Below are 144,179 nucleotides of genomic sequence, written 5' to 3' on the forward strand. Positions count from 1 at the left end.
GGAAAATTGAAATACACCTGTGGGGATGTGTTATCACATGAGAGTAAGCTCTCAGGCAACAGGACACTAGTGGAGAGATAGCCACAGGCAAGACGTAGGCTCTGCCTGTGTGTTCCCCCTACACTAGAAAGGATAACCTCTCACCCACTAAAGGGTACACTTACCTCAACTTCTACACTGCAGATTTGTGTCAGCTACTTTTAACCTCTATATAAAGAAATGGATTTGTCACTGTTCTTAGCACTGTGACAAAATGCCTACAACTTAAGGAAGGCAGGAAGGGTTCATTTTAACTCGTGGGTTAAGTGTGCAGTCCATTGCGGTAGGGGAGACATGGAGACGAGCTGGAGGCAGCTGCCTGCATTGCACCCACAGTCAGGAAGCAGAGAGAGACGGATGCTGTTACTGAGCTTGCGCCTTCCTTTTTATTCAGTCTTGGGGACAGCTCTTGGGATGGCACTGCCCACCCATACTCTGGGTGAATCTTCCCTGCTCAGTGAAACCTCATGGTCATACATGCCCACAAGTGTCTCCTAGGTGGTTTTACATCAGGTCAAGCTGACAGTCAGGATTAAGCATCACGTGTCACCTGCCTTGTGACTTGCCATAACATGGATATGGAATGTCCCCAAAGTCCCACATAGCGAAAGCTCAGTCGCCAGCTTGGCACTACTGGGGGAAGGGGGCTGGAGCCTTTAAGAGAAAGCCTGAAGGGGGTATTGGAAAGTCTGACCCTCCTCTCCCTCTTTCTCTTCCTGACTACCACACAATGAATGCCTTCCTCAGATGCATACTCCAGTAATGCCTTACAGTCTCACCACAGGGCCGGAGTAACAGCTGACCAAACTCCCAAACTATGATCTTAAACAATCTTTTATTCTTTTTAACTCCATACCTCTGCTTTAGGAAAATAAAACTGACTAGCACATATCCCAAGACATCAAACTGTCAAAGTGGGAGAGACCAAAGCCCAGCATTACCTGGGTGGTAATAGCGAGGTGGTGGTGATGGTGGTGGTGGTGATGATGGTGATGGTGGTGATAGTGGTGATGGCGGTAATGGTAATGGTGGGGGTGGGGTCCGGGGATGCTGTGGTGGTGATGGTGGTGTGTATATACATATATTCATGACAGTGCATATGTGGATGTCAGAGGACAACCTCAGGTATTGGCTCTTGTCTTCCATCTTGTTTGAAACACTGTTGTTGTCTGCTACTGTGTTCTTGAGGCTATCTGACCTATAGCTTCCAGGGGTTCTCCTGTGTCCACCTACCACCTCACCAGATAACGCTAGAATAGGTGCATGCCACTGTATCTAGCTTTATGTGTCTACTGGGGATTCGAACTCAAGTAGTCGTGCTTGCTCTCTGAGCCCTCTCGCAGCCCAGTAGCAAGTGAGTCCTCCCACCCTTGAGTATCTCCTCCTCCCCTCTGAGGGTGAACCTCTACAGCTATTGAGAGTGACTTTGTCAGTGTGACAGAGTGGTGGTCACCTTAGATGGAGCCAGGGCAGAAACAGCAATAGCCCTGCAGCTAATCAAGGCTCCTCATCTGAAACTTAGCTGGGCTTTGAGTCTGAGCTGCTTTGAATGGCAGCATTAAAGGAGCCAGATTTGCCAGTTCAGTGTAAGAATAATCTAGAAATAATCTTACTGGAAGTAGGAAGGCTTATGGCCAGTTTTCCCCACTTAGAATGTGGTTCACAGCCTCACTAGAGAGAGCAGTGGCAGCCAGCAATCCCCATCAGCAAGAAGACAAGTGCCTGGGGACTAGCCTACAGCCCTTGCTCCTGGTCCCAGCTAGGGAGATACTTCCAGCCCGTAGCTTTCAGACTGATAGCAGGTACCTCCTTTAGTGACACAAGCCAACGTGCCTGCTTTCAAGGCCTATTGGCCTCATTCTAGCCAGCCCCTCAATAAGTCTTCCTCTCCAGTTAGCTCTCCCCTGAAGCCATGAGTCTTGGGCTTGGCTGCACACCCCTGTGGAGCTTTTAAAACTCCCTGTATGTGGGCTGTAAAGCAACAGAGTGCATTGGAACTCCTGCCTGGGCTGCAGCCAGCAGCTCTGAGGGTCCCTGGGTGAGCTATGCTTGCACTCAGCTGAGCTATGACCTCCTCTTACAGCTGGGCCTGCAGTCTAGCCCAGACTTTGCAACACCTTGCCTTGTGTGAGAACTGCTTAGTTCAGTTGCAGACCTCGGCTCCTGTCAGAGTGGGCCACCCATGACCCCTCACAGGACATGGCAAATGCCAGTGTGCCTTCTACTCTTGGCCAAGACTTGCCCAGCAGCACATGAGTAGCCACAGAGCAGGCTCTCTGTCCTTGTTCCCAGCATTCCTGGGAGCCCCACAGGGATTTCTGTCATATCTGTAGCCTAGCGGCTCTCAGTGGGGAAGCTTCAAAGCAAAGCAGAGAGCCCTGACCTGTCTTGAGGGCATCAGGCCTTCTGTACCCCGTATAGGGTTGGAGCTTGGATTCTAACTATTCTTTCCATCAACCTCCAACAAGCCCCTGGGCCTTGCCCAAAGAAGGTCCATCATCTGTGGTACCTACAAAATTAAAAAAAAAAAAAAAAAAAAAAAAGGAAAGGGGGGTTATTCTGGAGCCAAATACAAATGAGTACAGACCCAAAACACAGATCCAGGTTCCCCAAATGCTACATTCCAGTGATGTAGCAGTTAATAGACTTTTTATAAAAACATAGCAAAGCAAGCCATAAACCAAGACATGTGTCCAATACGTTGGTGGGTACTCGGGTTATAGCAAAGCAGGGAGACTCAGATGCCAGCTGAGCCCTTTGCTTGGTGGAAACCAGAGGTCTGTTCAAACATTCCTAAGGATTTACCTTATGGTCATAATGACGTTAGGTCACCTACAGAGGAGAGTGATAAATGGCTGTTAGGGGGACTAAAGATGCCCTGAGATAATTTGGCTCAGGACTTGTAACATTCCAACCTCTCTACATCACTGTGGTTCTGGTCTGTTAATCAGCCTTTGTTGTCACAACTCCTTTCCAGGAACTCTGCCTTCGAGGGGAGAGATGCGGGGTGGGGGAAGGAAAATGAAGCCTTGTAGGTGACAGTTTCCAAAGATGCTCTGAGAAGTCCAACCACCCCACCAGCTCTTACTGGTGCATAGCTCTCCGGCTGCCATCAAAGGCAGACAGTGTTTTGGGTCTGGCTTACCTTCATCATTACCTTGATGAAGTCAACACAAAGTTCAGCTTCCTTCTTCTTTCCTCTTGGGGTGCTTGCTCTTAATACCCCAATGTTAGACTGTGAGGATGGGTAAGCTACAGCCAGGGGCTACATGCAGCCAAGTTGAATGGAATATGCTGTACTCCCAGCACTAGGGAGGCTTCAGAAGGAGAATCACAAAGCCCACATCTGCCTGGGCTACAAGGGAGACTGTCTAGAAGCAAAATGGAGAGGATAAAGAAAGGTGTTTGAGGGCCTTTGAGATGGTTCAGCAGGTAAAAACCACTTACTATGCGTGCCTGACGACCTGAATTCAATTATCAGCACCCAAAGGGGAAGGAAAGAACCAAGTCCCCAAAGCTGCCTTTCACACTCACACAAATACATGCCATATGTACTCAGTAATAATACATAAAGTTAAATTAAAAAAAAAAATAAGATAATTGAGGGGTCATATGCAGGTGCTATGGCTGCCAACCCTCACCAGGCTTCAGCCATCACCAGATAACCACAGATGTCAGGCAGCTTAAAGAGGGATGCATCTACCTAGACTCCAGGTCCAGGGAGAAGTGGAGTCTTTCCCTGACCCGGCCAGACCACAACATAGAGTAGATGGTACACTGTCAGCTCTGGAGTTCAAGGCCAGCTCTGGCCAAACAGCAAGATCTTGCCCCTAAAGAGAGGAGAAGGAAAAGGAAAGAGAGAAAAGGAGAGAGGAGGGAGGAGAAGGAGATTGGGGGCAAAGAGGAAGGAAGGGACTTCCATTCCCCAAAGCTTCTGTAGTTTCTCCCAGCAACAGATAACAGCCATTCAGGGTTCAAAGTGAGCTCATGATCTTTGAAACAGGGATTACCAGGGTCTCCAGACCCAGTAGGCGTTCCACTTCACAGACAGGACCCTAGCTGGAGGAAGCCAAGGGCTCTGCATATCTGGATGGTAGTGGGCACCCACCCAGGCCTGTACCTACTCTTGGTGACTCATGGGCTGACATCTCTCTCTTCCTTGGATGGGAGGAAACCCTGCAAACTCAAACACTTGAGCTCAGTGGTCCCAGCAGAACTGTCACCAGAGTGCGTGTTTGACTTGGCTCTCACCGTGTTGTTTTAGAAAAGGAACGCCTTGCCAATGCTTAAATTTTGGAACACTTGGATAAAAACCTGTCGGTGTATAAATACATACAGCCCCCTTAACCCTCAACTATAGAAATAAACATGATAACATTTTTCTCTCAAAAGCCAGACAAGCTAGCCCCAAGAGGCTCACAACAGATTGTGGCAAAGATAACCTTGGATGGAGTGGGGGACCCTGGCCAGCACACTCCAATCCCCACCACTCCCTATTGCCTTGAACTCAGCAAGTTCCCAGATGAGTACCCAGGCCTCTGCTTTTAGAAATCCTACAGTCTACCACCCAGAGCAGCAGCTTCTTGGCTGTGTATGTGTGTATGTGAGACCTTGTTTCTTTCTGCCTCTGTTTTCTGAAACATCCTAGGTCAGAGCTGGGTGGAGTGATCCTCCAGCATCTGACATAGGTGGGCACATTCTAAGGCACTGCAGTCATAATCATTAGGTTTTTTTTTTGTTTGTCTGTCTGTTTTTCTACTTGAGGCTGTGGGGCTCACTTCCTACCTATCATCCTAGGGGTTCCCAGTCAGCGTATACAAGCCATCTCCCCACACCCTGCTCTGCAAATCCATCCCCTGACACAGGAGAGCCACAGGGCCAGAGACGGGAAGTGGCCTTGAGCCACAGCCTGCCTTTGAATGTAAATATTAGTGTTGGCCCAGCCCAGAGCACTGCATGAAGGAGAGCCAAGGCTGGAGCCTTTGGAGGCAGGCTGCCAGGAGCCACAGGGCAGAGGGAGCCCCCTAGCCTGGCCTTCCTACACCCCTGACTGCTCAAAAGATGGAAAGGGGAGACCACCACTGATACCGACCCACTCCACCCCCACCTCAAGCATCCATTGAGGCCCCAGGCAGGGACTGTCATCACAGTAAAATGAGAGCTGAGACTGAGGCCCAAGCTCAGGCTACTGGCCTTGACAGTGAGCTTCCCAGAGAGAGGTCAGTAGAGCCAAGGCCTGGGCCAGGAGGGAGGGAGGGAGGGGGGACAGCTTGTTGTTGCTGCTCCAGCTGAAGGACCCGCTGCAGCTATAATTATCTGCTTATGTCAGGCAGAAGCAGAGAACCAAAAGCCAAAGGCTTTGCAATGAGCCACAGAGGGTAAGCTATCTGTCACCAGCACAAGCCATCCCTCTGTGGTTCCTTAAAGCTGCATGTGGACACAGAGGGTTATGTCAAGCTAGAACAATAGGAGACTTGGGGATAGAGGGTCAGTTAAGGGCTTTTTGTTTTGAGACAGTGTCATACTGTAAAGCCCAGGATGGCCCCAAACACACTATTCTCCTGCCTCAGTTCCTGAGGTGCTAAAATTTCGAGCTCTTTGGTTCTTTTATCAACAGCTTGCTTCTAACACAGTCACCAAGGTCTCTGCAGCATTTTCTACCTCTGCAATTCCCTAAGGGAGGCAGAGGTTACAAGGACAGACTTGGAATTGGACAATTGGGTCTGCATTCAGCTATGCTGCTTCCTAGCTATGTGATATAGGACAAGTCCCTTAACTTCTCTGTGCTTTAACTTCCTCGTGTTCAAAATAGGGATAAAGTATCTTCTGCTTCCTTCCCAGTGCAGCAGGACTGGGGGTTGGGGGGCATTCTAGTTCTGAGGAGAATGCTGTCACACCTACTGGCTAGGGTTTTGCAAGCAGAATTTCTTTTTCTTTCTTTCTTTCTTTCTTTCTTTCTTTCTTTCTTTCTTTCTTTCTTGTTTGTTTGTTTTTTCGAGACAGGGTTTCTCTGTGTAGTCCTGGCTGTCCTGGAACTCACTCTGTAGACCAGGCTGGCCTTGAACTCAGAAATCCACCTGCCTCTGCCTCCCAAGTGCTGGGATCAAAGGCATGCACCACCACTGCCTGGCTGCAAGCAGCATTTCTAACAGCCTACAAATGACCAGCTACATGCTCCTGCTGATCAATCAATGGCCACCCCCGTCAACATAGAAACTGTAAGTGCAGTAGAATATTATGCAGCAGTCGAAAAGAAAAAAAAAAAAAAAAAAAAAAAAAGGCCCAACCTTCACTAACTGACATGGAAGGATTCCTAGCCGCAGAGGCAGAAGTGGACCAGCTCCTCATAAGACAGTCAAGGGGGTTGGAGCATTTTGGTCTCAGCTCTTCTCCATGGATGATGCACAGATGTCTACAACTGTGGCCAAGCATGATGGCCCACACCGCTCCAACCCCTATACAAGTCATCCCTGGCCTGACTCCAGCATCAGCATCCATTGCAAATGTCTGTGGACACGGTAAGTTTCTTCTGGGGGAACATCCTTCTCAGCTCAGTTCACTGCCAAACCCAGCAAGCGCTCCAGCCTGGCAGAATCATGAGCTCTGAGCTAACAGTGACAGATGAGCTGAGAGGCCAGCAGGGACAGCCAGCAAGCAGATCTATTTCCAAGCCCCAGATTCCATCTGGGCTTCCCCCCAACAAAAGACAAATTTCTCAGGCCTTGTGCTGCGAGTCCGTTTTATTTCACCCTCCACACTCACAGATGCGGCTGGGGAAAGAGGCGGGCTGCACACCCCTCCACCCAGCCCAGGGCATATCCTCATCCCATCAGTGCGGGAGGCAAGGTGGGAAGGCTGCCAGAAGTAGAACTGAATGGAAACCAGTCACATTTGATGGGAAAGGAAATCCTTCACTCCGTATGCTTCCATCTGATTCGATCCCATCTAGGGCCCATGTACTCTTCCCCCAGCCATGAGCAGTCCTGAAAGACCTTGCTTACCACAACAGACCAAGTGATAAGGATCTAGGTGGAGTTACCCACCTTGGCTGCAGAGAACACAGAAGCAGAACTGCCCCTGGGCTTGCCTTGAGACATCTCCGGCCGTGACCTAGAACGGATTATGGATCATCCCACCCATCCTGAAACCAGGAGGGGTTGTGGGTTGGGCCTTCCCCTTTAAATTGAGAGCTGAACATTAAAGCTTTGAGCCTTGATCAGAGAACTTTGTCTTGGCTTCATCTCTTCTCACCCTCATTCCCCCTTTCATTCCCAGCCCCCCTTTCAGGTGAACCCAGTTGACTCGTGGCCACTGGTGGCTATAGGCCCAGGTACCCGTGGCATCCTGAGATTAGAAAGGCCACTGGGGGACTGGCAGAGACAACGATTGGTAGCCAGAGAGAAGCTAGGGGGTATCCTGCCAAGTGTGACTATGGGGATGGTTTGACTCCAGAGTTGCAGTACTGAGAAGGGCTGAGGTGGGTGGGTGCCACATTGATACAGCACTCCCCTAGGCCGCCATCCACACCCTGTATGAGTCTGAGTTCTGCTGTAACAACATACCCAGAGCTAGGAAGATTGGAAGGAAAGAGTTTGTTCAGCCCACCTTCCTAGGAACCGAGAGGATAGCACATGCTCTGGTCAGGCCTCCCCCCTCCCACCCCACCGTGAGTCGTTGTATCACAATGAGGTGAGTCCCATCACAGAGCACACATAAGATAGAAGTTCTAGTGGAGGGAGGGAAGCCAGAGCACAGGAAGGGGCAGCGCTCTCCTGGAATCAAACCTCCTAAGGGCTAATCATTCTGGATGCTCTGCATCTGGCCTTCCCAGGGCTGGACCCCAAGGATCTAATAGCCTTTCATAAGGCTCTTCCCCTTTTAAAAAAAAAAAAAAAAGTGAGTGCTTACCTGCACATGCATGCATCATATGCCTATTGGCTCTTTCTCCTAAGGGGGCCACACCACCTCCCCACACAGTAACCAGGGGGATGTACTCAAATCACATTAAGTCACAATGTATTCCCCACCAGAGCTGTTGGTGACTGAAGCTCTGCATGCATGGTCAGTGTCTGCTGAAAGCAGTTCATCCTTTCTCAAGAGCAGGGCTCTAAGAAAGGCTCACAGTTTCTTGGTCCAGGTGCTTCAGTCTCCTCCCGGAAAAACTCAGAGTAAGTGATACCACAATAGCTTCCAGAGCTGCGCTATGGTGTGTCCCCATGTTGGGCATGGTCACCCTGTAGTTCTTAGAGCCTCTGCTGAGAAAACTGACTGTATTTCTTTTCTTACCTCCTGCTCCAGGCTACACCTGTCCAGACCCCAGACTGTGCCTCAGACTTCTTGGGTGACTCTGCTGGGATCGCAGAAGGACAAGGGAGCACGAGAGACACATAGAGATTTTCACAGCCTGAATTCAGAATTGGCCACCATTGGCTGTGCCCTCATCCTCTCAGTAGGTCATGGGGCTAAGCCCACATCAGTGGGACAGGAGCTACACTCCTGCTATGAAATTTGCAGGAGAGGAAGAAGGAAGAATGGGTCACGGTGTGATCTATGTTCTGTAACATGTGTGTTGCACATGTGCAGAGGTCTATACAAGATTATTCCAAGCGTGTTTTGCATGGTAAAATCCCATGGGGAAAGGAATAATAACCATGCCCTGGAAGGACTGGGTAGCCCATACCACACATATGCAATGGAATAGTACACATCAGTTAAAAAGGCACAAGGCCTCCATTAGCTGAGACAGCAAGACTCCCAATATGCTAAATGCCAGAAGGCACAACCCAGCAGCGGCTAGCCCCAGACAGCCATTTAAATAGAATTGCTGTTCTATCTTCAATAGCAGTGACTGCCTAGGATACACTCAGTCACACACACACCTCACTCTCAGTATACTGGGCCATGCAGATGGAGACAAGGATATCCACGAGGAAAGTCCTACCAGCAGGTGCTACTTCAGCTCTTGGCCTAGGCCCTGGGCTTGAGGCAGTGAACCTGACTCCTGCTGTTCTGAATAGCTGATGTCCCATTTCAGAGCCTTGGTGATTCATAAGTTTCCAGGAGGTTCCTAGATATCACATTTCCAAGCACACACACACACACACACACACACACACACACACACACCTCCCTCCCTCCCAGGAAATTAGGAGACTAGGAATTAGGGCCCAGCAGTTCCAGCCAATGACTTCTGGGGCAGCCCTGCTCTAAAGACCTTCTCTGCCTCCTTCCATCATTCCTTCTAAGCAAAGGGGTGTCTTAGTCTGTGTGAAGTACAACTACAAAACACAAGGGACCAGGCCACTTTCGTACAACAGGAACTGCCTGGTGACAGCTCTAGCCACTGAGGAGCCCAGGACCCAGGACCCTAAGGATCTGGAGTCTGGTGACAATGCAAGTCTTGGTTCATAGAAAGTATCTTCCTATCTGGCCTTCCCATGACAGGAAGGAAGGAAGGACAGGAAGGATCTAGAGTTTTGGGGTTTTTTTGGGTTTTTTTTTTTTTTTTTTTTTTTTTAGAAATATGCTAAATCTGTAGCTGGGAGTATATCACCAACTAAACCAGGTGTGGTCCCAGCATTCTTGAAGTGGAGGTCAAAGGATCAAAACACCAAGGTCATCTTTGGTTATAAAGATGGGGGCTAGCCTGGGCTACATGAGACGTTGTCTCAGCTAAAGAGACAGACAGACAGACACTAATCCATCCCAAGGCCTCTACCCTAATTACCTTCAAATTATATCTCTTAAGCCAGCCCCTTGGAGGTTAGAGTGTCCACAGGTAGACACAGGAGCCAACCCAATCTTCAGTCCACAGCAGGTGGGACTTTGGGTACAAGCAAGATGGCCCCCAGCTCCAAGTGTCCTGACTGCTGCCCCTACTGTAACTGAAAGCTCTGCTAGATCCCAAAATGACCTCAGAGAGCTGGTTCCCGCTCTCAGTCATACCTTCCCTTGACACTCAGCTCTACAGCCCCTCCCCATAGCTGTCCACCTCCTCCCTCCAATCTCCTCCCTCCCCCCATGGCTAGTACCCAAGGCTCAAATCAGACCTGACACAAACTTGCAATGGACTGTCTCAGAATGCCAAGATCTTCAACATACCCCAGCCCCCTGGCTGCCCTCATCCATTCAGGAGCTGAGAGGCCACCTCTGTTCTTACTGGGGACCCAGGTACCTTGTTTGGTGGCAGGCCTCCTGCTCCCTATGTGAGCATCCTGATTCTTGGAAGGGAAGACTGGCTTTCCCCCCCCCCCCATTCCTGCTCCTTCATGGCTCCCCCACTCTGGACCATGCTTGACATCTATAATATCCCCTTCTATCTGGCTGCTGGTCCTGCTAGAAGCTCCTCAAAGCACCTCCAACCCCTACTCCAGCATCCTTTTCCCTACCATATTCTGGCCATAGACCAAGTTGCCCGAAAGCATCTTTGTGCCTGTCTTGACTGGGCACACAGCTCATACCTGCAACAGCCTGCCTCACAGGGATCCTGGTCACAGCATCCTAATGTCACATCCATCATTCCAAAAGTTATTCACTGAGTATGTGCCATGTACAGAGTGCTATCCCAGGACAGTGAGCACACAGTGAACATCCTCATCCTTTGTACTTCACATTTCTGCTTGCAAGAGGCAGGCTGGAACCAGGTGAAAGCAGAGCATGGTAGCATAGCCGGTAATTCTAGCATTCAGGAGGCTGAAGCAAATGGACCAAGAGTTTAAGGCCAGCCTGCACATATCAAGACCTTGCCTCAAACAAACAAACAAACAAACAAACAAAACAAAAATAAAACCCAAGGGGGGGGGGGCAGCTAGATGGCTCAGGTGGATAAAGGTGTTTGCTGCTAAGCCTGACAGCATGAGTTTGATTCCTGGAACCCACATAAAAGGAGAGAACTGACTGCCTAAGACTGCTCAAAGCTACCCTCTGATGAACATGTAATGAAATGTGTTTACTCCAGTAAACACAATAACCAAGTAATAGATGGCTGTTTTGCTATTATTCTTGATGGACAGGGAGATTGCAGTGTTAGACTACACACAGTAAGTGTTATGGAAAAAGTGGGAAGGGGAATCTGACAGTGGAAGAGGGAGCAGGTGTTGTTTTAAGTAGGTAGTGGAGGGCAGGACTCAATGAGAAGGCGCACATGAACTTCGGCCAAAAGCCAAACAAAAAACCCGAGGTGAAATATGAAAGCCAGGTGAGCTGACTCAGACCTGCAACTTCAGCATTCTGGGAGGCAGAGGCAGGATGACTGTCACAAGCTGGAGGCTGTCCTGTCTCAAAAGGGGATAGCAACAGAAAAAGCAGAAGGAAAAACCCTAAGATGGGGCATGCCTGGTGTGTTCCAGGAAGAGCCAGGAGTTTGGAGGCTGGAACAGAGAGAATGGGAGCAGGCTGCAGCCAGGGAACAAGAAGCATATGGGTGTGGTGAGGGTGCAAGCCGCCAAAGGCCTTGCTGCCCTCGGCAAAAAGGGCTCTGTTTCCACTAGGCCTAAAGAAATAGGCTGTCACTAGAAGATCAGAGGTAGTGGGGAGAAATAGCCCCAGTTCCACTTAGTTGGGAAATCTTGGGCTATTGTATTTAAAAGAAACAGAAGGGGCTGGTATGAATCAGGGAGAGCTCTTGGAACAGGGCTGGCCCCCACCAGGGTGTGGAGGCCAGAGAAGGGAAGCAGAGCCAGGAAGACACACCTACCTCTGGCTTTGTGCCTGGAGGAAAGATGCTGCCTTAGTATTAGTTAGCATGAGCACTGGAGCCCTGGGTTTCCAGCTGAGCTGCAAGGATCAAGTAGCATTAGTTAAGGTGCTGCCTGGATTCTGTTCTGTGGTTGTGATAGAATGCCGGAGGCTGGGAAATTTATAAAGAACAGAAACTCAGCTGTAAAGTCCAGCATGGAAAGTTTACGTCCAGCAAGGGACCCTGTGCTATGTCATTTCATGATAAGAGAAAGGGCACAGGGCCTGGCATGGTGGGCACACTAATCCCAGCACTCAAGAGGCAGAGGCAGGCAGACCTCTGTGAGTCTCTGTGAGTTTTGAGGCCAGCCTGGTCTACAAAGCATGTCCAGGACAGTGTGGTGGGGGGGGGGGTTGTTGTTATACAAATAAACTCTGTTTTGGGAGGGGTTGGAGAGGAAGGGGAGGGAGGAGAAGGGGGGGAAAGAGATCAGATGAAGTCATGCACAGGAGAGCAACAGGCAGCCAGGAACCCCTTGACAAAAAAAAAGCCCTCTCATGGGAGGATCTCCATGTGTTCCTGAACAAGTTTCTGTAGTTGTGTAACAGTTTCTTCTTCGTTTAAACATTTCATTCTACAGAACACTCCTTAAGCAGGAAGGTAAATCATTCAAAACAGCTTCAGGAAGTCACTAAAACTGATCAGATTCACTAGCTCCCTTCCTGCCAGAATAAGCAATAAAAGCTGAGAGAGTTCCCCTCTGATACAGAAGAGCTGAGCTGCAAAGCAGGCTTTCAGACCAGACCGGCTTCCTAAAGGAAGCAGAAACCAGCCAAGCCACCTGGAAGAGGTTTAGATAAACTGAGGCACCTGGAAAGGACTCTCCAACCTGTTAGGCTGCCTGCAGACTGTACAGTGTGCTTCTCCAGGCTTTGTGAGCTGTCACCTGGGCTGGAGTGGGCCTTGAGTACTTTCTGCTCCTGCAAGTAAACCCAATAAAACTCTTTAGTTCTAGCTGAGAAGTGGTGGTATGTACCTTTAATCCCAGACTCGAGAGCCAGACAGATCTCTGTAAATTCAAGGCCAGCATGGTCTACAGAGCAAGTTTCAGGACATCCAGAACTATACAGAGAAACCTGTCACAACCAACCAACCAGCCAACCAGACAGAGAGACAAAAACCAACTCATTGGTTCACCAAATTGGACTTCGGTGGTATCTGTATTTTGGTCATGGGATCTCTGTTTGGGGTGAGTACACCTGTGTTGTGTCTTCCCAGGAAAAGTTGTGTTACACAAAAGCAGTGCAGACTGAGAATCAGGTCTCTAGTCTCTGCACAGCATGGGTATGTGCACACCAGAGAAGACAGTGGCCTCACTGTGTCCAAACAGGTGGAGTCTAACACAATGCTAGCCCTTGGGTGGGAAGATTCAATCAGCAAGATGGTGAGGGCAGGGCTCCCAGCCAGGCCCCTCCATTTTCCCCTGCTGAATTCAAGGCTGCTGATTGCGCCATTGTTCCAGACATAGATGCAAAACAAAGCCTCATCCCTTTGCAGGGACCATTATCTGTCTTTGTCACCTGGCTGGCCTCAGCTGGGTCATTCTTCCTCCCTCATTCATGCTGTCTTAGGCTTGCAAGGGGCTGGGGACAGAAGCAGCTCACAGAGGCAGACCGCTGAGATAGTTCTGGCTTCCAGGGCATTTGCTGTCTCCCTGTGGCTTTCACACATGATGACCTGGAGACAGCCTGACCCTTTCCTGCCAGGACTCTGAGAGACATACCACAAGACAGCCAGAGCCAGGTGGAAGCTTTCGTCTCCATTCTAATCTGGTCTCAGGGGTCACATGTCACCACTTAATCACGGACATGGTTTACAATGTCTACAACAATTTCTGTCCCTCAGTGTCATCTGCCAAATGAGGACGTGAGGAGAGCGGCAGTCTGCCTCAGAAGGCTGTTGCAGAACAGTGAAAGGGCTTGGTGGGTAAAGCCCTTGCCAGAAAGCCTCATGACCCAAGTTCAATCCCTATAATCCACAGTGGAAGGAGAGAAGGCTCAAAGAGTCCCCTGACCTCCGTATGCCTGCTGTGGTTCATAGCCACATATACACTCTAATAATAAGATATGTATGCATTATATATAACATATATGCATGTATATATGTACATATTATATATACATATGTGTATCATATATAAAATTTTTTTTCATTTAAAAGCTGTTGAAAGGATGCCACGAGAGAATTGAAGTGAAGCCTTCTAGAATGTTCCACACATAGGGAATACTTTAAAAATGAGTGATCATTTCACGAAGATCAATGTCAAGAAACTTTCAAACCAACAACCTGGCCTTCCCCAACTTTAGGCATCCTCCTGGGCTTGACTTCCTTTTGTAGACTCTCCGCAGGTGCCCTGTAGCCCTGGCAGGGTCTCTGAACCAAGCAGCACCTGGCTGGGGTTAGGAGCCCAACCTGCAGGTTTCCATGTATACCTCCACACCTGGTGGGTCAGGGTTAATTTACTTCTGGCTTGTTAGTGAATTCAATTGTAGCTCACCAGGCTTGGGCTTTCAGCCAAGTTCCCTGGCTCTCCTCGCAAGGCACCGTGTCAGGAGAGGGAAAATAATTAATCATTACAACAAGTGCTCTAGGAACATGACAGCCATTGAGCCCCAGCCTTGCAGCTGGCTGACATCTTGACATTTAAAACAGTTCCACGCCCCTCCTGATGTTCAGGAGGTATCATCCATCTGGCTTTGAAAGTCAGAGCTGGTGACCTAGAGAACACCCAGGCTACCTTGCCAGCTGTAGACACCACCTGCCCCAGGGGCCTGAGAAAAACACTCATCTTCTATCTGGCAGAAATGACATCACAGTGACAATGTCAAGGTCTACCTCCCACCTAACAAAACCTCCCCAACTCTCCAGTCTCCATCCTTTTATATATTCACCTACAAAATCCATTCATGCAACCATCTGTTCCTCTTCCACCTCCTCTGTATCATCCCTCCACCTATCCATTAGCCTATCAATCCATCATCTATCCATTTATCCACCTCTCCTTCTTCATCCCCATCTATATGCCCACCCACCCATCCATCTAAACCTACAGTAGTTCTCAACCTCTGGGTCCGGGGGTGGGGGTGGGGAACCCCCTTTGGCAAACCTCTATCTCCAAAAATAATTTACATCATGATTCATAACAGTTGAAACAAAAGTAACAGTTATAAAGTAGCAAGGAAAATAATCTTATGGTGGGGGGGGGGGGTCACCACAACATGAGGAACTGTATTAAAGGGTCACAGCATCAGGAAAGTTGAGAACCACTGACCTAAACACTTCCTTCACCCCCCCCCCACACCCCGATTCCTTGATCTATTAACCTAGCTAACTATTTCCCCTGTCCCAACTATTCATCCATCCACCCATCCCCCACCTCAGCTGTACCTATGCCTCCATCTCTCCTGCCCACTCCCCCCTCCCCGTCCATCCTCCTACCTCACCTCCACCCCACCACCCCAACCTCTCTTGCCCCCAGCCCATCCACTCCCTTCTCTACCCTCTCTATTCTCTATCAGTCAGGTGTTCAATACTGAATGAGTACTCACTTAGGCCATTCACGGATGTGTTAATTTATGCAGAAAACATGTACTAATAATAGCTGTCAATTCATTAAGTCAACCAGCCATCGTGTGCAGAGAATGTAGGGTCTTATTTGTCCACCCGTGTCAATGTGTTCACTTGACAGTGACCTGGTAGCAGCCGTTTATTTGTTCTCCCGACAAGTGATTGGCGCAGCCACTATTGGGTCAATTAGACAGAGATCTGATGCTTGCTGAGCTCTTCCTAACGGCAGACCCTGGTTTCCAACACTTAGGGTGCTGTGATGACTTGGACAATGTCTTTAAACCGCAGAGAACCTAAATGAAACAATGTATCTGTTTAACAGGCCACCGATCCGGGAGCTGGGAAGTGCGGAGGTGTATGAAACTTTAGAAAAAGCTTCCTGAGGTAGTCAACAAGGAGGCTTGAAATCCAAGCCACCTTAAATCCACCCCTGTGACAAAGGGGTTGTGACTTTCCATCAAGTGTTGGCTTCCTCGTTTGTGAACTGGAGCATTGACAGCACCTCCATCCAAAACTGTGGAGAGGCAGAGAGCCTCTGATGAATGACTGGTAAGAGTCAAGGGCGAGCTGAGTGGGCACTGGAGGGAAGGCAGTCCAGGCGGCAAGAGCCAGGGCAAGGCAGAGGCCTGGAAGTCTCCTGCAGAGGCCAGGGTGTAAAGGAACTGCAAGTCAACTACAGTTGCTGCAAGGAAAGGTGAGAGGAAAGGGTGGGAAGATAGGGGTCCAGAGAAAGATGGCGGACAGCATCTAGAATTTCATTCTCCTCCTCGAAGCCCTGAATCACATGGGAACAGCCTAGAGACGCAAATTCCTGAACCCAGCCACAGCCCTGATAGATGAGACTCTGGGACTGCGATGCAGCCTGTGAGAACCAGCTCTGTAGGTGACAGGGAGTCACCTTCGAGTCTGGGAGGTGGGTGGAGGCTGGGAAGGTTTGGGCAGGAGTTGGAAGCCTGCCTGTCAACATATTAAAGTCATTCACAAATCATGAAAACTTATTTCAAGGAGTTCAGGGCAGCACTGTCCTGCTTGCTCCTAGGAGGAGGGGCAGGTCCAGACCATTCACAGAGAAGACAGCTGTCACCTTCCTGACCCTTCACTTCTGAAAGGGAGCAGTGGCTTCTGGACCTCAGGGCACCAGGCTGTGGACCTGTCAACTCTGAGGTGGTAGCCTGCCCTTCCTCCCCCACCCCGTGCCTGTCACAGCAGGGCTGTCTCAGGAAACAATGTGCCTCTGAGCAGCCCTGGCTGCGTTGGTGGCAGCCGCAGCCCAGGCATCACGATGAGTCTCATTTCCTAGGAAACAGGGCGTCGCACTTGTACCTTTGCTGGGAGCCTCCGCATTTGGAGCTGTCACGTGACTTGGGGAGCTATTTTTAGCCTCCCCCAGCCCTGTGTTGTAGGAAGAATGATTTGATGAAAATACTAAACTCATTAAAAAGCCTGGGGGATGGGGAAGGGAGAAGGCATTGCAGGAGCCTGGAAGCTGCTACTTTCTGGATCTCAGATCTGGCTCAGGCTGAGCACAGGGGTAGCCATAGCTGGGACCTGGCATCTCTGGAATCTGGGCCTTAGGACCAGGTTAGTGGCAATCAAGGACTCTGTTACCTGGTACTGCTGGCCTTGCATGCCAGAGCAATACTAGGTATTTCACCTACATCTATCCACAAGACTCCTAGAACATAAAAACACTCATTGCTCTATTTTTACAGGTGAGGAAACTGAGGCCCACAGAGACTAAAGACATCCTTATGCCAGGTGGAGTGGCACACCTGTGATCCCAGGAGATCATGGTAATGAACAGGGGTCCCAGGTTCAAGGCCAGGTAGTGAGTTTGAGGCCAGCCCGGGGAACATCGTAAGCTCAAAGGCTTACTATGGCTCATGGCTCAATCCCAGGCTATCTGCCTAGGAGCTCAGTCCTTTCCCACCTGCTATAGAGAGCCTCCTCCTGCGTTACTAGTTCCTTCAAGCAGCACACACAGTAGGGGTGTGTGTGTGTGTGTGTGTGTGTGTGTGTGTGTGTGTGTGTTGATATTTGGTTGGTTGGTTCTCGTTTGGTTTTTGTCCTGTTACTCACTAGGCCCCTCAGGAAGACCTTTAACTCCTAATCCCCCATCCAGGTGCTGGCATCCTAAGCATGTGACTGTTCTCTTACCCAGCCACAAAGGTATAGTTATCAGTATCGAGGGGGTCCATACCCGGGGCTAGCACCACTTAGCATCTTCTGTTTCCAGCCATTTATCCTTGAGTTAGTTCCTAGAGTGTGTGTCTCCTAAGGCCCACCACCCTGTTGCATAGAGCATACAAGATTTCTCCTTCCTCCACAGTCCCTCTCATCACCGATCACCACCTGGGATCCCTAGAGAGGTCCCTTTACTAATACCCCAATGCCAAGGAAGCTGAGTGAACCCAACATCTCAGCCAATACTATGTATGCCAGAATCTTCCAAGAACCTAGGAAAAGCCCCCAGAGAACAGATTGGCACAGGGAACACTCTCTGACCCCACATTTTACTTAATGATTGCACCCACAGCTGATCTATTAGCCCAGCAAGGGTTAGTATCAGGAACCACACCGTATTAATATGAACTTGGAGACTTAATCAAAGTCACCACCAGAAAATGGCACATCTCAGATGCCAGATCCTACCGTCAGCTGGGCAGGCAGAATGTCCCCACATCCCAAAGAATAGGATGACTTCTCCATCAGGGCTGCAGAGAGAAGTAGAAGATCAAGCAGCTGACCAGTGACCTGGAACCTACATACTGGAAGAGCGTCCCAAAAACCAGCTACTCCCAGACCTGCCCACGTCTTCCTAGTCAGTTCCTCTTCTGCAGAATCAAACCAGTTCAGCACAGAACTGTCATTGCCACACAGAAGCCTAGCAGTATGCCAGGGGTCTACTGAACCACAGAGCGGGTTACGGGAGCTCACAGGTGATGGGCCTCAGAATCATGGTCTACTTTGGAAGAGCCTGGAGTCAGGGAGCCTTGAATTCTTTGGCACATCAGCTTTGTCCCTGAGCTTTCACTGTTCTTCTGTATTCAGTAGTTTCCTAGGCAAGTACCTGGAACCTTCTATCTGCAGTTTTGTGGCAGCCGCATGGAGACTACAGAAGCGCCTGTCCCAGGAGCATCCTCTAGCCTTCTCACCTGGGAGCTGAGGTTAAATAAATAACCACAAACACCAAAAACAGAGGAGCCAAGATACGAATAGCTGGTGATTGCCTAGTGTCTCAGTTTGGGTTTCTATTGCTGCAGTGATACACCATGACAGAAAAGCAAACTGGGGAGGAAAGGATTTCTTTGTCTTACACTTCCATGCATATTCATCATTGAAGGAAGTCAGGACAGGGACTCAAACAGAGCAGAAATACTGAGGCAAGAACTGATGGAGAGGCCCTGGAGGGGTGCTGCTTACTAGCTGACTCCCCCCATGGCTTGCTCAGCCTGCTTTCTTTTATAAAACCCCAAACCAACCAGCTCAGGGATGGTACCACACACAACGGGCTGGGCCCTCCCCCATCAATCACTAATTAAGAAAATACCTTCACCTTCACGCAGGATCTTCCGAAGACATTTCCTCAGTGAGGTTCCCTCCTTTCATATAATTCCAGCTTGTGTCAAGTTGACATACAACTAACTACACAGTGCACAAAGGATCTCCCGTGTCTTTGAGTCCCCAGGATAAGAACTGTAGCAAGGATCAGCAAGGAGAGCTGGAGAAGCATTTCAGGATGGGCTGCTATGCTGATTACAAGGCCCACGTGGTCCCTGCTGCTGGGATGCGGAGAAGCACCAAATGTGGTCTTGGTACTTACAGGGCAGAGAAGATGACGCTAGCTGTAGGCCTAGTGGCTGGGGCAGTGCATCTCGGAGCTGAGCTGGTGGTCCCTGGCCTGCTGTACCTCCCACCCTTGAGTCCACCAGGTGCTCTAAGTATAGCAGAAGGCACACGTGGCCAGTCCCCTCTGCCCCCCAATCCCTGAGGTCTTGCCCTCAGAAGACTTCAGCTTCAACTGCTATAACCTGGGGCATCCAACCTGCTGTAGCCACAGCCTGGCTTCAAGACGCTAATGTCCTGGACTTCTCACCCAATGCTGTGCCACCAGCATCACCACTTCCCCTCAGCTCTACAAGGCTTCCAGAGATTCTCCTAATGACATCTGGATACCAAGCTGAAGGTTGTATTGCAGATTAAGAGGAAACGGGCCCAAGGGTGTTTCTCACTCTCTAGACATTTCCAGGTCCCAGGGGAGCCCCTCCAGCTGGGTAGTTTCTGCCTCAAGTAGACACAGCTCCCCAGTGTGCTATAGCTGGACATTTTCAGAGCTTACACACCCATGAATGTTCCCACATTATGTCTCAGCCCAATGGCTGTAGGCTCTGTAGGGGAGCTTGCCTTTTCTCCACAACTGGCATTATAAAGCTTTCCTTCCTTCCTTCCTTCCTTCTTTCCTTCCTTCCTTCCTTTCTTTTTCTCCTCTTTCTTCCTTCCTTCCTTTCTCTTTTCCCTTTCTGTCTGTCTGTCTCTCATTGAACTGTGTATATGTGTGTGTGTTTCTTGGTTTTTTTTTTGGGGGGGGTGGGTTTTTGGGTTGTTTATTTCTTTGTTGAGACGATATCATAGCCCAGGCTAGCCTAGGACCAACAAGTCTCCTGCTTCTTGGGAGTTTTTAGTATTCAGGTTTGTATTGTGTGCTCTAGTGTCACTGGTAACCAGCAGGCGTGGACACTGCTTCATGACTGGAACACTAGGAATCATCCTTTCCTCTTTGTAAAAATCTGTTTTATTCATTTGGTTAAATGTATTCTCCCTCCTGACAGTGATTCAAACATTTAAAAAAAAAAAACAAACAAAAAAAAAACAAAGCTAAATACCCAGCCAGCTTTCTCATCCTGAGTGAGTGGTGCCTCCCAAATAAACTGTGTGTTATCACACATCTACCTCAGGCGCTTCCGAGGACTCCAGGTCTAACATGTCAAGGCTAACTCTTTGTTATCCATCCCTTCCTTCTATGGTCAGGTTCTCCTTGCAAGTTGCCACTGTTTAGCAAAAGTAGCTCCCGAGGGCCTTAGCTTCTATCTCTAGAAGTCTTTCAGTCAGCAGACACTGAGAATCCTGTGGGCCCAGCTGCAGTCACTAGCTTCATCTCGGGGGACAAAAGGCAGTAGATATGAAAAGCCCTGGATACCTCTATGCAGGGTTCATGATGGCCGAGTCTCATACAAATGGCTTCGAGGGCACTTCTTCAGCACAGCTGACATTCTCAGCTGCCTCCTCCTGACAAGAGAATGGCACCCTCAAGGAGGTGAAGTCCTTTTGCATGAAGACACAACAGTCCTTGAGCAGCCAAGATCCCAAGCCAGGACTGAAGGAATTAAGTCTGCTAACTCTTGACCTACCCTCAAGCCTCCCAGCAGCCCTTGCCAGAGGGCGAAGAGCTAAGAAGAAACCTGCCCTTCTCAGTCAAGAGACTCTTGTCATTTTCTTCTATGACAGAACAGCCCCAGTGACTGAAGAGCTAAGAGGGAACAGGGCTTGTCACAGTAGCCAGCTGCCCATTCCTTACTCATTCTGGGACCTGGGATAAAACAATTCATCCCCTTGACCCTCAGATTCTTCTTTGTCACTCAACTAAAGTCATGGAGAGGACTGATGCTTGTATTCGATGGCCTGATTTCCTATGACTGCCAGAATCAGGACCTGGACTCAATCTATGAGCGTCTAGGTACCACACAGTTGCAACAATATAATCCTCCGGATGACATCGCTGATACCAGCAATTTACAATGACATTTCTAGAAATTTCTAGATGTGTCTAGAAAACAGTGAGACGGGGTCTGGATAGTTTTGCAGTGGAATCAGTTTTTCTGGCTTACCAATCAGGGTCCAGAGTTCTAACTCTCACCACCACGTTCTTCTAGAGATGAATGGGGAGTCTAGTTCTAACTGATCCGGAGATGTTAAGTGATTGCCCTGGGTCACAGAGCTGGGAGGCAGCCAAGCCAGATCAAACTCTTGGCAATCCCTCTCCCTTTCACAAGCCTCTTATGACAGACAAGGAACAAAAGGTTCTGTGATTTTAAGTACCGCAAGGTCAAGAGTGTTAGTACTATAGATTGGATTGTGTTCCTCCATAAAGTACAAGCCCAGGTCTTAACTCCCAGAACCCCAGAACGTGGCCTTATTAGAGCAAGCATCTTTGCAGAGGGAATCAAATCAACATAAGGTCTGTAGGGTGGACCTCCATTCAGTATGACTGGGTGTCCTTATAAAAAGAGCACGGAGACGGAAAGAGACATGAACACAGACACACCCCCGCCCCCGCCCCCGCCCCCGCCCCCGCCCCCACCCCTGCCCCTGTCCCTTTGTCCCACCCAGGGCCCCACTGAGATTATCAGACTCTCTCACAACCTCAAGAAACCAGTTGCTCAGCTGAAAACTGAGAGGCATCATAGGGCCAAAGAGCCAGCAATGGGGTATAGTAGTTCCTTCTAGAAGCCTGATAGAAACACAGGTAGCCAAGGTGGTGGCACATACCTTTAATCTAATCACAGCACTCTGGAAGCAGAGGCAGGTGGAGCTCTGTGAGTTTGAGGCCAGCCACTAACTACATAGTGAGTTCAGGACAGCCAGAACTACATAATGAGAACCTGTTTCAAAAACAAAACACTACAGCAATGACAACAACACAGATGGCAAGGGAGATTCTAACCCTTCTTGGTTATGTTCCCCCATGGCATCCTGGTGTATTTTGGGAAGGCTTCTTAGAGAAAGGCCATCCTGGAGGTATAAAGTACCAGCTGAAAGATGGTGAGGGGGTGCGTTCCACAGAAAGGCATAGTGGGGGCTAGAAGATCTGCCCAGAGGACCCAGCAACTTAGGTGACTTGGAACAGCTTGGGGGTTGGGGTGCAAGGCCTGGCCTGAGGCTGGGCTGGACAGAAGCAGAGAAGACTTGAGGGTGGCCTCTTCCTGCAGGCCTTAGGATGTCATCCTGGGGGCAGTGGGGAGCCCGAGCACTGTCTCCTCAGCAGGAGACCTCTAAGAACATTTCACACAAGGCCAGGCCCTCCTCTTCAGGAGCAGGAAGTGCGGAAATGGTGGGTTTGTGCTCAGCAGGAGAGCAACTGTCTTTACAAAGCCCCTCTGGCCTGTGAAGGAAGGGCTTCTGCTGTGACTCCCCCCCCCCCTTAGAAAGTGTCTTCGCTGCCAAGCGCCAAGAGTGTTTTCAAATAAAGACAGGCCCACAGGGTTGCAAGCTGGGGCAGAGGCTGCGCGCCGGTTTCTCCCGTGAGCCTCATTCCCACTGGCAGCCTGCGTCCCCTGGACCCTCTGGCCCATCTGGGAGGCTCAGGTGTGGCCTCCCTTCGGCCCCTGGTTTATATATATATCAAGATGTTTTCCCTCATGGTTCGTGAGGCCAGAAGCTAGAAAGAGTTCTGGCTCGCAGAGGAGATGAGGACGAAGTACAACCGGAAGCCTTTCCACCACTTTCTCTGTCCTCTCTTCAGAAGAAAGCCTGTTGGTGTCTCCCAGAGTCTGGTTTTGTGGAGGTAAAGTCTCACTCCGTGTAGCCCAAGCTTTGAACGTGTCTTTGTCCCTTGAGTGCTGGAACTACAGACATAACCATCATTCCTGCCTGGAAAGTCTTGTATACTTTCCCGCTGCATTCAAAGTCTGTAGCCATCACACATTTTTGAAGAGTCACTGTCCACTCCCATACACACTAAGCCACCCCAAACCTCACACTCCTCTACACAAACCAGCCTCAAACTATCAGAGGCCGACAACAACGACTCTCACACCAGGAGACCTGTGTGGGAGGACCTGAGGGGGAAAGCCCCCTCTCTAGTCCACTATGTCTCCCTTCCCCCCCCTACTCTCCTGCTCCAAGGCCTGTCTGGCTGCTCTTCCTTGGGGGCTTAAACCCTAAGACTCTCCATGGTGGGAAGAGCCCAAGCAGAAAGCCTAGAAGCCTGGGTGGCTGTCAGGACAGGAAGAGGCTTGGCTTGTTAGAGGAACCCCCTCAGTCTACAGTGCACCAAGGGGAGGTCTGGGAGTCCCAAAAGGAAGATGGAGGGAGTGAGTGTGTATTTTGGGGAGTGAGAGTCTCTCTCTCTCTCTCTCTCTCTCTCTCTCTCTCTCTCTCTCTTTCTGTGTTCAGACAGCTGATTCAGAAAAGAACGATCAGGGAAGCGTTGGTTGCTGGGTGAGGTATGCCCTTGGGGATAGCCAGGTCCTCAGGGTTCCTGCAGGAGTCTGAGACAGCTTATGTCAGACACTGTGAAATCTAGCTGAGGCTGGGCCTCTAGAGGAAAGAGTCAGATTCCAGAAATGAGCCAGGCCTGAAGGTAAGCAGGGCTCCCCTAGGAGATGACAGCTCCATAGTGTCTCTGAGGAGAGTAGGCTCCAGGCTCTGATATCACACACCTGGCTTAGAACAGAGCCTCTGGGCGACTTGAAAGATGGGTGTTGTCCTCTGAGGCAGCTCTCCTGCGGAAGTGCTCTCTTGAAGAGGCTGGGGTTCATCTCACCTTGGACATGTGCAGGCTAGACAGTTTGAAGCCCTATATCCCTCCAGGTCAGCAGGCTGGTGGTCCTGCAGAAGAGCCTGACCCTTACAGACCTGGAATTAGGCCAGCACATTGATAAGAGGAAGAAAGGAACCCCAACGTTAGGAAGCGAGGGACAGTGGGAGAGGCAGGCTGCAGGAGGGAGAGAGGTGAGGGCAGATGGACCCACGGGGAGAGAAAAGGGAGGGGAAGAGCTGCTGCCTGTGGTGGAGATCGAAAGAAGGTCTCTGGGAGAGGGACAGGAGGGTGGAGGGGCGGGCAGGAAAGGACTGAGCCAAAGTAGGTGAGAGGTCAGGGAGAGTGGGAGGAGGACGTAGGTAGGGGGCAGGTAAGTGAAGGAATCTGCTAAGGACATTGGCCTGTTCCCAGAGTAGGGCCTGCGGTCTGAGGCAGAGGCTCCCACCAGGTTGCAGCTGACAGCCGGTGGGTGGCCCTGCAGCCTGAAGTACGGAGATTGGTTCTGGCAGGGTGGGGGAAGTGAGGGGGTGGAGGGGGAGGGCAGAAGATAAACACCCAAACCCTCGTCACTCACTCACTTCTGACAGGGCTGTACCCTTCTTTCTGGAATGCCATTTCCAAGGAACACAGACCTGCCACTGAACTGTACTCAGGCAGATGTGGATCTTAGAGAAGCGATGGCTGTGGGGAGAGTTCTGGCAAACCGAAGAGAGGCTCCAGTTTCACATCCCACCACAGAGGGGAAGGAAGAAGGAGAGGGTCCTCTCTACCAGCAGAGGGGCCCAGCGGTGGGGGGGAGGGGGTAGTATTCCACACCTCCAGCTATTTGGAATTTCATCTCTAAGGGAAAAAGAAATATTGAGTGTGAAGTCAGAGCAGAGCCCCAGACAGCCATGAAGGGAGAGAGGGGGCCAGGCAGAAAGCCACCGTGAAGCAGCCATGCACAGACTGGTTACAGGGGCAAGAGGCACCCGGGCCTGTTGTACTATACACCACTCTAGGACCAGGAGCCAATCAGTCCCGGCACGGCCATCACTACTTCAACTCCCAGAGCTGTGGGAAGAGAGGAGGTGCTGATGCTGGGAAGACGAAGGTTGACAGTGTCTGAGGTTGTGTGTGGCCTGGGAGATCAAACAAGGAAGGAAGCGAAAGAAAGGGCCTTTTGGTCTGAGCCACCAGTGAACCCAGGTGTTACAAATTCACCCCAGGTCAGCTGTCATCGATTCTAGGAGCCCCTGCCATAGGCTCTGCTGGTGGGCTCTTCACCTCAACACCCCCTTCCCTCACATCCCCCGCTGGGCATGGAGCAGGTGGCTGTCGGGTTGAGAAGGAAAGCATGGAGCTACTGGGTTCCACACACAGGAAGGAGACACAGTGAGGTTTTCTGTCCTAGTCCAGGGGAGGGAAGGCAGCCCCCATCTCAGAGAGATGGACAGCTGTTCCCTGGGGCTTAGCCGTTGTGGCTCGAACTTGCCCTTCTGACTGGATGTCAGCCAGGGCTTGGAGAACTAGAACTGAACTAGAGCCGGCCTTAGGCACAGGAAGGGACTGAGCAGGGCTCCTCCTAGCCTTCCCTGTCATCTTCTGAGAAACTGGAGGGTGGGGGCGACCCTCCTGGAAAACTCAGATGCACAGTGGCCAGCAAGGCCAACCTTCACAGGTGGAAGTCCTGACTGAAGAGTGGAGGAGGCTGGGCAGCTTCTAGGAACAGGACTTTCTGCCAGGAGGAGGCCAGCCAAGAAGTAAGGCATGTGTGCGTGTCTGTGGATATCGCATACACACATAGAATGTGGGTCTGAGGTGAGCATATGTGTGGTGTGTGACGGCTGGGAGGTGTGAGGGTGTGAGTTTGTATGGGAGGGTGTCCCAGTGGGAAGGCAGGCAAGGGCTGAGGAAGAAGGGACTGAGTGGAGTCACAGGAAGCAGGAAAGGGAAAGCTCCTGCCTACAAGGTCATCCAGAGAAATCCTCACAGAACTTTCAGGTGGTCTGATAGAAAACTGCCCAATTTCCCTTGCTCCTTTCTGGGGGCATCTGTCTATAATGGCCCTCTGCCTAACAACAGGCTCCACAGGACTCCAGCGTGCACGTCCTGGTTTCCCTTGTCCCGGCTTGGCTGTCCCGATAACTCAGACACAGGGGACTGCATTGGGACCACTAGTTCCTGATATGTTGAAGATTCCAGTAAGCCATGTATTTTTGGTTTTATGTTTCTGCCAGAGGTTTGCTCCTGTCTCATATGAATACCGTAAGGAGGTGTGAGTACTCCATGTGAGAAGGTGAGGTGACAGATGGGCTGATGGTCAACGGGTGGGTAGGTTATGGTGACTAACTGGTTGGCTGTGAGTGGGAACTAACCCAGCCACTGATGGGGAAGCTTGTTGAAAATGAACGGAGTTTGAATAAACTTTCCTTCCGGCTTCGCTTAACATTTGTGCCTTTGTCACAGATGTTGGAGGTGGTGTAGCTGAACAGTACGTTCCTGTCAGCATGACACCCCCTGACACAGATCACAGGGTTACTCTGGGGGGGTTGCATAAGTTGCTTTTCAAGAACTTGAAGGCAACTTAAGCCGGCTGCAGCTGGAGGCCCTCCTTTGGGCCTATGCCAGCTGCTGATGAACCTCTGACATCAAAGGGCCAAAAGTCTACTTCTCTCGAGCACGTGGATGCCTCTGTTTCTGAACACACATCCTGTGAAGAGCCGTGAAGCTCCTGAGCCCAGGCGCCCAGAACTTCACTTTCCTGTCAAAACCTTCCCCACCTAAGACCTCCCTCCTTTCTGTGTTCTGCAAATCCAGGGAGGCAGTTTGGACCCTGTGCTCCTATTCCCACACACCTGACAGCCTCAAGAGTAGATTGCTCTGGGCTGGCAAAGGTGGCTCAGAGGGTAAAGGTGTCAATACACAGGCAATAAACGATTTCAAAATGAAGCTCAAAACAACAGTTCCATTTTACACCAGACTCAAAAATGAATAAACTGGGCATCAAGATGGCTCAGCAGGTTAGGGCACCTGCTGCCAAGACTGACCACCCAGGTTATCCTATGACCTCTCCATGCATGATGTGGCATTCATATACACATACACATACACACACACACAAATAAAAATATAATAAAAAAAAATTTTAAAGGTAAATTATTTCTTATTCCAGTAATTAGCACAGTGCATAGTAAGCAAAACAGGGCTATGCCAGTGGCACTGTGACAATCCTCACCAGCTGCAGCTGGACCAATGAAGCAAGCCTGTTCAACTACAGGATGAGTCAATCAGGAGGCTGGCTCAGTGTCTACATGACTGCCTGAATGGCTAGTTGATGACAGTGTGTCAGTTGGTTTGGTTGCCTGAAAATTCATACTGACTAAATAGCCAGGCAATTGACTGACTGAGTGACGGATGACTGGCAGGCTGAATTTGATCTCCTGAGAGTGCCCGGTGAGGAACTTGATTGATGGCTTGATGGCCGTGACTGACAGGCTAGCTGGCTGGGAGGTGGCTGTCTTTTTCACACTGATTGTATGACTGCATGTCTGCCTGTGACCCCTGAGTCTTGTCTGCCTGCCTTGATGGCATGTCTATTCCTCAGAGAGTTACTGATTGGCTGGTAACCCACTGGGCCACAGACAGTGGCTGTCTGTGATGATGTGACTGTTGAGCAGACAGAAAGCCCGTTGCACAGGCCTGACCACTTGCCTTTATTACTGGGAAGTGATCATGTGACTGTCCTGCTTAGTCTGCCTGGCTGGTACCTCATGGTGTGAGCAGTTGTGCCTGACTGGATGGTTGTAACAAGGAAACTGAGTCCAGCTGTGAAATACTATCCTAGGGACCAACTGACCTGATTCTTAGCTTATATTATGCTGGCTGATGTCTAGTGGCTGGATGTTGACTGACTGGCTGGCTGACTGGCTGACAGGTTGAGAATGACTAAGAGACCTGCTGACTGTAGTGTTGACTCACAGTGTTAGCGGCCATAATAGAATCCGACCCTGAGACAGTGTCTGGCCTATTGATATTGGCTGGGCATCTGACTGACCCTGGACAAGAGCAGCCATGACTGAGTGTCCCTGACAATGTGGCCAAGTCTGGCAGTCATGCAGCAGCCAAATGCTCGCCTGGCTGGGTATGTTAATGAGCAGACTGGTTGATGTTGGCCAGGCAACTGGCTGGCTGGTTGTGACTCACAGTGCAAGCGGCCATGCCTTGCTGTGTGGGCCTGGCTGCGTGTCAGAGTCCGACTGTGAGACAATGGCAGGCTGACTGACTTCTCTGGCTGGCTGCTTCTATGTTGGCCTGGAAACACAGCCCCTACCCTTCCCAGAAGCATTAGAGAACTGAGTGGGAGCTGGCCCAGTCTGAGGGGACAGAGCGGCTTCTGTGGAAGGAAGAGGGAGGCAGGAGCTGCCAGGGGGAGAACAGGAACAGGCCCAGCCCTGGAAAGTTCTCTACATCACCCTTGTAGGGGCCAGGTCACTGGCACACACTCTTAGCTGTGTTTTTGGCTCGGGTCTTACAAGGCCTCTGTTTGGAGGTAATGCGGGGAGGGTATGCGGGGGAGCCTATAAAAACATCGAGCCAATAACTCACCGACAAGACTCCAATTATAGGGGCTTGGGGTGTTGGGGTGGGAGTAGGCACAGGCCCGCCAACTGCCATTTATGGGTCTTGGATTAAGGCCAAACACTGCCCTAGAAAATCCAGGCCTTGTACAGCAGGGCTGGGGAAACTTTAGGGAGATGCAATGTGTCCGACAGCCACACCTCTGTTACCTATGCCACTTTACAGCTAAGGAAACAGGCTTCTTGTAGCCCTTGAAGGCCCGGGGCACTGTCTCAAACCCAGGTCATCTGGGGCTGGGCCAACCCGTTGGATTCCTGACAAGGGCCAGCTCCAGCCCTCTCCTCACCCCTGCAAAGGTAGACAGTGGGCCTTCAGGAGTCACACACCTCAAGGAAGTTGCTCCACTTCTCAACCCTCAGTCTCGTCTTTGAAAGGTTTGAGTTTCAGATGCTGCTGGCAGAACTTGGAGTGCACAGGCCCTCTTCCTTACGGAATATGTGCCTTAGTTTCCTCTCCCACAAAAGAAACATCAGACATGGGCACTTCTTCGCTGAGCCTGTGGTGAGAGAAAAAAAATGCACCCCAGATGCATTACTTTTCTCTCTGTCCTGGCAGAGTACCTAATAACTAATAGCTTAAGAGAGGTTTCTTTTGGCTCCTGGTACAGAAGACAGAGACCATCATGGTAGGGAGTGCGTGGTCATAGGGTATTCAAGTGGCTCCTTACTCTGTCTCCAGTCAGGACGAGGAGAAAGGTAAATGTTAGTGGATGGTCATTTCCTCCTTTCTTTCTTTCTTTTTTTTTTTTTTTTTTTTAAATTCAGTCCATGTGGCTTGGTGCCACTTACTTTCAGGGTGGGTCTTCCTCAGTTAAACCTTCCTAGAAATGCCCAGTGGTGTGTCATCTAGGTGATCCCAAACCCAGTGCATGTTGACAGAGAGAATTAACTATGGACACTAGAGAAAAAAGCTTCAGCTCAGTGCCTGGCCTAGGAAGCCATCCCGACATAGGCTGTTAAGACTTATCCCCTCAGGAGGTCCATGAAGGTTAATTAGGATTTCCTATGCAAATATCTCTGGGAAGCCCTGATACATTCCTTAGTGTGACTGCTGTATGGTGCACATACCAGTAATTCCAGCACTCTGAAGGCAGGAAGAGGAAAATCAGGTCAAGGTCATCTCCCCCCCCCCCCCACGACATAGTGAGTTCACAAGTTCAAAGCCAGCCTGGGATCCAAGAGACCGTCTGAAAAACAAGACACCAAACCAATCAAATAGAAGCAAAGGGGTGAGTGGACATTTGGACCGGGAGAAGACAGTGAAGTCACAGGGACAAGGTATCCATCTGTGCCACAGGAGACTGGCCTGGAGCAGCAATCCTTCTGTCAGCCTCTGGCATGAGAGACAATTGATGACAGCTGTGTTTTTTAACCACCCAGGTTTTACAGCGGTCCTGGTTCCCAAATACAGGTGAAGGTGGAGCCTCTTCAACCTCAGACAGGTGGAAAAGAGACTGGCCTGAGGGGTCTCTTGGGCCCCAGAGGGCAGGTGGCTGTTCTTACTGCCTCAGAGGCTCTCAGAACTCTGCCCACCAGGGACTCTGTTCTAGGGTGGCTGAGGTCAAGCAGATCAAATGTGAGTTCATTTATGGCTCGGAGAGCACATGAGGTCACAGGCAAAGCGACGGTAGAGACAATGCCAGGACCTCGATGTGAAGCCTGTGCTGGGAAATCGGTACAGCTGCCTCCACAGACGCAGAGCAGAATAGGGTCTAGCCTCATGTCAAGAGGAGCAAAGTAGAGATGAGGCTAGATATGGCGTCTCATGCTTTTAACAACAGCATTAGGAGGATTGAGGCAGGAGCATCATACTAGTTCGAGGATAGCAGAGACCACAGAGTGAGTTGGAAGCCGGGAGTACTAGGACAGCATAGGCTGCCTAGTGTTAGGCTAGCTCAGAATACAGCATGATCCCCAAGTCATCTTGGGCTATATAGTATATATAGAGAGAGACCCAGTAGGGTATGTACGTGGCTGTCCTCTCATGCCAGACCACATGTGGCAAACACAGCTCTGTACAGCATGTGGTAACTGAGGCAGCCATAAATCTGTTTACTATTAAACCTGCTCTAGTTTACCCCCTCCATTTAGCCGAGAAAGCTCATGTTACACGGAAAGGTTAATTACCCCCAACTTCCAAAGGTCCTCTGTTGCAAGCTTCGGATCCATGTTCTGCAGGAGGATCCCGTGAATTCCACGTTGAAGGGTGTAGGCTTAGCGAAATTACTCTCCGGTTCTGACAGATCCCAGATGTAGCCGCCTCCCAGATGGGCCATGCAACTGAGACTACCCAGACACCTCTTCAAACCAGCTCAAGCATCTACACTGCAGGCTTGGTGTTCCTCACTGTGTATGCATGTGTGCATGTGTGTCTGTGCATGCATACCAGAGAGAGGACAGCCTCTACTGTTTTTCCTCTTCAAGAGCTGTCCACTTTTTTTTTTTTTTTTTAACAAGGTCTCACTTTTCTGATGTACAAGCTTCTCACTAAGTAGGCTGTGTTGGCTGGCCAGCAACACTCCTCATCCCATAGGGAAGCTCCTGTCTCTGCCTCACCAGCACGGGGATTGCAAATGTGTGCCACCACACATAGCATTTTTCATTAATCTTCCTGCATTTCATTTCCAGTGTGTTCCCTGCAAATGTATGGATGTTAACATTGATTTGTATGCATCGTTCCTCTAATGTGCACTCTCTCTGAACTTGTTCCCGTGTTCATTTGTATAAGACGGCTGGGGAATCTTTTTTTTTTTTTTTTTTTTTTTTTTTTTTAGAATGCTTTGGACTTTGGATGTAAAAGATGAGGTCATGCTTAAGGATGGACAATTTTACTTCTTCCTTTCTAATCTGGATGCCGTTTATTGCAGCTTCTTACCTAACTCCTGGCAAGAATCCCAGTAGAGATGAAGTTGTGAAAACAGACATCCTTGCTGCACGGATTCTGAGTCTTTCACCCCAGGGATGCTGTCTGTGCATGTGTACATAGAGACTCTTTCTTTGTCAGGTTGTAAAAGTTCCTTTCCACGTTTTGCTTGTTGACACTATCCATCAGGAAAGTAAATACTAGTTTGTTTGTTTGTTTGTTTAAACAGACCTTGATAGTTTCAGGTGAAGCCCGATTTCCTGTTTGTTTATGCCTAGTGCCCATAGAGGCCTGAAAAGATCCCCTGGAACTGGAGTGACAGATAACAGGTGTGAGCTGCCACGTGGGTGCTAGGAATTGAACCCTGGTCCTCCAGAAGAGCAGCCAGGGCTCTTAACTGCTGAGCCATCTCTGCAGACCCTGGTTTTGTTTTGTTGTTGTTTTTTTTTTTGTTTTGTTTTGTTTTTAAAGTAAAACAGCAGCAAAATAAAACCACAGGCCAGGCAAGGGGAAAACAGAGAAAATATTTGAAGCCAGAAAATAGAGGATTGGCACACCGCCCTGAGAACGCCAAATACCGAGCCAGGTTGCAAACATCAAGAACGGTGATTTGTGGATCTGTGGATCTTGTAATTCTGGAAGGGGAGGAGAGGGCCAGAGAGAATTGATTAAAACCGTTAAACAGAGAATTTTCAGATCTGATTCTTGGGCCTGTGCCTTCTCCCCCACCCCCCCCCCCCCCCCCCACAACAGTGGGGCTTGGAAGCTCACTGTTCAGAACTAGAAACTGATATGCCAATGTAAGGTGAACCTACCTGTGTGCTGGGCTTGCAGGATGAGAGCCGGACAAGCACATTCTGGTGCTTGGTCAGAATACTCAGTAGACCTTGCTGGTCCAAGGAAGCACATCCTAGCTCAGGGAGGCCTTTCTCTAAGCCTGCCTCATTCATCTCTTGTTAAGTCCTAAGATAAAATACTAACAAAAGCAACTTGAGGAAGGAAAGACTCATCTTGGCTCATGGTTTCAGAAGTCCATCCTGGTGGGGGAGTCGTGAGGTAGGAGCTTGAGGCAGCTGGCCACATGCATCCGCAGCTAAGGAGCAGAAGCAGAGGGATGCCTTTCTGTTCATCCAAGACTGCAGACACAGAATGGTAGCACTGCCCAAACACAGGGCAGATCTTCCCACCTTAGCTAAATTAATCCAGAAGCTCCCTTACAGACAAGCTTAGTATAGTGTTTTCATGGTGATTCTGAATCCCTTTTTGTTTGTTTGTTTTGTTTTTCAAGACAGGGTTTCTCTGTATAGCCTTAGCTGTCCTGGAACTTACTTTGTAGACCAGGCTGGCCTCGAACTCAGAAATCCACCTGCCTCTGCCTCCCAAGTGCTGGAATTAAAGGCGTGCGCCACCACTGCCCGGCTTGATTTTTTTTTTTTTTTTCATTTCATGTGCATTGGTGTTCTGACTTGCATGTATGTCTGTGTGAGGGTGTTGGATCCTCTGGAACTGGAATTACAGACAGTTGTAAGGTGCCATGTGAGTGCTAAGAATTGAACCCAGGACCTCTGGAATAGCAGCCAGTGCTCTTAACCATCTCTCCAGTCCTGGCGATTCTAAACTTTAACATATTGACAATCAAGATTAATGAATTGCCATTCCTACGGAGAATCTGTAAAACAGGCCTGGACCTGTCAAAAGTTCCATCTGGGAGTCTCTGCCACCAGGCCAGAGGAACTGATTGTATCACCAGGGAATGTCTCAAGGTTGACACCAGATGAAGGCATGGCCTGCCATTCCTCCATGGGACTTGTTTTGTAGACAGGGTTTCACACAGCCCAGACTGGCCTAAAATCTAGTCTACAGCTGAGGCTGGCCTTGAACTCCCGATCCTCATGCTTCCACTTCCCAAGTGTTGGATTCACAGGCTCATGCCAGCACTCCTGAATCTAAGGGATGACCTTTTTCATGACTGGACTGACTCTATCCATATAATGAGGACCCTGCTCATTGTTTCTCCCTCATTGTTCCACAGTGTTCTTCAGTAACTCCAAGAAGCCCCAGACCTGTTCCTCATGGCTACATAAAAGTCAGTCACAAGGCCCTTCTTTGAATGTGAGTTCGCTATGACATTCCCATTCATAAGCATGAAGTTAAAATAGATTTTTTTTCTGTTAGACCGGCTACTGAATTTGTTTTATGAACTCACTCACTGATCAAGGCAAGAAAGATTTTTCTCTCCCTGACATTTTGGGTTAGCAAAAAAAATTTTTTGTTTGTTTTTCTAGACAGCCCTGGCTGTCCTGGAACTTGCTCTGTAGACCAGGCTGGCCTTGAACTCAGAGATCTGTCTGCCTTTGCCTCCCAAGTGCTGGGACTAAAGGTGTGCAATACCACCGCTCAGCCAAAGTTAGCAAATATTTCTCTCTCCACACCTAGGCACTGTGTGTACTATGGCAGCTACAAAAACATTAACTAGTCTCAAACTTTCTGGTACAAGCACTTGGGGAGATAGACTAAAAGCAGAGTCCTTCTGAGACCTTGGGTTTTCAACCTGGAATACATGTTGAATTTCTGTTACCCAATCTCCACTATCCTGCTAACAGTACCACCCTGGGGAAAAGGCAAGTCCCACTGAACTACCTGGCTTGGACAAAGTTAGTGATGATGGGATTCCCCAAACCTAAAAGCCTTTTTCCCCCACAGCAGCTTTAGAAGTTAGGTTGGGACGGGAGGGATTTTCACAGGCATTGAGGTGGATAGTCATGGCCTGCTGCCAGCATCTCATGTGCTGTCAGAATAAAGAAAGGCTTGTGGAGTGGGGCTAGGACTCACTTAAGCTGCAGTGTGACCAAAACGAGAGCATCCGGAGGGCCTTGTTGAAAGCTAAGGCAAGCAGCTAGCATATTCTGAACATCTGCCAGGAGACAGGAACTCCTCAGGTCATAAAGCCTCGGAAACATCTGACCAAAGCAAGGATCTTGGAAGTGCAATGCTTCTCTCCAAACAGAAGCAGTTTGTATCTAATACTTGGGCTCGACAAGTTCGCCCTTACTCTGTTCATTAAAGCCTATCCCAGCATCACATTAGTTGGTGGCTTTGATTGTTTGTTTGTTTGTTTGTTTTAAAGCAGGGTGAAGGGGAAGGTTCTCTTCCTCTGTAGACTTGTCTGAGGAGTTTTTGCTATTTAAGCAGCTACTGTTCTAATACAATCCTACTGGTGAGAGGTGGCCTGGTTGCTACAGTGTTTGCCTACCATGCATGAAGTCCTAGGCTCAATCCTCAGCAACTCCTGTGGCTTAAACTTCCAGGGTTCCATATTGACAGGTACTTAGATTGCTAATTCCCCACATTCAGAATTAAATGTGTGTTTGGGGGTGGGGTGGACGGAGGAGGTGACAGAGTGGGGTTCTGTCCACTCCCAAGAATGAAATGACATCACCTGCAGGAAAATGGATGGAAGAGGAAATCATGGTAAGCAATATAAACTGGACCCAGAAAGACACTTATTGCACATTTTCTCTCATGTGAAGTGAAATATATAAACTGTGTGGAATGTAGGTTGTATGTGTATATGTGTGTGTACGTATATGTGTGTATATATGTATATGTGTACATATATATGACATACACATATTCATGAGATGAGACTAGAAGAGGGACTGTTTGGGAAGAGGGATAGTGCAGGAGCTCTTGAAACAGAAATATAACCTGCTGATATCAGAGGCCAGGGGACATGGAGGCTGAGGCAAACAGAAAATGAGAGCCAAAAAATAGAACGGAGAACTATAAAATGCTGTCCTTTATACCCAGACATAGCTTTGGCAATCACAAAAACACAGCAGCGGTGACCACCTTCACAGGGACAAGGATGGGGTGGCTAAGAGAGCAGAAGGGGTAAGCAGGAATGGGAGGGGACAGAAGTAGAGGGGGTGCTACAAGAAACTTCCAAAACCTTACTAAAACTAAATTTTCGAAAGTACCAGCAGAAGTCATGACAAAACCCACTGCTTTGTTCAACAAGTATATACTAGTAAAAAAAAAAAAAAAAAAAAAAAAACTTAAAAATAAAATCAGCAGCATTGACAACCAAACAAAATAGTAACAGGACAATGAACACCAGTGAAAACTGGAAACTTTTAATGGAAAGTCACACTGGGTACAACACTAGCCACAGAAATACAGAGCAGCTGTCCACACCATCTCTGGACTCCAGTTATTTATACATGGCCTTTAACCAACTGCTCCTGCCTCTGGGCCAGGAAAAATAGTACCAACTTAAAAAAACACAATAAACAATAAACCAATCATAAAACAAACTCTTCTATCAGTAAGGTTATCACTAAACATGAGAATGCAAATTCAGGAAAATAAATCCCCTTGTTGCTAGAAACGATTTAACAGCCACTTCTCAAGGCATCAGCTACTGACCTGGCAAACGACCAGGCCAGAGTGCACATTCCATCTGTCTTAGCAAGGACATGCCCAAGATCACCCAATCCCTGGAAGTGAGTCTCAGCTCCACTTACTCCACAAGTGTATCCTTCACTTCCAGGAATGACTTCACATCCATTCAGTGACCTGGCTTGTGATTTGTGGCTGAGACTGACAGAACTGGGGTGGTGTAGCCTGCATAGGTCCTGGTCAGGACTCCATTTTAGCACTCATGACTACAGGATCCTTGAGTCAGAAGTCTGTGGCTGTCCCGCTCAATCCTGTCAGTACTAGGAATCTTTCGTCTGGCTTTGTCCTACAGGGAACTGGGTTCATTTGAAGAGTTATGTCCTGGGTAGTTTCTTCCTTCTTGAATCTGCCAAGCCTCTTGGCTGGCCTCCTTGGATTCCTAGCTTCAGTGACTCCAATGTTGTTTCAAAAGTTTTGAGTGAGCTCTGTCCAGGTCAGGAATTACAAATAGGTTCTAGAAATATGGGCATGGGTTATCAATGTCTGTGTTGGAAAAGCCTGGTTCTGGATTCAGCTTTAAAAAGAAAAAAAAAAAAAAAAAAAAAAAGTGATTGACTATCAGCCATGTTTGTATGAGCACCTGGTGAGAAACTGGAGTAGCCTGTGTGTGCTTGCCCTGCAGGTCTAGGTCAAAGGCACCTGTATAGCTGGGTCTTACAGTGCAGGCCTCAAATCCTAGCTACTCTAGAGGCCAAGGTAGGGGAACCAAAAGTTCAAAATTTGCCTGGGAAACTTGGGGAAGTCATCTCAAAAGTTAGTAGAGCTTGCCAGGTATGTGAATGTTCATGTTATGTTCAAACCCAAACACAGGACAATGAAACAGTAGGCCTTTCTCAAATCCTCTCCACCTCCCCTTGTTTACCCCCAATCTGTGAAAGTAGGATCAAAACTAAGGCCCAAGGGCCCTGATGCAGTAAAGCCACTCCAACTCCCCAACGCTACACGATTCATTAATGGTAGACAGCCTGCATGCCCTTCACTCTACCATCTGCCTAGTGGCTTGTATTCCCAGGTATGGCCTAAGGTCTTTTTAGAAAAATCAAGAGCCTTTCCCCTTCCACTGGGCAGTCAGATTAGGGAGTGAGTGATTTCCCTCAGTAATTAGCTGAAGTCACCAGCCTAAGGCTCTACATCTGCCCTGCTTTTATTTCCAAGGGACAAGAGGCTTCTTGTGTTTCAGGCACAAGTCTGGCTGTTCAGGCACTGCTTATGACTGGCCTTGTAGAAATGCCCCTCAGCAAGTGACTTTTTACCACACTGTGCTCAACTAGCAAGCAGTTCTCAGGTCAGGATAGTTGGTGTCCATGAGAACATGGGAGAGGTTCCATTCACCCAAGTGTTGGCAGCACCAGTACTAGTGGAGATACCCACGAAGGGCCAGAAAGTACCACAAAAAGCATGGGAGGAGAGAACAGGAAACTCGGCAGCACCACCATTATTTCAGAAGAACTGGACAGCAATGGAAATGCAGACAGGATCCACTGGGGAAGTGTTTGCTCAAGGCAAGATGCCAGATGCACTCTTCCCTTCAGTGCCAGCTCAAGCATAGAAGCAGACACGGAGTCCCTCCTCAGGTTGACTCCTCAAGGCAGGCCACAAGCAGCAGCAGGTTAAAAAGCCAGCCTTGTGGCTGGGGCTTGTGGGTGAGACATGCTGTTTCACTCCGTCTGGGCACAACAGGCTTAGTGAGCTCTGTCGAGAGCAAGGGCAGTCTGAGGGCTTTCAAATGCTTGAGGACATCTCCAGTGCCTTCTTCAGATCATCACAGCCTGAGGACATCTCCAGTGCCTTCTTCAGATCATCACAGCCTACCTTAAGGGAGCAGACACAATTGCTTTCTTCCAAATCTTGATGATTCTTTAGCTCAACTCTTTCTTGTACCATGTGATCTGCACACTAAGACACTCAAAATAACTTTAGCTGTGGTAACTCAAATACTGAAGGAAATATACTTTCTATCCCTCTTGGAAACAGGGATGAAATTAGGCTTTTCTAAGGCTGAAATCTATGGAACAAAAATAATCATCTCCAATGTAAATTTTACTATTTTATTTGTGAAAAAACTACAAGCAGAATTCATAAATAGACATTTCTATTTAAAGCAGGAAAATGATAAAGTGGCTTCTAATAACATAGTCGTGCACATGCCAATAACAGGAATATATTAACATCTTTTATTTGCTAGACAAAGAGCAGTGTCCAATATAAATTTCCCCCAAACATTTAAGACCTGTGAATTTGACCAGTTCACAAAACCACCGACACTTTAGCATGAAGAGAAAACAAACCTAACAGACTGTCAGCTCTAAGACGGACGGAGCAGAAACTTCCAAAGCGTTATACAAGCCATCTTTCTGGGCAAATGGAAAATAGAGCTCGTATAAGACATTAACAAAAGTTCACAAGGGAAGATTATGTTCTGACATACTTAACAAGCATTCGCTATCTGTCTCCAACAAACAAAGCTAAGGAAATAATGTAACCATCTTTACACAGTAAATTAAGGTTACAAGTCATACACAAGAACAGAACTGCTTGCGCGTTAGAAACTGTTCAGCTCCATTGTCACACTCTAAATGTTGGCTCTTAAACCATTTTCGGTAACATACAAGCAAAGGTTATTATATATTCAGCAATTAATAAATTCTCAATAATTTAAGATACGGCAGCTTAAAAATGTAGACTGAGAATGGTCTTAATAAGGCAGGCGAGACATCTTAGTGGAGCTAAACTCACAGAAGCGTCTGCCAATGTTTTGAAGTCTCCAGATCCAAACTGAAAGGTTTTGATTAAAATATTCTCGTGGGTGTCAAGATGTCTTTTCCCCCCTCCCAACTGCATGACTCGGGCAGAGCATGTCAGCTCAGCTCTGTGTGTGTGCGCACACGAGTGTGAAAGATCATGTACTAAATGTACAGGAAACTTGCAAGCCTTAACACTGTGCTTTTTGTTTTAATCTGCTTTCTGTGCCACTGAATACCAAGTATTTCTGGTCCTCTCAATGTCTCTTTGTAAGCTACACTAGTGTTTTTTACCTACTAAGTACTATAGTAGGGCAAACTGTAAATGCAGGAAGCTAATAGGAATTCCATTTCCAGAACACATGCCTGAGGATGTCATCGTGTGGCACCTATCAACCTCTCTACCCCAACACAGCCCATGACAGCTGAGACAGGGCGGCCAGGAACATCTGATTGCTTAGACTCCACCACTGCAGTTTCTACCTCAAGGCAAGTTCACTCCACTTGTTCTGAAGTGGTCCTTCCTTCCCTTCACCTCTCCTCATTCTTTAATTTATCATGGAGGCAAAACTGAAAACCGAAGACACCAGCGATGAATGAATTAGTAGCCTATGAGGAGCTGGTAAATCAGCCTTTTCCACTAATCTAGGGGGTCCAATCACTTTACATGAAACTCATTTTGAAAAAGTACACAGTGTTTCTGAACAAAGTGCATACCAACACTTATTGGTTCAAAGAGCAGTGCAATCCACATGAATTTGGTGGCATTTAATTTTTTTCTTAAAAAGTTAATTAAAAAACTTAGCAATTCCTTACACCTCTGGAAAATAAATATGGCTGACTAATTAACCCTCCCTGAGACCCTTAATAAAAGGAATATTAAAACTTTAGAAGGAATGTCTTTGCAATACCCCGCTAATATTAAAATGTGGATTTAAAATTCATAGTCAAATCACTATGTATTATATATTCTGATGCTTACAGAAAGCACCTGATTTCCTTTGGTTCATTAATAAATACTTTAAAAAGGTATTTAAAAAGGTAAGTACAGCTTGTATCCCAGACACAAGCACTGTTTTAAAAAGAGGGGAGCATTGTCCATGCGTGGAGAACAGGAGCCCATTGACAAATAGCACTGCCTTTGCGGACAGACTCCAACGCATCAAATGACTGGTTTTAATGTAAATGTGAATGGAACCGTTCCTGTTGGCTACTCAATTCAAGCTGTTAGTATGTTTTTAACTTGTTGCCTCCACAGATAGAAATTCTTTTATTAAGCAAACCCGGTTCTTTTAACACCAAGATGTGATATTTCCTTACACGCTCTCCTATGAGTCCTTGAGTGTGATAAACTAAAGGAAGGTTAACACCACATTCTCATGCTTAACGTGATTTAAGCACTACAAACTCAGTGGATATGAAGGTAAAGTCAGATAGGAGAGATACCCTGAATCTAAAAGCAAAGCAGAGTCACCCAGATTTGGGATGAGATGGGGTGATAAACTGTTATCAGTGGTCTTTGATTATCCCCCACCCCCAAACTTGTAAAAAAAAAATGAAAAGAAACTTTCAGAGTTCAGTCAATAAAGAATACCCATTCAGTCACTCTCCTGGGAAGTGAGCTTTCCCTGCAACTCACCAATGCACCCCTGCAGTCCTTTTGCCCACACAAGGAACTAAGAATTGACTCCAGAGACTGGAAGATCTCTATGTCTGGATGTGTGGTTGACGACCCTTGTTTAAGGGACCATAGTAGGTTTTAAGAAAGACTAACAACTGCATTGGTAGGGTGAGGATTTGGAAGCTGGGGTAGGGGAAGAGCAAACAGGCCATGATCACAAAATCCACCACTGCAATAATATCACAGGGGAAGTAGACGTGGGACTGCTTCCCTGGGTGGTGTGGATTAAAATGCACTACCGCAACCCTAGAACTAAGAGACAGCTGCTAGATATACCTCAGGCATGAGCAGAGGTCTGGAAAAAGGCCGGAATTCGAGATACAGAACACCATATTTTCATGAGTGCTTAATAAAAACAGCAATGTTAACATGTAACCATAATTTACACGAATACTTGGCATTCTGGAGCTAGTCTTGTTACTTCCAAATGGTCAAAGCCCTCCAACTGAACCGCTTGTCATTTGTCAATTAGCCCATCGCAAATGCAGGCTATCTGGAGCAGTCTTTAAATTTGAGATCACATTGTTTAAAAAATATATTTTTTTATATTATCCAGTACTCTTAAAGACAGATGAGAGAGTCAAGTTCCCACGCAGGTTGGAACATACTTCATGTAAGACTGATTTTAATTATATTTCAGCACTTTCATAGAAGGGACTGTCCCAGATCTGTGTCAACTGTTCAATGTTGTATTCACTTCACAGTGTATCAAGCACCAGCGTTGCCATGGATTGGTTTCAAATAACCCTTTATATATAATTTTATATTTATATATATAGTTATATCAAAACTGATAGTACAGAGTATAGCTGGAAGAAAGAAAGAACTAAATTTAAGAGGATATGCTGACAAGGATGGAGTCTGTGAACACAATAAATAAAAGTTCCCTCCCCCCTCCCAACCCTCTTCAACAAAACAGAAACAAAACCAGTTGTAATGTACATGGAAAATTGTGCACAGCAGATTTTTTTTATATATATAAAAAGTAGATTCAGGAGCACATCCAATTATAAATGATTGTTAGGAAAATCATATAAAACAATGGAATACATAAAAGTGTCAAGAGTAACTGTCAGGGTACGAAATTCCTTGGTAGCCAGATGCCCACGGCAAGCAGAACCTCTCCTGGCAGCATCACTACAAGGTCGTCCACAGAAGACTCTCCAGGGTGCAAGCAGCATGGGCAGGTGGAGGGTTTGAATCTCATACCCTGATTCATAGTTTCACAATTCCATGTGCAACTTCAGAAAGACTCATCATTTACTGCTGACATGTCGCCCTTTGGCGTGGAGGAGCGGGAGGAGCCTTTGTCTGTGCTCTCTGACCCAGAGCTGCTCTGGTTCTGCTGTTCTGACCCTGCACTGGAGGTCACTGTGGAGGAGGACGTAGAGGAGGAGCGAGTCTTTTCCTTAAAGTCTGTGATAATGACGGTGACGTTGCCCACAGTTACTGCCAACTGCTGTGCGGTGCTCCTGTCCACATTCTTCAGCCGGGGCCTGAAATAGTCAAGGGAACCAACTATTTAAGAAGTGACAACATAATCAACACAAGCCTTCCTAGTCCTGTGCCCACAGACTTAGGCTGCCCATTAACTGTGCTGACCACTGTAACAATAAGAACAATGATCAGCAGCTGGCAGAACCTTTAACCGTGGATGATGAATCATTCAAGGTGATCTTATGAGGTCGGTCAGCAGCCCTACCTCCAGCTCCTCCTTCCATTCCCTTCAGTTTAGAGTGTCTTAAGCGTGTGCTAACCCTGTTGTTTCCCCCCCCTCCGGTGTCCCTGTACCTTGAGGTGTGGTTCGTTTCGCTGGTCTTTGTTGTAGCGTTAGCAGACTGTATGCTGTTAGCTTCACTAGGAGGATCTTTCAGAATATCAGACTTTGGTCTAAGGGGCAAAGCAAAGATCCAGAAAAATAAAAATAAATCATCATTTAAAATGTCTGAGTCAAGTGTAAAATAATACAATGTAGTACCCAGAAACTTACTTTGTTTTCTTGTTGGTGTTTTTCTTGGTGACACTGGGGCTAATGTCCTTGTCTTTCTCTGGTTTTTCTTTGTCAGGCTTTTCGACCTTCTCCTTCTTCTCCTTCTTAGGGGGAGGTGGAGTTGCATACTGCTGTGCCACCTGCTGTGCCACCAGCTGGGAATTGATGCGAGGTTTCCTAAAACATTCAACACAAGACAGAGCATTAACCACTGTGTGAGTACTTTAATGACTTTATTATGGCAACTGTCCAATATTCCAGTTTCAATGTTGTATGTATACCTTCAAAAGGAGCTATCTATCATATGCACTTATGACACAGATGCACACACCCTATGCAACCATCTATTATAACAAGTTTATAGGAGTGCTAAAAAATGCTTCTTTTGAGCTGTCACAATTATACTGACAACTTTCAAATATGTCCGCTCCAGAGGGCTAATCTCGTTTTATTAAACGGATACTAGTAATCCCTTGAAAAGAGAATGAAATTAGAAGTGTGATATTCACTCCTCAATCTAATTATTCTAACTGGACCTGCTCCCCTGCGGCTGTGATTGCCATGGACAACCCATACAAGGCAATAAAAGGTAACTGTGGTTCATACAAACTCCCAAGGGGATGAAGTCACTGTTTAAAAAACAAACAAACAAACACCCAACCCATCAGACAAGCAATACATTGACTGCTCTAACAGTTATGTCTGCACCAATCCCCAGCTGACACAGGCTCTCTCATCGCTATTGTGCATAGCTTCTAAGTGGTGCCAAACACTTTCACAATGCATGGCTATTCACAGACCCAAACTTGGAGGAAGGAATGTTAGCCAATGTTTCTACACACAGAAGCCCCTCCTTTGTAGCCATGTAACAGGAAAGTGATGTGTTCCCAAACACCACAAGGCAAGTAGTTCATCCAGCATGGGGATACTGGGGGTTGGGGGAGGGAGATGGCTTGTGTTCGGGTAGATGGACCACTGATTACTGACCACTGATAAGAAGAAACTGCAAGTTTGGATGCCTGTAATATTCAAGAAGAACCAATGTTCCAAACACCAAATGGGCATTCAAATGGATGAAGTTGACCAGAGAAAATGTTTCAAGCAGAGGACCTGGAACAGCACAGTCGGGGAATGCTGACTGTTAAGAAAGCAAGCTACTACATGATGTACAGGACAAGGGATACAGGTGAAAGGGGACAGATACTTATAATTCCAGTAAAGGTACAACCTCAGAGAATGTCTGCAATCAGCAACACGAGCCTGGATCATGAGACCAGTTACCTGAGAGTACAGTTCTCTAAGAAAAGGATAAAAATCAAAAGATCTCTCTAGACCTTCCTAACACTGTGACAGCTCTCCTCCTGATATGGAGGCTGAGAACCACACTATTCTACATGAGACTAAGCCCTTGTCTCCAAAGGTCCACAGAGCTTCCTTCAGGTGAAAAGGTGCTGTCAAGTTTTAACAAAACAGCCCTACTTAACACATTCCTTCAAAGAGAAATGTAGCTACAAATATGAAGGCACTTCATAGACAAAACAACAAAACCCAGCCATTCTCAGGGATTTGTTATCAGGCAGTATAAAGCAAACTTGAAACAAGCTGCCCTACACTTTAACCTATTTGAAACTTTGACACTCAGCTGTCGAGGGCTAGGTGTTTCCCTGTATACACACAGCTCTAGGTTTGACCCCTAGCACTGCTGTTAAACCTAATGAATTTGAGGCCAGCTTGAGCTACATGAGGCCTTGTTATGTATGGAAAAGCACCTTGACTTGAGGGTCCTTTCATTTAAGCCTATTGAAAACAAACTGAACTCACATGATTTGGTCAACAGGTAAGATGTCTAGAGGGCAACAAGCTTCATTACAGACAGGACCACATACAGATACACAGAAATAAATGATGGTCTACTCACTCTAGCATAGGCACAACAGTGTGAGGGCAAGCAGTGATGTGCTGTTTTATACAAGCCAAAAGGAATTAAGACTAGGTGGCATCTCATTCGTTATTAACTATGAAAACTGACCCAGCTTCTAAAGAAACTGTTATTTGAAAATAGTGAAAATTTGAAAATCAGAACTGTTGTGTTCTAAATGTATATTTGGCTCTACAATCTCTCTAATTAAGTTATCTTATAAACAACCCAACACTTTCTTTCTATCCCACTCAAGCCCTCCAGTGACTATTACTTTCATTAGTTGAAAAACTTGCTACAAACTAGCCACTCCATCTCTCCACCCCTGCCCCGGCATTTCTGGTGTTAAGGAGCAATTTCATGACCTAGAGAAAATGAAAACCTAGAATGAGAATGTTCTCTCATATTAAGGTATCCTTATGGGAAGCACTAATTCTTTTCCACGCTGATTCCAAAAACATGTATATGCCCAGTCTGAAGACACCAAAGCACTTATGTGCAGCTAATTTTCCTATAAAAGAAAAGGCTTAATAGCAGATGGGAATGGTGGTACATTCAACATCAGGACAGAAAATATGTTCTTATAAATAGGACACAATTATTAAAACTATTTCACACAAATATATTTTATTTATGTATTTATATAAATAATATAATTTTCATTATATAAAGAAAATAAATTTTTTTGCAAAAGTGCTTGGTTATACTGAACTAAATAACTGATCTTTGTTTGAACTGGTCTCTGTAAAAAATTTAAATTCTAAGTTATGAAGAGTAAAGAGATGAATACATTTCAGAGTGATTCTTGCATTTATCTGAGGCAATATTGATAAGCTAGCTCTCCACCCCTGCAGTAGCACACAAAACACATGAATGGCCCTGGCTCTTGGCCAGTACAACTTTTCTGTTGATTTAATCCTGATCCTTGACCCACTTTATCTAAAATACCAAGGAACCTATTATGACTCATGACTTCATATTAAAACCAGTTACCTTCACACAAGGGTAGTTTAAAACGTTAACTGTATTTGGCTGTAGGGTATCATTAATTATTTCTCTGCTTTCCCCCTTAAAATTTTTTTTTCCTGTAGTTCCTTTGCAATTAAATAGCAGTTTCTTCTCCCACAACTTTTCTTCATTCAATCCTTCAAATTCCTGAATGAGCCATTGGGTAGCCTCAAGAAGTTGTAATCCCATTCTAGGCTATTCTTATACCAGACTCAAGAAAGCCACCGGGCTCTGTTAAATCTGTCTCCCGCTACTAAATTAACTCTTTTCTTGACAGGCAATGGTGATGCCGACTTTTAATCCCAGCACTTCAGAGTCAGAAGCAGGCAGATCTCTGAGTGAGGTCAGCCTGGTCTACAGAGTGTGTTCTAGAACAGCCAAGGCTGCATAGAGAAACCCTGTCTCAAAAAGGCAAGAACACAACCAAACCATAAAGCCCTTTCTACCAGATATTTCTCCTGTTGTCTTACAGGTGTAGTGTAATAAAAGAGTACAACTGGGCATCTCAGCACTAGGGAAGCAGAGGCAGAAGGATTTCAGTGAACATGAAGTCAGCAAGTTCCAAGGACAGCCAGGGCTATATAAAGACAACCTTGTCCAAAAACCCAGAGTACAGACTGGAGTAGAAACTGCTTTTGGGCTCCTCAGGCTCTGTTACAGAGCCTCAATAAATTTGAGTAGAGTCAAATCTAAGTTAATCTGTCTACAGCTATATAAGACGGGGGTGGGGGGGGTGTCGGTGTCATTTAGCTCTAGTCGTTAACATATATACAAATGCAAAATAAAAGTAATTGCTATTGAAAATGCATATAGCCAAAAAGCACCACCTCATCTACAGATGTGAGTCAACAGAAAACTATGTACCTGCAAAGAAACTAGTACCTAGCCTGCCCTGGGAAATAAAGACACACCAGCTCCATTAGACTATCTACCAACAGCAGCACCAAAGAGGCTCTCATGAAATTTCACTTGAGGATCTGGGGTTTGCAGACATTCAGTGGCTTTAAGGGAGGCTGCTGGCCTTATCTATACTACATACACATTATTACATACTCATCAGGTACAGGTGGCCAGCCCCTATAGGCTCCCACACAAATATCCTTGGCTAATTAATAAACAGTAGATGAGTGGTCAATTCAAACCTGTCATTCTGAACAACACAGAAATGTGTTCTAGGCCCTAACACACACTATTTGAATACCAGAAAGTAGAACTGTGACTTTTCTACAACCAAAGAATTAAAATTTTAGAAATGCTACAAGTAGTTCAAACTCAGGGAAACAATTTATAAACCAGCCTGACAACCATGGCCCAAAGTCTTAGCCCTTGATCTGGGGATTCCTGAGGACCAAGACCTTCTCAGGAGAGTCTAGAAGGACTAGTGTCCCTATAACTCTAAGTTGTCTTTTCACTTTTTATCATGCCCTTTCTGAGTTTACAATGGAGCATTTCCAAAGGCTACACTGGTTTGTGGCATAATTATTGACAGCCTTTGTGTCATTCTGTTGCTATAAACATTTCTTCAACTCTAAATTTTGAGCAAGGCTGGGCAACAGTGATGCATGCCTTTAATCTCAGCGCTTAGGAGGCAGAGGCAGGTGGATCTTTAAATTCAGGGATAGCCTGGTCTATAGAATGAGTACCAAGGAAGCCTGGGCACTACATAAGGAGACCCTGTCTCAAACAACAAGACACGCCCCCCACCAAGTTAATAAATTCTGATACGAAAATTTTCTGTTGATATTACCAAGACAAGCAAAAGCTCCTTGGAGGCTCTAATTTTGATGAGTGCAGGGCTGCTCTGACCAAATATTTTATATGTAAGCATGGTGTGCCACAGGCAAGTCCTGTGTTGTCAAAAAGGCAACCTGCAGAATCATTCAAATGAACTCAAACTTAAAAAGAAACATGCAAAGTAATTATCAGTCTAAAAACAACTCTGAACTTACTAGCACAACTCTACAACAGTGATCAAATATCTCAGCCACATGTAATAGCAGCTTCCCTGTGGTAGCTGCAGGACCAGGGAAAACTGCGGCCATGCCAATGATTTTAGCAAATAAGTATACTCCTAGGTCTTCCATAGCATGTTTTCAAAAGTCCATGGACAAATACATATTTTTTAAAAAGTATGTGTGTGTTTCTTTTTGTGGTTTGTACCATGGCATGTATGGTAGTTGTCAGGACAACAATAGGGAACTGGTTCTCTCTTCCCACCCTGTGGGACTTGGGAATTGGCCTCAAGTTGTTAGGTTTGTTAGGCAAAGGGTCCTTACTAGCCACCTTGACCTTTCTCCGAAGATCAATGAGTTTCTTCAGCATTTCATTCTGGTCTGAGTGGTTGTCTGGATTATGCCCCTGAGTATGTTAGTCCAAGTACCCTAACAACAGCCTAAACTGCAACTCCAGGACCGACAGGACTGGTTCCCATCTGCCCAACCTAACAGAGGGGAGGAGGGCCTGTAGCATCAAAGCCTTGGATCAGTGTACTCTGTGATTCTGGGTTCAGTTACATCATTTGGCCTGACTTATGTGCTCTTTAGCTTAGACACTGGCATTCAATATTTAATAAACACATCTAAGTGAAGTGCCTGCTCTTGAGGTGCAGGCAGGTTTGCAGCTTTACACTGTCAGCAACCTAGTTAGTCTGTTTTTACAGTCAGCTATAACATGTTACAAATATTATACAGTGAGTTGGATGTGACCTGATACTTTTTTCTTCCAAAAGGCATGCACAACTACCTTATAAAACCACAAGGACAAGAACTCTCTAGGCAAATACAGCTTCAGATGCAAATAAACTTGATAAATCAAGTCTCCCTCCAAGAAACAAGACATTAAAGCAATCCAATCTGCTGTGCAAATTACTTCATAGCTGTCAAAGACCCTATTTAAAAATCTATGTAAACCATTTTGAAATTATAATTCATTTCACTAAAATACTTATAAAACACAAAGGATCTGTAATTCTCTAAACAAATATAAAAGCTATTAGGCAATTTAAGGTCTAGTACTCATCCAACTATCTTCTGCAGGTGATGGTTAAATTAAGAAGTGCTAAATCAGATTAAGGATCTATCTTTTCAAATGTTTCCCTCAAACGTAACCTTTAAAATTACCCCCAAACTTAAGTACAAGCAAACAACAGCTGTAAGGAGGTAATTTATGATTTAATGGTCATGTTATAATGGTTTCTAAATCACTGGTAATTAACACACCCTGCTTAAAACCCCTGCTAGACTTGGATGTTTACAGAGGGAATCTTAACTCTTGGACCTGACACTCTCACGACTTTGCTAAAACTCTGCAATGTCCATCCACCAGAGCCCACATTACACTGGACTCTGTTGTATTTCCGGATGATATCTTCCACCATCTGTTTGCTCACCTTTTATCGCTTAGCTTCTGAGATACCTTCTTCAAGCTTTACATCCAAGCTCAAAGAAACTTGTTTCCTTATCTCTGGACAAGTTGTCTGAGGCCAGGTTTTAGGAAGCTTCAATCCACCCTGGTGTGTATCTGCTACTTATAATTTATTACTTTACTTTTTCTCTACTAGATTATGAGTAACTATAAGGCAGTACCTACAATTTTGCATTATACCCCCAAATCTGCTTTGAAATTTGAAATGGCAGGAGTTCAGTGCTTCTTGTAAAGTGGGGCAGTGGATATTACAGCAGCATGCAGCTTATCTCTGCATTATAGTGCTATACTTAACCGTTTGGGTCTCAGAACATACCTCTTTAGGGACCTTTGTATATACAACTTATCTTCTATATTGCTATCCCCTAGCAAAAAAGAGTGAGACACTGTGGGTTCTTTCAGCCAGCTTGAGAAGGAAAGCGAATAGAAGCAAGTGAAGGGAAAGAAGCAAAGAACTACACATCATTTTTAAAGGGAAGCAAGAAGTTTACAGGAATCCCAGCAGCATCCTCCAGTGTTTCTAATCCTAGGTGAGGTACAAGCTCCAATTCCCCCACGTTCCCACCCACCTCAAATATACCAACTATTCAAGCACATTTCTACTTTTGCTCACAAGACCAGACAGACTTGGGCAATCTGAATCATACTTAAGTACTATGGCCAAGGGACAAAAACTGTTGGAAGCTGAAGCCCTTCAGAAATGTTGGTTCTTCTGTTTCTCTGGCAAAATAAAAAAAAAAAGATCTACAGATTTAAAAAAAAAAAAAAGAAAGAAAGAAAAAAATCCCCCAAAGCATAGTACAATGAGTAAGTCAGCTTAGAGAAACCACACCATCACAAGTACTCTGGCTTCAAGTGGGATTCCTTCACAACCAGCAAGATCTCCAATTGCACCGTGTTACCTAAGCCCTTCTCTTATACAAAGGGATATTTGGGTAAACTGGAATGGTCTTATATGGCATACCTAGCTGCAATCATCTAGATATATTTCGACTCAGTATTTACTTCAAATCTAGTGCCTTCCTCAAAGCAAGTCCAGTTTCATTCTTGATGTGTCTAACAGGCTTTGGAGTCTCCATACTCCACAAATGATTGAAAAGTGTGTACACAAAGAATTTCCCCACCCTCTTTAATTTTTTGCAAAAACTGATAACTCACCAATTTTCAAAGGCTATTAGTTTGACTTACAGAAAAGTTGCAATGACACTGTGGTTCCCATATAATTCCTCACTTAATGCTATCATCTTGTGTAGAAATGGAGCAGTGACCTAAACTAGGAAACTGTAACGTCCAAATGATACTGTTCACCAAATACCCCCCCAAAACCTCTGTTCCCCATGCACAAGCTTTTTTCTGTTTGGGGGTTCAAATAAAGCCTTCAAATCACATTTTACTGTTTTTACTTCTTACTCTCTTGCCTGCCTGTGGTAGCTTCTAGTCTTTTATGACCAGGAAAATTGTTAAGGAGTTGCTTTCTAGAAATATCCCTGGGTAAGGGCTAGACAGAGGGTTCAGTGGTTAAGAGCACTTCCTGCATCTTCAGCAGAGAAATTCTGGACTTTACAAATATATTTCTCCTCAAACTTTCAGTCACTGACTGAGTATCCACATATGGATTCCCCTTGCATTGCAGCACAGACCCAGGTAACTTGCTATTTGTGATCTTCCTGTCTTGTCTTGTCTCCAGACCGGACTCCTTCCACTTTAGCCAATGTTTTCCCATTACTTATTATTCTATTATTTCGATAAGCATGAATTTGTTTATCACATGGAATATATTCTGTTTTTAAAATCTCATGTTATCATTCCAACTTTCTTCCTTGTAACTCTTCTAGCTTGCCTTGTGTCCTTCTGTGTATGTTCCAAAGTCTAAATAAAGCTAATAAATACCAAATGTTAGAGCAGCTGACATTCTTAAGCAGTACATTACCTAGAGAAGTAAAACCATCATCCTAGTTAACCTGAGGGTACAAAGTGATAAATGAGCCTTTCACCCAGGTAAGCATGAGCTTTACCAGAAAGAGACTGATGCTTGTGTAACAAGGAGCCTGAATATCACATCATAGGCAGTGATCTGTAGCACTGACCAAATGCCTCTACTACCCAAGAATACTGTGTTCCAAGGCCATACTTAGTCATCAAAAGTAGGTTAGAAAGGTAGAAATGTCAAAAGAACTAAGGATAGAAGAAATAGAGAAGAACCCAGGGCTCTCTTCAGTACCTCTATGACTCAAGGCTAAAGGACAGCAGTAACTCCAAAACTATTCATTTCTAAACAGCTATTGTTTACTCAAAAGCAGTGAAGAGGGCAAAAGACAGTGTATACCACAGTTTGCTTGACTTGGTCACCATCCTCATAGTTTGTTTTAAGAGAAAGGTGTCTTTCTATGTTGCCTAGGGTGGCCATGAGCTCTTACATTAGGCTCCTCCTGCTAGTACCTGGGCATACAGGTGTGCCTGATCATGCCAACCAACCCTTCACATCTCAAAGTCTAAGAAGTTCTATCACAGGAATGATTACCATCTCCTATCATGTTATTTTGTCCGCCCCCCAACCTCCACCCGCCCAGCCCCCAGCTGAGGATGAACCCAGCTCTACCACTGAGCTAAAGCCCCAAGCCCATCTCCTATACCTCTCTCTCAGACAGTTCTCTCCCCAGCTCCAGGAGACCACAGATCTGGTGTACAGATCAGAACCACCCATTCTCCAGTTTGATGTACATATATGACACAGCATAGACTTTTCAAGTGCATTATCTACTTGCACCGAGCTTCATCCATGTTCTGTTCCTGTTGTTTACCCAATCTCCTTTGAGAGACATTTATGCCTTTTCCGTGTATCAGCTAAAAAGAAAGCTGAAATGAGCACCAAGTACAAATTTTTGTGGACATATGTTTTCATTTCTCCTAGCTAGATGTAGAGCAAGTCTACATCTAGTTTTTTTGAGAAGCTGCCAATTTTTTTTCAACATGATTATGCCATTTCACACACTCTCCAGCACAGCCTGAACACTGTGATAGTTCCCCATCCCCAACACTGGGCACTAGCAATCTTTTTCGTGTGAGCCATATTTACATGGGTGTACAGTAGGGTTTGTTTTCCTAGGAGGCTTTGTTTTGGTTTTGGGGACATGGTCTCATGTAGCCAAGACCAGTCCAGAACCCCCTAATCTTGTCTCCATGGGCAGCTTCAAACTGGCTTAACATGCAGTTGTCTGAGAGCTGCTGTGTTTCTGAGCACTATAGCTCCACCGGAACAGCACAGTACTTGTGAAGATCAACATGATGACCAATTTAACATTTAAAGCTGAGCAACTACATACAATGCTACTTCTATTTTTATGTTTCAATTACATCGTGTATAATAGATGAAGACAATTGTGTGCATGTGTACGTGGAGGCAGGTCATATGCAATGTCACCTATTTGTTCTCCACCTTATTTTCTGACACAGGCAGGCTCTCTTACTGATTTGGCTAAATGGTTGGCCAGCACGCACCATGGATCTTCCTAGGACTGAGATTACAGTATTGCATGCTAAGTCAGGCTTTTTGTAAGTTAAAAGTAAACCAGAAGCCTACTGAATTGCAAGCCTAGAGAATATAACTGAAATACAGGTATTCAAAAAGCATAGAGTAAAAGTTTCCTTTTAAAAAAAAAAAAAAGATACTTGCTAGTCATGGTGAGCACACTTTTAATCCCAGCATGTGAGAGGCAGAGGCAGAGGCAGGCAGGGTCTCTATTGTGTTTGAAGCCACAATAGTCAGGGAAAAAGACAATCAACCAACTTTTGAAAATTAGGCAGCTGTCTACAATGAAGGAGAGTTTGTATTTTATACAGGTTTGCAAAACCAGTGACAGCTGACAAGATGACAAGAGATAGCAAGCATTTCAGATGACAAAATCCAAAGAGGTTCAGTAAACTTAACAATGGATTCAAGACCTGACAATAAGATGCAAAAAAGGACAGCAATCTGCTTGATGCATTTTTTGCTTTTTCTGAGACAGCATCCTACAGTTCTATCTCTTCTGCTGGCATGCTAGGATTACAGAAGGCCACTCCCCCCATCAGCTCTGGCTCTAAGTGCTCTAGTGGGAACAATAACAGTTACTAGGAAAAACTAGTGTAGCCCTAGCATATTAGTTTACACATGAATTATAACAAGCAACTACAGTCCCACAGTCTCGGTTTCTTTAGTTGTTAAAAAGGAAAACATACTTGGTCCTACATTATTCTTCTAATAGAATTGAGAAGACAATGCCAAAATGAATAAAGTAAGCAAAGAAAGAACTACCCCATGTTTTACATGTTTGTTCATTTATAAAGTATTATTACGTTTTAAAACTTTGGTTTAATAAAACCAACTATTTTCCTCCAAGTTCCAGACAAATGTCAAAGAGAGTTGTCGTCATAGAAAAAAATATTAATTATGCAAAAGACAAGCCTTAACTGCCACAACATTTACTGCACACCTGTCATTTTACCACTGAGGAAGCTCAAGCAAGACTGCCACAGGTATGAGACATTAAGGTCTGGTCTATATGGCAAGATCCAGGCTAGCTAGCTAAGAATACAAACAAGACCTACTTTACCAACAAAACAAAACATGAGATGTTACATGGAAAATAATTTATCCCTTTGACTATTTCAGGATGATCAAAAAGGTTATTAAAGGAGTCTGCATAGCTGTCCTGCCCAGTGAGCCTAGCACTGTCTGTCCCCAAAGGACAGAAAACAACACTGTCCTAAAGTGTGCCACCTGCTATATGAGCAGTTGTCATGATTGATGCTGTTAATCTTAAGTCTTCTGCGCTGGCATTCAGCTTTCAAAGACAGTGCATTAAACTTGTTTTCTCGAATATCAGAATCTATCTTTTTTTTCCCCCCTGTATGTGTTGGTCAAACTAACAAAGCTTAAAAGTTGAGACTTTGGGGGAGAAGGCAGTAAGGACAATACTGACCTAAAGAAAAATTTGGTATTCGGTATTCTCTTTTCCTAGTCATGAGTTACCATCAAAAGGTGCTGATAATAAAAGTTCCAAAAGTCTTGTCTAGTTGTAGTAACTAACATTTTACGGACAGCTCCAGGGTATCATATAGCATTGTTAAGGAACAATGCCAGGGGTAAGAAATTATCTGCTTGCTAGAGTGGCTGGGCACAGTGATATGCTAGCTTAAGACTGCAGGAATGTTCCTGAAGTTATCAAGTTTATCAACTATCAAAAGGTCTGTTACTAAAACAAACACCTCAGTCATCTTCAAAAAAACTCTTCCAAATGTGATACAGTTGCTTCTGCTGTGCTGGACCCACTCATGCGGAACAGGAGGTAAACACATGAATTACTGGAGAAAAAAAATAGAAATCTAGAGCGATTTTCTCATCCTTGGAACACCTCTATTCACTGAGTTCTATGTTAAGCAAACAGAGAGAGGAATGATGTATCACAATCAAATCTGCTATTCTTAACTTGGCTGAGTGAGGGCTCTCCTGGAAAACCAAACATATATAGTATAAGAACTATTAACTGAGACAAGAACTGAACAAAAGGTGTGATTTGTGGATCTCATCATGTTGTTCGGGCTGGGTCCAGCAGTCACCCATTTTCATAAAATACACAAGAACAGGATAACTGACTAAGACTCTGTGCATGGGAGTGAGGCAGCCATACCACAGAAAGCCTTATGGAAAGGCTTTCATGGTAAGCACCTGAGATCTGTACCTGCTAACTAACAGCCATCAAGTGCCCAAGGTCTTCAGAACACAATACTCTGTCCAGCTCCTACCAAGCCTTCAAATCAAACAGCAGACGACACTGTTAGAACTTCATCAGGATTAAGCCATTCCCAGATCCCTTACCAAAAACAAAACAAAAACCTTATCATGCAATTACTGATTTGAGGATAATACATGAATTACAACAATACAGACACAGCTAATACAAAACGCATCTATCATCTCCCAAATGTACAATAACTTTGTGATGGATGCCGTGGAAAGAGGATATCTAACTTCTACATTATGATTAAATCTACTCTAGAGAATAATGGTATAATCTGAGTAAACCCAAACGTGAAACCTGATGATCATGTTTCTATATTCTAAGAAATTTGTTAGGCAATTTGTTGCTATGAGTGTCACACTGCATTTACACAAACCTGAATAATCTGAGTACTACTACAAACCTATAATGTACAGTGATGGCAGTGTTATATATAGCCTAATCCTCACAGGCCCATGAGAAACAACAACAACAAAAACCACGCCATTAAAATTCAGCACAAATGATACAATCAAGGTGTACTAAACAGATGTGAGGCTGCTGTTGACATAACACAGTACATTGCTTTACAGTGAGTATGTTAAAGCTTACATGAAAACAATAAAAAAGTATGTAAACCAAGTAAGATGTGTTGGCACATACCCATAACACCAGCGCTTCAGAGGTAGTGACAGAAGAATGAGAGGGTTGAGACCAGCCTGAGACCACCTGGCAACACACACTTCAGTCATTCGTTATCAAGAATACTGTATCCAGGTGTGAACACCAGCAATACAACAGGACTGCTAACACTAGTTTTACCATACACAGTACTTTGTATTTCCAGTGTGGTGGCTAGGGTGTTACCAGGTAAAAGAGGACTGTGTCAGTTCCTTGATACTATCATGGGATCACCGCTGAATTATTGCCCTGTAACTGACTAAAATGTCTTGTGACAACTGACTTAGTAACCTAGCAAACTCTAGTTCATGGTCTCTTCACAAACACACACACACACAAAAAAAAAACAAAACAAAAAAAAAGGTGTCAATATTAGTTACTTTACTTCTTTAGATCAGGGATCAGGAAAGCTTTTCTGTAGTGAACTAGACAAATCCTCAAATATGCAATGACACAAAAATGAAGACTAGATGTAAAAGGCACTCATGAGTTCTTAGGCACTGCAAAGGCTGTGGTTTTTCTACTAGAATCTATCTAGACAACCTCTCCCACCAAGGCAACCCCCAAACTTTCCCACTGCTTGAATTTCAAAAGACTAACCCAGAAGTTGTCCTACAAGCAAATCTTAATTTTAAAAGAAAACCCAGCACTAAAACTAAGTAGAATCACTTCTTTTTCAGAGAAAAGGCTTGACCATTCCAAAGTTAGTGTTTGTTACATACCCAGCAAAGCCATGTAGAACAAAGGCACAATTCTGTCAAAGAAAAAGAAATGTCAATCTGCTTCAATCAGTGTACTAGAGGCAAGGAGGTCTGAATGTTTTCTCTTTCTCTTTCTCTCTTTCTCTCCCCCCCCCCCCCAATTTAAAAGCTTAATCCCTAAGGTAACTGTCAAAGAGGTGCTTGGAGCCTCATGAAGGCGGTGAGGTCTCCATCTTAGGACAATTCCAAAAGGCCAGTGAAATATTTTCTAAAGGAAACTTCAGTCTTCCTTAATTTGCCTTAGTATTTTGTCTCTAAAATTACAGGTCCATTGATCTCGGTAGAATTCTTTCCCCCAATAAATGCTCCCCATTAAATGTCTTTTCTCAAGTGAAAATATCACTGCAGGCACTTGAAATCAGTCTGGTGGGCCAATCAATGACCCTGAATACCCCCACAGGAAAAATAACAGGATCAAGCTACATCAACCACAAACGGAGAGGCAGGAGCTCACTACAAGGTCTCCTGCTCCGTGGCTGAGGAAATTTAGGGAAAATCTGATTTCCCTCTAGTGAATCAGTCATCTCCTGGAGGTAAGGTATCAAGCTAAAGATCCTTGTAGTACAAATACATATTGAGACACTGTTCAACTTACAATCTGCATGCACACCAGAGGCCCTGCTGACACAAAACTAAAAACTGAATGAAATCTATGTATGCCTTAAGAAAAGTCAATGTAATCAGAAACTTTTTACTTTCACATAACTGTAGTTATTACAACTTCTGATAAAACTTTCCTATATAGTACTTTAAAATGTGGTGAAAGGGGGCAGAATAAAGGTTCAAAAAAATGGCACATATGCGTGTGCACACAGAGGCAGGCAGAATTCAATATTTAAAAATCATAACCAGGGTAGAGAAATGGCTCAGTAAGCTGTTTGCCACTAAGCCTGATCTGAGTTTGATCCCTGGGGCCTACATGGTGCAAGTTATTCTCTGATCTCAAAACATAAGCAATGACACACACCCATACATAAAGTGAGTAAAATATAATAAAGTCATTACTGGAAAGACAATGGGATAGGGGTTGGCACATAGTGGGAGATATCAGCACAGCAACTGAGATCCTCGAAGGAAGAAAAGATTAATCTCTCCACATGCTTGAAACACTCTGGGTATCTCTGCTTGTTGCCTAAAGAACACAAGTCACTTTGGTGCAAGTGATGGAAGAAGGTTATCTTTTACGGAGCCATTTTTAGTCAATTTGGGGAACCCACTGTATAAAAGGATAGAAGACCTGGGGCCTAGAAAGTAGAAACTAGATATGGTAGTAGATGTTCAAGTATGTCCAACTATATACCATATTCCCACAGAGAGCTGCAGGAGAAACTTCTACTTTTATGGTTTGGACAGCCACCATTAACAAATATAACTAAATCACAAGTCATTTAATACTGCACAAGATCGGGCATAACATCATTACAGAGATCCCAGTTTAGACAATGCTTTCTGGAACTTACCCACTAAACATGTTTAGGATTCCTACAAGGCACTCAGCAAAAAACACTGCATTTGATGTCCCACAACAGTTAGAAACACAGACAAAAGACCAATTCTCTCATGTTTATTAGAATGCTTTAATCTGTGAGATTAACCATGTTTTGGTTTTCCCTTTCAGCTAAAAAATATCCAGTCCGCTTCCATATTATACAACAAAAAATGAAGTTTCTAAGGCCTTGTCTTTTGGGAGGAGTGCAAGCAAAATCTTACTTTGGACACCAGGTTGGCCTTGAATTCACAATCTACCTGTCTTAATCTCCAGGATACTTACTAGCTTTACAAGAGAGTGTGGTACTGTGCCCAGATAACTTCAAGTTTGTCCAAGTCCTTAATTTTAGTGTTCTTAATCTTTAGATATAGTGGCCTTGCTCTAAATCTTTAAGATTAACTAACTTCCTTTAATGTTCACTTGCTTGACTTTCTTAAAAGTAGTACTCAGGGGGCTGGAGAGATGGCTCATCGGTTAAGAGCACTGACTGCCCTTCCAGGTCCTGAGTTCAATTCCCAGCAACCACATGGTGGCTCACAACCATCTGTAATGGGGTCTGATGTTCTCTTCTGGTGTGTCTGAAGACAGCTACAGTGTACTCATATACATACAATAAATAAATAAATAAATAAATAAATAAATCCTTTAAAAAAAAAAGTAGTACTCAGATAAGTAAAAACATACAATAGTTTAGAGACAATCCTGAGACTCATCTGCTATTACTAAATAAGCAAACACCAGACAATAAACAAGTGGTCTGCCAAGCAATTTAGAATTTTAAAGATTTAAATGATCTCTGCCTCTTAAAAACAAGTAACGGAGAAAAAGCTTAGCTCCTGTCAATAAAATGGCTGCAATAAGCATTAGTGATCATTTGGTAACAACTGCTCTGAAAAATAAACACTTTTCATAAACACTGGTTTCCTCTCCACCAGATTTCCCATTTAGTCATTTAGACAGCAGGATTTTCAACTAAGCCTAAATGCCATAATGTCATATTCTTCTAATGCCATTCTAACTCAAGCATAAAAGACACAGTTGGGGGGAGGTTAACACAGATGTGACCACTGCCCCTTTATCGTCTGCTCCAGCCCCAAATATGTTAGCCATGTCTTCTTCGCACTTCCACCTCCAACTCCACACAGCCCGACAGCTCCTGATCAAAGGCTCTCTGTATCTTAGCTATCAAATTTGTGTGGTTCTGTGCATATGCATTTATGCATTTGTAGAATTTCTGTCCTGTTACCATGTCCTTTCCACAATTCATCCATTTATTCAATGTTCAGTGATACTCAAGCACCATGCAGATGCTGGAAATACAATGGCAGGTGGAAAGGGGCACATCGGGGAAATAAAGTTAAAAATGACAATGTTTAAGTTAGCATTTCAACAGACACCAAAGCAAGAGAATATTCAAAGAAACTAGCTCTGAGGAAGAAACATGGCCCTGTAGGAGGGAAGATAATCTTCCATTGCTACTCAACAGTAAAAGACCAGGGCAGCTGAAAGCAGAGCTCAGATACACAGGATGAGGAGTGGCAGGCAGAGGGCCTGATTTCACGGACATGTAAGGATTATACTGGGAGCCCCCTATACTAACACTAGAGTTGAAAACTTAAAATTTTTCTTTCCGGGCAAATTAAATGCTTACTAGCCATTATTTAACCAGCATATGCACAAGTTCCTTATCCCCCCGCCCCCAAGGGTGGCTTGGTAAGGCAACTCCACTAGATCATGGGTGAATCTCAATTGTGCTTTCCCTTCCAGATCTCTGAGATGCAGTATTAAACACTGCATTTCCTCTGTTGTTTTTTAAGAAATAGGGAGTCTTTAAAAAGAACAATCATCTGCCCTCAGCAACAGATACTTAAGGTGCATGAGTTTGTAAGTAGCTCTCACTCAGAAGACCCTAACAGGAAGCCAGGAACTTCTGTAGTAAAGCCTGGTAGCAAGTCTCAGAAACAGCTTACTGTTTTTTATACCCTTCCTGAAACACCACACATTCTCACATTTTTCACTGCTGAGAAACCACATTTAACTTTCTTCAGACCCTTTCAAACAGTAAAACTGGACCTGCTCGGTTGGGTCAGGAAAAGCTACCAAAAAAGTAATCAGCCAAGAACTCACCTAATCAGTGGATAGGGATGCAAAAATCTAGCAAGGTGGCAGGCCAAGCAAGAATGACTTCTGATACAGAAGCTCTTGCCATTTCCCTCACAATACAAAATAGAACAGAAAAATGAGAGATTATTGAATCTGTATTTGCTTGCTGTGTCCTAGGCAAAAAAAAAAAAAAAAAAAACCACTCTTAGGAATGTATTAGTAAAGTATGGTGACCGGGCGGTGGTGGCGCACGCTTTAATCCCAGCACTTGGGAGGCAGGGGCAGGTGGATTTCTGAGTTCCAATGCCAGCCTGGTCAACAGAGTGAGTTCCAGGACAGCCAGGGCTACACAGAGAAACCCTGTCTCCAAAAACCAAAAGAAAAAAGTGGCAAAATCACAAGAACTTAAGAGGCAGAAGGGCATTCATTCAAAAGTGCTTAAGGAATGGGGTCAGTGTTCAGAGCACTGGATGCTTTTCCAGATTCTCAGCACTTACAAAGTTGCTCACAAGGTTCTAAACTCCAGCTCCAGGTAATCTGATGACCTCTTGGCCTCTTCAGGCACCAGGCATACACACATGGTTTACAGATAATGCATGTAGGTAAAACATTCATGTGTTTAAGTAAATATCTTTAGAGTGCTCTTGAAACTATTGTCATGGCAGTTTTAAGTGCTCTAAACGGCTGGGGAGATGGCTCAGTCAGTAATATACCTACATCACAAGCAGAAGTTCAAATTTCCCACAAACCACATAAAAAGCTGGGTATGGTGTTATGTACCTAGCAAATAAAGACAAGATGGAAAAAAAGAGAGAGAGAAACCTCACTGGTTCACTAGTGCCCTAGCAGACCTGGCAAAGGCCCAAGCCAATAGAGGCCGTGTTTCAAACAAATGGTACCTAAGGAAAAAGCTCCTCCAGCTTGTCCTCTGATCTCCACACACCTCTGCCCACATAAGGGAATAGGCATACCTATACACAGAGAAATACTCATTCACCCATAAACATCCCCCCACAACACTGTCTCTCTCATCCACCCATAAACATTCACATTCCCTACCTGACATAGGTCTATTTATCAGCTCTCTCAAGAACCATTTGGAATGGGTTTTGTCCCCATAAGGACTGACCAGTCACAATTAAGTACTATAACAGGTTAAAAAAGGTTTCTGGGGAATAAGCAGTGTCCTTTCAGCTAGCTACCTGAATAGTGAGCCTATTGCTTAGGTATTGACTTAAGGCTTCTTAGTGCTTTTACACAAAGCTAGGAAATAGTGAAAAGCTTTCAACACTTTCCTCTTAGAAGTTGGGGGATGGGAACAAATGTGCTATTTTCCCACAATCTGTATGATATATAAATGGCACATCATTTATTGCAAATACACTGGTTGAAGCAGTCAACCTTAGGTATCATACTTAAGTATATGTGGGATAATTTGCATATTTAATATTTAAACAATGTGTGGATGATTGTTATACTGCATTGTTTAGGAAATGAGAAAAACTGTCATGTGTTCCCTAAAAGTGTGATTTTGCTGGATTTTCTTAATCTACACTTAACTGAATCCAAAAATGCAAACAAATCCCACAGCTGAAAAAGATCAGCTACATACAAAACTAAGTTTTCTTTAAATCTCAACACATAAAGTAGGTCTGGAGCTGAAAAGCACTTGTGTAATCAGAAAAGCTTGGGCAAAGGGTGTTAAAGTACCTTGCCCTGAGTGTACAGGAGAATGGAGCAAAGCCAAAGAGACCAAGATTTTCCAAGAGTCCTTTTTCCGTGCATTCCAACTCTTCTATCCATTAATGCCTACTTTCAAGCATTAGACAAGATCGCAGTTTCCTTGAGCAATATCTATTTAGCAATTATCAATGACTAGGAAACAAGGTTTTGCTAAACGAGGGGATGTAGATCAGTGGCACCCACTCCCTACCCCCACAAAAAAAAAAAAAAAAAAAAAAATGGAGAAAAGGAGAAATGGAAAAAAAATAGGAAAAAGTAACTGTATGCTTCCCAACTGTGTGTTTCTAAATACTGGAACACATGAAACAGTTTACCTGTTTGTATGAGTAACTGTCACTGCCTCCAGACAAATCAGAAGAGGATATTAGATCCCATTACAGATGGTTGTGAGCCACCATGATTGCTGGGAATTGAACTCAAGACACAGAGACAGAGAAAAGATACAGACACAGACACACACGCTCTATCACTATGCTGCCTACTACAAATGTGCAGAATAAAATAAAGTCCAACTCTAGTAAATTTTCCATTTAACTGATGTTTGGCCTCCTTTTAAACATTATTCAAGATCTATTTTGCAATTTGATAACTGTTATGGTTTGAATATGAAGAATCCTCTTGACTCATGGTAGACTTGTTACCCAGATAATGGTGGTGGTGGTTGCGTTCTAGCCTCAAAGTAATGAGTTAATTCATGATGAGTTCATGACCTTATATACACTATCCTGTGACACACATGTGCCTCCCCCAACAAATCAAGCACAACTATCAAGTAAATGAGTGGGACTATCAAAAATGAGTGGGACTCAGTCCATGTGAGCTACCATGACAAAATACCTGAGACTATCTTATAAACAAAATTTATCTCAGTTATTTCTGGAGGTTCAAGCCCCTATACATAAAAAAATAAAATTAGCACATCTGCTGTCTGAGGAAACCCCATGTGTTTGTTTCTGCATGCCCTCATATGGGGAAAGAAGGAAAAAGAAAACAAGGAAAAGAACATGAAATCCCACTGAGAGTAGCATCAAGTCCCCATTCTTAATACCATCATACTGGAAATGGGTATCAACATTTGATTTTGAAGGACATAAACACAGGACGGCTAGCAACAGTAATGACTTTTGCTCTTCAAAATACACCAAGACCTCGAAAAAACCCAAAGTAACAGACATATCCATAATACAGAAGGAACATTTTACAGCTCAATAAAAACAATCCTAATCCTTAATTGAACTAAAAACCCGAATAGAAACTTGACCAAGGGCTATAAGGGGGCACCAAACTGAAGATGCTACTCATTAGTCATTCAAGAAATAAATTCAAACCGCAAGGTGGTTTCACCAATACACCCACTCAAAGGCCTACAATATCAAAGACAATACACCAAGTCCTGCTGAAGAAAAGGAAACTGGAACCCTGATACATTGGTATCAGTAATGTTTAAAAAAAAAAAAAAAAGCACTACTTCAAAGTCTTCTAGCCACTCATAGGTATCTACTATTAAAGAAATCTACAAACATAAAACCCATGACCCTACTGTTTACAGCATTATTCATAAAAGCAATAAGATCAGAATCTCAAATCCATCTTCTTATAAACACAAGGAAATGTAGTTTATCCAGGTAACAAATTACAAAGCAGTAAAAGAAATGAAATGTACTATTGATATGACATAAAAAAAGAAACAACCCTCAGCAATATGCTGAGCAAAAACTGCATGTTTGATTCTGATGGGTATTTCTGTTTAGAGTAAGAAGTCAACAGCTGCCCCAGGCAAGAAAGAGGATGGGCTGCCATCAAGCACAAGGATGAGGTTTTAGAACAAAACAGGCTGAAGGTGAAGACTGCACAGCTAAGTAAAATCACTAAAAAGAGCTGGTTAACACACAATTATTCTATTAAAAAACCTGTTAAATGGAAATTATAGCAACTCAATCTTCTAGAAGATTTTGTTTTGTTGGGTTTTTTTTTTCCTTCCCCCCCCCCCCCCAGACAGGGTTCTCTGTGTAGCCCTGGCTGTCCTGGAACTCACTCTGTAGATCAGGCTGGCCTCGTTTCTAGAAGATTTTAACACGTGCGCGCGCACACGCAACCCTTAATTGTCGAATATTCTAGCATCTTATTCTCTACTTGTATACAAGAAGTTACATTTTCAGAACACAAATTACAGGTAAGATTAAAGAACGTTTCGCAGAATAGCCAGCCATTTCTTATGTAAGCCATAATGTTTGGAACATTTTGACATATCATGTAAGGTCCAAGAAAATGCTATTTAAATGACTCAGCAGACAAGAACTTGTCTCAAAAGCCTGATGGCCTGAATTTGATTCCCAGAAACCACACAGTGGTATAAAGAGACAATGACTCCCGAGTTATCTGAGAGCCATACCATACACATACAATGACTCCCGAGTTATCTGAGAGCCATACCATACACATGTGTCCCCTTTATGATAAATAAAAAAGAACAAGCCTTTCAGATTTCCGCTCAAAGAGGCTGCACCGCAACTTTGTTCAGTTGTTGGGAATCTGGGTTCATCCAACACCAGCTGCCTCCATCATGCTGCCCAAGTTCAACCCCAACTCTAGTACAAAGTCATTCATGTGCCCGAGGTGTATCAGAGGCAAGACTGGCACCAAATTTGCCTTGGCCAAAAATCTTGTCTCCAAAAAAGGTTGGAGATGTTATCACCAAGGCAACCAATGACTGGAAAAAGGTCTGAGGATTACAGTGAAACTGACCATGAGACTGCCAACATTGATTGCACAGGTCTTTAGCTAAAGAACTTCTGAAATTAAGGAGATCCTGGGTAATGGAATCTTGTGGGCTACAATGTGGATGGCCATCACCCTAATGGTATCAACACCGGTGTAATGGAGGCAACAGCCATCTGAAAAAACGAATACACACAGTCTAGTAAAAGTTGCTTCTAAAAGAATTCTTGTGACTAGACTTTGTAGTAAGACAACCTATACATTGCAACACAGAGGCATACACCGTGTGACGACTAGACACAAAACCAGGAAACAGAATCATGCCAGTTGTCCAAGACTAACACTAAGAAAGCAGTATGAGACTCTTCTGTAGTGTTTCTTACAAATGCAGTATGGAATTACAAATTTTCAAGAAAAAGATTTTTTTCCCCATTATGGAGACAGATCTGTGCACAGCACCTGTATCTCTATGGAATACCAACAGGTAGTATAGTTTGAGGCTGAACTAAGTTTTAAGTGCTCAACAAATTAACTTATGAACAGAAAAATTGTTCCTGAATACAAGTAGACCAAAAAAATGTGCTGAAAAAAAAATCAACCATTAATTATTAGATTTTTAATCACAGTTGGGGTGTGGATTCAGCACCAACAATTCTCACAAGCAGCCTAAAACAATCTCTGTAGGTAACTGACACAGGACAAAAACAATCTCACCAATCAGGAACTTACTGTCCATATAGAAACTTTCAAGACAGTAACATACTCTTCCTTTTGAATTCTAGGTTTACAAAGTTCTGGTGACTAACTGAACTTAAAATCTCGACTGACACCTACCAAAGGGGTTATAACAAGATAATCTGAGCATCCACCTTTAGTTGAGTTTGTTGGTAGCCCAATTTCTGCTCAATCCATTATTCTCATCCAATGGTTTGTCTAAAGTTCAGTCCCCTTGAGCCTAGTGACCAGGCAACTAGGAAAAGGAAACCCTCCTCTCGGAAAGGAGTAGCTAGCTATAAAAGAGCAATACCTGACAGGCACAGTATAGTCTTTTGCTCTCAAGAGCAGGGTGTTGAACTGTAAAAAACACAGGGCTAGGAGCTCAGGGAGAGACTATAGAAGACTTTAAAAAGTAATAACAACAAAAAGTCAGTAGGGAAGTATATTCTACAAGACTAGAAATCCTTTCTAGGCTCAAGTTCTCAGTAATGTAGTTAATAAATGAGATGATCTCAAACAGGTTACTAAATAACCAAAAGGATGTAATCTATCTCTTAACCAACAACAATGAAATACTTCCTGTTCTTTAGCTCTCCCACCTCAGGGCAGAACTCTGCCAGCCTCAAAAGTCAGTAGGAAAAAGGAAATTCTGTTGTTAGCCAGAACACTTTCAAAAGCATTTTAACTATGACCCCTAAAAAAACTATCAAATCAAGTGTGATGGCACACATTTATATTCCCAGTATTTGGGAGACTGAAGCAGGAGAAAGGTCACAAGTTCAAGACCAGCCAGGGCTATATATAATATTAAGTGGCTTCTGTTCTCTCCCATAAACATGTAAACAAACTATTGCTATCCAGCATATCAGTATGCCTGTAAAAAAACTATTAACTTACTAAGGTATTATGGCCCTAAAATAAAAATTAAAGTTCACTTTACAAAAGAAATTGATATATATGCACATAAAAAGCTCATCATTTGACAGAAGGTAAAACTATAATGAATATGCTAAAGTCACCATTAATTTTTTCATAAATCTAATAACCTGAAAATAAAATGCTGAAGAAACAAGTATAGGAACAGGAATTCATATTGTTAGGAGGGGAAAGGGGGGATGGATCTGAGAAGATGGGGATACTTTTTCTTAATAAGTTTTAAACAATCAGGCTGGAGAGATGGCTCACTGGTTAAGAGCACTGACTGCCCTTCCAGGTCCTAAGTTCAATTCCCAGCAACCACATGGTAGCTCCCAACCATCTCTAATGGAGTTCGATGCCCACTTCTGGTGTGTCTGTCTGAAGACAGCTACAGTGTACTCATATACATAAAACCTTTATTTTTAAAAAAAAAAAAAAAAAGATTTAAAGCAATCAAAATTCAGAACCAACACCAATGAGGTCTTATTATATAGGAATATCAATATTTTAAAAAATACCTCATGTCACATTAACAGCTCATTTTTCTATTAAAAAACAAAAAGCAACTCCTTTCAGGACAGGAAAATGGCTCAGTGGATAAAGGTGTTTGCTGTCTAGCTTGATGATGAGTTTGAATCTTAGAACCCACACAGTAGCAGAGGAGAACATCAACTTGTACTCCGACCCTCATATGCACAAGGATGTACATGGATGCGTATACATACACCAATAAATAACTTAAAATTAAATTCCTCTTCCCTTGCACTTCTATATGCCCTTCTGAAAGCCTTGTGTAAACCAGTTACATGAAACATGAAGTCTGAAAAGTAAGGAATGGGTGTCCCCATTTTATTAGGCAATCTGCTTTCTGGTATATGAAAATATTTAAACAAGCAGATAAGCTTCAAAGAGATGAAGACACGTAGAGCATTTCTATTCTGTCAAAATGCCCAAGTGGTCCACAATTATCTACAAAGAAAGTCATCAAGTAGCGTGACCAAGTAGACTACAAACAAAGAAATGCTTACAAAAGGAGAGAAACAACCACTGGATGGGCTTCAGGTGGTAATTTAAAAAAACAAAAAAATACATACTTGCCACTGGAGGAAATTAGAAGGTAGAGAAGAGAAACATTATGTCAAAACAAACAGTTCACACCTGGAAGTCCCTCATATCAAATACCTGTCAAGCCAAGCGTTATTTAAGAAGAGCAAGCAAAACCGATCATAGGTCTGCTAAAAAAAAACATGTAGCCACTAGAAGTCTGAGAGTTGCTATTGTTTATACACTGCTAATTGGGACTATCTCTCAGGAGTGATCATCTAGAGAACTGACAAGTGGAAACCACTGTCCTTAGTTATGAAATGCATGGCTTCTTCTGTGGTTCTAAAGGGCAGGGAAAAGAAAACGAGGAGGGGGTAAATAAGGCAAATTACTTCATTTCTGCCTGTTCAAGGGGTAAACCATTCTGAAGCAGAGAAAGAGAACATAGAAGCAACTGCACTTCAGAGTCCAGAGCCATTCTTCCAGTCATGTTTCTTCCTAATAACTGGTTTGTTGCCTTGTAGAGTCACTTCACAGGGAGGCAGAGAGTGGTCTGATCTAGATGCAACTCTACTCAGTTCCTCCATCACCTTAAGCGAGGCAGTTGGTCCTTAATCTCACTGGATTTTAGCTCTTTGTATATAAAGCTGGATAGACAGTATCTATGGCTTGTTTAAAAAGAGATTTTTTAAGTTATTGTTGCACTGCACCTTATAAAAAGAAAGCATTTCATTGGAGGCCTGCTTAAGGTACAGAGGACTAGAAATAGTCCAAGACCATCCAGGTAGAGAGCATGGAAGCGGGAGGGAGCAGCAGCTAACAGCTTACATTATGATCTGCAAGTTGGGAGCAGAGGGTGGTGACCGCCTATGCTTTTGAAAGTTCAAAGCCCATTGTGACACTCTTCCTCCTAATCCTTCAACAGTTCACATTTGGGAAAAAACATTCAAATGTGAGCCTGCTGTGGGGTGTTCTCATTCACATTACCATAACTACGGAGTTTTGGCATTCCCTTGCTTAGATGATGTGAGGACTTACTTGACTGACACTTTCTTAAGTTTCAGGTAAAAAAGGAAAATACTAAATAAACACTGAGAACAAGAAAACTATACCAAGGTCCATCATAATCGATTGCCGAAACATAGTAGTAGTAGTAAGAAGAAGAAGAAGAGGAAGAGGAAGAGGAAGAGGAAGAGGAAGAGGAAGAAGAAGAAGAAGAAGAAGAGGAGGAGGAGGAAGCCAGAGCTGAGCTTAGTGGTGTATGCCTTTATTCTCAGCACTAGGGAGAAAAGAGGCAGGAGGATCTGTGAGTTTAAGGTCAAGCTGGTCTACACAGTGAGGACTAGGACACCTAGAGCTACACAGTGGAGAACTGTTCTTAAAAACAAAAAGGTGGTGAGGGACAGGAAAGAGCAGGAATAAATTACTAAAGCCAACTTTCCATAAAGGGGGGAGGGGGGAGACAATGGAGCAAAATACTTAACAAGGACAGAAAAGCAGAAACTCCATAGACTATTATGAATAAAAGATAGCACAGAAACTATGGAAGAGACCAATTGAGGGTAGGTAGTTTCTTCAGACATTCTCGACCTAGCAATTTCATTTCTGGTTATGTACCCAAGAGACATGAAAGCATAACCATCTCCACACAAAACTAATATAAATGTTAACTGTAACATTATTTCTAAGTCAAAAGTTACAAAGGGTAACTTACAAAAGGGTATTACCTAGTCTTCATTTAGTCAGGTACAGAAATGAGGCACTAAAGAGACCTGTATGAGATGTGAACTGTATCTTAATAATGCTACTGCCAGAAATTTTTTTTTTTTTAAGGAAATACAGAAATAAACCTAGAGACAAAGCCAGCAGTTAAGAACACAGTACATTAAGTGTGGTAGTACATGCCTTTAATCCCAGGAAGCAGAAGCAGGCATGTCTCTGAGTTCAAGGGCAGCCTGATCTGTAAAGCAAGTATCAGGTCAGCCAGAACTACACAGAGCAACCTCCTCTTGAAAAAGCAAAAACAAAACCAACCCAACAAAAAAAGAATACTTACTGCTCCTATAAAGAGTTCTGCTCCCAGTAACCCCCTGACAGCTCACAACTGCCTGTTATCTCCAGTTCCAGGGGATGTGGTAGCTTCAGAAGACTGCACACGTGCAGTATACAAAAACTCATACAAGCATGTACACATGATATAAATAAAACTTTAAAAAATAAAATTAGTCACCACCAGACCTATATGTTGAGGAATATAAGAAAACCTCTCAGCGGAATGAAAGTATACCAGATAAATCTCAAAAAAGGAATGGAGAAAACTGGACACAATAAATGTGGGAAAATTACTTATTTTGTTAAATACTGGAAATGTTTTCTAAAATATTTTAGACTAGTCTCAGCGAAGTTTAAAAGCTTGTTCTTGGTGATTAAAGAGACATACATGACACAAGAGCACAAGGCCAGGAGAATGAAGGAATACTTAACTATAAAATCTTCAAGTATGGCAGGCAGCAGCAGCTCACTCCTTTAATCCCAGCGCTTGGGAGGCAAAGGCAGTCAGATCCCTGAGTTCAAGGCCAGTCTGGTCTCCAGAGGGAGTTCCAGGACAGCCAGGGCTACACAAAGAAATTTGCCGGGCCAGTGGGGGCAGTGGTGGCACATGCCTTTAATCCCAGCACTTGGGAGGCAGAGACAGGTGGATTTCTGAGTTCGAGGCCAGCCTGATCTACAGAGTGAGTTCCAGGACAGCTAGGACTGCACAGAGAAACCCTGTCTCGAAAAACCAAAAAAAAAAAAAAGTATAATATCACTTGAAGACTGTGAGAAAAAAACATACTAATAAGTCAACAACAAACAGTAAAAGTCACAGCTAGAAAAGTTAAAGTGAGGGAGAGGAAAAGTGGGGCGGGGGAGACACACACACACAGGTTAACAACTGTATGGCAGACCATCCCTATAATCCTAGCACCAGGAAGGCAAAGGCAGAAGGAGTTCAAGGCCAACTAAATAAAAAGATAAACTATGTTCATGGATTAGAACAGTGAAATGCCTGCTTTCTTCCATTTTGTACATATATATTCAAAGTCCTAGTATATCCTTTCACAGGATTTGGAGGGCTGATTCTAAAACTTATAATGGAATTACAAAAAGTGAAACGCAGTCAATAAACTGAGAATAAACCAAATTAACTGAAAATAAACCAAGACAGAAGGGTCACATTTCTTGATTTCAAGATGTTATGAAGCTACATGAATTAAAACTACAGAATATAAAGATAGACCAATCAATGAAACCACAAAAATCATTCAAAAGGAATTAATGGTATAAACAGGTATTTTTACTATTTATCATCTTTAAAATCTCAAGCTTAAGTAAGTTAGACATGATGAACTCACATTGTGATCCTAGCATTTGGGAGGCCAGAATGGACTACACAGTGAAGAATTGTAAATTAGCCTAGACTATCATGTGAAACACTAGCAAACAAGAAATTAATGAACACCCAGCACTTGGGAGGCAGAGGCAGGTGGATTTCTGAGTTTGAGGCCAGCCTGGTCTACAGAGTGAGTCCAGGCCAGGACTACACAGAGAAACCCTGTCTCAAAAAAAAAAAAAAAAAAAAAAAAAAGAAGAAGAAGAAGAAGAAGAAAAAGAAAAAGAAAATTAATGAACAAATTATAAAGTCACAAAATTAAAGTCTACTTGTTTAACACAATTTGAAGATACATACTAAAAGCATAACAAATAAATCATTTTTGTACAGCAAAATATCTCCTCACTAGCTTGCTAAATATTTTTAAATGTATTTTCATTCGTGATTTGGTCGGCAACAGATTCTAATATTTGAGCTGTCAATTTAGTGTCAGAACCACCATTACACACACACCCCACACATAACACATCCCATAGACCCATCTTTTCAGAAATGATCTACGCTGTAAAGCTTTTGTGGAAGCATAAACTCAGTGATGGCTGAAGAGATCATTCCTGTCTAGCAACACTGAAGCTTCATGTATTTGGGGGTCACTATGCAACTTACCATATTCAAATGGTTTTTGAAGCACAAGAAAATGAAAAACAAATACTAGCAGCCTGTAATCCCAGCACTAGAGAAATGTATGGAGCAAGGAAAGAGACAGAGTTGAAGACCAGCCTGTTAATTTGGCAATTGTTAACTGATGTATATTTTTAAAATGCAGCAAATCTTTTTACCAAAACACCACAATGCATTGGGAGAAATATCATTTCCACTCATGAAACTCACATTAGACCAAATGATTCTGAAAGCATTAATAAACAATTCAGAGACTTCAGTTATAAAACAGTGCCAAAGGGCTGAAAGGAAAGACCCAATTGGTCAAAAAGTGATAGTACCTGGTTCAAGAGCTCTAGCCCATCTCTTGAAAAACCCCTTAGACCGAGTGAGTTCCAGGACAGCCAAAGCTATACAGAGAAACCCTGTCTTGAAAAAACAAAAACAAAACAAACAAACAAAAAAAAAAAAAAGAAAGAAAGAAAGAAAGAAAGAAAGAAAAAAGAAAAAGAAAAACCCCTTAGAAAAGAACTACAACCATTTGGAGTGCTACTCAACTGCAAAATCTCTGAAGGAAAAGTACTACAAGTTTTTGTTGGATTTAATCTACCTTTATCATCACCCTAAGCCATTTTCAGGATCCAGACTACCCACCCTGTTCCTATAGGTACAGTTTGTATCCAGCAGCTTGAATAGAGAATTCAAGAAGCCCACCTGTGAGGAGCTTGCCTTCTTAGAGCAATTGGCTTCATTAGAAGCCTATTGTGCATCAGCTGTTTGTCAGCTGTGAGCAGAAACGCAAATATTCACTTGAAACTATAATCACAGGAACCACCCAAAATTAATATGGTATATGTAAAAAGTAAAACCAGGAAGAAGTGAGGAGTAAGACAATAGCAGCCCAGCCTCATGGACACACCTTCAATTCCAGCACACAGGACTGCAAGAGGATCTGAGTTCAAACAGACTGATCTTACAGAGGGAGTTTCAGGAAAGCCAGGGCTACACAGAGAAACTGTTTCAAAAACAAAAACAAAACAAAACAAAAAACCCCACAAAACCCAAAAAACCGAGTATGGCAATACTTCCAAGCCATCCATCTAGTTTCTTGTTTGTGTTGCAGAACTGTGTGCTGTGCTCCTGTTTGCTAGATACAGATTAAACTCAGACTGTACACAATATGTAGGCAAGTGCCGGGCTACATTCTCAGCCTTTAGTTTTGTCACAGGAGCTTTCAGTGTGAGCTGCTTTGAATTTACTACTTAGGTAGCCCAGACTGGCTTCCAAATCTTCATTTTCCTGACTGCTGGGACCACGGGAGTGTGCCACCATACCTAAACTCAGTTTTTAAAACTGGAAATATCAATTTGCATAGAAATTTAACCAACATATTATATAATTATCCCTAAAGGTGAAAAGCATTTAAAGAAGAAATGAGCATAATGGATTATGCTCTGAAATGTATAGTGAAGAATGCAAAAGCCTGTTCTGGAAAATGTAATAATTTATCTACCCTGAGGGCTTCTAGCTTAAATACAGAGAAACAAATGTGAAGAAAAAAAATCTAGCACAAAATAATTTCATGTCCTGCTGGAGACCTAATACAACACTCATTGCTTTAATGATCAGACAAGAATCAAGAATGGTTTCCCCGAAGGGTTATCATTAGCTGGACCTTGTATCAGAAGCTGGAGTTTAGCAGATGGGGTAAAAGGTAAGTTTTTACACAATTATCCAACTGGGCTAGGGATGTCCCTCAGTGATGGAGTCCACCCTGAACCACAAAGTATATGTGGCTGGGCAAGCAACATAGTGGGATAAAGAATATGTTCAATCAACACTGATAGTGTGGCCAGGAAATGCATACCAAGGGCAAGAGAGCCTTGCAGATAGAAAAATATCAACCAATTGTTGAATTGACAAATTACATGTTCTCTGTATTTCTAATGTTATCTCCAAGAGACTAGACTTGAATTGATACAGGTACAGAGATTCCTGCAAAATACACTGAAATTTTTTTAAAAATGCATATAAAATATCCAATAAAAATTTTTAAAAATGCAGTAAAATAGTAAAATAGGGCAGTAAAATGTTAAAATAGATTGAGAGTTTAGTATGTTGACTGTCATGGTGGATGGGCATCTAATGTTTCTAACCTGTGTTGTTTTTTAATTGGCTATTTCTATGTAGCAAGAAAGATCAAGTGCAATTCTACTGGGGGGCGGGGGGGGGGGGAGAACCCGTGGGCTTAGGAATGTTAAACTCTAAGCCTCACTTCCTTCTGTTAAAGAGCCATATACCTCTCTGTATACTATTGCCTGGTAAGGATTAAAATGAGAAAAATGTATGAAACCAACTTAACTCCTACTATATGTTAAATCCAGATTAAATGTTGGATCAACAATGGGTAGACTACAAGGTCATTAGTGAAGCTTTAAAAACAAAAACAAAGTCACAACAAGCTACCCAACCAACCCTGGGATGGCTTGTCGTGCTAAGGACAAGCTGTGCCTCCACACATAACACCTAGTACAGTCAATACACATCTGATGTTTAATACATGCTAGTCACAGAAACCTCCAAGTGTAGAGGGCATCTGTCAGAAGAACTATGCTACAGGGGGCTTCCTTATTTTAATTAAACTGAAGTCTAAGTATGCTGCAGTACATCGAATACTTTAAAGCACACTTGTCTTCTGCACTGGGTGCTCTGTACGGATTCCAAGTTTTCTAACACTCTTCTTTTTGGGATCCTCTGTTTTGTTCTTTGAGACAAGGTCTCTATGTAGCCCTGGGCATTCTGCTAGGCTTGGTCCTAGAACTTACACAGATTCCCCAGCCTCTGCCTCGAAAGTACTGGGATTAAAGGTATGTACCACATACCTTCAAGAACTTCAGATATGCCGGCCAGTAGTGGTGCACACCCTTAATCCCAGCACTTGGGAGGCAGAAGCAGGCAGATTTCTGAGTTCAAGACCAGCCTGGTCTACAGAGTGAATTCCAGGACAGCGGGGGTGGGGGGGGGGGGTGGGGGGGGGTGAGGGTGGGGGGGTGGCTACACAGAAGAAACCCTGCCTCGAAAAACCAACACACCCCCCTAAAAACAAACAAACAAAAAAACCCTTCAGATATTTAAATCCCATTGTCTCCACCCTCACTTTCCATCTACACTGAGTTTAGGAGAAATTAGGGTGTGTAAATGAAGAGTTTAGTTTTTAAAAAAAAAACTGTTCAGTTACATATTAACTGTACACCCTTAACATTTGTATCAGATAAAACTCCTTCAAGCTGAGATACCAAATTATGTAAATACTTATTCATACATCATTGGAGTAGCACATTACAAACAAATCCATTTTCCCTACAAATCTCTAGACAAATAATTTAGCATTGTATTTAAGAGAAAGTTTAAACCCTGTTTCAGAAAACAATAAATCAGAAAACAATCACACAAGATCCTATGTGTGCAGACTCAGGATCCCTTCAAAAAGAGAAACTCCAAAACAAAACCCAGAGCCCATCAGGAAGGAGATGTTTAAAGGAGAGGGAAGGAGCAAAACAATGGCAAATTTCCTAATTAGGAATCAGGGAGATTAGTAGCAGTAAGCTCTTTGTATATGACGTGATGGGTGCCATGTTTAAGGAAGGTTTACAGTCCTCTGTATCTAGAAGAGAGGTAGACAGGAAAGGAGGCATTTGCTAACACATGAGCTAACTCATTTACTGCCATATACTATACCCTAGAATAACTAGGGACAAGCTGAGTAACACCTGACTTCCTCTGGACACAGAGCCAGTGCACACAGTGAAAGCAGAGCTTACAGGGTCCCGAGCTTATATCCACCTGATTTTGCGCAGCAACAGGTGCTTCCCACTGTACCACTTACCTACAGAATTCACAACTCATTGCTTCTTGCTGGTAACTTTAATAATATCATGAAAAGTTCTTTCGAGGAATTGTGTAATTTTCTAAGTCAAGCAATGAACAACCCTTTTGATTTCAAGGCAGAAAATACTATACACTGTCTAGATTTAAAGGTATTATTTCTCAAGGAGTCAGGATGAGAAGGATAAGAAACACAAAGAAAAAGAAACAGAAGTAGGTAAAATGAATCTCTTAATCTATACAGTGTTAAATAACCATTACAGACTGTGACTAGGCTTTTTTCCAGAATTCTGAATAAGCATTATAATATTGCTCTCTTCAAACTGAAATAGCCCTAGAAAAGGATGGAATGTTGTGAAGATGCAGGGTAAAGAAGTATACACCTTGTACACACTAATTGGTCCATTTAGTTTCATCATCTTTCCTATCCTACTGAACATAAACTCCAGTAACAGATACCTCCCAAAACTGCTTTGAGTATTAACATTAGAGAAAAGGACATAAAACTGACATGAAAAGTATAGAGCACTATTGGAATATCATGACTAACGGGCTATGTTCAGGTGCCTGCAACAGTAGTTGTACATTCAGTCAAATCACAGTTTACATTTTTCTTTTTTAAAAAGAAGTCCATGTTTCACCTGCATGCATGGCTATGCACCAAATACATGCCTGGTATCCATGGAAGTCAGAAGAGGGTTTTGACCCCCTGGAACTGTTGGGAGCCGACTTTTAGCAGAAAGCGGCTACCAGCTTTGCAGCCATCTCAAGCCATATACCCTGACGTGAGACTTGTTTTTCCAACAGCCTACAACAGCTGAATATCTGATATTCAGATATTCAACAACTCTGATATCCCACATATTTTGTTTTGCTGTTTACTGCCCCCAGCTACAAGGCGCACGTGGTATCCATGCCTGCAAGGCATGCGGTTCACGTGCTATCCACGTGATATCCACGCTATAGACGTGCCTGGCTTATGTCATATCCACACCTACATATCCCCAGATTTCCCTTCAATAGAGAGAATATGGGAGACAATGAGAGAGACAATACGAGAGAGACTTGATCAGACCCTCTGTCTTGTCTCCATTCTTCGAGTCTGCCCCACACTCTCTCTCGGTAGACCCGGACCTGTGGAACAGAGTGGGTCGTTACAGTTTGGCCGCCCAACGTGGGGCAGCTCGGTCGCTACATGGAACTAGTTATGGATGGTTGTGAGTAGAACCTGGGTCCTCTGCAAAAGCAATCTTTGCTCTTAACCACCAAGCCATCTCTCCTGCCCCTTACATTTCCTTTCCTAAAGCATCTTCTAGATTCATTTACAGGCTCACAGAAAACTGCAAGAAGTATACTGTGGTCCCATGTAATCATAACCTTTCAGCTTCTATGTAATACACAGCTTAATTATAATAGTGTCAGAACCAATAAATACCATTAGCATAGGCATACTTAAGAAGTTCAATGCCGATTTATGCTTTATAATTTTCAAAATGAAAAATTCAGAATCTTAGTTCTTCCAGAATACAATTTACAACAAAGCAGATTTTCACTTTACTCTTACAAATAAGGAATTTGTAAACATAATATATTCACGAAAATTCTTTCTTAAATGCATCCAAAGTGAACTAACTGTATCAAAGCTTTGAAATCTTTCATACAGCTTACTTTTCCATTCCCATATGCTGCTCCCACCTATCCCATTTTGTCACTCGTAACAAAACCTCATATTACTACATAGCACTAGGGGAAATATACTCAAGTATTTGTGGTCCAGTAACTAAATTCCTCAAAAACATTTCAGCTGGTGACAATGAGAAGTGTTTTCTAATTTTGTTTAGTCTCTAAATGGGTTCTAGAGCTCCCTCTCTCTCCCTTTGGATACAAGGTTTCTCTGTGTAGCCCTGGCTGTCCTGGAACTCAGAAATCAGCCTGCCTCTGCCTCCCAAGTGCTAGAATTAGAGACATGCACCATGACTGCCTGGTTAGTTTATCAATCTTTACTGACATTTTCTTTACTCATATAGTAAAAACTAATGGGTTGTGGAAGTGGCTCAACTGTGATGAACACTAGATGCTCTTCCTAAGGCCCTAAGTTTGATTCACCTAATATTTGGCCAATCATATTGCCACACGTGTTAGACAGCAATGACTCAGGAACTGGTCATAAAATCTGAATCTTGCAGTCAGTCTAAATGGCACCTTTCTCCTTACAGACTATATAGACCACTAAAGGGGTCTGGATTTGGGGGGTTAAAGTAGCTTGAGTCAAGAGTCTGACTTCTTGCCACATTCTATTCCTTTAGTACCTGTGGTAGCACACAGAGTTTTTGTTAAAAAAAAAAAAAAAAAAAGAGAGCCTCATACCCTACATGCAACATCTGAGCTGTTCTTAGAAAGCAGTCACTGAGTTTGTTTTCTCTCTATGACTAACCACATTTTAAGTAAGATTCATCATGCTGAAGAAACTAGCATTCCCTTAATCTAGTCTTTCCAAAAGCTATTAAAATTTAACTATATGCTTCATTCTCTTTAATTGTATAGAAAACTGCATTGTTTTAGCTCAGATGCTTTTTTACATATCCCTGTATACCTTCCACTGTTTTTCTTTTATTTTTCTTGTCCAACCACAAGATAGAACAGATATTGTTAATTTGCTAAGAGGAAAAGAGAAAGCAGAATCTAACCCTGCTTAAAAATTTCACCTGTTTACCTTATGATTCCAACTCTCAATTTCTGAGTAACACTATAGCATATCTACAACTGCCATAATTTACTGGGTTCATTTTTGCCACATAGTGTTAATAACTGCATGAAATGAAAATATAGCTAAATATATGAAGTAAACGTATCAAGAATTCCACAGAACACAGAACTACTCCACCTTACTCAGCACAATAGTGAACAAAGAGTCCAAGATGAATGCGACTACCAACCCTATGTAGGAGGTGTAACATCACAGAGGGCTTCTAACATTGGTCAGTGCTCTCTGACCATCTGTAAGCTGCCATTAGGTGCCAGTTTATAAACAAGCGATCTGCCTCTTCAAAATTGGTTTATCCCATACAATCAACCCCCTGCTTCATTTCCAGACTTCCCAACAACTTCTGGCCACTAAAACAACCACCCGGGCTACTAAGGTAATATTTATGGCCAGGCGGTGGTGGCGCACGCCTTTAATCCCAGCACTTGGGAGGCAGAGGCAGGCGGATTTCTGAGTTCGAGGCCAGCCTGGTCTACAGAGTGAGTTCCAGGACAGCCAGGGCTACACAGAGAAACCCTGTCTCGAAAAACCAAAAAAAAAAAAAAAGATAATATTTATGACAGTTGATATTCAAGTGTGCCACAAAGCACCACAACTCAAACAAGCACCACAGAACTACCTTAAATGCACTATACTTCCTGCCTCCAAGACTTTTTAATCTTACATTTAAGTCTCAGTTTTGTTTAGAAAACAAAATCAGAAAAACAGGAGCATTACTCTTGGGGGCACACTTAAGACAATGTTCACCTAACCCAGTAACATTAAACACAAGAGAAAAAGCACTCATATGAGAAAGAACATTTACAAGAACTCAAAACTTGGGGCTTTGGGGGGGGGGGGGGAGTTTGCTGCTGTAGCACAAATTAGGTAATGGCTTTTGAACCCTAACAGCCAAAAGAACTATATAGTTGTCCAAGTCTTTACTTACTCTATAGAGCCAACATCTATGAACCTCTAGAAGTGCCAGGGTGTATTATAATAAACGCAGGAAAACAAAACTATTAAAAAAAAAAAAAAAAGCCCACCCTGTCCTCCAACAAGATGAAAAACAGGCACACTGGCAATCAAATAAAAACACAGCTGATAGAATATATGCATGACAGAATGTATACAAAAAGGCTTCATAGAAGGTCATCTGGAAGGACAAACACATCAGCCAGAATGCACAAAAAGCAAAAACCCTTAAAAAAGAAAACAAAGGGGGCAGACATGGCACACACCTTTAATCTCAGCACTGTGGAGTAGGTAGGTGAATCTCTGTCTTTGAAGCCAGACTGGTCCAAGACAACCAGGGTCACACACATGAAACCCTGTCTTGACAAGAAGGAAGAAGGAAGGAGAAGAAAAGGAAGAGGAGGAAGAAGAAGAGGAGGAGGAGGAAAGGGTGAGGGGAAAAAGCTGGAGAGATGGCTGGGCAGTTAAGATCACAGGTTGGTCTTCCAGGGGACCAAGTTCAATTCCTGTCACCCTCAAGGCAGCTTAAGGCACCCACATGGCAGCTTAAGTGTCTGTAACTCTAGTTCCAGGGGATCCAACACCCTCACACAGACTCACATACAAAACACCAAGGTATATAAAATTAGATCTTTAAAATGAAAGGGAAGGATAAGAAAGAAGGAAAGGAAGAAAGAAAATAGAGGAAGAATAAATACATGGATTTACGAAGTGAGACATCACAGTCCACACTCAAAACACCAAACAGTTTGGTATGAAACAAACATACTATGTAGAGGGGGGCAGATGGGAGTAGTTGCATGCTGCTTGCACAAATTCTTAAGACAGACATAGGAAAAGACTAAACCCCCAAAACTTTGAGATATTCAGGATTTAGATTTCCTCCTAAAAGCAATGCAAACCAGGAGACAATTTGAAGCAGGATCTATGAGTGATCTGTGTGGCACCTTTGGGAAACACTATCAAAACTCAGCTTTTCAACCCATGGATTGAACTGACTTTAAGCTGTTCAAGTGTAGAAGCAGGTATATTTGTTTGTAATACGTACATACACAACCACGGAAACAATGAAGCAGTAATAGTAATAATGATAATAATAATAGCAAGACTAATAATAAACAGTCTCTGGGAATTCAAAGCATTTGGAGCAAAGTAAAAGTATGTAGACTATGGCCTGGGATGTTCAACTGCAGAGCACTTTTTAAATCTTCAGGCGCTTAAGATAGGGTAAAGAAGTAAAGAAACAGGATACAGAGTGAGTGGCAAAGTCCAGTTGTGGTCCACTAATCCAGGGAAGGAGGCTAGCAAGCTTGAGCTCAAGCCCAACACGAACCAGACTATACAACCAATCTTACATACATACAATGATGAGTCCTTCTCTTCAAGGAGACTGTTTCAACTTTAAACAATCAATTCTTATGAGCTGCCTCACACAGGCCAGAAAGACATCAGAGCATTATTAGCTCAAGTCCAGAACCCTACTACTCCAAGCACTTAAGAAAGGAGCTGGTTCTGGTAGTTCTTTTGGTAAAGTACTGCAACTGGAAGGTTTCTAAACCTTGGAAGTTCTTCAACACATACTGAAGTGCATAATTAATGTACGACTCACAAACAGTCCAGTAATACAGTGGTGTATAATTTCCTATCATGGTGATTAAAAAACATCACAAGGTATTAGCTGGCCTGTGTTTAGTATGTAACATACAACTAAGAAAAGTTGAATACCCTAAGACCCCAAAGCCAGCAATGCAAACAACTGAACTTAACAAAAGCTAAACATCACTGTAAACTGGCAGGACCCACTCTCCTGACTCCAAAAGCAGGCATCACCACACCTAAACAGGGAAATTGCACACGGCAGCACTGTCCGTCTATATGTAGAGCAGCCTCTACCAGTCCAGCCCTCATTCCTCTATGCTCCTCACTCCCACTCTTCAGGGCATGTGTCACTAGTTGAAATGATCTCAGTTTTGTTTATATTATCTTCCCTTTCCTCTCCATAGGAGTTCAAGCTCAATGAGAATAGGAACATCACCTGTCTTTGCATCACTGTGCATGCACAGAACCCACACAGCTAAGTGCACAATACAAACTTATCAAATGACCACAGCTATCCAGGTGATTTACTTTATTTAAGGACACCAAGCACACATAAGTACCAACGAAACAGTAAGTTCAATGCAATAACAGTAATTACTCAACTTACATTAAGAGTGATTTTGAAAACCCCCAGCTCTGAAAGGCACATCAGCTGGAGGCCAGGTAAGGTTTGATGATCTAGAACACAGGTACTTTACAGAGTGTTTTTATTAAAGAAAAACACTACAATGAAGCCAAGGTGTAAAACCAGAGTTATGGATTCTCAGGAAATATGGTTAGGAGGCCTGGAAATCTTGCTGTCTGAAATGGACCGCTAGAAAGATGCCCTTTAAAGGGGTCCAGCAAAGATCCTAACATATATTGTGGCTTTCCCACAAAACTTCTGTAGTAATTAGTGATTTGTCAAGACTGGGTTGTCAAGGTATCTTTATAAGGGAAGTCCAAAGTTACAAACTGAAAAACTCCAAAGCTCTCAAACACAATTTTATCCTAACAGTCACTTCTCTAACTTCCAATTCAATAGTCTGAAGGAATATCTCTTTCTATAAAGCTAGTTATTTTTCTACAACTGTAGTAATCAGCTTAAAATTTTTCCTTCTACTGTCCACAAAGTTCTAAAAACAATATAAACTTTTCACAATGGCAGTAATTAAAAAATAGGGGATTAAATAAGACTTTTACTGCATAAACTCTGCAGATACAAGGAATGGCCAGGACAGGCACAGTGGAAGGAGAACCCAACTTCTGAAAATTTTCCTCAGTCTTCCACATGTGCCATGTAGTGAGTGTGCATACATAAAAAGAGTGTTTAAAAAAACAAAAAACCAAGTTCTAAACCTATAGTGATTGATCCAAAGTATTTCCAATTTCTCAAGGGAATCCAATTTAAGTAGCAGCTAGAGGAAAAGATGTACCATCATTAGCAAAGTAACAATCGCTGACAATATATATACAGCAGTGTTCCAGTGCGTTCTATTTTAAAAGAGGCTATTTCACTCAAAGAAAAAACAAGGTCATAAAAATCAGTTTACCATCATGTCTAGGAAGTTATTCTGTCCAACAATTTAAAAAATATCAGTAGCACAAAGTTACATTAGTTCATGCACTTATAATGCTTTACTTTTCCTTCTTTCGTTAAAAGGATAAATACTACTTCAAGCTACACCTAGGAAAGGGATGTTTCTCTCCCACCCACCTGCCATCTTACACAAAAGGCTCCTTTATCTCTCCATCTTTGCAAAGCTGGATGTAACTCCATGGTAGAGAGGCAACCTTCCAGTAGTCTATTACTACTTTAGGGTTAACTTTACTATGTATCAATGACTTTGAGAGAGGAAAGCAACTCACATTATGGCAATATTCTAAAACTTGGAATGTGTTGACAGCTGTACTCTTTCAAATGACTAAGAAAAATCACTTAATTGCACTCATGATGACTGAATGATATATGTAAAGTATGCCACCAGTTCCCAATAAAGCTCTTTAAAAACCTAATAAGTAATGATGATGATGGTGATAATGATAATAAAGCAGCCTGGAGAGATGACCTAGTGGTTAAGAACACTTGAAGCTTTATCATAGGACTGAAGTTGGATTCCCAGGATCTAAAAATCAGGCAGCTAACAATCACCAGCTGGTCCAGGGAATCTGATGCCTTTGCTCACCTGCACATACAGACCTATACAACTAACATAAAAATTTAAAAACTCAGCTAGAGATTAGAGAATGGGAAAATATGGTTAGGAAAGGAATTATAGACTAGAGAAGGCCAGAGTTAACAGCACACAACCTATAATACCAGAACTATCGAGACTAGCAAGGAATCAAGCCAGGAGTTCAAAGCCAGCCTAAGCTATGTAGCCAGTTACAGGCAATTCAGGCCCCTATCTCAAAAAAATAAAAAAAAAAAAAAATAAAAAAAATTACAGATGCAACATATATATATGTAGTAATTATCTCTAAAATACAAACCTTAGCCCTGCAGGATCATTCATAAATAATGAAGGAACAAATGTATAAAGATCACTTCTGCCCTCAGATAATCCCACTAGATAAATGCCTACTATTCCCTTGGGACTTTTCTGACTGTCCTTTTCACTGTGCTCCATGCTACTCCAAAGTCCCTATTCTAAAATCCACAGTTCTAACTGCAGATTTAAAACTATACTGCACATCCTAATAGAAGTAAAAGCTAGCAGCTGATTTTTAGAAATCAGTTTTTCTTTTCCAAAAGAAAAAAAAGGGGGGGGGAGGGGGGAGGGAAGATTCCTTCTAATTGATTTCCAAGCCAGACTATTTATTCTAGTCTCACTTTATACAACCTTTGGCAGTCTTTACAGGTTGGATTAGTTACCTGAGTACAGGTTCTACCATTTTTTTAACACCTCCCCCTTTCAGCAGCATCTTTCATATCCTAGGAATTTTATACACACTCTTTAGATGATGGGCAGTATTTTCCTACTTAAATTGAGGAACATCAACACTACCCACAAAGGGCAATAGCTGTGTCCTATTGGACTATCACTAATTTAAAGCTGTTTTCCTGGATTGACTGGTTGATGCCAGCAGCAATAAAGGCAAGAGTAATCAACAACTCCACTATAACTACTGGCCAGCCAACCAGTTTAAACACCGGCTTAGAGCAACATTTCAGCAAACACACTATTTAAAATTACCAATTTTCATCTATTACCCAACACCCAACCCTAACCACCTGGCTTGAAGTTCCTATAGACCTGACTTTAATACCCACTGCTGCAAAAACAAACCAAGAGAGAAAACAGCAAATTCTTATGAAATTTTGGCAGTATAAAACTTAAGCCCACCCCCACTTGCAGCAGAAAGAAGTGCAGCTTAGTCTTCACATAGTCCCTTAACAATGTGGGGCAGGTGTTGTCTCTGATTCTTGGCGCCATGGGGGGTATGAGGTGTTTAGTCTTGACTAGATTGGGGGGTGGGGAGGAGATGGGCTTCCTTTTCTCTGAGAAGGGGGATAACAGGGGAGGGACTTGTAAGGGCAGAACTGGGAGGGGAGGAGGGCTGAGACTGCGATGTAATATGAACAAAAAATATTGTACTAGCCTATATCCCAGAAAAATTAAATGAAGGAATGCACTGACCAGGAGGAGAGCATCAACACTGGTCACTTCATATGGAACCAGTGAGCTACACACTTGCACTCCACTTAATGACAACTAAGTATTGATAACAACCAAATCCAAACAAGATTAGTTCAAAAAGAGTATCATGAACTGGTGAAGGTTTCCCACCTGCATACTGTGTTCAAAGCCTGCTGAATGACTCAACTGCATGAAAGCTCTGAAAGATGATGGTACTTCATTTTTTCCCCCTGAATGGACAGACTCAAATATCCTAGCATGTCAATTTATCAGTTTAAAATTTCACTGCTGTCATCTGTGGCTCTGAAAACGTTAGACAAAATCTTAAATCAACACCTTTCACATGCTTCCAAAAAGTTGGTGAATCAGGCTTTTCAAAAGTAAAAGCTGAAAAGCATTTCAATATGAGATAATTATTCCCAGCAATACATCAGATGTAAACTTTTGAATCTGGCTGAAGTTTCTCTTCAGCAGCAAGGTTCTCAAGTTCTTACTAGTTTCCTGGTCATTTCCTTGAACATCAACTACACTAACACCCAAGGCAAAACCACAATAAAGAGCTTTGGCCTCAGTGGGATTCTACATATAAAAAACATTACTCATAAAACAGTATAGTTACTATTGATTTAAAGTAACAAATACATTTCTGAACTTTCATGCTGTGTTATGGAATCTCCGATTTTAGACAGCAGAACAAATCCTAAGAAATGGGTTTTCCATTTAACTAAATCTATTATGATACAAAAAACTGATGTGAATTTACTTTAAAAAAAAAAAAAAAAAAACTACTAGCTGGGTGAGGTGAGGCTGATCCACATCCTCGCACCCAGGAGGCTGAGGTATAACAGGACTGCAGTTCCAGAACAGCTCTAAATATAGTGAGATGTATCTTAGCAAAGACAAACTACTTACAGGAGAGTAAATTTCAGTTGAGTTCTGATTCAAAGGTCTCATTTCTTAACAGTTAGTGAAATTCACAAAATTCCCCAGTAACTGGTGCAATTCATTCCAGTTAAGACTTGCAGCTGAGCCTCCTTAATCCCAGTTGCAAGTAAGCAGCTAAACCCGGACAGACACCTCGCTCAGAACATCCAGGTGGAACTAGTCACAATGGGATGCTGCCAACTCAAAAACAAGCACCTGCTGAAATGAAACATTTTAGCCATCAACCTGGACTCCTAATGAGTCCTAAGCTAACTCACTTTCATATGGGCTCTAAAGACAGTCCCTTTAAATGGGAGTAAGAACACTATAATCTAACTCTTAGCAAAAGAAATTCCAAATAAAAGTTAAAACATCTGCAAAACATTCAAAATCAGTTTTACTGTTACCTCTACAAATACTTTCCAACTCATTTGCTGTCACATGTAGTTAACCACTCTCATCTCAATATAAAAGAATTCCTTTCAATGTTTTAATAAAGCAATTTGCACAAACTTCAAGTCAACATTTCACACACTTCACCATTCTGCACAACCTAGTAACAAAAGACACATCAACATCAGCAGGCCCCCGGCCCGACAAATACACTTTTTCAACCCTCCAGTATGTATCTTCAAGTGCAAAGAGATATTTGCAACCCAAGACAGACAAAAGGCTCAACCCAGTCTTATTGTACTCCCATATTAACATTAAACTCAGGGAAAAAAACTAATTCCGGAAAATTTAAAAGCACTCTGCATGAGGCAAATACCAAAATGTATAACGCTCTACAATCCTTATCACTATCTCCTTCCTCTCTTCCCTGTGGGAACCAATAGCAACAAGCCAAAGGAGGCAAATGTCAAATAAATCCAGTGTCTGTTCGAAACAAGATGAAAACCTGGGGGAAATCCCTCCCATAAATCCTTTATTTCAGCCCGAGGCACTGGACGCAGCTTGAAATGCCACATAACCCGAACCACATCGCCCATTCCCAAATGCTAAAAAGGGTCGTCGTAATCAACAAGTTGGCAAGAGGGCGATCAATAATAATGAAAGTACGACTGATTCCCCTCTCCTCCGCGCCAGGAAGAAATAAAGCCAAAACAAGTCTTTCAACAAAAGCTAACACACGTCTTCCAGTACCTGGTGGAGGTGCCTTTCCGCACATCGCAGATGCTGCATTTAAAGGCTTCGGCGCTGTTCCTAAAGGTGCAGACGCTACAATCCCAAAAGCCTTCGTCTGCGGCAGGTTTCGCTTGTCTTTTTGGCCTTCCGAGCAGTGGAGAACCGAGGAGAGAACAGAGAAGAGAAAACAAACGCTGGTGAGCCGTCGTCAATTCACAGGAATCCTACGCTGGAAACTTCTCGCGACGACCACCCATCTACCCCACTGGCGGGGATCGGGACGAGAGAACGACAGGCAGCGCGGAGCCGGGCGCCCCCTCCGGCTCTGGGCTCGGAGCGCCTGGCGGCGGCGACGGCTCACGCGGGGCCGCGCCGAGCGCAGGAAGCGGGCCGACTCGTGGGCGCGAGCGCCGGGCGGCGGGGGCGCGGCGCGGGCCGCGGGCCGGATCCCGAAGGCGGCGGGCAGCCGGGACGGCCGGGCGGCGGCGCGGAGGGGGCCGGCGCCGCGCGCTGCCCGCCCCTGCTCGCGCCCTCCCGCCCGCCCCACCTGGTTAAATCTCCCTTTGTCTGGGCGGAGCGGCGACGGCGGAGGGCGGCTGAGGAGGAGCCGCCATGGCTGCGGCGCGCACGGCCGCCGGCCCGAGCGGAGCGACACCGCCTCCCTCCGCCCCCGGGTCTCCATCTTAGCGCGCCTCCCCCGCGCGGCCGCTCCGGCCTAGTCGCCGGTGTCCCCGCCCGCCGCGGCCGCCCTCCCCTTCCGCCCCTTCGGCGCCCGGCAGGTACCTGGTCGGGCTCTTCTTGTCGCCCATGGTCATGGACGGGCTGGCCCCCGGCGCCCCACAGCTGCGCGCGCCGCCGCTCCGAGGAGAAGCGCGGTCCGCAGCGTCGCGGAGCGGCCCCCGCCCTCCCGCGCCGCCCGCCCGCCCTCCGCCGCTGGGCTCGAGCTCCAGCCGCCGCCGATGCCGCCGCCGCCGCTGCCGCCGCCAGTCTCCGGACGAGACTAGTCCCCGCCAGCGCCGCCTCCGCCGAGTGACTGACGAGGGGCGGGGCCGGGCGCCGCGCGTCATGCACCGTGCAACCAATAAGAGGACGACGACCGGCGCCGCGGGGGCGTGGCGTGGCGCGCGGGAGGGCGGGGTGCCGCGGGGGGGCGGGGCGGTCGGCGTGCGTGCCCGGGAGTGTGTGTGCGCGCGGGGGGCGCGCGTGCCTGCCGGTGGCCCCCGCGGCCCCGGCGCGTCTGAGCGTGCGAGCCCGGCAGGGAGCACGTGGCCGTGCCCGCGGGCCCCCGTGGCTCTGTGGCGGCCCCCACTCGCCGCGGAGCCCCGTGCGGCCGCTGCTGGGACTCTGACCCCGCAGCCGCTCCGCTGAAGTAGTTCCGCGCAGTTTGCGCGCGCCGCGGGGGGCTGCGCCTCGAGGCCCGCGTCTCCCGCACTGCCGCTTCTGCCACGAGGGGCTTTGTGGCCGCCTTCCCCAAGCAGCCCTCCCTGGCCACAGCCAGACCCGCACCCTCCTGGGCCGGGGCGCCGGAGGGAACTCTGGAGAGGGTGTGGCGCAGCCTCGGGCCCCCGCAGCCGAAATAGGGCGTTTCCCCGGGGAAGTTGCTGTTCAGATCCAAGCGACCACATGCCTGGTTTCCAACCTCGTGTCGCGGCTCCTGCCTCTACAAAATAAGACTCCTAATGCTCTTCCTAGGGAGGGCACCGTGGATGAAAAGCACGCTAACCTGTACCCCGCACTTAGGAAGTGCCAGGGCCTGACTCGGTTCCCTCCGGTGTCTGAAACTGGGAGATGACCGGTACCCCTCACTTTTCTGCCCTGTTCCAAGGGTGCTCTTGCTACTGGGTTTTGTGACTTAGAGCCCTCTGGCCCCAGGCACTGGCAAGGAACCTTGTGGGGGGGGAAAATATCTGAAGATTAAAGGAAGCCCCAGGTCGGGAGAAGGGAAAAAAAAAAAACGGACCAGTAGGTGATGCTAAAAGGTGGGGGCAGGGATGGGGTGTAGGGGACAGATAAGAGCAAGCTCTGGTTGACATGCAAACTCAAAGTAGGTTCTTATCAGGACTGGCTCTTGGGAGAAGAGCAAAGCTGGAGACCCGCTGAAGCAACTGGCGAGCGGGAAGCAGGAAGTCCTGGGATCTGAAGGGAGAGAATAAAAGAGGGAGGCAATGTGACTAAGATAAAGCTTGCTCGGCACTAGATGTCCTCCAGGCAGGCACACCCAGAAGGGCCAGCTACAGTGTTCAGCAAGGGTCAGCAACCTCCCAGACCTGGGCCACTTACTCCTTAGGAGTGAATGAGGAAGAGGAGGGAGGATAGAGTCCCAGGGGCAAAGGGGCCAGAGATAGCCAAGGAATGTGCGTGTTAAGGCATGGCCCTAGGCCAGCAGCCTTGGCCCCTAGAGTCCGCCTGGCGTATTTCCAGCATTCTGCCCCCGGTGCATTTAAAAAAAAAAAATCTCTTTGGAGGGGGAGGTAGGGAACCACTGAAGGACAGCAGCTCAGCTCCTGCCTAGCAAGCAGGAGGTCCTGGGCTTGACTCCCAAGCACTAGGTACATACACAAAGAATAAGTAAAAAGAATAAATAATCTCCCTGAAAACCCCATCAAGAGAGGGTAGGTGGAATCCACAGGTCATAGGAAGGAGACTGACCTTATTTTTTATGTAGAAGTAAAACACAAACCTCACTCTTGCACTTCAGTGCAGACAGTCACAGCCTTGTATACACCCTTAGGTGAGGGTGTCCTTTTCACCATCCGTGTGCAGCCCAGCCCCCACCCAAGGCAGTCACTCCACTCCAACTTTGGTCGGCCAATGTCAGCTTTGTCTCTTCATGAACTATCCCTAGGGTCATGTGGTATGCCTGGGTGAAATGCTTTCCTCCCTGTGGTGGAGATGGAATCGTGGCCTTGTGGTAGGCAAGTACTGCCACTGACTGAGTTACACTCTCAGCCCCTGGCTTGCACTTCTGACAAGGCTGAGTATCTTTGATATTCTTCCATTCTGTTGCCTGCATCGGAGCTCCCACCCCTTTCTTTGCTTAACCTTGTAGCATACCATTGCAACCACACCATCCTTTATCTATAGGACGCCTTTTCCAGGATGTCTTTTTTGTGCGTTTGTCTAGTGTTACCTTTTTCAAAAGAACTCATTTCTAGGAACTTACTAAGAGACAACAGATTCTTATTCGATTGTTGTTTCAGGAATTCTCATTTTATTCGGTTGTGGGAACGGAGATTCTGCCAGAAGTGTCTTTCTAGTTCCAGAGACACCCTACCCCTAGATTTTGGAGTTCATGCTCCACGACTTGAGCTGCGTAGCCTGCAGATCTTCCTTCAAACATTGCAAGTGAGAGGTGACAACCCTCCCTGGTCCCCTGGCTCCTACCTTGAACTTTTACTCAAGAGAGAAAAGGCCACAAGTGTGGTGCAGCTCCACTTCAATCCCAGCACCCAGACGCAGAGGCATGTGGATTCTCTGAATTAGAAGCTAGTCTAGCCTGCATAGTGAGATTGAAGCCAATCAGGGCTGAATAGACCGTGTCTCAGACAGACAGACAGACAAATGAGAGAGAGGGGGGAACAATGGTATAAGCCAAAGGAAAGGAGGTCTGGAAGGTTGCCTGGCCTGCATAGACCCTGACTCAGACAGATAGATAGATGATAGATAGATAGATAGATAGATAGATAGATAGATATTTTTTTACTGCTACCCTCAAGCTGGGCTACCTGAATACTCAAAGGCTGAAACTCTGAACTTGAAAATACACAATAAAGACATGATAAACAAATGGGAGAGACAAGCCAGTCTCCAAGTACATGGGAGGGCTTGCCCCAGGCCCTCCCATGTGACCCTAATGGTTGGAGTCTCCAGTCCCAGTCTAGGCTGAGGTTTAGAGTGAACTGAGGACAGTGAAGGCTAACCTTGAGACTTCTTCCCTATGCCCAAGGAAAGTACCACCAACAGATGATTCTTAGAAGAACTTTTTTTTTTTAAGATTTTTTTTTTAATTTTACATGGATGGGTGCTTCGCCTGCATGTATGCGTGTGCACCACATGATTACCTGGTGCCCACAGAGACCCTGATCTTCTGGAGCTTGAGTAAAACATGGCCATGAGCCACCATGTGGGTGCTGGGATCTAAACCCAAGTCCTCTGATGAGAGAGCAGCCAGCACTCCTAGCCACTGAGCCATCTCTCCAGCCCCAAGAAGAACTGTTTTTAATCTGAGATTATTTTCTTGACATTTTTTCTTCTCTTAGAGAGATTAGCTCATTTCAGTATCCCTTCTTTGTTTGGGGGTGGGGGGTTATTTTTCAGATAGGGTCTCATGTAGCTGAGGTTGGCCTAGAACGCATGGCCTCCTAAAACCGGCTCCCAACTGCAGGATCACAGATGTGTGCCCCACTTTTGCTTATCCTGACTTTAGTGGACTAACGGTAATAGTGTTTGGTAATAGATTTTCTTAAAATGCATTCAGGTGGTGACCATCTTTTTTTTTTTTTTTTTTTTTTTTTTTTGGTTTTCGAGACAGGGTTTCTCTGTGTAGCACTGGCTGTCCTGGAACTCACTCTGTAGACCAGGCTGGCCTCGAACTCAGAAATCTGCCTGCCTTTGCCACCCAAGTGCTGGGATTAAAGGCGTGTGCCACCACCACCCGGCAGCTAGGTTACTTTCCTAACTCTCCCCAGTAATCTCATCCTTGAAGGTGTTAGGGCACTGAGATCTCAATGGCTTTAATGAACCTTCCAGAGCCAGTGTGATTGAAGGGAAGAGGAGGGGGAAAAAATAGTATCAACAGGTGACTGGAAAAGCCAGCTGAGAAGGGACTTAGGAAGACTTAGGAAGGTTAAAATTTCAATCATAATGGCTAACGATTAATGCCCTACTTTATACAGAATGTTCCTTTAGGGAGTTAGAGAAAATTATTTCTTGGAGGGACCAACCAACCACCTGGAGTGTCTCAGGAACTGAGAAGATCCCAATGGGATTCCCTTAAGAACCCAGAGCATGTAAGGATATCACTGAACACATCGAAAGCATCATGCTGGAGGCAGGACCAGCTTCTAGAGCAGAAGCTCAAGCCAGAGGCAGGTGGAGTGTCCCTGACCATCTGTGCTGAAGCTTACCCAGATTTTGCAGTGTCACCTGTGTGAATGCTGTCAGACAGGACCTTACATTAACCTGTGCCTCGCACAGCAGGAAAAGCCCCAAGTCACAATGGAGCAGGTGCTGAGAACTGCAATCATGTGGCACACACATTTTTTAAAAAAGCAAAACAACAACAAAGAACCAAAAACTCTGCTGAGATACATGTCACGCAATTTTCTAAAACGAAATCAGGTGAGGTGTGATGGCATACAACTGTAATCCCAGCATTTCGGAAGCAGAGGCAGATGTATCTCTGTGAGTTTGAGTCCAGCCTGGTCTACATAGTGAGTTCCAGGAAAGCCAGAGCTATGTAAAGAGATTCAGTCTCAAAACAAGGAATAAAATCTAAAATATAAGGAAGAAGATAGAAATAGGAGAGTCTCAGAGCTGTGGATAAGGAGCTTTTAGAAAATGACACAGAGCCGGGTGGTGGTGGCACAAGCCTTTAATCCTGGCACTTGGGAGGCAGGGGCAGGCAGATTTCTGAGTTCGTAGGCCAGCCTGGTCTACAGAGTGAGTTCCAGGACAGCCAGGGCTACACAGAGAAACCCTGTCTCGAAAAACCAAAAAAAAAAAAAAAAAAAAAAAAAAGGAAGAAAGAAAGAAAATGAAATGACACAGAAAAGAGAAGGTTCAGAGCCGAGGTTGTAACTGGATTGGCAGAGTAGTCCAAGGGCATGTAGGAAGCCCTGGGGTCCATCCCCTACACTTCGTAAATCTGGCACAGCAGCAAACATCTGTAACCCCAACCCTCAAGAGGTAGAGGAGAATAATTAGAAGCTAGAGGTCATGCTCAGGAACATAATGAGTTCTAAGCCAGCCCATGCTACATGAGACGTGTCTCCAAACAAAATTAAGTGTTCTTCTCTTTGAAAATCAGTTAGGAAAACAAAGAGAAGGAAGAAAGTGTAGCTCAGTTGGTAGAGCACTTGCCTAGCACTTAGGAGGCCCTGGATTCCATCTCCTGTCTGTATAGATATAACATGATGACTCTGACCTATAAGCCCAGCACTGGAGAGGTGAAGCAGGAGGATCAGGAATTCAAAGTCCCCTTTCAAGTACATAGTGCACACACACAAAAGAAAGAAAAAAGACAGATCTGAAATAAGCCAAAGACCAGAGGCAAATATTCACAGAATACATGGATGATAGAGGATTTGTATCCTAATGAGAACATGAGCAGAAGATGCAGACAGACATTTCACCAGGAGATACAGAGATGGCAGAAGATATGTGTCCAACATCACTATTCGGTAGGGAACCCACACATTAAAGCCATAGCAACCAATATACCCCTGAGCCTCAGAGTGGCTTAAGTTACAAAGCCTGACAACGCCAAGTGCAGAGGAGGATGTGGCACTACCCTCCTTCATTCCCAGTGGGAGTGCAATATGGTACATTTCCTCTGGAAAAAACAGATTGGCGGTTTTTTACCAAGTTAAACATACACTTGCCGTGCGAGCCAGCAATCCCACTCCTAAGGATTTACCAAGAGACGGGAAGGCATATGTTCATACAAAACATTATACTTAGATACTTAAAGCTGCCTTTTTATTGGCACTGAACTCTGGCAGCAATCCAAATGCCCTGAGCTGGTGGATCCTTAACATGTTGTGGTACATCTACAGCATGGAATAATACTCAGCAGGTAAAAGTACAAACTACTACCTGGGCAAAGGGATACATAACAAATGCTTTATTCTAAGTGAGAGAAGCTAGTCTCTGAAGATGAGTTACTGTATGGTTCCACATAAGATTTCTCTGGAAAAGGTGGAACTAAACAATTTCTTACAATTCAGTAATCAGATTAAGGCCGATTAATCTGCTGTATGAGGTGCCTTGTCCTTGAGTACTGGTAATCACTGGAAAAAAAGTCCTAGAGGACCTTGAAGAGACGTGGGTGACCCATACTTACAGTTTAACAGGCAGAGTCCCATGGCCACAGTCATCAATGGGAAGGACAATCCCCATGTGCCTCAGAGATGGACAGCAAGAAACGTTTGGCTGTCCACCTTCTGGCTCCCCAGGCTGCTTACACAGCAGTTAGGGGACCCTTATTTCTGTCTATGACAGGCACTGCCTAGCTGAGGATGTTCCTAGGACTTCTCGTGATACTTAGATTAAGACTCAGAATCTTGCCTGTGGTGCTCCAGGCTCCTTGTCTTCCTACTCACACAGCTTCTTCAGTCCCCAGCTTGACTCTGGGCACCCAAGTGACTTTGCCTTGCCCTTCTCTGCCAAGCACAGCCCCCCACCTCCACCCTCAAGGCCTTTCTGCCCGTTCACTCTAGGATCTCTCCACAGTTCCAAGCTACCCAGTGTCCTGGTGCCTGCTAAATCCCTTTTCAAAAAAAATCCTTAAATATCTTACACAGCATGAGCTCAAGTCGCCAACACCCTTCAAACTGCTACTTTTTTTTTCTTTCTTTCTTTCTTTTTTTTTTTTTTTTTTTGGTTTTTTTTTTTCGAGACAGGGTTTCTCTGTGTAGCACTGGCTGTCCTGGAACTCACTCTGTAGACCAGGCTGGCCTTGAACTCAGAAATCCACCTGCCTCTGCCTCCCAAGTGCTGGGATTAAAGATGTGCGCCACCACTGCCCGGCCAAACTGCTACATTTTATTCCCTTAGATGATTAAGCCTGAACCTGCACCCAGAATGAATGCCCACCTGCCTGACCACCTGCCTACCTGCCTGCCTGCTGGGGATTGACTAGAACTTAATTTCTACAGGAATAGTTCTCCTTTCTTCAGTCTCTATCTGTAGTGTCTAGAGTAGAAAATGTCCCCCTGCCCAGTAGATACTCAGTAAAAATTGAAGGCAAGACAAAAACATGTTTATATCTGTTCCCCTCTTAAAGCCTCAAATGACCCAGTGAGTTAAGAATCACCATTCCTGGGCCACAGAGATGGTTCAGCAGGCAAAAACATTTGCCTGGCAAGTCCGTGGATCTCAGATAAATCCCCAGGACCCACATAAAAGCTAAACATTGTGGCTCCCAACAGTAACTCCATACCTCGAATATGGAGATAGGAGGTAGAGATAAAAGAATCAGCTGGAAGTTCCCTCATATGCTGTGAAACATCGGAAATACCGAGAGGTTCTGCCTCAAAAACAATGTGGACAGAAGAATGGACCCCTAAAGAACAATCCTCTGACCTATACTTATTTGTAGTGAGTGTATCTGCACTCTCTTTCTCTGTAAGCTTTCTCTCTCCCTCTCCCTCCATATCTCTCTCTCTCTCTCTCTCTCTCTCTCTCTCTCTCTCTCTCTCTCTCTCTGTGTGTGTGTGTGTATGTGTGTGTGTGTGTGTCCTGCCATCTGTCCCTCTGCCTCTCCTTTTCTCATACACAATAAAATTTAAAAGAAAGAACCGCTGTCTCTTCATTAAATAGTTGAGCTGACTGACTTGCTTGAAGTCAGACAGAGTCTGAATCCCCCACAGCCCCTCATCCTCAGCTCTGAAGCTCTTCAGGAGCATCACAAAGAACCTGCTTGTTTTAAAAAGTCCCTGAGGGGTGCAGGCATATTCCAAAGTCCTGTGGATCCTTTCTGACAGAGGAGTCTGTATGTGTATCTGTGTGTCTGTCATTTCTCCACTGTCTGTTGCCCCAGTTAGATCAATCCCTAACCCATGCAAGGTCTCAGTAGTCCTTCTCTTCTGGGTGGGACCACAAATTTTGGCACTGGAAGAGATGGCTCAGATGTTCAGAGTAAGCATCAAAAGTAGGCAGTGGTAGCACCACACACCTTTAATCCCAATGCTTGGGAGGCAGAGGTAGGCGGATCTCTGACTTCAAGGCCAGCCTGGTCTACAGAGTGAATTCCAGGACCAGGAGACACGAAGAAACACTATCTTAAACAAACAGCCAACAACAAAAAAAGCCAGTGATGCGGGGCGATGGTGGCACATGCCTTTAATCCCAGCACTTGGGAGGCAGAGGCAGGCGGATTCCTGAATTCGAGGCCAGCCTGGTCTACAGAGTGAGTTCCAGGTCAGCCAGGGCTACACAGAGAAACCCTGTCTCGAAAAAAAAACCAAAATAAATAAATAAATAAATAAATAAATATAAAAAAGCCAGTGATAGGGGCACATTCCTTTAATTCCAGCACTTGGGAAGCAACGGCAGGTGAATCTCTGTAACTTTGGGGCCAACCTGGTCTATAGAGCTAGTTCCAGAATAACCAAGGTTGTGCAAAGAAACCCTGCCTCAAAAAGCCAAATTTAGAAAGGAGGAGGAGGAGGAGGAGGGTCTGGAGAGATAGATCAGGGGTTAAGAACATTGACTGCTCTTCCAGAGGTCCTGAGTTCAAATCCCAGCAACCACATGGTGGCTCACAACCATCTGTAATGGGATCTGATGCTGTCTTCTCGTGTGTCCGAGACAGCTACAATGAACTCATATACATAAAATAAAATCCTTAAAAAAAAAAAAGAAAGGAGGAGGAGGAAGAGGAGGAAAAAGAGAAGCAGAAGAAGCAGCAGAAGAAGCAGCAGAAGAAGCAGCAGAAGAAGCAGAAGCAGAAGCAGAAGCAGAAGAAGAAGAAGAAGGGGAGGAGGAGGCATTGTCTTTACAGAGGACTAATACTCTACAGAAACACACACACACATCGTGTAATTTAGAATAAATCTTATATACATAAATATTTCCTGATCCTGGTAAACCTGTGTTGTGAGCCTGTCTGATTGCTAGTTTTTGCTTTTTGGTCCTGTGTTAGGACCTGGGATGTACAGAAGGAGTGCATATACACAAGATCCAAACCCAGCAATTATTTCCCCACTGGATACTTGATTTCCCCTATCTCGGAATCAGAGTCGCTACACTCTGAGGACAGAGAGAAGAGCTGTGGCATTTCAGTTCAGGGACTGTTACACACATTGCTGTAATCCTCACATTTACCATCCTAGGTGAATCCCCAGCGTGACCCTCTTTAGGTTGAACCAGCTGGCTCTAGCAAGGAATGTGATTTAAGCAAGGAAATTCCCACTGACATGAGTTTAGAGTCAGGCTGATAACAATCCTGCTTTCTGGTTGTTGACTCGTTCTACCAGAACAGAATGGATACCCTATAAAGCAAATATCCTGCCATTCACCAGCTCATCGTAGTCATGGAAACATCTGATGTTAGGCCAGTGAGCTGGCGAGACGCCTCAACACACAAAGGTCTTTCTATGCAAGTCTAGCAACAGGGAGTTCAAGCCCCAAAGCAAACCAAACCTAAGGTATATATAATGCATATTGACTCCAAGTTGTCCTGGCTTTCGAGTCAAGGAAGGTCTCATTGTGTAGTCTTGGCTGACTTAACTCATTGAGATCTGCCTGCCTCTGCTTCCTGAGTGCTGGGATTAAAAGTGTATACACACACACACACACACACACAGCGTCTCCTTAAGAAAAAGAAGTATTCTATTCTAAGTCAGGCTGGTAACACACGCCTGACATCCCAGCACATACTGAGTTCCAGTCTGGGGAAAATGACAAGAACCTGTTTTAAGAGAACAAAACCAAAAAAGAAAAAGAGGGGGGAGGGAGAAGGGAGAGATTGAGGGGAGAGATAAGGAAGAGGAAAGTGAGAGAAAGAAGAGGTGAAGAAGGAGAAAGGATGAGAGGGATAAAAGAAGAGGAGGATGGGGGAGGGAGACAAGGACTGTACAGAAGAAGAAGCCGAGGAGGAAATACCTGGCCACATCCAGAGATATCAAGGAATGGCCTTGTGAGGGCATAAAGAGGCACACCAGAGACCCGATCTGTCAAATACCTTCAATCTAGACTTCTTACTCCAATACTGTAAGAAAATCCAGTTTTGTTCTTCAAGTGTTTGGTCTGTGGTGTTTTGTTAGAGTAATTCTAGCAAACCAATGTCTATGTTCTGAGTTTGTGGGTGGAGATGCCCCTGGGGTTAACAATCCCCCATAGATAACAGGCTTTGCTCAGGTGGGTGCTAAGCCCAGGAGGTTTTGTTCCATTATAGCAGATTCTTTCTGTGTAGTCTAAGCGGGGCTCCAACTCTCTTTTAAAAATTAACTCCATCTATCTGTGTTAGACGTATATGGGTAAAGGTGTGTGCTAGGGCTTGTGTGTGGGGGTCGCGAGACAACTTGCAGGAATGTGTTCTCTCTGTCTACCTTTCAGGTTCTGGGGAAGGACTTCATGTTTTCAGGTTGGTCAACAAGTGTCTTTACCCACTGAGTTGTCTTGCTGGTCCCTGGATTTAAAATCTTTTTTATAGTTTATCTTTGTGTATGTATACATGTGTCTATATGAATGTGTATGCTACGTGTGTGTGTGGGGGGGGTACCCTCAGAGGACAGAAGATGGCTTCCTACTCCCTGGCACTGGAGCTTATAGGACTTGTGAGCCGCCTGATTTGAGTCCTAGGATCCAAACTCTAATCTTTTTGTTTTGGTTTGGTTTTGGTTTTTTTTTTTTTTTTTTTTTTTTTTGAGACAGGGTTTCTCTGTGTAGCCCTGGCTGTCCTGGAACTCACTCTATAGACCAGGCTGGCCTCGAACTCAGAAATCTGCCTGCCTCTGCCTCTGCCTCCCAAGTGCTGGGATTAAAGGCATGCGCCACCACCGCACCGGCCCAAACTCTAATCTTTATGACTAAGCATTAACTGTTAAGCCAACTCTCCAGCCCCTGGGGTTTAAAACTTGAGCCTCCTAGCCAGCGACAGTGGTGATGGCAGAGGTGGTAGCCACACACCTCTTGGAAGGCAGAGGCAGGGGGATGGATCTCTGATTTCCAGGAATGTTAGGGCTACAAAGAGGAAAACCTGTGTCAGAGAGAGAAAGAGACAGAGAGAGAGAGACAGAGAGAGAGACACAGAGAGAGACAGAGAGACAGACAGACAGACTGACTGACTGACTGACTTGACCCTCCCATCTCAGGATCTCTAGTGCTGGAATCAGGTATGCACTACCAAGCCCAACATACGTAGGGTGTTTTAACACAGTGGATACTAACAATAACCCTGTGAGGCAGTTTCTGTTATGATGCCCTTGTTATAAATAAGGAATCCAAGGCCAAAACAAATGGGAGAGGAGGAGGGAAGGAGAAAGGAGGAAGGATCGCTTGTCTGAGTCACATATGCCGACAGTCCCTAGGCCAGGAGCTGAATCCTGCTGCCTGGGCTCTGAAGGTTCTAGTAAGTTAGCAGTGGTCCGTCCCTCATCCTAGCTCAAATGAGGAACTGGAGGGCTCAGACTCTGGTGTCCCACATCCATGCAGCCAGTCAGGGTGTGGTGAAACCAGAATTTCAAGTTCTCTCAAGTCACCACACAGCAGAGCCCTGGAAGAGTGCTGAATATGGTTAGCTAAAGGTAGGAGAGAGACCCAAGCTGAAGGAAGAGGGCAGAAATTCTATGAATCTGAGGATGGCTCAATGGGTAAAGGCACTTTTCATGCAGGCCTAATGGCCAGAGCTCGATTCCCAGAACCCATGTAAGTAAACGTAGAAGGAAGAAACAGAATCCACAAAATTGCCATAGCATACATGCTGGCTCACGAGTGTGTGCACATGCGTGCGCGCGCGTGCGCGCGCACACACACACGCACACACGCACGCACGCACGCACGCACGCACGCACGCACGCACCTACCTATGAATCCTTGTGATAGGTTTACACCGGGAAGAGGCACCTGAACTAAGAGAAGAGCTGGTACACCTGAGCCTGAATCCAGGAAGGCTTTAAAGGGGAGGAAGCGCCAGGTGGTGGTGGCTCACGCCTTTAATCCCAGCACTTGGGAGGCAGAGGCAGGCGGATTTCTGAGTTCGAGGCCAGCCTGGTCTACAGAGTGAGTGCCAGGACAGCCAGAGCTACACAGAGAAACCCTGTCTCAAAAAACCAAAAAAAAAGGGGGGGGAGGAAGCACGAAGCATAGGACTTTGAAGAGCGCTTTGCTGTTTGCCTCTTCTGCAGCCCCTCTCCATGCCAAGAAACAAACATGGGTCCTGGGATCCACACTCCATGCCAGGAAACAGACAATAAAACCTAGCCCAAGATCACACAAACAAGACACTCATTCAAGCCGACTTGGTTAGCTCTTTGAATTGGTGTGTTCACAGGCATGCTTGAAGTTCCTACTGTGTGCCCCATGCCAGAGATTGACAATACTGGGATAAAGTGTGCTGCAGATGGCACATGGGCTAGGGTAGCTGGATCCCCGACTGAGAGGTAAACTGCCTAAGAGCAGATGGAAACATCTGGGCGGCCACCAGGTGAAGGTGGTTGCTGTTCCCCTGGCTTTTCCCCCTCACCTAGCAGTATGCCCTCTTCCCAGTCACAGAACAGAAGGGGTTGGGATTGACGACAAGTACTGAGAAGAAGGAAAGGCTTTATCCAGAAAGAAAACAACTCTGAGGTGCTGAGGAAGGAGGGCAGGCAGGGAGGGAAGGCAGGGGGTGCAAAGGGCAGGGGTGGGGTGGGGTGGGGAAGCACCAAATATCATGACCTTGGAGGATATGCAGAAGGAAGCCAAAGACTCCCTGAGAGCTTGCAGAAGCTCTGCCCTGGGAGGGCTCCGCCAAGATCACGCTCCCCACTCCCCCGTGAACCATGAGAGAGTGCACTTAAGACACTGGCTGGGAAGAACCCAAGCCCCAACCCTTCTCTTATTTGTGGCAACTTAAGGATGCAAACAGTGTCACCAGTCCTCTGTCACAAGGAACACACCTTAAGAATCAGGGGACTGCTGGGCAGTGGTGGCGCACGCCTTTAGTCCCAGCACTTGGGAGGCAGAGGCAGGCGGATTTCTGAGTTCGAGGCCAGCCTGGTCTACAGAGTGAGTTCCAGGACAGCCAGGGCTATACAGAGAAACCCTGTCTCAAAAAAAAAAAAAAGGGGGGGGGGGGACTGACTGTTCCGTATGTCCTTTTAGTAGGGAGAAAAAAAAAAGTTCTCTACTCAGTTTCAGAAAAATTTCCCCCTCTTGTCAGATGCCAATCATCAGAAATGTAACTTAATGTAGGAAGCCGCTGTTAGTGGTGATATAATTCACCATTCCAAGATGGCGCGGACATCGTGTCCTCCACTAGTAAACAATTATCTGCGCAGCTGCAAAGGCAGAAAGCCCGCCAAAGTCACTGGCCAATCCCGAGGAGTAATATTGGGTGATGAGTGAACAGCCAATCAGAAGTGAACACGTCACTCTAGGGTGTATTTAAGCTGTGCCTCTTCCTGTCTTTGGCCCTTCTGCGTCTTTCTGCGTCTGCTGATACAGATTAAAGCCTTGCTGTGGTGATACCCGAATTCTGCCTCTCGTGTTTCTCTTCCCCGGGTGAAAAGGGGACACGAGAGGTGCGCAGAACAACTTAACATTGTAAATAAACGGTCCTGGGGCTCACGGCCACATTCCTGCCAGGTGCTGTGCACATGCAGGCACATAACAGCATATTAAAAATAAAGCATACGTAAATAAGGACCACCAGACAGACTGGGTTGATGATAGACAAGGCTGAGGGGAAGCTTGAGGCTAAGCTACGACAGGGATCCAAGCACAAAGAAGGAAAATGAGCCAAAAGCACAGACCCTGGGAACATTCACTGCAAGGGAGGCTCTCCCGAGGTCTCACTTAATAACTAAATCTTGGTTTTGGATCGAGAGAGGCCTGCACTGGGATTCCAGCCTTGCCTCTCTTTCTAGGACTGTCAGTGGAGGCTTCTTAGTTACTCATGGTCTTGGTGGAATAGAGAGATAGGTCAGCAAGCCTACCCTCCAGAGGTGACTGAGGACAACTGGGAAAGGGCAGGGACACAAAACTCCCATACAGCCACATAATCTTCGCCAAGGCAGTGAAGCAAAAGGGTGCCACCCAAAAAGTTTTAGAAAATAGAGGAGACTTTGGAAATAACCAGGATCGAGGGACACTGAGGCCAAGTCACAAGAGAACTCCTTGTTGCTAAAGAGGGATGGGTCAGAAGAGAACTAAAAAAAAAAATTTTTTTTTCTGGGATGGACAACTAGGAGGCCACTGCTTCCCTTGACTTCGGATAGGAGTCTGGACTGGGGGGCTTAGAAGGAAGATCATTCAGCAAGACCCAAATCCGAGGTGCTTGGGTGGCAGCAAGGGCTCTGTTCTGAAGACTCCCCTCCGAATCATGCCTCTGGAAGCACTCAGTTGGGGGCTGGATATGTAGCTCAGCTGGTAATCTGCTGGGTAAAGCCCTGGGCTCAATACTGAGTGCTAGACCCAGCTGTATGTGATGGTGAATGTTTGTAACCCTGGCACAAGGAAAGTACAGACAGAGGACCCAAGGTTCAAGGATGTTTTCTATTTCACAGAGAGTTTGAAGTTAGTCTAGACGCCTGAGTGCAAAGGAAATGAGATGGGAGGCGAAGGGAGAAAAGGGAGGGAGGGGAGGAGAAGGGAAAGAAAAGAGGAAGGGGGGAGGGGAGGGGAGGGGAAGATATTCAGAAAACTGAACAGCAGGATTTCTGTCATGAATGAAATGGCCCCTCTTCAACATATTCTTTAACTTTTTTGTGGATAAAGAAAAGGTAGCAGTTTCCTTACCTTTGTCTTTCAGTCTTTAACAGAGGAGTCATCTTTCCAGGCTGTGTGTTGTAACATTTTGGAGAGTTTCTGTTCACACTAGCGCTTTATTGTTTTGTTTTTGTCTGACAAATTTCTCAAAAATAAAAAGCAAACAAACAAGAAAGAAATTTGAAACAACATATATGCTTGATATTAAACTCAGAGTTTGAGCTTCCCCCGCCCCCTTTTGTATACTGTTGGAGGAAACCACAGAATCTGGCAAACCCACCCTTAATAAATGACAACAGTTGCTTTCCAGGCTCCTTTGGTCATAGGAATCACATTGATCAGGGCCGTCATGAAAAGCCTGATAGTTCACCTTTTGCAGAATGTCCCTGGGCAGTGCAAACGTGGGCAGAGCCTAAGCAAGGTCGATTTCATGCCCTCCGTCCTGACACCTCACCCCCTCAGACTCTCTCAGCTCCCCGGCCACTGATCCTTCATCTTTAGCAACAACTGCAGCTGCTACTGTTTCCTGACTCTAGTGGGAAGAGTGGGCTTGGGGCCAGGTCTACTGTCCAAGGCTCCCCATGGAAGCTGCTAGAAGAGAGCAGCGCATTCTCTTTCACCATCAGTGACCTTTGCAGAGTACCAGGATTGCAACATGCACAGTACAAAGGTCCAGCCTGTATGTGTCTGCACCTGGCTTAGTTTTTCAAATGGAGCTGACCTTAAAGCCAAGCACTGGGTCCTTACTCTCAGATTCAGGCAGAGGGTTGGACATCAAATATAAATATGGATTTAGCATCCTCTCCCTAGGCTGCTGGGACGAAGGGATACATACTAACCACTAGCAACCTAGCTCCTCCAACACTGGGCCCTTTGCCGGAGCGTGTATACTTTTTCTGGATTCAATAGCATCTTTGCCCCTATAGAATCAGGGCTACCTCTTGCATCTCAGCTTATAATGAGAGACATGCTACCGAGGTGATTTCTCCTGTTGGGAGAGGCTGGGGGAGATGACATCATTCCCTTAACCCATCTCAGGATTCTGTGCCCAAGATTGGGAGTGCAGGGCAATGTGACATACTGGAAGAAGAGTCCTCAGCTGTCACTAACTCTGAATAACAGCTTCTTCTTGGATGGGTGGGTACGGCATGGATGGTTGAGAGAAGACAGCTGGGCCACTGGATCTATATAGGGATTTCTGGGCACAGTTCTGGGCCTGAGCCTTCGGCTCCCAGAAGAGGCTTCAATAGAATGAGCATGATTTTATCCAACAGGTGTTTATTAAGGCAGTGTCTCGAATGGCACTGATACACAATGAGCTGAGCTCTGGTGGCCAGAGTCCTGTGTAGACTATTATGGGCTTAAAAAGAAGATTTGACTAGGATGGTTGATGAAAAGGGCAGAGCTGTAGCTCAGGTGGTAGAGTGCCTCCCGAAGCCGTGAAGCCCTGGGGTTGATCTCTAGTACTTCATAACCTGGATGTGGGCTGCAAGCCTATAGTCCCAGTACCGAGGAAATAGAGGCAGGAAAATTTAAGTGTGAGGTCATCCTTGGCTACACAGTGGCTGGGGTTAGGGATGAAAAAGATGAAAACTTTCACGGTTGAGAACTGACCGACCAAGGCTGTGGCAGTGAACAAGGGGAAGCTGTAAAAGACTTGCAAGCAAAGAGTAGGTGTCATGGTTTGGATAGGTTTGGCCTCCTTAGAGTCGTATTTGAATACTTGGCCCACAGGAAGCGACACTATAAGGAGATATGTTCTCGTTAGAACACGTATAGTCTTGTTGGAGGAAATGTGTCACTGAGGGGTGGGCTTTGAGGTCCTATGCTTAAGCTCTGCCCAGCTGCCTTTGAATCAAAATGTAGAACTCTCAGCTCCTTTTCCGGCACCACGTCTGCCTGGACACTGCCATGTTTCCTGCCAAAATGATAATGCACTGAACCTCTGAAACTGTAAGCCAGCCCCAGTTAAATGCTGTGCCTTATAAGAGTTGCCTTGGTCCTGGTGTCTCCTCACAGCAATAAAATCCTAACTAAGACAGCAAGTTTTTATCATTTTGCTGATTAACTGGATTATGTGTATGTATTGAGAGGTCGTTTAGCACCTGAGCTTCTGGCTGTGGTGAGGAGCAACAAAGAGAAGGGTAGACAAGGAATCTGTAGGGGACAGAGGTCAGTTGAGGAAATGTGGTGTTGACGGTTGATGGGGGTGGGCACCCAACTAGCTGTGGATCTGGTGCTGAAAGAAGACATATTTTCCCTTGAAAATATGTCTGGAGTGGGAGAAGCAGGGGAATGGCTCAGCTAGGTTATGGCATGCCCAGCAAGCATGAAGACCAGAGTTCAGATCCCCAGATGCATGTAAATGCTATGTGGGCATGGTGGTAGGCTTGCCATCCCAGCCTCAGAAGTGGGAGACAACCAAACTGGTGAGCTTTAGATTTCATTGAGAGACACTGACTCAATGACTGAGGTGGGAGAGTGTTCGAGGCTGATTCCTGTCATCACCTTTGAGTGATCACCTCCTCATGCATGTATCCACCCCCCCATAACCACGTGTCCACACACGTGTAAAGATGCATGCAAACAAGCATGCACACGTAAACATGTAAATCATGCAAACACATGAAAAAAAAATGGAGAAAAAAAGATAACGACAGAGGGCTCGAACATTCACAGATTGTCACCGAAGTCTTAGACTGGAAGGCAGCATTGCAGAGAAAGCACTGAATGAGGGGCAAAGGTCAAAGGCAGATTGTCTGGGTTTGTGTGTGGCTAGGAGGCAGGAAATGAAGGGACACAGAAGAGGAACCAGTGAGCCGGAAAGAAAGAGTGATATTGCTCACTTAGTGCGGAGTAAGAATGAGAGCCCTGGGGCTGGGGAGGATGGGTCAGTGGGTAAAGGTGTCTGTTACCAAGTCTGATGACTGGAGTTCCACACCAGAACCCTCACGAAGCAAGGAGAGAACTGATTCCCACGAGAAGCTCTCTGACCTCCCTCCACACATGTGCACATGCAGAGCTGTGTGCACATGCTTGTACGCGTATGACCACATACAAAACTGAATAGATCAATGTAAAAAATGACTGAGAACATGGTGGGGAGCCTGGTGTGGTAGCTCACGACTGCAATCCCCAAACCTGGAAAAGCTTCAGCAAATGGAATGCCACAGAGTTCCAAAGAAATGAAAACAGGACCCTTGCCTCATAAGAGCAAGGACTTAAGTTGGTTCCTGGAATCCAGGGTTAAAAACAAAGGTGGGGTGTGGTGGTACACACCTTTAATCCCAGCACTTCAAAGGCAGGGGAAGATGGATCTCTGAGTTGAAGGCCAACCTGTTCTACAGAGTAAGTTACTGGATAGCAGGGACTACACAGAAAAACTCTGTCTTGAAAAATCCAAAAAAGAAGGAAGGAAGGAAGGGAGGGAGGGAGGGAGGGAGGGAGGGAGGGAAAGAAAGAAAGAAAGAAAGAAAGAAAGAAAGAAAGAAAGAAAGAAAGAAAGAAAAAAGGAATATAAAAAGCAGTCCAAGTGTGGTGACGCATACCTTTAGTCCCAGCACTTGGCAGGCAGAGGCAGGCAGATTTCTGAGTTTGAGGCCAGCCTGGTCTATGTCCTGTACTCCCAGGACAGCCCTGGCTGGTGATTTCTAGGCCAGTGAAGGACATTGTCTAAAAATAAAAAGACATAAAAGAAAAGATAGACAGTGCTTGAAGAATAACACAGAAGACAATGACAGCCATGACATATATGCACGTGGACTTTCCTCACATGCTCCTTCACCTCCACAGATGTGCACGTGTACATACATACGCACGTATGCACGTGTACGTGTGTGCACACACACACACGGGGGGGGCGGGGGGGGGAAGAACTAACTAAAAATAACCAGGTTGAGCATGACGTCATACTCGGATACTCAGAAAGCTGAGGCAGAAGAGTTTGAGTTTGAGGCCAGCCTAGAGAATTTAAAGACTCTGGTCTCTAAAGTTTATTTTAATACTGAGCTCAGCAGTATAGCTCTTGCCTGGTATGCATGAGGCCCATGGGCTGGGTTCAATCCCCTGCTCAGAGGGAAAGAACACAATCAAGTTGTCCAGTGGAACAGCTTGGATACAGAATTCAATGAAGATGTTGGACCTGCCAATCAAGAGTCCGTTGTTGACCTTTCTGAGGGCAGATTCACTATGGTGAGGGTAGAATTTATTTAAAGACACTCAATTACTTAAATGTGCAGGAAGAAAATGGGAATGAGATGTCTTTATTACTAGGCAGAATCTGAATAGTAGTCCTTCCCCAGGCTTGGCAAGTAGACAGGGATGCAGCTGTGTAGAGAAAACAGGATGAACAATAGCACCCAGCAGAGGGACAGAGAAAGGGTTAAACCGTTCCTGAAGACAGAGGCCTCAGAGCCGGTCTGACAGCTCAGCAAGAGCTTTAGGTATCTGGGCTTTTCTTTCCCTGTTACACAATCCTAAACTATGTGGCTTTTGTCCTTGTACTCATCCTCATGGTCACAAAATAGCAGCTCCAGCTCCAAGCATCACATGCTCTCACGACAGTGCCTAAAGTCAGAAGAAAGAGGTCAGGGGTTCAGATGAGGCTCCACCGGTGCTCACCTCTCCTTTTCTTTTGTGACACTTTTCCTCATTAGCCAGACCACATTCCCATGTCCTCCCCTAGATCAACTTGGGGAGAAGATAAATAGAAAGGACAGAAGCAGCTAGCAGAGCCGATCCCTACCCTAGGGCTAGGCACGTGATTCCCACCCGGTTCAGGAAGAAAGATGCACCGGGCTCACTCAGTGCCTCAGGCCTGCAATTACAGCTGCTCCTGAGAGGCTGAGACTGGAGAAAGGCGAGTTCCAATTCATCCTGGGTAATTTAACACAATTTGTTTTAGACGTTAAAACAAAGTCAGGTGTAGTGGCCCAAGCCTTCAATCACAACACAGAGAGGCTGAGGCAGGCAAATCTCCAAGTTTAAGGTCCGCTGGTCTTGAGAGGTAGCTTCAGGACCAGCAGGGCTCCAAAGAAGACAAAGGAAAGCACAAAGGAAACAAATGAACGAACAAAACTAGGCATATGCCTGTACTCTCCGCACTTGGGAGGTGGAGGCAGGAGGATCAAGAGTATAAGGTCATTTTCTGTGACATGATGTATTGGAGGTCAATACTGAGATAAATGAGACCCTGTTTCAATACATACATACAATTTAGGGCTGTTGAGATGGCTTAGGGAAAAGACGATTGCTGCCAAGTCTGCCAACCTGAGTTTAATCTCCAGAACCCAGAGTGTAGAAGAACAGAACTGACTCCTGGAAGTTGTCCTCTGGAAGATGCTATTACACGTGTCCTGCAGCACCTCCAAAAAGATGGAGGGGCTGAGATATAGCTCAATATACCTCATTAAGCCCCTGGGTCAGTCTCCAGCATGAAAGGAGAAAGAGAAGGAAGAGGAAGAAAAGGAAGAAGGGGAAGGAGGAAGTCTGATGGTCGAGATGGTTTCACTGTCTAAGAAGCTAGATTTGGAGAGCTATTCAAACAACTGGCTTCTCCCCATTGTTATTCAGAAAAGGAACATTCCACCATCTGCCAGCTGTGGTCTACCCACCTTGGGCAATGTCTCCTTGAGTGGCAGATGCTGTACCTTACACTCGAGAGCATTAAGAGGTGGGCAGTAATCATGACAGTGGTGCAAGCGATGATCTGTGTTCGCCATGCGTGCTGCCCTTGTGCCCTGTGCTTTAGATTCATTGTCTCAGTAAGTCCTCACAATCCAAGGAGATAGATGCTATCTGCATTTGCATTTAGCAGATGAGGAAACTGAAGCCTGTATCCAACATCTCTCCTCTGCTATCAATATCCCACTCAGGGCCATCTCAAGCCAACATCTGTCACCCACTGACTATACTCTTTTACCTGCACACATTACAAATACATGTAGTGTCTGGTCTTGACCTGGAGGTTGAAGGAACTGCTTGGAAGAATGGGAAATGTGCTGTCACTGGCTCCCTGGACCAGCTGCTGGGATTTCCACCATGTTGTTTTCTCACATAAACATTCAGCTGAATCAAATGCACTGAACAGCCCATCCTTCCCAGCTCCGAATCCCTGTATCACTGTTAACAAGCCTGTGGTCATACAGCACAGCCCCTGGGACCTCAGGAGTGGGGTAGTCCCACGTGCTCACCAAATACGTACACACCACATGGACAGGATCGGGTAGACAATGAGCATCTCTCAGAGGACTCAGGAAAGGGCGAGCCTCCAACAAGATATGACAAAGGAACACCTTGGGTGTTCAGTAAGTTCCTGGCAGGCAGCTGGGCTCACATCTGGAGCTTGGAATGAGGAGCTGAAATCCCTGAGCCCCAGCTGTGCTCCTGGCTCCATGCTGACCATTCTGCAAGCATCAGCTCCTAGGAACTCAGGACAACATTAAGTAGAATGAGGAAGAAAAGGAGGTTTGGAGTGCCTAAGCAATTTGCTTAAGATGAGCATTAATAGACAGAGATGAGGCTAGAGCCAGCCCCAATTCGTCTCTCTACACTCACTTTAACCGCCCACATTACAGTCTGTCTGCTTTAGCTACTTAAAGACTCCAGGCCTTGCCTGGGCTTTGACATGTTCAGTCTACACTGGGAGATAGGAGCAGAGGAAGAGCTTTAGAAATTCAGAAGCCTTCTGCGTCATTAAAATGCCAATTATGGAGCGGCAGCTAGATGTTTAAGAGTGATTGGTTGTTTTAGGAGAGGACCTGGGTTCAGTTATTGGCAACCACACCAGTGGCTCACAACTGCCAGTTGCAGAGGGATCCAACGCTCTCTTCTGGACTGTATAAGGGCATGTATGTATATGGTGCACATAAAGTCGTACAGGCACACCTCATTCAAATATTAATTCTGTTCCAAGTATGTTTTGAAGAAAATACTCCAAACATAGTTAAAATCATTGTAGGATGCTGGGTGGGCATTTTATTAGAGGGAAAGAAAAATAAAAAGATCATAATTACACCACCATCCTTTCAAACTGTATCTGGAAGACTGTGTGTGTTTTATGGATAGAAAGTTTCAAGATATGACATCCTTCTGGGGTTAATATTGACCATCCTTAGATGTGTTCGTGAGTTCTGGAATTTGTTTTGAGTTTTGGGGTTTTGTTGTTTTGGTTTGGTTTTTCAAGAAATGGCTTTTCAGTGTAGCCCTGGCTGGCTTCGAACTCAGAGATCTGCCTGCCTATTCCTCCTGAGAGCTGAGGTTAAAGGTGTGCTCCACCACCCCTGGCTGAGTTGGTTTTTGTTTGTTTGTTTGTGTTTGTTTTTGTTTTGTGGGCAGTTTCAGGTGTGGCGAGGAGAAAATTCTCTTTCTAGCACTCGGAAGCTCAGCTCTAGGAACCGGTGGGAACTCTTCTCCCCTTGAGAATGACTTCTAGAGTGTGGCTTCCTATGGCTGAGCAGAGATGGGAATCATTATCTAGAAATGGAAATCTAAGTCCTGGCTGGGCAGCAGTCCTGAGACAGAGGCAGGCAGGTCTACAGAGAAACCCTGGGGGCAGGGAAGGGTGTGTGTGTGTGTGTGGAACAAACAATAAAAAAAAAAAAAAAAAAAAAAAAAAAAAAGGAAAAGAAAAAGAACAGAGAGGGAGAGGGGAAGGAGGAGGGGAGACATAAATAATAAGAATGCAGAGAACTGCAGAGTAAAAGGCTATCCCTGGTCCATAGGGTACCACGGGGCACAGGAAGTGAAGGTAAACACTCCCCGTGTGTTTCCCTGGTTATCTCAGCCTGTGGTGGCAGGGTCAAGGCCAACCATCCACTTCAATCCTCACTGTGAAGGCTCAGTGAGAAATGGCAGCTGTGGCTTACCACTGGTCTTTTACCCCAGGGTGTTTCTCGGTGCTTAGAAGTAGAGAGCAGGGGAGCACATTCTCACCCAGCTAAAAGGCGGGAGGGGGGAGGTTGGGGGAACTCTGAGAACTCCTTCCTTGTTGAACTGCTTAACTCCTGCAACTCAGGCTGGAAAGATTCAATTAAGAGGCATTTGTAGGAAAACCTCACAACCATGAAAGGCCCAAGGCCACGTTCAGAAAGCTCTCAAGAGCTGTTAGCATGGAACAATTTTGTTTAGTTCCATAAAATTGGCATTGACCCAGGCAGCCCCTGTCCTTTTAGTTGCATCCGCCAGTCTCACAGTCCTAGTGGCCCAGGAGGAGGGACAAGCTGGGGTTTTAATGTGGGAGTTGTGACTGAGGCTTAGACTGAGGCTTAGAACTCAGGACGGTGTGTCCTTAGGCAATCTGCTTTGCTTCACGGAGTGCCACTTTCTTCACAGGATTATTGATTGTAATGGAGAAATGAGATAATAATGTATAAAGCACTTTACACTCTACCTATGAAAAATAAGCACTAAACGATCATTATCAGTACCCCATATACTGCAGGAAGAAAGAATCCCCGAGCAGGCCTGGTCCCCTGGCCCCATTTTTGTTCTTAGCTCCCTGATAACTTCCGGTGACCATCATTTGCCCATATGCTCACTTGGGGCAATGTTTACCTAGCATACATGAGGGTCCTATCCTCAGCAGTGGCGTGATCCCAACACAGAGAGATGAAAGTAGCAGAATTCAGATGTTGAAGCCCTATGGTGGTGGCTCACACCTTTAATCTCAGTACTCAGGAGCAGAGGTAGGTGGATCTCTGAGCTCAAGGCCAGCCCGGTGAATTCCAAGGCTGCTAGGGCAACACAGAGACACAGAGAAACCCTGACTAGAAAAACCAAGAGAAAAAAAAAAAGTTTAGCCGGGCAGTGGTGGCACATGCCTTTAATCCCAGCACTTGGGAGGCAGAGGCAGGCGGATTTCTAAGTTCCCGAGGCCAGCCTGGTCTACAGAGTGAGTTCCATGACAGCCAAGGGCTACACAGAGAAACCCTGTCTCAAGAAAAAAAAAAAAAAAAGAAAAAAAAGAAAAAGAAAAACCAAGAGAGAAAAAGAAAAAAATAATAATTAGAGGTTGAAGGTTATCCTCAACTAGTAAGCTCCGGGAGACTTGGGGATATTTAAGACTCTGTCCCAAAGTAAACAAACAAACAATGCATATGTATTTGAAAGCAGGTAGGTGTGACCATTTCTCTTTTTAGATATTTTACATTGAGACTCTGTGTATATGGTGTTTAGTTAAGTATGACAATAAAGATGAAAAACCAAAACCAAAACCAAAAAATTCTTCTACTATCAAAATTTGCACTTTGCTGGGAAAAGAATCTACAAAATGGCACATGCCAATAATTTTAACACTCAGGAGCCTGAGGCAACAGTCGTGTCAGTTTGGGGCCCGGTCTGAAATGAATGGCAAGACCTTGTTTAAAACCAAACCACACCCAAAACACTGAACAATAATAAATAGGTAAATAAAAAACCCAAAGCAAAGGTGCGTCTGCTACTGTAAGGTTAGAAAACGTCTGAGTTCCTGTTGGTCTTTGGTAGTACTGAGGGCCCAGCCCGGTGCTCTGCCACAAAGCTACATCACTGCCCTGTTCTGGAAACTACTACCATTCTCTGCCTCTACCAGTTGGAAGAGTCAACCAAATGAGACACAGCTATGTCCCTGTGTCTACACAGCATCTAGCCATAAAATGTTCCCTGGGATTTCAAACTTGAATGGATTCAGGTTCAGGAACAAGATGGAATGAGTCAGTAGAGTCTATTATTTTTCTTTTCTTTCTTTCTTTCTTTTTTTTTTTCTTTTCTTTAAAGCTGAATGTAAAATGGACCCAAGGCAAATGGAGCTTGTAACCTTGGGCATGAAAATTATCAAGAGGCAAAAGAAAATTTCAGGAGAAAGCAGCAAGAGAAGCAAAGGAGAGAGGAGAGGAAAAGGAGGGAGGGGGAGGGGGAGCTTTGCTTTGGTTCCCAATGGTTTTCAGTGCTTCTGAAGTCTGTAATCTTTTCAATGGACTTCACGTCTTCTTCGCTCCTGCTAGCCTCTTGTAGGAGGTGGCGGTGATCCATTGGTATGTAGACCACTCTGACTGGATATAAGAAACTGCAACCGGCCATTCAGATATGATCCCCTCCATCAAAATGACTAATCTTGAAAGCCTGACTGAATTAGCCATTCCATTTTAGCCCAGGCAGCTGTTTGGTAATGGACCCCACTCACACTGGTCCAGGAACAGTGTTTCATCACCTTTTTCCTCTGAATACCACAATTTAAGTGATGATAGACCATTATGAAGAAATCCCCCCAAACACATGCTTCTGGGGAAATAAAATCCCTAAAGTTGCACATCAGAGAGAAACTCACTTAAAGGTCTTCTCAGCCTGTCTTTTGATTTCTAGGAAGTGGGTGTATGTGCACGCTTGTTGGATTGTGGGATTGTACACATATGCTTAGTCCATGGCTGGGTTACAAGATACTTTATGCCAGTCACACAGAGGATAGTGACATCTAGTCAACATTCTGAAGGCAGAATCCATCCTCAAGATCTTTCTTAAAGGCACAAGCACAACTACTTTAATCCAAACATCCTTCTAGGCTTGCCAGTACATTAACAACATTGTTTTACCATTGCCAAAGTCTCTATAATTTAATTCATGGGAGGCTATGAAGGCACTGCATTCATGGACTTATGCATATGGCCCCTGTTCCAATTGGCATCTTGGGACCTTTCTGGGGCACAGAGGTCAAAGTTCAGTGATGCATGGAGTTGTTGTCCTAATGGTGAGTATTGATTGGTGCCTCTGAAGCAACCCTCAGGCACTCAGTCTTTCTCCAGCCAGACGCCAGGCTCCTGTAGAGAAGGCGTGTGCTTCCTAGAGAGCCTCAGAAACAATGCCTGTGGATCCTCAAGCCTGAGCTCTCAGAGTGACAGATTGCTTCAGCAGGGTAAGTGGAAAGTGATAAATAGCATCATGCAACATCTGCATAGCAATGATTCTCACTAGGAACGTACTGAAAAACCAATAAATATCACATACATATATGTTTTATATTAGTTTTCTGTTGCTGCTGTAACGGATCACCCCAAACTCAGCGACTGACAAATGAGAAAGGCTTATTCCTTTTGCACCTCTATCAATTGAAGTCCATTTATTCTGTCTTGGGCTTTATAAGGTTAACATCAAGGGGTCAGCAGGGCCGTGTATCTTCCTCTCAGGTCGACTTACGCTCAAGTTCTTCTGGCTCAGTGGCCATACTCAGATCCTTTCAGTTCCAGGTCCCCATTTGTTTGATGGTGGTCATCCAGGGGCCCCTAGACAAATGGACAGTGGACTTCATGCCAAGATCTTCCCATGATGACCTTCATGCTCTGGTCACTGCTCCCTTTAGCCACAAGCAGAAGCCTCTCCCTATCCAAATCTGCCATGTGTACTGCCAATGAGTTTCTCAGTAGCTAGTTGGAGTTCTTTTTATCAAAGACTCAAGCATTTAGACTGGGCATACTCAGGCCACCTAAAGCAATCTATTTAAAGGTAGCAACTCTAGGCTCACCTGCTATGATAGTTAAACTTCATTGTCAACTAGATTCGATTTGAAATCCCCTGAGAGGCACACCGCTTTTTTTTTGTGTGTGTGTGTGTGTGTGTGTGTCTGAGGGTATTTCTAGACAACAAAAGAGAGAGACCTACCCTGCATCTGGGTGGAATCATCTCATGGGTTGGGGTCCCAAATTGAATGAGAAGGAAAGGAGAAAGTGAGTGGAGCATGAACATCCGTTGTTTTCTGTTTCCGGGTGGTGTAAGCAATAGGACCAGCCCCCTCATGTTCATGCTGCCTTGCCTTCCCCACCATGATGGACTGTACCTGGAACTGCCAATCAAAAAGGACCCTTCTCGCCTTAAATAGCTCCTGTTGGCTATTTTGGGGTTCTTGTCCATCAGCACCATGGTCTTACCTCAAAGGGATGTGTGAATCTGCTGATGGGCTTGGAGCCCACACTGCCTGCTTTCACAATGAGGCATTTTGGGTAACCATCCAGAAGTTGGATGATCTTAAGGAAATAGTTGGACTTCAAGGTTGCCCAGTCTTCCCTGGGCATCACAGCAGTCAGTGTATTGGGGATTAGCACACAGGGCTCAAAGGCAGTGTCAACTTAATGAGGTTGCCTATCAACTCTTTGAGGTGTACACCAAGGAAAAGGATTATGGGCAATTTAGTGATTAGCTGGATCATGTACTTGTTTGCATATTTACTTACTGTGGAGTATTGAAGACGGAAAGGGCCTCAGGCCTGCTGGACAAGTGCCACTGGGCTACATACTATGTTTAATTTTCTGAAGAACTACCATATTCTTTCCTCGTCCTTTATTACATTTATTTATTGGGGAAGAAGGGTGGCATGCATCAAAGTATGCACTTGGGAATCAGAGAACAACTTGAGTCTATGCATGCCTTCCACTATGTACGTGCTGGAGAGAGAGCTCAGGTCGATCCTGGCTTGGTGGCAGACACTTCTATTGAGTGATTCATCTTCCCAGCTTTACCATACTGTTCTCCACAATGGTTGCAGTTTTTTACCTTGACAATGGTGCGCAAAGGTACTGTTTTCTCCATGTATTTGCCCATTCATCCCTCCCCCATTCCTCCTTCCCTTTCTTTCTATCCTTCTCTTTGAGACAGGGTCTCATTCTAACCCCAGCTAGTCTGGAATTTATTATGTCCTTTCCTGCCTTTGCCTCAGTGGTGCTGGAATTACCCGCATAAGCCTCTATGTTTCCCTTGTTTTATATTTTGCTTTTGGCTTTTAATGTTCTTAAAAAAAATATAACAGTAAGTTAGGGCTGGGGCTGGAGCTCAGTGGTAGAGCACTTGCCGAAGGTGCTTGAGGTCTTAGACTCAATTCCCAGGGCTGCCAAAACAAACAAACAAAAAAAAGTTTTTGATGTGTTTTTCCCGGGGGTTGACTTGATGAATCACTGTGGTTTTGATCTGAATCTCTGCAGTGATACTGGTACTGAGAGTCAGTCTTCTCACACGTGAGTCATTTGTGTATATTCTCAGGGTGGAGACTGCAATTTTTTCAAAAACTTAGTGTTGTAAATGATGAAAGTAATCAGAACTGAGTCAAGCAGGGCAGTGCTGGAGAGCCGGGATCGCAGGGGATTCCCTTCAGGCCGCTGGCCAAGGATGGGGTGCACAGGTCCCTGTAGAAGCCCTCAGTGAACCAGGAGCCTTCCTGTTATTAAAAGTCACAGCTATAGATTAGAAACAAAACCGTCCTCTGGCGTGATGGTGCACACCTTTAGTCCCAACAGTCAAAGGTAAAGGCAGGCTGGATCTGTGAGTTTAAGGCCAGCTTCGTCTACAGAACAAGTTCCAGGACAGCCAGGGCTACATGGAGAAACCCTGTTTCAAACGACAATAATAAATGACCCGTGGGAAGCCAGCCATCAGGATGCATGCCTGTAATCTTAGCACTGTAGAGGCTGTGGCAGCAGGTTGGGAGTCTGGGAGTCAGCTGGAGATCAGCCTGAGATGCACAGTGAGACCCCGTCTCAAGAAAAAAATACCTAGGTCTGAGAAGAGGGCTCTGTGAGCAAAAGTGTGTGGACTTGATTTTGAATCCCTAGAAGCCACACTGCCTCCGGATGCTTAAGTCCGATGATCTTGAAGGGAGATGGTAGGAGGAGCCAGGTTAGCTCCAGGAAGAAGCTTATGGGCCTCTTGCCTAGCCTAGGCAGCAAACAACAAAGGACTGAGGGCTGAGGTAAGGTCTGACATTCAACATTGTCTTTCTGACCTCTGTGTTTCGCGTTTCTCTTTCTCTCTCTCTCTCTCTCTCTCTCTCTCTCTCTCTCTCTCTCTCTCTCTCTCTCACACACACACACACACACACACACACAGGTGAGCACACACACACACACACAACTCTATACCTACCAGACCTGGTGGTATATGTATGTCTATGATCCCTTGTGAAGAGAAGGAGGCAGGAGGTTCAGGAATTCAAGGACTTCTCCAGCTATATAGTGAGTTCCCAGGCCAGCCTATATGAGATCCTGCTGGGAAAAAAAAAAAAAAATCACTTGAGGAGTTTATTTAAAATAGATAGCTTTCTCCACAGGAGCCATACACATTGCAAGTGCTTTCAAGATAACCAACCAAAGGACTTACTCTCTCCCATGAAAATAAATCAAGGTGTAATTCACATTCAATAAAATGTATCCCGTTAGAGCCAGTAAGATAGCTCAATGGACTAAGGCACTTGGCGAGGAGCCTTATGACCTGAGCTCCATTCCCAGGACTCACACTGTGGGAGGAGAGAACAGACGCCTCCAAGAGGCCCTTCACCCTCCATATGAGCATCACAGCATATAAGGCCCACCTTCCCCCACCCAAGTGAATAGATGTGTTTTTTGAGATTGGGTCTCACCATGAACTCGGAGGTCACCATATAGACCAGGGTGGTTTCAAACTCACAGAGATCCACCTGCCTCTGCCTCCTGAGTGCTGAGAAAGGCATGTGTCACTATCAGTAGATGTCACTTTTTTTTTTTTTTTTTTTGCTTTTTCGAGACAGGGTTTCTCTGTGTAGTCCTGGCTGTCCTGGAACTCACTCTGTAGACCAGGCTGGCCTCGAACTCAGAAATCCACCTGCCTCTGCCTCCCAAGTGCTGGGATTAAAGGCGTGCGCCACCACCGCCCGGCCCACAAATTTTTTTTAATGTAAAAAAATTAAAATAGAAACTAGAGAATATCAGTACATGGTCCTTTATGCATGGACCTTCATACAGGATTTTCAAGGTTCAATGCTTTCAACTTTGTAGTGTAAATCAGCATTTCATTTTTGGTGGGTAAATAATATTCCATTGTGTGGCTTTATCATGTCTCATTTCTTTGTTTACTTATTGATGGAACTAGAGAGTTTCCTCATAGTTTGGGAAAGGCTTCCAGCTAAATTTTACGAGTAAAAGCAACTTAAATGCTTGGAAAGCTCATTAAAAAAAAAAAAAAAAAAAAAAAAAGTAGGTCTCTGGAAGTTCCCTGGACCTGGAGACAGTTGAAGGCCCAGCAGTCTGCTTTTTAAATAGAGCTCCTATGAGATTCTTCTTCGAAGTGAACCTTGGAGGTAAGGTGAGCACAAGACAAGAACTAATTCCGGCTAAGGACATTGTTCCTAAGGAATAGCATGCCAACAGGTTTCAAGGGTAACATGCTGAAAGGGCACTGAAGACTTAGTGACAGGACAACAACGATGGAAAGACCTGCAGTGGCTGTGTGATGTCAACCTCAAGGCCCACAAGGGAGGGTGTCAAGGATGGCGATGCCTGCCCTGTTCTTCCTTGGCTCTTTCCTTGCAGTTTCTTCAGATGCGAGATCATTTTAAATGTGTATTTATTCACAGTTTTTGAGACAGAGTCTCTCTATGTATCCCAAGCTAGCCTCAATACCTCATGATTTTCCTGCTCCTGACTCCTTAGTAGTTAAGACTTATATAGCACATCATTGTACCTGGTGTCCCCCACACCTCTCTCTCTCTCTCTCTCTCTCTCTCTCTCTCTCTCTCTTTCTCTCTCTCTCTCTCAGGTTTTTCTGTTTTTGTTTTTTTGCTTCTTTGTTTTTGAGACAGGGTTTGCTACTGTTCTGGAACTCACTATGTAAACCAGGCTGGCCTCAAACTCACAGAGATTCTTCTGCCTGCTTCTACCTCCTGAGTGGTAAGCTTAAAGGCATGCACTTCCACCAACCAGCTCTATTTTTTCATTTTTTAATCGGTCTAATGCCAAACAGCTCGAGGAAGGAACACTCATGAGAATTCAAGACTCTTTGCAGAAAAGCTCTCCCCTGTGAAACAGATGCCACTCAGCACTGGACATCCTGTCTGGGTGGAGGGCAGGTGCCACATGGCATGTAGCATCCTGTCAGGGTAGAAGGCAGTCTCAGATATCATGAAAGTTGTCATTGTCAAGTTCATACCATTTGGAATCAAATTATTATTCCAGCTTCAATGATACCTCCTGGCTGTATAGGATATTATTAACACTAAGATGTGCTGAGAAAGAAAAGAGAAAAAGAGAGAGAGAGAGAGAGAGAGAGAGAGAGAGAGAGAGAGAGAGAGAGAGAGAAAGAGAGAGAGGAAAATGTGAATTTCACACATATTATAAATTAGATAAACTTTTTTTTTTTGTTGTTTTTTTTGTTTTTTTTGTTTGTTTTTTTTTTTGTTGTTTTTCGAGACAGGGTTTCTCTGTGTAGTCCTGGCTGTCCTGGAACTCACTCTGTAGACCAGGCTAGCCTCGAACTCAGAAATCTGCCTGCCTCTGCCTCCCAAGTGCTGGATAGATAAACTTTTAACCAGATATTTTAAATAAGCCTAGAAAATATTAACATTCCAGCTTAGTGGCTCTATAGACTCACTCTGGATTAGAATCACCCAGGGGAGTTTAAAACTATACCCCTGGCCAACCATGAGGCCCCCCTCCCAATACCTCAAAACATAGTATCCAGGGCTGGAGCTCAGGCCCCTGCATTTAAACTCAGCTCCCCCCATTCATGCACAGATAAGGTTGACAGCCAGCCACATTTCCAGTACCTTAGATGCTCGTTCTGTGAATAATTGGAAAACTTTAAATGTCACATTCTATTCCCAAGAAACATTTTACTGGGAATGGGCACACAAAAGATATCATTCTGTCATTCCACAGCTTGGGAACTAGTAACATGTGTGCTGGCTTTATAATTCACAAAATGCCTTCTCATATACTTCCTTACCTGGTTATGGTTGGGTAAGGAGTCTCTTAACATAGCTTTTCTGCTAGAAGATGATTCTATCCACACTCATGTTCTTTTTAGCATTTAAAATAAGATAACCTAAAAACTGTCAGAACATAGAAGAAAAAAACTTTTCTTTCACTGTACTAATGTCATCAGGATGCCTTAAACATCCTGTGCTGGGATCGGGGCTAAATGCAGCCTGGGAGATGCAGAGACTCTTGGGATTGGAGTAATGACAAGAGATGAAGTTCTCTTCTAGATCAGTGTTTCTTGGATTCTGAATCACAAGTGAATTCACAGAAAGCTTTCTTAAAATGCAGATCATTTCTGCATAGGGCTTGGGTTGGATCGGAGGGTCTGCATTCTTAAAAACCATTAGTATGGGAATATTTCTTTATTTGTATTTATGTGTGTGTGGATGTGCAAGTGTGTGGGGGCTCAGAGGACAACTTGTGAGAGTCAATGCTTTCCTTCCATCAAGTAGGTTCTGGACACCAAACTGGAGTTATCTGGCTTGGTGGCAGGTGATGTCACTTGCCAGCCCAGGTCTGCATTTTTGACTACTAGCTTTCAGGAGGTAGCTATGTTGCTTGCCTACTGATAATCTTGTGAACTGGAAGGATCTGGAATTAGAGACATGCAGTAGATAAGAAGGGCAGATATCTTTATCCCCACTCCTTAGGTAATACATCAGGTCGTTAGGAGACCCTGGGAAAGGTACTTCACCCTCAGGGTCATAAAATTCTCCATAGCACGGGATGGGGAGCAGAGACTTGGTATAGAGCCGATGTGGTCTTATGTAACCCTCTATCCAAAGGTTTCGAGAAAGATACAAGATCCTGAAGGTAGTATGGAAACAATGTCTAGTCTGGCAACCCACAAAGTGAAGACAGTATCTTCAGAAAGCATCCCAATTTTGCTTTTTTGTTTGGCTTTTGAGACAAATTCCACCCAATCAAATAATGTGCTAGTCCTTGCATGTCATCTGAAACTTTGGCCTTCCTATGTCTATAGATTTGACCCCACAAGTGGGTTCCTACAAGAGTAGCAACCCCCTGCCCCAACCCGAGCCAACAAAGAAAAGAAACCCAGAGAGCAGAGTGTGGCACTGGCCACATCTCACCTCACCACTGCAGTATCCTCTGTAGCCCTCACTGGTCCTGACTGGTTACCAGGTGCCATGATTTAAAACTATGCTCCAGCATATCCCCGTTTTACATGGATCCATGTCATTGAACAGAGACACTGCTGGGCAAGCGCTGTTCCTAGGCAGAACCCATCAAAACTCCCGCACCCCAGCACCTGGGGTCATGAGGCTACATACACTTTAGGGGCTGATGTATACGGCTCCGAGATGCCCACTCTGATCGCATTTGACAGATGAGTAAACTGAGGTTAGGTGATATCATATGATTCTCTCAGCTCACACTGTGAGGATGCAGACTACATTTGCCCTTGGTTTTCAGCCCTTTGACACGGAAATTCATAACACGACTTCAGTGTCTCCAAATTCAGGACATATAACTTTGAAATAGCTTGTTCCTTTTTCCTTCCTTCCTCCCTTCCTTCCTTCCTTCCTTCCTTCCTTCCTTCCTTCCTTCCCTCTTCCCTCCCATAGCACAAGTTGGCCTAGAAATCATTATCCTCTTGTTTCCATTTCCAAGTGTTGGGATTACAACATACTCAGTTATTCCTAATAATTCTTGCAATTCTTCAAAGAAGTGTGATCTGATGGTGATGGTCTGATCTTGGGAGTGCTGAACCACAGACAGATAACAGGAAAGGTACCTTGTGAGCCCAGCATAGTAGCTCCTACCTGTAATTCCAACACTTGAGAGGCTGAAGCAGATGTTGTGGGCCAGCCTGGGCTACAGTGTAAGAGCCTACCTCAAAAAATAAGACTAGGAGGAGGGAAAGGAGGAGAGGGAGGAGGAGGGAGAGGAGGAGGGGTGGGGAGGAGGAAAGGGAGGAGGAGGGAGAGGAAAAGGAGAAGAGATAAAAGCGACTTGAACTCTAATTATCACTAAAACGGGGTTTGGCACTTTTCAGATAAAAATTGCGGTTGTCCTTAGCAACTCCTTTGTGGACAGCCCCCAAACTCTGCAGTTCTTTTCAAACATATTTTGACAACTGCAGCTGACCAGAGATTGTAGCAGGTGCTGGGAGGCAGGTGAGTCTCCCTCTCCAGGGATGATATTCTTGGAGGAGAGGAGCTGGTCATAAGTCATCTCAATAGGTAAAGAATATGATGACAAGGGGCCTCAGAGTATCCTGTAAGCACACAGAAACCTGAGCTCACCAGGCAACTTTAAAAGGCCAAATGGATTGAATTAAACTCAATCAACCTCTGCCTGGAGGTACTTGAACTGAACCAGAAGGGCAAGCTATTCCTGCCACCTGGAGCCATTGCTTCCCTGACTGTCATTTACAAAAACAAAACGCTTTGCACACACACACACACACACACACACACACACACACACACACACACACACACACACACTGTACTCAGATAAGAAATCCCTTTCCGCCGAGCGGTGGTGGCGCACGCCTTTAGTCCCAGCACTTGGGAGGCAGAGACAGGCGGATTTCTGAGTTCGAGGCCAGCCTGGTCTACAGAGTGAGTTCCAGGACAGCCAGGACTAAACAGAGAAACCCTGTCTCGAAAAACCAAAAAAAAAAAAAAAAAAAAAAAAAAAAAAAAAAAGAAATCCCTTTCCAACTTGGCTAACTACTGTTGTGCCAAGTCTCTCTCTGAGTGAAGCTCTAGGCACGCACAGAGGCACACATGCAAGCACACACAGGCGTACACACGCGGCTGGCTGCACGCACAAGGTCCAATTTCACAGCCTTCCTCCCTGTGGGGGAAGCTGAGTGGATGGGGTTTCCTTCAGAGTGTGCCCGGGAGATGCTGTTAACATAATGCATTTTAAATCCATTTCCTTTGTTCTTAGGGGAATTCATTGAGATATTAACAGTGGAGGATCTGGGTAGTAGAACTGTAAGGGAAGGTTTTTTCCTCTTCCCTTCTCTCTTTTTTTTTTTCTTTCTTTTTTCCTCCTTCTAATTCTTCTATTTTGTGGTTTTTGCATAACGACTCTGGGTCAAAGCCAAGTGTGGGGAAAAGAGGGGTTAGGGCTACAGCTTGGCATTTCCAAAGCCCTTGGTTCAGACCCAACACCACCTAAAATGCTCATGGTGAGGCCCACTTATATCTCTGCACTTGGGAGGTGGGGGTGGGAGAATCGGGAGTTCAGGCTCTCCTCATTATATATCGAGACTACAGGGCTATTGGGCTACAGGAAGCCCCGTCTCTCACTTGGGGCCAGAGGGATTTCCTTTACACCAGCAACCTTTCTAATTCACATTGTCCAGGAAGGGAAGGCGGCATGAGGCTTGGTGGCAAGTCAATTTGATAGAGCTACACACAGGTTCAGTTCCCAGGCCTGCAGAACTTTCTAAACTTAGGATATTGGGTAAGTCACTTACTCTTTCGGAGCCTTCTTTTTTTTTTTTTTTTCATCTGTAGCATGGGGCAGTAACAGCTTCCAGTTGATGAAGTTGGTACATAAATGCCAGGTAAGATTAAAGCACTTGAAAACGGGCCAATTTTATAGAAAGGAGAATGCCAACAGTTCCAAGACTCCTGCATGGTCAGTTCAGTTCAGCACCTGGAGGAAATGACTCCAGATGATTCTAACCTCCCAGGGTATGCATGCCCTTGGCTAGTCCCCGCCCACCAGGAATACGGATAGCCTAGGTTATCAGTAGAATACTGATCAGAGGGAGGAGAGAGGTGACTTCTGCAACTGTCATATACAAGGCTATGCTTATCCATTCTTGGATCATTCTAGAGGAAGCCAGCTGCCATGTCATGAGGACACTCAAGTGGCCTTATGGAGAAGTCCTCAGAGCCAGGAACAGACACCACCTGCCAACTTGCCAGCCATGTGGCTGAGCCTTGGAAGCAGATCTTTCAGTTATGAAGCTTTAGATGGCTGCAGCCCCAGGTGACACGGTGACTCCACCTCAGGAGCAACTCCAAGCCACATCTGCCCACTCAAGCCACTCTCCATTTCCTGACCCTCAGAAATGGTGAAGCTATTAGATGTGGGGACACTCTGTTATGCAGTGATAATCCACCCTTCAGCTTTGCAGCCATCTACGAAGGCTTGGGGACCGGCCTGGCTTTGGGAGGAGCAATTTACTCTGAGCCAATTTAATTTCCTTTCATGATGAAGTGGCCTGGCGCGTGGATAAGGGAGGCATAAGTGTATCTCCCGCCTCCGGAGGGCTTTTAATTTGATACCACATGGTACTCTCATCAACATGCAGGGAGGTAGGGGCTGAGCAGCGTCTATTGATTTGGCCCTGGGAGACTGTATTCTAGAGCTAATTCAGGACTCAAGGGAGACAGAACAAGGGGTTGCTGCTGTGGCTAGAATGTGACACCCCAAATTCATGTTCTAGAATAGGAATCTTGATGTAAGTTTGGGAAATGGTGTCTTTTTGAAGGTGTTTTGGGAGAGGGGCATGAAGGCTCTGCCCTTATGGATGAATTAATAACAGCATAAGAGGACTTCCCTCTTTAGCTGTAGCCACTTGTGGGTCTTCACCAGCTTTTAAACCCATCAACACCTTGAAGTTGGACTTTGCAGACATGAGATGTCTGCGAAATAAGTTCCTATGTATACAAGTTACCTAGTTTGTGGTATTTTTATTACTATAGTACAAACAGATTAAGACAGATACACTACCAATATCAGTACCAACACCACAGTCCCCACTGGTACTCAGATTAACTCACTCTGCTAATTCACCTCAACTCTCCCCTGGAGAACCCCAGTTTCTCTAGAATTCAGTCATCATCCTTTCTTCTAATAAACAACCCCTCCAAGTTTCAGTACTCCCGTCCCTGACCCCCAGAGCACGCTTACCTGCCTCCTTCAAAGATTCTACAGATTTCCAGAAAGGCGTACTTTTTTCCAGTCAGCAGGGACCACAGACAGCCATCTCGTGGCTCTCGGCCAATATCTGTGGCCCTTAATACGGCTGGCCATCCTGCATTTCCTCACATCCTCCACGTTACAAAACAGCAATGAACAGTAGTAGGCTTGGTTGGGGGTGTTTCCGGAAGATAGAAAACTAGACATGTTACAAAACGACACAGCTCTACGTAAAGTTCCTGGGCTCAGGGTGACAGCAAGGCTCACCTAACATCTTGTCACCATCACTGATTCCCATCTTCCCAACCTGTTTCCCCCTCCCTCTGGATGCTCAGTCCCAGTCCCATACTCCCTGCTTCCTGGTCACAGATCTCACCACCCTTAGCCTAACTCCTGTCACTCTCTCTGCAGGTAATCTAGCTCATGCTGGCTTGCCTTTCCCGCTGGGGGAACAGCTCTGCACACAGGCAGCTTCAGAACCTCCACTCCATCCAGCTCCTTTTCTGCTCTTCCAGTCCCTCCTACCCCTGCTGCGTAGGCAACAAAAGCAACATTCAAAGGCACTGGGTTTTGTCCAAAGACTGTAGGGCCAGTGGAAAGATCTGGGGTGTGGTCCAGGCCTCTTCTATGTAGAACTAGGCTGGGAGTTGCTAACTTGATGAGGACACACACAAACGATAAACCAAGCCTACCCAAAACTTAGGAGGAAGGAAATGCACGTATCGTTCCTAGAGGACTTATAAATAGGAACATGGCTCATTGCCCTGAAAAGCTGCAGGGTGACCTTCCCAAGGTGTAAGGGAAGGGGGCAGGGCCACAAGCCCTTTCTTAAGGTCATTTCTAGGTAGATGATTCACCAGGCAAAGTCCCCACATGGGCTCACCCTCAACCCTACCCAAGCGAACTTTCATTTTTCTTTATGATTTGTCTAGAGAGCCAATGGGAACTCAGACTGATACAATCCCTCTTTCAATAAACTCTTGACCAGAAAATATTTCTTCATTTTACTGGAAAAAAAATTTTCCATCTAGTTTCATACACAAAACTCAGGTCACAGGTCCCACCAAAGTTTTCATCTCTTCATTTGAGTGCTGGAGAGATTGCTCAGTAGGTAAGAGCACAGGCTCTTCTATAGGACCCAGGTTTTATTCCTAACACCTAGCAGCTCACACCTGTTTGAAACTCCAGACTTAGGGGACCCCAAACCCCCTCTTCTGGACCCCAGAGGTACCAGGACTGCAAGTGGTGCACATATGTACATGCATATTTTTGTTTGTTTAAAGTTTAAACAGTTTCTCAGGGCTTATTTTACTATCATGAAATCAGCATGCATGCCAGATGTGGTGGTGCACACCTTTAATTCCAGCACTCTGAAGGCAGAGGCAGATGGATATCTGAGTTCAAGGCCAGCCTGCTTTACGAAGTGAATTCCAGGACAGCCAGGGCTACATGGAGCAACTGTATCTCAAAAACAAAACAAAACAGAAATTAATATACATACTCATTGCAAAGAACCTGGAAAGCAGAGCCAAAGAAAACAAAATGAAAGTTATATATAATGTTACACCACAGACCAACAATGAAGATCTTAGTATGTTTTCTGTCTTTCTGTGATGTATGGGTTTTTTTTTGGGGGGGGGGGGTATTTATTTATTTATTTATTTATGACAAGGTTTAATTGTGTAGTCCTGGCTGGTTTAAAATTCACTTTGTAGACCAGGCTGGCCTAGAATTCACAGAGATCCTCCTGCCTCAGCCTCCTAAGTGCTGACATTACCACACTGAGTCTTATTTTTAAAATCATAACTATATCAAACGTCCTTTAAAGTCTTTTGTTAGAGTATGAAGGGGTGCTGGGCATGAAGTTCATGGTGGCTCCCAGGAATGTAATCACAGCATTAGTAAGGCAGAGGCAGATGGGGTTTGAGACTATGTCTGGTCTACATTGTGTGTTGTAGGCTAGCCAAGGCTATTGACTAAAAGAAAGAGGGAGGGAGAAACACACACACACAGAGGCAGAAATAGAAGGAATAATGCCTTCTTGCTTCGATGAACCCAGCTCTATTTCCAACCCTACTGGAAGACAGTATCTAGATCCCCCAGGTGCTTAACTCAATGCCCATTGGTAGAACTAGACCGTTGTGACTCCTTTGCCTTGGCTCAGTGAACTCTCTAAACAACCCATTGCAGGAGATATTAGTAGCATGCCATTTTACAAAGGAGAGACCAAGACTCCAAGAAGTTAAATAGCATGCCATCAAGAAGTTAAACGGGAGGGCTGGAGAGATGGCTCAGTGGTTAAGAGCACTGACTGTTCTTTCAAAGGTCCTGAGTTCAATTCCCAGCAACCACATGGTGGCTCATAGCCATATATAACCATTTATAATGAGATCTGAGTGACATTGTACTCACATACATAAAATAAATAAATAAATTTAAAAAAAAGAAGTGTTCATTTAGCCGGGCGGTGATGGCGCACGCCTTTAGTCCCAGCACTTGGGAGGCAGAGGCAGGCGGATTTTTGAATTCGAGGCCAGCCTGGTCTACAAAGTGAGTTCCAGGACAGCCAGGACTACACAGAGAAACCCTGTCTCAAAAAAAAAAAAAAAAAAAAAAAAAAAAAAAAAAAAAAAAAGTTAAACGGGTAGTGGTGGTACATGCCTTTAATCCTAGCACTTAGGAGGCAGAGGCAGGCGGATTTCTGAATTCTTACAGAGTGAGTTCCAGGACAGCCAGGGATACACAGAGAAGTTAAATAACATGCCTGGTGCATGGAGCAGCCAGCATATGTTTGAACAGCTTCTGTTGTCAACCTTTATGTCATGTATAGACTCTTCCCTAGAAGCTCCTTAATCAGGACTTTTCTCTCTCTCTTTCTTTCTTTCTTTCTTTCTTTCTTTCTTTCTTTCTTTCTTTCTTTCTTTTATTTTTTTGGGGTAGGTGGGGTAGTTCTGTTAAGATGCCCAGGCTGGCCCCAACCGTGGGAGCTCAAAAGATGATTTTGCATCAGCCTCTAGAGTGGGTGGGACTAAAGACATGAACCACCAGGCCGGCTAAGGAGGAATATTTTAATCAAACCAGAACATATTCCTGGAAGAAAAAAACCATTCTCCCTTCTGACCTCCTGCAACATTTTGCTTTTTTTAAAATACAGGGAGAAAGGAAATAGAAAGAAGAAGTCAGAAATGTACTTTTAGCAAGTGCTGCTGCAGGCTTGCCTGGTAACTGCTACTGTTTTAGAGCTTAAAGGTCATTTGAGGTGCAGAGGGGCAGCTACAGCTAAAGCTGTTTATGTGCTCTCTATCCCTCCATCCTTCCCTCCCTCTTCTTTCTTTCTTTCTTTCTTTCTTTCTTTCTTCCTTTCTTTCTTTCTTTCTTTCTTTCTTTCTTTCTTTCTTTCTTTCTTTCTTCTTCAAGACAAGGTTTTTTTGTGTAGCCTTGGCTGTCCTGGACTCTGTAGACCAGCCTGGCCTTGAACTCAGAGACTGAACAGCCTCTGCCTCCCGAGTGCTGGAATTAAAGGTATGTGCTACCCACCACACCCAGCTTGTTCATATTTTCTTATTTTGGTTTGCTTTTTATGTGTTAGAGATGGGTCTTACTCTGTATCCCAGGCTGGCCTGAATCCGGGATCCTCCTGCCTCTCTCATAGGAATAAGGGATGCATCACCATGCTCAGCCTAGGTACACCTCATTAATTGAGCACCTATACTCTGGCTCTCAGGCACAGTGGTGGGTAGAGCCTCCCTTCCCCTCCATGTAACTTGTACAAAGCTAGCACCCATGAAATCAGTTTCAAAGTGGTAAAGTAGTGACATAACTTAGAGAGAGACAGAGAGAGACAGATAGACAGACAAGAAGGGTGAGAGGGAGGCACAAAGGGAAGAAGAGAGAAAACATTATTTTAAATAACTCCAAATGAGGTCTAGCGAGATGGCTCAGCTGTTAAGGGCGCTTACTACTTTTCCTGGAGTTCTGTTTCCAGCACCCATGTTAGATGGTTACAACTAACTTCAGTTGTAGGTATATGGTGTCTTCTTCTGGCATACATGGGCAGTACATTCAGGCATCACATATGCTCACAGAGACACGTAAATATAAAGAAACAATGAAATAAACCTTTAAGCTGGGCATAGTGGCACACACCTTTAATCTCAGCACCCTGGAGGTAGAAGATGGTAGATCTCTGTGAGTTCAAGGCCAGCCTAGTCTACTCAGCAAGTTCTAGGCCAACCAGGGCTACATAGTGAGACTTTGTCTCAATAACAATGATAATAAAAAATCTTAAAAAAAAAAAAAAAAAAAAAGTAGTGTGTTTGGTAGGGACATTTGACAATGTAAGCCACAGAAAAGAACTTGAGCCAATCTAGGCAAAAGGAAATTCATGGAAAGATGTTGGACTATGCACTAGAGCAAGGGTAAGGCTAAAGGGTCAGGCCAAGAGCCACGAGGCACCCAGCACTTCCAGAACATTCTTGGCAGCAGAATGTGTTCAGCAGTCTTTCTCAGCTGGGCTAGAATGAGAACACTCATTACTCTCGGCTTGGGTAGAGTCCAGGACTCATGAGTCATATGTCAGTCAGGGAGGTAGCTCCCATCGGCCTGTGAGTATCACATGCTGGGGAAGGAAGGGGCCTCACCTGGTTCACCAGACAATATTAGAGAGCAATTGGCAGACAGAGATGAACTGGAGACTGGGCTTCCCCTGGCGATAGAAGCCAGGCCCTGAACACTCTAGGCAAGTACTCACCACTGAGCTAGGTGCCCAGCTCAGATCTATAAATACTAAGGCTCAGACAACCCTAAAACCCCCTTCCCATCCATTTTTCTTGATGCTGAAGCAGCTCCCCGGATTGCAAACTTCTTGGACACTCAAATCCTGTACATCTTCGCTTTGCAAAGGTTAGCTCAAGGACCAGTAGCTTTTACCCAGGAACTTGCTAGAACTGTGGGTTGCACCATGGATAGAAGAACCAATCAGCATTGCAGCGAGATACCAGGTGATTCTAATGGACTTGAAATTGAAGACTCTCTTACTGATGTATGTTCCTCTAACTCCACCCCTTTTCTTTAAAAAAAAAAAAGCTGTTATTGTATGAGAGCACGTCACGCATGGGGGCAGGTAGGTACACGTGCTAATTTAGCACACATGTGGAGAACAGATAACAAATTGAAAAATATTTTGATATATTTATTTTGATGTGTATAAGTGGTTTACCTGCATATATGCCTGTCCATTACATGCATGCTTGGCGCTCGTGGAGGTCAGAAGAGGGAACTGGAGTTATGGACTGTTGTAAGCTACTGGGAATTACACAGGTACTCTGAAAGAATAACACATGCTCTTAACTGTCGAGCCATCTTTCTAGTCCCATGGCTAGACATTGTTAACTTTTTAATTGTGTGTCTGTGAGTGGGTGGGTGCATGTGTGTCAGGTGCCCTGAGTGGGCCAGAGGCATTGGATCTACCCCCACATCCCAAGAGCTGAAGTTACTATTGTCTGATGTGGATGCTGGGAACTGAATTCTAATCCTCCTGTAGAGAAATACACACAAGCTCTTAACTACTAAGTCCTCTTCCCAGCTCACTTTTCCAAAATTGGTTCTTTCTATTTTTACTTGGGCTCTGGGGATGGAACTCAAGTCATTAGGCCTGTAGGCCTCTTTATCCATGAAACCATTTTTGCCGCCCCCCCCCCCCCCATCTCTTTATCATAGAGACTAACCAGCTCTCAAGGTCTGCTTTCCAGCCAGAGGGAGGAAGAGTGAGCTGTGAATCCAGGCTGTCTGGGATGGGGTGAAAGAGAAGCTCAAAGGAAACTTCCAGACTAATGATTTCTGAGCTGTAAACAAGAACGAAGCAGACACAGGCTGTGTCCTTGGAAAGCCCTAATTGCAGGAGTTGGCTATGGTGACATCTAAATGGATACTGGGGGCTTCTGAAGGTCACAGCATGATTCTCTGGGCTCACCTGGCTCTACAGCCCTTTGTTTTGTTTTGTTTCTGACGAGAAACAGGTAGAGAGACAAGAAAATAAAAATTTTCCAGTGTCAACCAAAACTCCCTGCTGAAGTTCCCAGCAATGCCAGGATCTTCAGAGCTGCTCTGCCCACTGAAAGCCGACAGGGAGAGTCATACAGGAGCTTGGAATCATTGGAAATGTAATGACCTCTGGTCTCAAATTCTATGAAGCTGAGGATGACCTGGAACCCTTGACCCTCCTGACTTTGAAATACAACCACACCCAGGTTTCTGCAGTGCTTAAGATCTAACCCAGGTCCTTGTGCATGCTAGGCAAGCAAGCCTCTAATGGCTGAGTTGTATCCCCAGCACCTGAATACAGACTTTTGAGAACTCTTGAGTTCAGGTACCAATCCTTCTCTCATCATAACACGAGCAGCCGTCCCCCGTGTCAACAGTCTCTCTTGAGTCATTTCTCAGGAACTTGGTGGCAGCCACTTGGCTGAAGGTGGCTGTGAGAAAGAATACCCACGCTGGTGTCCATAGGCAGGAGTGACGCTGTGATTGTAGCCAGTGATAGACTGTGGCTTTAGTTGCTCTCGGGTGTCTCGGGTGTGGCTGAGAGACAGATGGGCAGGACTCAGCCTTTCCCTGGGGCAAGCCTTAAACCCTGCTAAGGCTCTGCTGCAGTCTGCTCCATTAAAGAAGAGTGTTCATTGTAAACACTCCTTTCTAATGTTTATTTTTCCCTTAAGTAAGCTAAGATAATGATGAGGCCACCATTTGACTCCCTGACAGTTGCTAGACTTTTCCCTGTGCCCACTGTCTTGAGCTGAGGCCTGTTAGCCAACTGATCTGTCTTCCTGGCAGCCTTCCCACCCCCACCCCATTCTGAGTACCCCATAAACCCCTTGAGGAAGCTATACTGAAACCATAGACACTTGACACCGAAGTTCCAGGCTGGCTCCAGAAGGCACTGTCTCCCAGTTACAACTATGTGAATATGTACTGGTCTCTCTCTCTCTCTCTCTCTCTCTCTCTCTCTCTCTCTCTCTCTTTAATATTCATTTATATTATTTATTTAATTTTTATTAAATTAACTTAATTATTACTTAGTTTAATTATTTAATTCTGTGTATAAGGGGAAGGGTATGTGCACAGGAAAACAAGTGCCCACAGAGGGCAGAGGTGTGAAAAAGCCCCTGGAGTTGGAGTTACAGGTAGTAAGCTAACTGATGTGGGTGCTGGGAATCGAACTCAGGTCCTCAGGAAGAGCAGTATGTGCCCCTAACCACTGAGCCATCTCTCCAGCCCCTCTTTTTATCATCTTAAGTGTTGGTGAAGTCTAGGAACTGTTTTCATCCAGGCCAGAGATTCTTCCCCTAGTAGCCCAGAGGAAGGTCCATGATTGGTGCCAACAGTTCTTCATCTGTATGAAGCCCTGCCCTTGACCAAAGCTAATACTCCTGCCATCCCCAGCCTCCTTTCTGGCTCTGTAAGCAGCTGTTGTCACTTTTCAATGGGAGAGACACCTTTGGTATGACAGTGTTAGTCTAACAAAAGGCCTCTCCCGATTTGCCTTTTGGGCCCAGTTTTGATACCGGACTGAGGTGCTAACACACAAGATGGTAAACTCTGGTGGAGTGGCCACAGGGGCCATGGCAACAGCAGTGGTGACAAGGTCACTGAGGAGGTCTAGAGAGCAACTAGGGTTGAAACAAGAAACAGAGGAGACAGAGAGAGTGAGGGGTGATGGGGGTAGAGGCAAAAAAGAGCAGGGAGCTTTGGTGAAGTCAGAGATTTCACCAAAGGCAGGCTTTAGTGAAGTCAAAGATGAGAAACAGGGAGGGACCATGGTACTCTATGGTCCTCAGGGTAATGCTAAGTCATACGGGCCAACATCCCATATAGACCTGATATCAGGAATCCTATTGTTACCGAGGACCGAAGGTCTGGACACTGAGGGAGATGAAGGTCCCAACACCCAAGGCCCATTGAAAGCTGTGACACAGAGGCACTTGCTGCCACTTCTGGAAGCCAAGGATTATAATCACTACCAGTGCTAAAGCTACTAGTGGTTTAAGCCAAGACCAGTAAGCCTCCAATCTGAGTCTCTAGAGGTATAAGCCTTTGGCAGCTGAGGCTTGGAACAATAGACCGCTAGCTTGCTCAGGGCTGGGAGCTGTAAGCTTCGGGGTCTGCCAGTCCAGCCCTTTGTCCGTCCTGAGTGAGCCCAGAACTGCCAGCACCAGAGAGCTGCTTGTCTACTATGACAGAGCAAATGGCCCAGGCCAAGGAATTACAAAGAGTTGTAGCTAGAGACTTTGGGCATGGCCATCAGCCTCACAGAGGGAACGCGAAGCACCACTACCTGGCCTCACCTCAATGACCAGAGGGATTGTGTTTCTAGTGGTCAAGCACACGGACAGCTTTAGGCAAAGCCGGAGGAAAACACAGCAAAAGTAATGGGAAAGACCTACTTTAATTCTGCCCCACCCCACCCCACCCCACCCCCCACCCCCCTGAGAACCCTGGGAAAAGATCAGAGATCTCAGTCATATGCCTACCTACCTGGGTGTTTTCTGTTGCTGGCAGAGGTAGGAAGATTCAGCACAAGGGTGATCTGAAGCTACCTAAGCCTTTCTGTCAGGACTCTGGTGAGTGGTGGAAGCCCTTTCCCATCCACAATGGTCTGGTAACAGTAGCTTCCTACAACACAACCTCCTCCCTCCCCCAACACACCTTCCCCCATTGTTCAAACTCCTCTAGCAACTAGGGGGACTAGCACCCTGTTTATGGGTCTCCTCAGGCTTCCTGCTCACAGTGGTCTCTTCCCTTCCACCAGGCAACAAAATATCGAGCAGACCAGTCAGAATTCAGTTTCAGAGCAGCCAAACACTTGATTGGTGGCCGAGAAGTTAATGGTTGTGAAAATCTCCAGGAAAAGACACACTCTTCTCCTGTGCCTGGAAGGGGAGAGGGATTTACATTTCTGCCGTTTCGAAAGCCACTCGTAAATGCCACTACCTGTAAGTTTTATTTCCGACATTTATACCTTCAGATAAAGGCACCTCTCCTTAAATAAATAAATAAATAAATAAATAAATAAATAAATAAAATGTAAAATGCCTTTAAAGAAGGCAGGACCCTGGGTATTAAAAGGAATAATCTCATGAGATAACTAAACAAATGGGGGCGTGAACACAGTCTGAGCCCAGCCCGGGAGCATCTGGGATGTCTTTATAACCGTAGGCAGTGGGGGGGTTTGAGAACTTATTTCTCCACCAGTGAATTGAGCCAATTCAAGCCAGATTTATGTATATGCAGGTTTATTGAGACCAGGGAAGTCATCAAGGGGAGGGAGAAAGAGGGAAGGGGAAGAGAAAAAGCAAGAAAGAGCTTGCTGGGAGAAGGGGGGGGGGGAGAGGGAGAGAGAGAAAAAAAGGGAAGAAGAGTGTGGGGTGTGGGAAAGCAAAGTGTCTGAATTCTGAATTATATAGGAAAGAGCCTCTTGGGGGAAGGGCAGCCCAGACCCTGGGCTGGAAAGTTCACGGTTGGGGGCAGGATGTATCCGGTAGGGACTGTGAGACACTGGGAGAACCTGGAGGCCAGGTCTGCTTTCATATGTAAAATACGCACCTCTGGTCCTTGTCCTGGGTCTGAAACCAAACATCCCAGCCTTTTGTTGATAATAATGAATAAGGGGCAATGTAACCATCTATGACTACCTCCTGCTGACATTATGGGGTGTGCACTGTTTATGGGGTGTGGGCAAAAAGCTGGAATGTTGGCCAAGTCTGGGAAAAGCTGGTTGTTTCACTGCTGTCCAGGTTGGGGGACCATCTGGGTAGGAGTGTGTAGGCCCAGTTGAAGCAGTCTGAGAGGCTAGGCTGGGGCACCTGTGGGTGACAGTTTTGGAGCTTTTCTGGATGCAGGTTCTGAGGAAACACCTGGATATTAGGGATAGAAGATAAAATTAAGGAATTTAGGAAGAAAACCTTTTTCTTGGGTAGGATGTATATTTGAAATTCTTAGGCACATGGTCTTGGTAGTTGGAAGAAGGGTGAGGATGGAGTCCCAGGACCAGGGAAAGAGGAACAGATCTCACCCTCAGGAATAAGCAGATGGGGGGTTGGGGATTTAGCTCAGTAGTAGAGCAGAGCTTGCCTAGCAAGTGTGAGGCCCTGGGTTCAGCCCTGGGTTTTGTCCTCAGCTCTGGGGGGAAAAAAAAAAAAAAAATGGAATTAGCAGATTGGAGGGAAACAGGCTGGAGATGCTCTGGTATCCAGCAGGTGGAGGAGGCAGAGGGTGTGACTAACACTCTGCAGTGTTCAAGCTGGGCAAGAAATGGTCAGTTTTAATTGCCCGTGGCAGCCAGGATGAAAGGTAGACTTGATTATTGACCCCACTTAGGAGACTAGAAAATGGAATACACAGAGGGTCATTTTAAGACACCTAGATTTGGGACTGGGATATAGCTCAGTGGTGGAGTGCTTGCCTAGCATTTGAGAGACTCTTGATTCAGTCCCTGGTAGCACACATATGTGCAAATGCACACAGAAACATGTATGTGGAGATAGGTTTATGATCAAAGATAATGAGCGAAAAATGAACACGCAGAAGAGATAAACAGACATTCACATATGAATTGAAGGGAGGAGAGAAGGCATAGGGAGCTGGCAGTAGTCTGTCCCCTATAATTTTCTGCTTTCAAATCTTATTAACTGGTAGATGGTGGATCTTACTGAATCCATGCCGGACAGCAGTTTGAGTGCAAAGTGACCTGTCCCAGCCACTCGCAGTAGCTGTAGTGACCTTGCTTTCTAAACTCATGATTCACTTCCCTTTCCTACCTCTCTGTTTTCCTGTGCTTTTCAGTTTGCACCTGTATCTCTGCCTTGGCAGAAGGAGGCATCTGCCTTCTTCCAGTACTTTCTCAGACAGACAGCCTCTGTCCCATTCTAGAGCTGTGGTCTATGTGGTGTGTGGTTAGTTGTCTCCAGGGTGTTGGTGGTGGTGGTGGTGGTGGTGGTGGTGGTGGTGGTGGTGTGTGTATGTGTGTGTATGTTGAGACAGAGCCTCATGTATTGTGGTGATTTGAATATAAATGGCCCCCACAGGCTCATATGTTTGAATGCTTAGTGACTAGGGAGTAGAAATCTCTAAAAGGATTAGAAGGATTAGGAGGTATGTCCTTGTTGGAAGAAGTATGTCACTAAAGACTTTAAGTATGTCAAAAGCCCAAGCCAGGCTTAGCCTCTCTCTAGGCTTATAGACCAGAATGTAGTAGCGCTTAGCTACCTCTCCAGCACTATGCTTACCTGTTGCCATGGTTCCTTCTGACAGGCTCCCTGCACGATGATAAGGAACTGAACCTCTGAAACAATAAATACGCTATCTTAGTGAAGACCCCCAAACTCGGGAGACCCTTCCTCAAGTCTCAGGAAATCACGACCACCCAAAGATCACAAGAAACCATACCTGGATGCAATCAGCAGAGGTTTATTAGGGAAGAAAGCTGGCAGCCAGCGGTCTGACTACATACTCACCCAGGAGTAGAGTTCGACCCCGCCTGCCAGTCTGAGGAGGGTTTTAAAGGGAAAAACCACAAACCAGGGGAGTGGGAAGGGGGTGAGGGGTTGCCAAGGATACATAACATAAAAATAGCGAAACATTCCAGGGAAACCCACCCTGAAAGGTTAATAGCATGGAAATTACTCAGTATAAACATTTTTCTCAAAAATGTGGTTTTACCATGTCATTGTGTCTCACCCTGTCATTTACCAACTATTTCAGATTAAATATCTTCACTTCTTCCGGCTATAGCCCCACCTAGGTGGCTTGCATCTTTATCTGTGGTCAGGAATGTGTCTTCCTGCCTTGGGCCTCTCCCACCCATAGGTGGCCTACTGCCTGAGGCTTGAGGAATGTAATCCATAATGTCCTTCACTCGGAATGTGTCTTGGGGTAGTGAAGACCTGAAATCTTATTTTCAGTTACGAGTTCTGGGACCTGCATTTTTCTGCCCAGGTCTAAGGGCAAAGAAATCTACACATATTTCATAAAATGGCCTTTATAACTTTTTACTCTACATTAGTTAGGGTTTTGTTGTTGTGAAGAGACACCATGACCACTGCAACTCTTATAAAGGAAAACATGGCAATTTTCTAAAAATTTTGCACTTTCCAATGTCTACTTTTGGGATGCAAGTACATTACTTTTAGCCAGAATGTTAAAAAATAAAATAAAATAAAATAAAAGGAAAACCCCACATGATCAGAGAAATGGGTACCTCCCTGACCCCGCCCTGAAGGCAGGACCACAAACCTGTAGTTTTTTAATTGTGATAACTCAGAAGGATTATGCTCCAAATAAAGTGTGGGTGGGAGAAATAAATGGACAGTGTTTTGTTTAAAGGAAACAGCTATGTGGCAATGGATACCCTGTTGCTACCCAGCAACCTAGCTGAGCCTATCAGAGGTAAAGGGCTGCAGGACACGGAAGGAGCCCAGGAGCTTTCTAGGAGGCTGGGAAAGGGGGTGGGGATGGTGGGTTGAAGCCAGTAACCGCCTCTGCTCACCTCTGTGCAGCCAGGCTAGTGCCACATTTGCATAAGCCACTCAGAAAAACAAAAGCCTGGTAGGTAACTTGAACCTGGCTTTGTGGAAGGCAGTTTAGGTGGAGTTTATGGGCGTAGAAATGTGCAGCTGCGACCGGGGGGTGGGTGTGTGTGTGGGGGGGTGTCTCACTGCCCATCCCAACTCACCCCCCTCTGTACCCGAGGGGGTTTCATCTTCCGACTTCTAGAGGATCCCCTGTTACCAGAGCTTTGTCCGGGTGCTTTGGCAGTCCACTTTAAATTGTGCTTCCTCGTCACTTCCTAGCTGGAGGGCTGAGCCGGGAGGCTCATTGTCCCAGTGAAAGAGAAAGAGCTGAGAATAAAGAGGCCATTGATTGGCGTGAAAGTCGCCAAGCTGCCTTTCTTGACCTCTGCCAGGGACAAGGCCCTTGAAAGCCAGGCTTTATGGAAGGGGAAAGGTATTTCTCAACTGCTCATTTCCCTCTCACCAAGTCAGATGGAAAGCTCTCAGGAGGTGTTCCTAATCAACCACTCAACACGAGGGTGGGGGTGGGGGTGGGCACCCTCTGTCTGCTCTCAGAGCTGCCTGGGCTGGGAGCTTTGGACCCCATTAGTCTTCAGACACAGCCTTTTCTGGGGTTCCAAATCCCTTCAGGCTACTCCACGAGGGGTGCTACCCCATGAGGGGTGAAAGGGGCTAGATTTTATTACTGAGTTTTGTCATTTGCAAATGTGTGTATGTGTATGTAAGTTATAACTTACACATGTACACAGGATGGGCTCATCTCCACGTGTGCATGTCGACGCCCAAGGTCCACTAAACAGGTTCACACTATCCTGGGAGGATGGTAAAAAGAAAAGTTGGAATTCGAGAGAATGGAGCTCTAGAATCATCCAGAAACCGATGGGAGAAGGAGCAGGGGAAGTGGGTCCTATCCCCTCCACCCGGGCAAGTGTGAGGAAGCTGATGGCTCTCGGGAGACCCACACTCTGATGTTGGTGCCCTGATCCCTTGGGCCCTGTGCAGTAGAGAAGTCTGAGATTACTGGTGCTCTGTGGCCTCACAGGACACACAGGAATTTCTTCTGGACCTGGGGGGGTGGGGCCAGGCAGGTGCCAAGGAACTCTGGCCTGTGGTGAGAACCAGCAGGTTGCCGCAGGCAAGGAATTCGAGGCTAGGGGCAAAGAACCAGGAATCTGGTTGCTGGCCAGGTTGTGCAGCAGTCCCATAAATGCCTGTAAGCGACTTAGAAGAAGGCTTCCTCCTCTGACTCATGTGCTCAGTCCCATGGGCCCATGGCTTGGCTGGAAAGGATTGGCCAGAGTTCAGGCTCTAATTGGAAGCCTGTGTGCAGAGCATAACCCCACACCTGTTACAGATGATTTCCATCTCCCAACATAGCTGCAGAAAGAAATGCCAGCCAAGTAGCCCTTAGGGGTCCCCCCTCCCTGCCCCCCCCCCCCAGGAAGATGCTCACACCAGCGTCGCTAGAGGAGACCTGAAGGGTCCTGATTCTTCTACGTCCTGGTCTTTCCCTGAATGAGCACCACCCCTACAAACTCATTCACCACCTTGAGGGGTGGAGAGATGTTGGGGAGTCAGGATGGGGAGGTGGGACTCAGAACTGTGTTTCTCTCTTTTTTCAACCATAGAGTGACTGAACTATGATCTCAGAGACTTGAGATTAGGCTGGTGGGAAAATTTATTCCCCTCTCTACTCTCTAGCAGGGCAGAGACATGCTTGGAGAGAGATCTACGATAAGAAAAAACAATTATTTGCCCCTCCTCTTCTCCCTCCTCCCTTCCTTATTTTTTTTTTCTTCTTTTTATCCTCCTCCTTCTTTTTAAATGATTTTTTGTTTTTTTTGTTTGTTTGTTTGTTTTGGGGCTTTTGTTTGTTTTCTAAGAGAGAAGTTCTCTGTGGAGCCCTGGCAGTCCTGGAACTCACTCTGTAGACCAGGCTGGCCTCAAAATCAGCAATCCGCCTGCCTCTGCCTCCCAAGTGCTGGGATTAAAAGGGTGCACCACCACTGCACAGCTAAATTTTATTTCTTTACATATCCAAACACCAGATAAGTAATGTTGTGAGTCTCTTCCCTCTTGCTGCCTCTCTAGGGAGGCACCAGCACCTCTTAGAGGCAGGTAACTAAGTATCACTATAGGCATCCTAGCAGAGGCAGGTAACTAAGTATCACTATAGGCATCCTAGCAGAGGCAGGTAACTAAGTATCACTATAGGCATCCTAGCAGAGGCAGGTAACTAAGTATCACTATAGGCATCCTAGCAGGACAAAAAACACTCCAAGGGAGCATCCTTTCCTTTGACTATCAGACTATTGAAGCAGTGAGCCCCAGAATAAGGACACTTTCCCAGGAGTATCCTGCTGGGAGAAGGGAAATACTGATGTCAGTCGGTGGAAAGAGATTTCATACAGTTCTGACAACTTCTCAGACCACCTTGCAGGATGGATCACCGATGGGCAGGACCACACCCTGACCAGGACATGTAACTTATGCCTTTTATTTAGGCTGAAACATCATATGAAGAACCTAATGGTGGGGGTGGGGTGGTATTGTAGAGTGAAAAATTATAAAGACCATTTTGTGAAATATATATATATATATATATATATATATATATATATATATACACACACACACACACACACACACACATATGCTTTTTCTTTAGCCTAAACCTGAGCAAAAGAATGCAGGTAACAGAAGGCAGAACTGGATGTAAGATTTCAGGCTTTCACTGCCCCGGGACACATTCCGGGTGGAGGATATTATCCCTGAATCAGAGGACACTTGCTGGATTAATATTCCTCAAGCCTCAGGGTAGGGCTATGGCAAGTGAGAAATAGTTAACCTGAAATAGTTGGTAATGACAGGGTAGGGCACAGTGACATGGTAAAACTACAGTTTTGAGAAGAATGAATATGCAGAGTGATTTTCATGTGGCTCTAAATCATTTAGGGTAGGTTCCTCTGAAATGTTCCACTGTTCTTGGTTACCTCCCTGCCCCCCCCCCCTTGAGGTTTTCCCAGTGTTACAGCCTGCTGATGTTCAAAATTTGTAAAACAACCAATCATGTGTAACCGCTCGAAAATGCAACCAATCATGTGTAACCGTGTGAAAATTCCTTCCTTTCCCCACCCCATGCTATAAACCTCCCCCCCTCAGCTTGCTGGCCTTTTGTCAAAATTCTGTTCCTGCGTGGATGAGCAGTTTTGACCTTGGCTAGCCAACTTTTCCCAATAAACCTCTGCTAATTGCATCCAAGTATGGTTTCTTGTGATTTTTGGGTGGTCGTGATTTCCTGAGACTTGAGGAAGGGTCTCCCGAGTTTGGGGGTCTTCAGTATGAATGTCGTTTAATTTATTTGTCCTTTTTCCCAATGTGGCATCATTGACTAAGTCTGCTTTCTCTGCTTTTCATTATAACTTTGTTTAATTGAGGCTGAGTGGCCTAACCTAGCTTATTAGGGCTGCCAGAGTCCAGGCACAGACCCCAGCAACTCTGGTAACATTACCATTTGCTCCTGAACTGTTGTGGGCTTGACCAATGCAGAGCCCCATTACCCAGAGCACCTTCATATATTCTCATGCTTGGTCACCTGTCCATAATGACACACAGATGTCCAGTCCTTGCCGAGCTGTTTGTCTTACCTTTGGCCCATACCAATGACAGGAAGACAGAGGAATGTATCTGAGAGGAAAAGATCCCTGCGAGCTGGGGAGTGCAGGAGAAGGGAAATGATTTGTGCCTGGAGGGTTCATGAATTCCAGAGGAAAAGAGTCGGCCTTGTAGACAGGAGGGTGTGTATATTAACTATCTATTACAGTCCAACAAATCACTTCAATACTCAATCATTTCAAATAAACATAAACTTGGCCTGCCTCCATTGTGTGGGGGCAGAAAACTGCAATTGACTTGCCCAGGTTATGGCTCTGGGCATCTCGGGAGCTTGTGCTCAGACTGTGGGCTGAGCTGTGTTGGTCTGAAGACCAGAGGAGGCAGCTGTTTCTTAGATGACGCAGACTGCTGTTACAGGATAGCGAAGGCTCTTCAAATGTGGCACCTGACATCTGTCTGAGTGGTCCAACCAAGTATGAAGGAAGCTGAAGGTTACTCAATGGCCTAGGTTTGAGGTCACATGCCATCACCTTGTAGTACCCTGCTGAGTTTTTCTTCCTTCTTTTCTTTTGTTTTTGTGGGTTTTGTTTTGTTTTGTTGGTTGTTTGTTTGAGGCAGGGTTTCTCTGTGTGTCCCTGTCTGTCCTGGAACTCACTCTCTAGACCAGGCTGGCCTCCAACTCAGAGATCTGCCTGCCTTTGCTTCCTGAGTACTGGAACTAATGTTGTATACCAGCAACCCCTACTTGATTTCAATAATCAGCCCTACACTTGCACACATGGATACCAAAAGATGGGGATCCCTAGGGAAGACAATGCATGTTGGCTCCCTCACTTGAGTGTCCTAAGGCCCAGAGGCAGAACTCGGGGGTGTAATGTGTGCAGGAAACCAGTTTGTCTGGAATGTTTTCTCTGTTCTTTTCAGGCTCTAACTAGAGTCCAACCATCTGTATAGGGAGAGTAGCAATCTGTGTTGTGGGTTACCACCTTGCAGTCTACAGCTGCCTTTTGTTCTATAACCCTGGGAGTGATAGGCCTTTCTCTCTCTTTCTTTCTTTCTTTCTTTCTTTCTTTCTTTCTTTCTTTCTTTCTTTTTTTTTTCTTTTTTCGAGACAGGGTTTCTCCGTGTAGCCCTGGCTATCCTGGAACTCACTCTGTAGACCAGGCTGGCCTCAAACTCAGAAATCCACCTGCCTCTGCCTCCCAAGTGCTGGGATTAAAGGCGTGCGCCACCACCGCCCGGCGTGATAGGCCTTTCTCATTTGTCTCCATAGGTAGTATGCCTGTAATACCTTACACTCTTGTTTTTAATCGTTTGTTTCTATATGAATTAGGGTCTCCTTACAGCCCAGGCTGGCCTCCTACTGGCTATGTAGCCAAGGGTGAGTTTGAATTTCTGATCCTCTTGCTTCCACATCTCAAATACAGGGATTACAGGTTCACACCAGCACAATTGACTCAAACGTTTCATCTCATCGCTTGAGAGTGGTTTTAATGAACATTTTAGAGAACAGTTCTGCACCTGAAACCACATATCCCCCAGTAAATTCCCAGACACCGAGGCCCACTCAGTGCTTCTATGTGGACCTTGCATTCTGGCCAACATGGAATCAATACTGACTTAAAATTTCATTGACAAGAATCCAGCCAAAGGAGAGCTCGTTACCTTTAAGTCTCTGATGTGGGTTTAGAGAGAACCTGGAGGGCTGTTACTGAAGTACCAGAGAGACTCCACACATGCACTGTGACTGGCTGATGGATGACCAGAACCACTCACATCTCGTATATCTCTGATTTCTCCCCCCCCCCCTTTATTTTTTATTTATTTTATTTATTTTCCTACATTGGCACAACAGATAAATATGTCATCTTGAGCCAGGTATGGTGGCTATGGTGGCATATATCTGTGATCCCAGGGTTTAGGAAAGTGAGGCAGAGGATTCCAAGTTCTATGTAAGCCTAGTAAGATCTATCTAGTCATCTATTATCTATCTATCTATTTATCTATCGATCTATCTATCTATCTACCCAGCTAAGCTAGTGCCAGCTATGTAGCTCAGTTCGTTGAGTGCTTGCTCTACATGGACTAAGTCCCGGGTGGATCCCCAGCACCACATGAACTGGATTGAACTGAATTGAACTGGATGTGGTGGTGTATACCTGTAATCTCAGTCCTCAGGAAGTGGAGGAGGCAAAGAGATTAGAAGTTCAAGGTTTGTCCTTCCTTCCTTCCTTCCTTCCTTCCTTCCTTCCTTCCTTCCTTCCTCTATCCATCCCTTCCCTTCCTTCCTTCCTCCCTTCCTTCCTTTTTTTCCTCTGTCCCTCCCTCCCCCTCCTTTCTTCCTTCCTCTGCCCCCCTCTCCCTCCCCCTCTTTCCTTCCTCTCTTTCTCCCCACCCTCCCTCCTCCCCACTCCCTTCATCCCTCCCTCCCTCCCTCCCTCTCTCCTTTCCTACCTTCCTCCTTCCCTCTCCCTCCTGTTCTTTTTCTAACTCCTTATTGTACTATTTTAGCACACACAAGCAAAAGGCCAGTAGTCAGCCTTACTTGCATTATCTCAGCAGCCTGGAGACAGGTCCTGGTTTGATCCCCATTTCACAGATGAGGAAACTATAGCCCCCCAAAGTCCAGATGCTTGCTGACAGATCAAATGGCCTAAGCTGGATCAGCCCGTTAGTAAATACCAGACCTGGGACTGGAATCCCTGTGACTGGAAACTCCTCAGTAGCACTGTGGTGGTGCCAGCTGCAGCTCTGGCTTTTTGTTGCCTGTGGAGTCTGTTTTGACATGACCAGAACTGAAATTCAGTTGTAGCGCCTCTGAACCGAAATGGCAAACTGCAAAGGAGGAAAGCGAACAGCTTGAGACCCGTTTCAGGCCCCGCATGATGCAAAGAACGAGTCAGCAGAAACGAGGGAGCCAGCTGGAGCCAGCAAGAACTTGGTAAGGAGGAGGGTGAGGGGAACCAACTTAATTGGGTGATTATTTCAATTATCTAATTAAGAAAGATTACAGCTGAACAAAAATGGAGAAGGTCCCAAGGTGCTTAGAAAAAATAAAATAAAAAGTTGATTGGCTGAGGGGCCCATGGCAGAACTGGGAGCTCAAAGGGGCTCCCAGTTGGTGGCTCCACACCTTGGGTCAATTAGCCACCGAGGGCCCCTCTTTTCCTCCTCCTGTTGAAACCATCTGTCTGTCTTCCACCTTGGTGACTGTTGGAGACTCAAGAAGTCAAGGAGACTCTTTCTCTCCCTTCCTTCCTCCTTTCCTTTCCTGTTTGTTTTTGTCCTATTTTAGCTAACAACAGAGTAAAAGCCAGTGCGCCGCCAAGGTCTCCCTCCCAGTTCAGGACAGAGATTATAATTACTGCCTCTGATTGGGGTCTAGCCTCTACATTTAGAACTTGCACGTGCACGCACACACACCTATGTACATTCCTCTAATCCCAGCACTTGAGAGGCTGAGGCAGGTAGATCTTTGTGAGTTCAAGGCCAGTCTGATCTGCATAGTGAACTTCAAGTGATCAGAGCTGCATAGAGATATCCTATTCCTACCCCTTTACCTATCATCTGTCTGTCTGTCTGTCTGTCTGTCTGTCTGTCTACTTATCTAACTCTCTGTTTTTCTTTTCTTTTTTGCTAAAATTTAAAAGCCAAGGCTTTCCCATAAAAGTTCAGCTCTCTGGCTTCTTGGAAAGCCAGATCTGACAGCATAGGGCTGAAATTCTTTAACACAGGGAGTCCTGGAGCAGTCCCATTAGAGCAGATGCCAGGCATGAGTTCTGCCACTGGACACATCCATACTTTCCAGCTGGAGGAAGGCCTTCAGATGGGTCATGTGTGCCCTATTCCCAGAGTCTCCATCTGTCCTTTTGTCTCCTTGACCAAGAGGTTAGGGTCACCTTCTATTTATCATCACATATGTTGGACATGCAGTAAGGAGGGGAGACACCTCAGCCTGGCTTCTGTCACTTGTGTCATTTGCCGGGCTCCAGCTGGCTTTGAGCTTTTGCGTCTTGGGTTAAGGAGGCCAGAACTTTTATTCCTTGCATAAAATTACCCAGTGTTGGTTGAGAGACTTCTCAGGGCAACACACCACTGTGTGGCTATCAAGGCCTAGGCTGAAGGGTTGGAGAGCTGGCTCAGTGTTTAAGAGCACATACTGCTTTGACAGAGGACCTGAGTTCTATTCCCAACACCCACAGCAGACAGTTTACAACTTCCTGTAACTCCAACTCCAGGGGGATCTAAAACCTCTGGCCTCCATGGGAACTGACAAATACAAGCAAAGGCTCGAATACAGACATATTTGTAATTAAAAAATAAGCCATTTCTTCACATGCCATTTACTTGAAACAAGTCGTTAAGTATAGTCCACAAAAAAGTAAAGGGGGATTACCATTTGCTGTTTGGGCTTTTCATCTTGTTTTGTTTGTTTGTTTGTTGAGATTAAGAAGGCTTATTGTGTAGTTTAGGCTAATCTCAAACTCAAGAACTTCCTGCCTCTGCTTCCCCAAAGGGCGGCATTAAAAGCGTGTACTACCATGCTTGGCTCCCTTCCACCTTTTGGGGGTTGAATTACAGTTCACTTGAGGATGAATATAATTTATATTATAGAAAAGAGATTTATTAGCTTGGCCTTACATAGTCCGACAGTGGTTCTCTGCATACTGGAAAGGCTGAGAACACTTGCAGATGCTAGGTTGGACACCTAGGCACCAATCTAAGCTTCTGGGAAAAGCCTCTGGTCTTCAGACCATGTTGGAACCAGAAATAGCTGGGTAACAACGTTAGCAAAGATGGCAGTAGCAGCAACAGGACAGATGCGCTTATCAGCAAGGAGCAGAGGTGGGCAGGCATGCAGTGCTGCCTTTTTGTGAACTGGTTTCTACTGCTAGGAGTTGTCCACTCTATAGGAGGATTTCCCTGTTCAGTTTCTCCTTCCTGGAAACACCACACAGACCCACCTTCTGTTTCCCTCTCTCTCTCCCCTCCCCCTCTACACAGGGTTTCACTGTATAGCTCTGGCTTTCTTAAACTTACTCTATAGACCAAGCTATCCTCAAATTTAGGGATTCACTTGCTTCTGCCTCCCAGATGCTGGGATTAAAGGCATGCATCGCCACCTCTTGATTTCACAGCCAATCAAGTTGACTGGCAAAATTACCCACCACAGGGGTAGGCATTTTAAAGAACCCATGTTAAATATTAGGCATCTTAACACACATTTTTGCATCCCCAGCCTCAGCATGTCACACACACAGCAGGTTAAAAGGGAGAACAGTG

General features: G+C 45.2%; 1 protein-coding gene across 1 annotated transcript; it reads right to left on the reverse strand.

Annotated features, from left to right (window-relative positions):
• Nucleotides 1-37,859: 37,859 nt before the first annotated feature.
• Nucleotides 37,860-86,357, reverse strand: Rybp (RING1 and YY1 binding protein). The gene is made up of 5 exons (XM_034511803.2): nucleotides 86,207-86,357; nucleotides 85,442-85,567; nucleotides 42,238-42,414; nucleotides 42,039-42,137; nucleotides 37,860-41,743 (listed from the first exon to the last, which is right to left on the reverse strand). The coding sequence occupies exons 1-5, from the start codon at nucleotides 86,236-86,238 to the stop codon at nucleotides 41,491-41,493; spliced, it is 687 nt and encodes a 228-aa protein (XP_034367694.1). The 5' UTR covers nucleotides 86,239-86,357; the 3' UTR covers nucleotides 37,860-41,490.
• Nucleotides 86,358-144,179: the final 57,822 nt, after the last annotated feature.

The sequence above is a fragment of the Arvicanthis niloticus genome, chromosome 9 (assembly GCF_011762505.2).
Source record: "Arvicanthis niloticus isolate mArvNil1 chromosome 9, mArvNil1.pat.X, whole genome shotgun sequence".
NCBI classification, from domain to species: Eukaryota; Metazoa; Chordata; class Mammalia; order Rodentia; family Muridae; genus Arvicanthis; species Arvicanthis niloticus.

What these genes read in the sequence shown, in the direction of transcription:
- Rybp (XM_034511803.2), bottom strand. Translation starts at nt 86,238, where the DNA reads ATGACCATGGGCGACAAGAAGAGCCCGACCAG. An exon ending in CGGAAAGGCACCTCCACCAG is followed by an intron (nt 42,415 to 85,441) that starts GTACTGGAAGAC and finishes TGAATGTTTTAG; the next exon opens with GAAACCTCGCATCAATTCCC. An exon ending in AACACCAACAAGAAAACAAA is followed by an intron (nt 42,138 to 42,237) that starts GTAAGTTTCTGG and finishes TTTGCCCCTTAG; the next exon opens with ACCAAAGTCTGATATTCTGA.